The sequence below is a fragment of the Marmota flaviventris genome, chromosome 1 (genome assembly GCF_047511675.1).
Source record: "Marmota flaviventris isolate mMarFla1 chromosome 1, mMarFla1.hap1, whole genome shotgun sequence".
Classification (NCBI taxonomy): domain Eukaryota; kingdom Metazoa; phylum Chordata; class Mammalia; order Rodentia; family Sciuridae; genus Marmota; species Marmota flaviventris.
Genome location: NC_092498.1, coordinates 214,337,823 through 214,457,800, shown reverse-complemented (window position 1 = coordinate 214,457,800; position 119,978 = coordinate 214,337,823). Strand labels below are relative to the sequence as shown.

Genomic DNA, 119,978 nt, shown 5'->3' with positions numbered 1-119,978 from the left:
ATCTCTGTCTCGTGTAACATTTAAAGAAGTTTCAATTCATTAAAATATTTTCCTCTGTGGGAAACCTATGTATACATCATGAGTTTCATGGTGTTCCTTATACTTAGGTATTGGGAAGAAAGAGATCAATAAGACATGTTCTTGTCCTTAACCAAGTAAGGGTCTGGGAGCAGAAGTGAACAATAACAGCTATTAGGGCTAGTCCATTCAGGAGACCCCAAGAAGGGGATGTTGAGTGGCGACAATCAGCATGTAGAAAAGGTGATACAAGCTAAGTGAGAGGCTTATTAAGAGATTCAGGAACAGAATTTAGTGGTTATGTCAATCCTGAATGCAGAGGCCCAGAAAAAAATGACTTCATCAGGTTCTTGAGATAAAAGGATCATTGGAGTAGGAGATAAAGCTGGAGGGTTAAGACAGGATAGTTCATATACAGCATGCACCAAGGATACATGTGTCACTTAACATTGGGGATTTGTTCAGGAAAATGTGTTCTTGGGTGCAGGTGATTTCATCATTGTAAGCATCAGGTGTACTCGAACACCAGGCAATATGATCCTGCGGGACCTCTGTGATGTGCCAGGTAGGCAGTCCTTCCTGTCAGCACTCATTTGTGGCACATGAGTGCGTATTAGTCACAAATGTTAATTGGAAATTGATGAGAATCCATTGGCATTTCATGAGCTTTTCAGTTTAGCAAGGTGACCACTGTTCTTTCTTGGGAGATGGATTGAAGGGGACCTATTTCTGTTAACTTCTGTCACATATCAAGCCATCTAGAACAGCAGTTTAAAACAACTATTTGGCCAAGAGTAGAAGGTACACACCTGTAATCCCAGGGAGTAGGGAGGCAGAGGCAGGAGGTAGGAGGATCACAGGTTCAAGACCAGCCTCTCAGCAACTTAGGGAGACCATGTCTCAACATGGAAAAAAAAATAGACTATGTATAGCTCGTGGCTCAGAGGCAAAGCGCCCCGAGTTCATTCCCCAGTAACAACCATTTGTGTAATTTTTCACTGTTTGATTGACAATTTAGGTCACACTCAGCTGAAGAGTTTTTTGCACTGGCATCTGCAGGGTGTTACCAGGTTGAGTGGACGGTTACTTGGTCTCCGCTCCTGGCTTATCCTCTAGCAGTCCAGGCAGGGCCTGTGCACACACTGCCCAAGGCTCCCCTGGTTTGCAAGCCCCTGCTTGCGTCAAGTTCGCCTACTCTGTATGGGCCAGTGTAATCAGGTGGTGATCCCAGAGTGGAAGGCACATGGATATGGAGAAGAAATGGAGTGGAGGTTCATTTTGCATCTGCCACAATGTCCGTGTACTTTTATTGTAAAAGTCCAAGTGAGAGGGAACAGTTTTATTGAGATGCAGTTGACATATAGGAAACAATGCATATTTAAAGTGTTCAACTTGGCAAGTTTGGACCTAAATGAAACCATCCCCACAATCAAGTTAGGGAGCCCCCAGAAGTGTCCTCAGGTGTCTAATTATTGAACAGTTCAAACCATGTTTTCCTATGAAGAATCAAAGTCTGGTTTCTAACCACTAGCTTCCTTTCCCACTATCCCCCATCCTTTATCTTCCCATCCATGTGGTAACCTGGAAGAGCTCACAGTGAAGTCCCCATGTTCTCTCATGGGAGATGTAGAAATGGAACACTATTTGGAGCCCAGAGTTTCTTTGGTAACTATGTGTGGAAATTCTGCATAGAGAATTCTAGGGATAGGGACAAAACTGCACAGGTGGAAGGAAATTTGGTTTGCAGTTCTGAAAAGCGGATCAGTGAGTTGTCCAGAGAAAGCCCCTTATTTTATATGAGATTGAAATTCTTTATAAAGCCACTCAGACACTGGGATTAAATTTAATTCCTAAAAAGCTTCCAATGTATAAATCTGACTAATTTTCTAGATTCTTGTCTGCTCCTGGGACAGAGTGAACCCTACAAGCTCTAATTGGTGACCCCCCTGCTTCTGCACTGTAAGGTCCCAGAATGCACTTTCCATGCAGGTTCTACATGAGGACTGTCATTCATTTATTTAGAGACATTAGAGCCCCCCCTTTTTTTTTAAAAAAATTTCTGGTCATTGGACATAGGAAGGGAATTGTCTGTGGATGGTATCTCATATGATTGATTGACAGAAGTCCTCTTTTTCAGTGGAAAAGTCTGACTCAGAGTTGGAAGACCGTGACTTTCCCTCCTATGTGTTTCTATCTCTAGGTCTTTTTTCTGGTTTGAAATAGGTTTTATGGTAAAGTTAGGTGATGGTCCTGGGTGGAGTTAAATTTGGCCATAAATGGGACAAAAGGATAGTGGGTCCGCATTCCTAAATGAAGGCTTTGGAAATTGAGCCAAGTCTGTGCTAAAATATCCCTTGGTCCTTTAACTCCTAAAGGAATTGCGTCTTGTAGGCTCCTGAGACTTAACTTCCAGCAGAACCCCTCCAAGAAGAAGAAAGGTCAGCAGAAAGACACATATCTTTCCCAAAAATATACTTGGAGGCAAAATCCATAGGAAAGTTTTGCCTTTTACTCAGACAGTGGAGATTTTCTGATATCGGCAGGCCAATGATTGCTACTTTGTCCTTTTTTCCAAAATGGAGGTGGGGTACTGCCTCCCAGGGTGAAGTGTGAAACAGGTTAATACAGTGAGGTAATGGGCACACAGAAACCTCCAGTTTAGCAAAAATTTATTTAGAACTTTATTTAGATTCTCAGGACTTATTTATAACAGACAAGGGTCCTGTTTCAAGGTTCTTGGAGTGTGAAATAACTAAAAATGTTCATCAACTTATTCAACAAATGTGGTTCGGTGTTTCTTCTACTCCAGACCTGAGGCCTCCTGTACCCAAGGATACTTGACTAGAAGCCAGTATCTTGGTTCTACTCTGTTCTGGGTCTTAGGACAACCAGGATCTTCGCCTCATTGAATTTTCCCTTTCCTTGACTCTTCTAATTCACGATAGATCAGTGGTTCTCATCCAGGGTAGATTTTGCCCCCAAGAGGACTTCTGGCAATGTCCAGGGGGCATTTGGGGTGGTTATGGCTTAACAGGGAAAGAGGGGGGAGATTGCTACTAGAATCTAATGACTTGAGGACACAGAGTTGCTAAATGTCTTACAATGCACAGGACAGCCTGCAGCACATGCATGTTCACAATATCTGACCCCAACTTCAACAGTGCCCAGGTTCAGAAGCCCTGGGAGAGAGTAACAATAGAATGCAGTTGAGGGAGAAATGGGGGACTATCAATAACACTTCAGGCTCATAAGGACAGTCATCCTTTGGAGCCCACCTAATTCAGCTCAGGTCACTAGGGCAAAGGCTTCCCTAGAGTAGCTGGAAGGTTGGAAATGCACTGAATCAAGTCTTTTTTCTTCTGGAGCAATCAGTTTGTATCTCACCTTCATACATGTGCTGGAGGTGTGACATACAGGGTCCAAGGCAGAGCACTACTTAGTAAAAAAGTACTGTGTTCATAAATATGTCCCTACCACTTGTTGAGAATCTTTAGACACTTCACATTTTCTGTACTCACTCCAACATCATCTACAAATGAAGAGTCAGGCTGCTGACAGGGTAGACATCCTGGTAAATGGCAGAGTTAGGACTCACATTGACCCTGCCCCAGTCCAACCCAGTGCTCCCCAAGAGCATTCAGCAGTCCTCAAGCCAACCCAAGAGGGTTTTAGTTTTGTGCCCTCAGTTCAAGAGCATCTCCCCATGGAGCTGAACCATGTGTAATGGAAGTTTTGTCCTCTCTGCTCCCTGTTGGAGGAGAGTTCTCATTGGGGGCCATTTCCTGGTTCAATCCACAATTTCCAAGAGAGTTCTGCGCTGTACTCCACATATCTCACCTCCAGCAAGCAGTGCTCTCTTCAGAGGGCTGAGGCTAGGATAGGGCACTCCTCTCCTATGTGACTTCCTTGGTGCCATGAGTCAAGATGGGATGCATGCACTCAGCCCTGTGCCACCTACAGCCTAATCTGCCCTTACTAGTTAGTTTTCTCAACTTTGTTCTGCTGGTAAGGGATTTTTCCTTGTCCCCTCCCCTAGTAGCAGTGTAAGCTATTGCAGTTGAAAGAGGAGAATTAAAGGGAGAATTGGGCCTCTGTCTGGCTCCTCTCCATCCTGAACCGTCATGTAGTCCACATAGACACTATGGCCCTTGTGAATCTTGTGTCACTAATATTTATTGAGTCCCATGCCAGGCACTGTTCTGGGCTCTCTCATGCAGTTAAAAAATTCAGAAAACATTCTCATTCACATTACAGATGAGGGAATAGAGGCACAGGGAAACTTAGTAACTTTCCCAAGATTTTGCCATTAGCACTGATTGAGATTTGAACCTGGAACCCCCTTAACCATTATGTTCTGTTAATGGCTGGGAAGGTGGTAGTTAGGCCCAAGAAGTTGACAGTTTTATTTGAAAGCTAAGTTGTGAGAAGGGACTAAAAGTGACCACTTGGGATGCATAGCTATTAGATATGGAAAGGGAAGTGAGAAGGAAATATATACAGTGAGAACATTGATCCTTTCCCAATTCATTCTTCCCCGGTGATAAAACAAACCCTGAGGAAGAGGTGTCCATCAAACTTGGAAAGGCAATCTCTGGGAAGAGGACGAAGCATAATCCTTCTATAAACAAATCCTTTCCAGATACCAACCACTGACCCCAGGCCCTCCATCAGGTCCAGTAAGATAAATCCCAGAAACTGACCACTGACCTAGACTCCCTCCCATTTTGCCCCGTAAAACAGACCCTAAATTCCTAAGCACTAAAACTGACCCCTTCACTGGTTGATAGAACAATCTCCAAATTCCTGGGTGCCCAAAGAAAATCGACATGCTCCCTAGACCACCCTCAGGGTAACCTAGACAAGCCCAGGCCCTTTCTTTTGTTTGGGGGCTCATTTTCCACCAGGAAAGTGGGTCCCACCACGGCATCATTTCGTCCCTACATCCCCTGCTCCTGTGTGAACCTTCTTTCCTGAACAAAGTGCTGAGCTGATTTGTGAAGTTTGCGTTCCTCCAGGTCTTTTTGCATTTACGGTAGCCTTGCAAGGAATGGTGGCTTTGTTCCTTTGTTTCAGATCTACTGGCTTATACACACTGACAAAGGCCAGAGTTTTCTTCCTCTTAAAGAAGACACTACAATGGGTTTCCTAAGAAAGCGTCTTATGAAAGTCCTCGGTATAGGTCAATGGCAACCACCTTTATCTTATCTTATTTTTTGTGGTGCTGGAGTTCAAACCCAGGCATTCCCACATGCTGAGGAGGTACTCTACCGTTGAGTTACACCTCTGGTACTAAGAGCAACTATGAAAGCAAGACTCAATAAGTAAACTTTATGATGAAGGAGAGCAACCAGTCTGGAACAGTCCAGGTAACACACTTTCTAGATGGGGTCAAGGGAAGAGTGTGGTCCAGCAGGCGTGGTGCTGGAACCTAGAACATAGCTGAGAAGGGTGAAGATGAGCCAATAATGTGTAAATATATCTTGTTTTAGTCAGCTTTTCACTTCAGGGACCAAAGGACCTGATGAGCAATTTTAGAAGAGGAAATATTTATTTGGCTCATGGCTTCAGAGGTCTTAGTCCTGAGATGACTGACTCCATTTCCCTGGACCCAAGGTAAGGCAGAGCATTATGACAGAAGACTGTGATGGGGAACAGTGGCTCAGGACATTGCACCAGGAAGCAAAGAGAGTGTCCGCCCCTCACCACAAACAAAATTTAAACCCCAAGGGCACACTGATTAGGTTACATTCATATCCTAATCATTCCACCTCTAAACTTTCTTGTATTGTCTCACACATGAGCTTTTGGGGACACCTAATATCTCAACCATAACATAGGCAGTTGCGGTGGCACATGCCTGTAATCCCAGTGGCTCAGGAGGCTGAGACAGGAGTGTTGCAAGTTCAAAGCCAGTCTCAGCAACTTAGTGAGACCTAAGTAACTTAAACCCTGTCTCAAAATATAAAAAGGGCTGGGGATGTAGCTTAGTGGTAAAGCACCCCTAGGTTCAACCCATCCCTTGTACCAAAACATAAAACCAAAAACCTCATAACTTGTATTGTTAGTCTTGTCCTCGCTTCTCTCTTGCTGAGTTTGCTTTCTTTCTCTTGCCTTGGTGCTTATAAGAATCTATGTGCTTGAGTTAGTCTATTTTCAGATGAAACATAGTTATTGGTTGCCCATCATTCATTGTCCTTGATGGATGCTGAGCCTTTTGATGTGCTGCTTCAAGTTATCTTCAGTGCCAGAATATTTTCTTCTAGTATTTCAAGAGTAGTGTTTTTTTTTCTGTCTTCAGAATATAGAGGGATGGAACTGGTGCAAAGACACAACAGTCCTCAGCTCTCTGAATTTCTGTTGTTTATCTTTGACTTGCATTATCTCTCTGAGAGCAAGCCCCTTGGCTGAAGAAGTCTCCTCAGAGCTCCCTTCAGTTCCCTGTTCCTGAGGCTGTAGATAAAGGGATTCAGCATGGGCGCAACCACGGTGTACATCACCGAGGCGATTGAACCCTTTCTGGACGGATGGGCTGTTCCAGAAGTGAGGTAGACCCCAAGGCCTGCGCCATAGAACAAGGAAACCACTGAGAGGTGAGACCCACAGGTGGAAAAGGCTTTGTACTTACCTCCAGCAGATGAAATGCCCACTATGGAGGAGATAATTCTAGCATAAGAAAAAAGAATCCCAGACAGGGGAATAATGCCCAGAAGGCCAGTTACACAATACAGCAGGACATCATTGGCAAGGGTGTCTGAGCAGGCCAGCTTGAGGATCTGAGCAAGTTCACAGAAGAAGTGAGGGACTTCTGTTTCTTTGCAGAAAGACACCCTCAAAACCATTAAACTCTGCAGCAAAGAATATGTCAGGCAGATTAGCCAAGAAAGCAGAAGCAGAAGACCACAAAGGCGAGGGTTCATGATGACTGTGTAGCGTAGCGGGTGACAGATGGCCACGAAGCGGTCATAAGCCATCACAGTCAGTAGCAAACTATCCAACCCAGAAAAAATCATGAAAAAGTACACCTGAGTAATGCAGGCTTCATAGGTGATGGCTTTGCTCTGTGCCTGGGCATTTGCTAACATCCTGGGAACCGTGGTGGAGGTGAAACAGATGTCCACGAAGGACAGGTGAGAGAGGAAGAGGTACATGGGGGTATGGAGGTGGGAGTCAGAGCTCACGGCCAGGACGATGAGCAGGTTCCCCAGGATGGTGACCAGGTACATGGACAGGAACAGCCCAAACAGGAGAGGCTGCAGGGCCTTATCTTCCCACAGTCCCAGAAGGATGAATTTTGAAGTAGCTGTTTGGTTCTCTGGTTCCATATAGCTCATGGAAATTGGCTAGAAAGAGGAAAGCATAGTTAAAACAGAAATGTGCCATACATTTAAAAATCATTCACTCATGAGCCTGATGTTTATCTAAGCATTTCTGTGTTCTTCAGCTGACCAACATCTCTCTAATACTGCCCTCTTTTCTGTGCTCTGACCACCAGCACCTGCAATGACTCTTCTTTAAATAACTGTTCCATGCTGTGCAGAATTCTCCTTTGCATTGTCTCTGACCCATGGAGATTCCTCCTCTCTTGTTTAATTCCTGAGAAAGAGCCATCATCCTCACCAATACCTTATTTATGCCTTGCAGCTTTGGTCATTTTTTGTTCCAGGAAAATGGAGAGAGAGAGAGATATCAGTGGGAGTTGCAGAATGTAATGGCAACTTATAGTCTTTATGCCATTGACCAGTGTCATGAAACAGACTCTTCTGTCTCAAGTTGGACTCACAGAATACTATGCAAATTTTTCATCCCTCTGTTTTCCCTCTACCTACACCATGAAGACCAAGGCATCTGCATGCCTCCATATGCCAAAGGTCAAATCAGACCCTCCACCGTGCATTCTAAATGTGTCTGCATGTTTGTGGAAGTTCTTAAATTTCTTTTAAGTCAAGGCATTTTTTTAAGTTTATTTATTTATTTATCTTTATAGTACTGATGATTGAAAGCCTTCTACCTTTTATTTTGCTCCATTAAAAAAATAAACCTTAATTTCTGTGTGAATATTAGCTATCTGTCACAGAAGGAAGTTTCTAAACTCAGAGAAGGTCTTTTAGAACTTCATTCACAGGAGGAAGAGGAAGTTCTCTTGAGCTGAAATGCACTTCTGTTTAATTTACACAGTCCTGGTTCCTCTCTCTGAAGATGGTTTCTCTCGGCTGTGAGAGTCTTTAGATACCTGAATACATCTAAATTACTCTCTTTGTGTCTCTTCATATTTTAACTTATTCCTCCCTTATGCAAGTGCCCACTCTGTCAGGCAGAGGGTTAGACCAAGAATACAAAGGGGAGAGGCCCAGGCTCTACCTTCCTGGAGCTTTGAGCACCTTGGAAATGTCGGTGGGTGCAGTGATGATTGTGATCAAAACCCTGATGATCCACTTGAGGAGTGAGAGTCTTCGATGCTCTCAAAATATTAGCTGGTCAAATTTAAGGACCACTGTATGAACTTCACTGAAAATTAGCATTAGATACTCGGCATCTTACAATCCCAGGAACCTCCTGTGCAGTGTCATGGATCTGATTCTTTGTACTTACCTGTCCTCTTCCCTGAGAGCCCTCTTTCTCCCTTATTCATTTGAAAAACTTCTGCCTTTCCTTTCACAGATTGTCCCCAGATCTTTCTTGACCGCCCCAGGCAGCGAAGACCACTCTCTGTTTGGCCTCTGCTGTACTTTAGAAAACTGGACTGCATGAGACGGGCGCTCTCACATTGCCCATGTGGTCAGGTCTGGACTTCTCTTCCTCCCACCTCTTGATGTGCGTATCTAGCTCAGTGCTCCCCTGGGGGAGATGCTCTGCAGATGTGCTACATCCTCTGGGGAAGCGTCCAAGTGGGCGGAGAGGGAGCGATGAGGGGGAGGCCCAGGAGATGAGAGGTGGGGAGACAGGAGAGCCAACCTAAAGATGCAGAGCAGAGCATAAACGACAGAAGGGCTGGGAAAGCCCTGTTCAGAGCCAAAGTGTGTATTTGATTTCCCTTTTTTCTGCCTCTGGGGTCCCTGCCTAGGCACCAGGAAAGTGCATAAGTGAAAGAATTGGCCCCCCTTGCCTCTTTGCCACACCACTTCCTGAGCAAACTAGGTCATTACAATGGAATTTCTATTATCTTTGCTTCTCCAAATGGGGGACCAAAAAGTATTGCACTGGGAGCCCAGAGGGGCAAGGACAAAAAGCTAAGCACACCTGGTCAGAGCAACACCTGGGTGGCCCAGGGGGGCATTTCCCTGTGGCCTGGGATAAGTGAACATTGAACTGCAAATGGGGGAAGGGGGGTTAATCCTCTAACTTCTTATTAAATAAATTGCTGTTTTGATTGTCTTTCTGGAGAGGTTCCCTCCTGGGGGTGAGAGGAGTGATCTGTTCTGCCATGTTTACCATCCATGCCTTTTACCTACCCCAGCCCCACATCTTAAACCTGACTGGAATTTTTTTCCTTTTTTGCTTTTTCCCTGATGCTGGCTATTGAACACTGAACCAACCTAAAGAAGCAGAGTGGAGCATAAACGACATAAACGTCCTTGCCCCTCTGGGCTCCCAGTGCAATGCTGTTTGGTCCCCCATTTGGAGAAGCAAAGATAATAGAGCCCAATCTTCAGAAATTCCATTGTAATGACCTAGTTTGCTCAGGAAGTGGTGTGGCAAAGAGGCAAGGGGGCCAATGCTTTCACTTATGCACTTTCCTGGTGCCTAGGCAGGGACCCCAGAGGCAGACCCCAGCCCTTTTTATTTTTTATTAATTTCACTTTGAGATAAGATATCGATAACTTGCCCAGACTGTCCTTGAATTTGGAATCTTCCTGCCTCAGCCTCCTGATAACTGGGATTACAGGCATGTAGTCACCCAGCCCTGCAGGGTTTTTTTTTTTTTTTCTCCTAAAACTATTATTCTCTCAGGTGTGGACTCCAAAGTACCCAGCTTCCCTTCAGGAACATTTTACTCCATCTCCAGTTTCTTAACAAATCTAAGGATTAAGAATCATCCTTAGTCAAATCTTGTTCGGTGTCCAGAGCACAAAAAGATCTCCAAGAAATCTGGAGAGACAAAATATATTTTATTTATTTATTATATCATGAATATTCAGTAGGATTTTTCTCTAATAGCACCTATGAGATGGACTCATAGAATTAAGGGTAGAACTTGAATGCTCTGTAAGTAATGAAGGTGTAGCCAGGCACAGTAGCACACTGTAATCCCAGCTGCTCTGGAAACTGAGGCAGAGGGATCACAAGTTCAGGGACAGTCTTGATGAGGTGGAGGCAACAGTTGGTAATATAGTGAGACTCTGTCTCAAAATAAAAAGTAGAAACACCTGGGCATGTAGCTCAGTGGTAGAACAACCCTGAATTCAATCCCGTGGCTGAAAAAAAAAAAAAAAAAAATTGAAAAATGCCAGAATGTTGGCACAAGTGCCAAATTCCCTAACAAGAACCAAATATGAAAATTAAATAAATAATCAGTGGGATGGCATCAAACTAAAAATCTTCTGCACAGCAAAGGAAACTGTGAAATCTTCTGCACAGTAAAGAAAGAGACTACAGAATGCAAAAAGTTCTTTGCCAGCTGCTTCTCCAAAGGAGGATTAATATTCAGAATATATAAAGAACTCAAAAAACATCAAAGCCCTCAAATAACCCAATTAATAAAATGGCCATTTATTAAGGAGGTTGGTGCTTATGCCATTTTTGGGGGTGTCATGCCTGTGTATACTCTAACAGTTGCAAAGTTTCTGCTTTAATTGCTAGGAATCTCTATTTTCACTCTTCCAAATAAATTTTAGAAATGTTTGTTCTAGTTTCTAAAAAAAAAAAAAAAAGCTGAGGATCAGATGGATTCTCAGTCAAGTTCTACCAGACCTCTAAGGAAGAACACACACCAATCCTCTTCAAATCATTCTGTAAAATACAAAGGGTGGGAACACTGCCAAATTCATTCTATGAAGAAGTCAGCATCACCCTGATACCAATACCAAGGGCATATCAAGGAAAGAAAGCATCAGACCAATATCTATGATGAACCTAGACGAAAAAAATCCTTAATAAAGTTTTGGAAAATCATATTCAAAAACCCTCCCTCCCTCCTTTTCTTTCTTCTTTCTACAGTGGATAATGAACCCTGGGAGGCTTAACTACTAAGCCACATCCCCAACCCTTTTAATTCTTTTTACTCTTATTTTTATTTTGAGACAGGCTCTCACAAATTTGCTTAGGTCCTTGAAAACTTGCTGGAGCTGGTTTTGTGTTTGTGATACTCCTGCCTCAGCCTCCCAAGCCACTGTGATTACAGACATGTACCATCAGACCAGTCTAACGAAGCATTCTTGAACATTATTTTTTTCTGGGCTTGGTGGCTCACAACTATAATCTCAGCTCCTGGGGAGGCTGAGGCAGGAGGATCGTGAGTTCAAAGCCAGCCTCAGAAACTTAGCAAGCCCTAAACTACTCAACAAAAACCTGTCTCTAAATAAAATATAAATGTGGCTCAATGGTTAAGCATCATGGATACAAAAAAAAAAAAAAAAACCCACAAAAACAAAAACTTTCCCTTTAAACAATGCTCTATGGTTTGAATAGAGTTTCTGTCCTTGGTGATGAAGGCTGGGTCTGCAGGGTGGTAATATTAGCCATTTTCCAAAAGAAGATAAAAATGTTCAGCAGATTTATGAAGAACGACTCAGCATCACAGATCATCTGGGTAATCATAAGGAAAACCACAATGAGACATCAGGTCACACCAGTTAGAAAGTTTAATCTCAAAAAACAAAACAAAACATGTTTGTGAGAATATGGAGAAAAGGGACCTCTGACTGCAATATTGGGCAACATAAATCAGTGTAATAATTATGGGAAACATTTGCAGGTTCCTTCAAAGTTAAAATACAGCTACCATAAGATTCAGTAATCCCATTACTGCACATCTGTATAATGTGCATGAAATTGGAATGTCAAAGTAGATGTACAAACCTATCATCGTGGCAGCAGTACTCACAATAATTAATGTAGGGAATCACCATTAGTGTTTATTATCATGTAAATAAATAAATATGCTGTACATACGCAATGAAATACCACTGTGCATGAAAAGTAAAACAATCTGGGTATTTGATGCATTATGGAGGAACCAGTGTGACATGATGTAGGTGACAGGGCCAGCCATAGGAAGACAAGCACTGCCAGAGCTCACTTAGAGGTGGATCTAACAGCAGAACTTAGACAGAAGATGGTGACCAGGTCAGCTGTGGGGTAGAAGTTAGGGAGTTAGCAGTCAGAGTCACCAAATTTGAGATAGATTTGATGAACAGCTGATTAGCTAATCATTGACAATAAGCTTCCAAGTGGAGACATGGGAAAAATCATACAGAAGGGGGAAATATTGCTAAAACCATATATGATAAGGGTGGGGTATCTAGACCATGTCATGAACTCTTACAGGTGAGAAACAAAGGTACAACCTGCATAATTACGAAATGAGCATTGACTCCGTAAGACATTTCCCCACAAAAGATCCATCAACTGCCAACAAGCCCCTAAAAAAGATGCTCAATTAGTTACAGGGAAATGCAAATCCAAAGCAACATGAGATTGCTTCACAGCCAATAGAAAGCTTTAATTTACATCAAATTGAAGATGATGAGTTTTGGCAGCAAGGTAAAGAGGCCTGAACCTCCCACACTAGACATGAAACGTGCCAGCTACAACGAAAAGCAGTTTGGTGATTCTTCATTAAGTTGTACCTACCATTGCCTTATTACCCAGTATCTCCTGCCTATGTACATTTTATCCAAGCAACTGAACATAGAGTCTCGCATGTTTGAGCACCGAGAGTGTGTCCTGAGAAGTGCACAGTTGGGCAGTTTTGTCATTGTGCAAACATCACAAAGTCACTTACATAAATCAGCATGGGTGTGACATCACTAGACAGCCTGAAGTTACGGGACCACCTCCGTGTGTGCAGTCTGTCATCTACCCAAGCATCATCAATGTAGCACGCACCTGTCCTCGAGCTCTGAACACTATTGTGTGTGCCCACAGGAGCAGGACTATTCACACAGGACCATTCAAATCACCCAGGTGTCCATCAGTGCATGGGTGGATGAGCAGTTTATGATGTACCCTGGAGGAAAAAAATTATTCCACCACAGAAAGAAGATAAATAGTTAAGATTCATTCATAAGATAGCCAAAACCAAGGAGGAAAACAGGAAAGGAAGGAAGAAAGGAAGAGGGCAAGAACACAAGGAGGGAAGCAAGATGAGGCACTGTATCACCACATTCATGAAACTGGAATGTCAAGTTCACATTACACTCATTGAGCCAAAGTAGGATAACAGAGGGAGAAGGGTGTGCTCAGTGCAGGCTTGCTCTTACGCACCCACGGAGAGTCTGCTCCCTTCAGAAATTATGTGCATGAGAGAGAATACGTCAAAGAACTCTTTGCAGGATAAGTAAAATCAAAGATGAAGATCAACAAGCACAGGACAGACGTGGTAAGCACCTTGATGATTTTCATTTCACTGCTAGGGAAAACAAGAATACATTGATGTTCAGGTGAAGAACATTCATAAGTTTTGAAGAACCCATGTTAGCACTTGATGTGGGTTCTTATTTTTCAGATGTCGATGGATCTGTATTTTATTTTTTATATGTGGTGTTGAGAATCGAACCCAGTACCTCACACATGCTATACAAGCATACTATCACTGAGCCACAACCGCAGCCCCATTGATGTAGATTCTATGTCAAGTTGGAAAACTCAGAAATTCCTGTAAGAAAACTTATGGACTATGTTTAGGGAAGAAAATTGAAATGGATCACTAAAGCAGTAAATAGGGTGAAATACATACAAAAATATAAAGAAGCAAAGTCATAGGGAATGAAAGCAATTAATCATTTACTCAAGGAAAAAAAATAAGCCTAGATAGTCAAGTTCACATTTGAATTATGAAATATATTTTCCACTAATTCTGAGGTCAGTTATCCATCCACCAAGGGTCAAAACCTGCTCTGCTGAGGAGTCTCCACAGGGCCCCCTTCACATCCTTATTCCTCAGGCTGTAGATGAAGGGGTTCAGCATGGGGGTGACCACAGTGTACATCACTGAGGCGATCATAGTTCTCTGGGAAGAATGGGTCCCAGCAGAACTGAGGTAAACCCCAAGGCCTGTCCCATAAAATAGGGCAACCACACAGAGGTGGGACCCACAGGTGGAAAATGCTTTATACTTGGCCACAGAAGAGGACATCCTCAATAAGGAGGAGACAATCTGAGAGTAGGAGAAGAGGATCCCAGTCATAGGAAAAACCCCCAGCACAGTGGTGCTCACATACAGAAAAATATTATTGATGAGTGTATCAGATGTGGCCACCTTGAAAAGCTGAGCCAGTCCACAGAAGAAATGTGGGATAACAGTGCCAGTGGAGAAGGTCAGTCGCTTCACCAGTAGAATATGAACCAGGGAGACCCAGAACATGATGAGCCAAGACAGCAGAACCAGAAGAACACAGAACCGTGGATTCATGGTGACTATGTAGTTCAATGGATGACAGATGGCCACAAACCGGTCATAAGCCATCATGGTCAGTAGGAAATTATCCATTGCAGCAAATGTATTTAAAACATATGCCTGTGCCAGGCACTCTGTGTAGGAGATGTCTTTGTTCTGTGCCTGGATGTTCACCAGCATCTTTGGGACCGTGGTGGAGATGAAGCAGATATCAACAAAGGACAGGTTGGAGAGGAAGAAGTACATGGGGGTGTGGAGGTGGGAGTCAGAGCTGACAGCCAGGATGATGAGCAGGTTCCCAAGCACTGTGACCAGGTACATGGACAGGAACAGTCCAAAGAGGATGGGCTGCAGTTTAGCACCATCTGAGAGGCCCAGGAGGAGGAATTCTGATTCACTTGTGCAGTTTCCACTTCCATGGAGCTGGTGCATCTGCTGGGGAAAGAGGGAAATGCAACCTTCACAGAATATCCCACTAGCCCCTCCCATGTTCTCTCTTTGCCATCTCACCCTTGGGTGGATGCCACTCCTCTTGCATTAAACCCTCCAGAGGACAATGACCCACTCAGCAGAATGACAACCCAGTTCTATTTCCAAGTGTGTAAAGTCAGTCTGCCTTCCTCAACTTAGCTGAGAGTCCTCTCCCTTTATCATCCACTCTCTAGTTTTGGTTGTTCTATCTGAACCTATGGACATCAACTAATTCCTTCTTTCATGACTCGTTGACAGTATTTGAAGATATTTCATGATGTGTTCTTGATACCTACCTCATTAGGCATTCTAATAGTGCTGTAATAGGAATTAAATATGGAATTTGAACTCAACCTATAATTTTGACTGGACACTTTATCAATTTGTGACAGCTAAATCACACTACCTATTTTTTTTCCTAACAGTACAGTTATCAATATTACTGTATTTTTGAGGTTTAAAATTGCTTTAGACCCTATAGGGCCTTAAAATGGATTTCTGCCATTGTTTTGTTTTGTTTTTTAATTTTTAATATTTATTTTTCAGTTTTTGGCAGACACAACATCTTTGTTTGTATGTGGTGCTGAGGATTGAACCCGGGCCGCACGCATGCCAGGCAAGCGTGCTACCGCTTGAGCCACATCCCCAGCCCCTGCCATTGTTAATATTAACACAATCATTATTAATCTCCTCATCTGTGATACTTATTGTGGATACATAACACACACAAAGTGCAGCATGTAGCTGTGATTTACTAATTGGATTCTTGCGTAGATTTCATTTAATACAATATTGGTTCAGCAATGTGCCACCTGGGGAAACATGAGAAAATTACTTCTGTTACATTACATCATTTATCTCACAGTAGGAGTCATAAGTATTCACTATATCATAGGTGTACAGAGTGAAATTAAATGTAATACTGCATGGAATTCCTCCACTGTGGTTCCTGTGACACACTACAGGCACTTCGTAAGTGTGAACTTCTGAAGCATTCTTAACATTGCAATAAATCTGTTGGCATGGCTACCACTTCTCAATATCCCTCTTAATGGGGGGCGTCCTTAAGGGTGAAATTCTAATCAATAGAAGCAATATCTGTGTTTCCAGTTTTAAATGCACATAGTTCTTATAATTAGTGATGATCCCTATGGCTCCTTCTTTCAGAGAAGTCCGCCATGTGAATCAGTCCAGGAAGAGGAAGAAGTCTACAAACTAACATAGATAAGAGGAAGAACCCTAAACACACCACCATTACAGAGAAAAGCAAAAGCCAGGCACTGTGACGCACACCGGTAATCCCAGCAACTCAGAATTCAGAGGCAGGGGCACTGCAAGCTCCAGGCCAGCCTTGGCCCAGCCTCAAATTAAAAATTAAAATGTGCTGGGGATGTAGGTGAGTGGTAGAATGCCCCTGGGCTTAATCCCCACAACTAAAACAACGAATATGTGAAGAAACATAAGTTATAATGAAATGAAGTTGCTCACTGGTACAGTACTCCTAAGTTCAGTCACCAGTACTTAAAAAAAAAAAAAAGTCAAGTACAAGGGACGCATGGAAATGTGTGCCCATATGATCTTGAGTGGAGAGATATTATTTTAAAACCTTCATAATCAATGGCCAAAATAAACAATTGATGGATCTGATTGCCAATATTCAAACAGTATATAAACCCAATAATGGTAAAACAGGCCAATTTATGATTTAAGAATAAAAGATCATCAAGAATCAGAACTGTGATGCCTTTGCAGCACACTGACTAATTCAGGACACAAAAAAATCACTGAGCACGATCTAGTCAGTGAAGGTGGGAAGGAGAGGCTTCTCTGAAACAGGAATGTTTGAACTGGGAGAGGCAGGACAGGTCATTGCTCATCAGGGGAAAGAAAGAAGAGACTTTCTAGCTGGTGAGAAGAGCCCGGGATTGACCTACCAGATGGTGAGCTGCTACACTGCTCAGTCAGCATGTCCTCCTGAGATGCCATCAGAAGACACCTGAGCACCCAACATCAGGTGTAGCTGTGTTATCATATTTCACGGCACCATTGAAGTGAACAGATAAAAACAGCGAATCAGGCACAATCTGCAGCTATTCAGTGACGTCATTAAGTCAGTCTGACAGCAGCATCGGTAGATTACAAAAGAACAACCGGTCACATCAGAGCAATACCTTATGCAGAAGGGATCTTCAGAGAGCAGTTAGCAAATAAATGATTGAAAGAGGAAATCTAATAGGGACCTGTCATTCAGGGAGGGAGTGGAGGAGATAGCACTGCCTTCAAGGAATGGCCATTTCAGACTCCTCCAGAGAGTAAAAGTACCTTGCACGTGCAGGACCTTCACCTTCAGAGACTGGCTACCCTGGGCTGCCCAGGGTCACTGTCCTGGAGTAGAGCCCGGTGCCCACCTTCCCTTTTCCTTCCTGCTGCACCAGCCACACTGGACACGCCGACTCTCTCCAAGGGCTACCACTGGAGATGTCCCTTCTGCACAGCCGGTTCCAGGGAGCCCACTTGGGTTTTCACAGAGGCCTGGAACAAAGAAGTCAGGAGAGGGGAGCAGGAGCTTGCTTCAAATTTCTAGCAGCTCAAGGGTTGAATTCTCTGTGCTCCTCACTGAGTCAGTCATTGTGTTGTATTCTCACTCTCCAAACAATTCAGCTCCCCTGGGCACAGAGCAGAGGGCACAGTGGAAAATTTTCAGTCTATATTTCAGCAAGAGGGTGAGATGGACTTATTTCCTCCAAGGAAAACATCTGTTTTCTTTGCTTTCACTAAATGTACCAAGTGTCCCCTAAGGAATGTTTAATTTCTACAAGGAACTAATCAGAAGAATCATTCCTCTGTGAGGGGCCTCCCCCAAACAATCTTTGAAGGTTTAATGAATTACTTAATTTCCACAATGTTAAATTCATGATAATTAATAGTGTCAAGGTAGATAGTGAGGGGATTGTAAATGGAGTCCTAGTCAAAGGGGACTCCATTCCTGTGGGTGTAAGAGTTTTAAAAATTGGGAATGTATAGTTTATGCTCACTATGCACACATGCGCCACCAATGTAATTTTCAAAAATTTTCTTCATACTTTCCTATGGTTTTTATTCATTTTCAAATTTTACTCAATTTATTTTATGCATTTTTGTTCATCTTTTTAGGGGATAAGGAGGAAATAGCTAAAAAGGGTCAGATTCTGTTTTTGAGGTGATAAAGATGTTCTAGAATTCATAAGGTCTCACATGTGTATGAAAAGGCTAGAAGACATTAAGTTATACACTTTCAAAGGGTGCATGACATTGCAAGTGAATTATATGTCAATAAAGCTTTAAGCAAAGCTAATCAAACTAATATCAGATATTAAAAGATATATTATTGTGGTTCAAGATGCAAAAGTGATATTGTACACAATGGATTGTAGGTTCTAGAAAGACATAGAGAAGGATTTTACTTTGTTCCTTTAAGGGGAATGACATCACTTGGGAGGTATTGAGGGTTGGCTGAATGGTTTGCAGTGCTGGGATGGAACCCAGGGCCTCCTGCACACCAGGCAGGGTGCTCTGCCTCTTAGCTACACCTATGGCCCTGGGAGGTACCTTGTGACTCTGCTGAAGGAAGGAGGTTTACACTCCAGTGCCAGCTACCTGCAGAGTGCCAGCATCGGGAATTCACCCACCCTCCATGTTTGCAGGCAGAGGTGTAAGGAACATGCCTGCAAGAGGAAATCAGTTCTAAAGTTCATTTCCAAATTTCTTTCTTCCTCATACTGAATCTTATAATATCCTAGAAAACATTCTATATTTTATAGAATATAGATAATATCATAAAACAGGATAATGTAATATTAGCTATTGTAAAAGATGTAATTAATATAATTAAAATGTATTATTAAATAATTAATTATTGTGCCAGAAACTATGTTTTAATGTTATATAACATATTTCATAGTACTATAATATATATTGTAATATTCTACAAGATCTTATGTCAAAATAAATACATAATTTGTTAAATTAAAATCAATATTATCAAATGCAGGTGCTCAATTTTAATAATTTCCAATTTTACTTAAATTTGAGTGCTATTTAGTTCAATTTCTTTTAATTCTCTTTGTCTGTTTGTAGACTCAACTTTAGGTTCATCCTATTCTGCAACAAGATGAACTTTTTTTCACGTGACCCAAAGTCATAAGCCCTGGAGACATTTGTTAATTATTGGTAGCTTGATGTGATGTCAGTGAACAGACACTGTTGATGGAAAAGAAACCCTTTTCTTTTGTTGGCTTTCTGACTGCATGACCTGGAACAGCATGAGGCCATCTTCAGAAATATCAAGATCAGAGTCCATTTCTATTCCCATGCCAGTTCTGCTACAGGGATCTTCTGGTAAAGCATGGTGGTGTGGTGGACTGGGGCTGTGTCAGACAGTGGAGGAATGTCTCCAGAATCTTAGTGTGGGAGGAGCCAAGTGTCCTGACAGAGGGCAAGCATGTGTAGTGGACCGCTTCTGACATGTTTCTAACAGATCCAACCTCCTGTGTGCGAGTCATTGTGCACACCCATTTCTTTGAGCATGTCCTGGACCTGACGATTTACTTCCAACCAATGCTATGTGACAGAAGGGACCAGATGTCACTTTTGAGATTAGGGTATAAAAAGACACTGGCTTCTTTCTGGTTTTCTGTTTCTACCCCACCTATCTGTTCTTTCTGATGGAAACCAACTGCCCTGTGTGATATGCTTCATGCAGAAGTCTATGCAGCAAAGAACTAAGGGTGGCCTTTGACCAACAGCCCTGAAAGAACTGAGTCCTCCACCAGCCACAGGAGTGAGCTTGGAAGCAGGTCTTCTCCAGCAGACTCTTGAGTGACTGCAGCCTTGTGTGATACCATAGGTTATTAAGGGAAATAGCAAGTTATAAGTAACACATCATAGATAAGAAAAAAAATCAATTTTCCAGCTTTATTGAAGCAAAGTTAACAAAACTTATACAAATTCAAGGTAGACAATGTGATAATTTGATATACTTATACATCAAATTAATTAACATATCTATCACCTCATGTATGTATGTGTGGTGAAGACACTTAAGATCTCAGTAAGTTTTTTTTTTAAGACTTCCTTTTAATGAGAAATTCAGAACAAGTTTTGGTAACAGGTTTACAATTAACAGTTAAATATTTAGGGACATTTACAGTACTAAGTTGTGCAAACAGCGGCATGTGTTCATTGGCTGTGAGGAAATGTCATCTGCCTAGTGAATGTAAAAGGTGAATGAGCAGGACTTTAACCCCAGCACCCTTCCCTGTGGCTCTCCTCCCCACACACAGCAACTCCCTGACTGACAGGCGGGCTCCATTTCCTGATGCCCTGTTCTTCGATCCTGCCAGCAAACTTCCAGCTGCCAGCTGATGATTGGCTCACAGAAGCCCCAGCAAACTTCTAGCTGCCAACTGATTGGCTCCTCTGTGGTGATGCTCATTGGGCTGTTTCCCCGCCCTTTCAGACCACGGAGCTGCTCATTGGGGGACTTTTTTGGCTCTGCCCACAAGACCCAGCCAATCAGCCTCAAGAGCAGGAGGAGTGGGGGAGGTGGAGAGGCTTGTGGGAAGCCGGTGGTGGCAGTTGGGCTCTGAGGGTTTTTCCTGAGGAGCTGTGTGGTTTAGCGTGTGTGTTCTAAAAATAAAGTTGGTTTCTTTTGACAAGTGGCTCCTGAATTGTGCCCAGCCAGACTTTGGCACCATCCCAAGGGGCGAACTTCCCACTACACCAGCCAAGACCCTCAAAGCACACAATCCATATCCAGCTGGGCGTCCACTGCAAAGCGCTGGCCCTCTTCCACCATCAACCCGTTGCACAATTCAGGCAGAAGAGCAGCATTGCACCGACTCCACAGCTCTCAGTAAATTTCAAGCAATCAAAACATAATTACCTACAATGACACCACTATGCGTCAAGCTCCAGAATTTTTTCATTTCATAAATAAATATTTATACCTTTTTACAAACATCTCCCACTCTGACCTGGTAGCAACCACCTTTCTACTCTATTTTTGTGAGTTTGACTTTTTTGGATTCCACATGCAAGTGAGATCCTCAGGAGTTTCCTTCTGTGTCTGGTTTACTTCATTTAGCAAGATTTCTTTCTTGTTTATGGCTGAAAATATATTGAATATTATGTATATACACACCGTATTTTCTTTATCCTTTCACCCACCAACAGACACCTAGGTGTTTTCCATATCTTGGTTCTTGTGAACAGTGCTGCAAGGACATGAGAGTACAGAGACCTCTTTGAGATGCACATTTTATTTATTTTGGACATATACCCCAAAGCGAGATTGCTGGTTCCTACCATTGTTCTAGTTTCACATTTGTGAGGCACTTCCACATGGTTTTCCACTATGGCTGTAGCAATTTACATTGTGACCACCAATGTGCAAGGGTTTTCTTTTCTGCACATCCTCATTGGCATGTTATCTTCTGTCTTATTCATAAAGACATTCTAACAGATGGGAGGGGCTAGTTCTTTGTGATTTTGATTTGCATGCCCTGATGTTGAATGATGTCAAGCAACTTTTCCTATTCCTGTTGGCTATTTGTATGTCTTTGGAAAAATACCTATTCAGGACCTTTGCTTTTTCTTACATCCAGTTATTTACTTACTCATTTATTGCTTTTGGGTTGTATAAGTTTCTTTTATATATTTTGGATATTAACCTCTTGTCAGATATGTGGTTTGCAAATACATCCTCCTATCATCTGGACTCACTTTTGTTTTGTTGATTGTTTCCTTTGCTGAAAAAAAAATGAACAAAAAACTCAAACCACAAAGATTTTTAGTTTGATGTAGTCACACTTGAAACATTTTTGCTTTAGTTGATTTTGGTGGCCAGTCCAAATTGCCAAGACTAAAGTTAAGGAAGTTCAACCGTATGTCTTCTACCAGAAGTTTTATGGTTTCAGGTCTTACCTTTAAGTCTTTAATCTAGTCCAGTAGATTTTTGTGTAAGTCCCATCTCATTCCTTTGCCTGTGGATGCCCAGGTTTTCACACACCATTCCTTCAAGAGACCCTCCTTCCCCGTGGGGTGTTCTTGGTATCCTTGTCAAAGATTAGCTACCTTCATGGATATGAGCTTATTTCTGCATTCTTGTTCAGTCCCATGAGTCGATGTGTCTGTTTTCATGCCAGTATCATTCTCTTTTGATTACAGTAACTTTATAATATAGTTAGAAACTAGGAAGTGTGATACTGCCACTTTTGTTCATTTTTCTCAAGATTGCTTTGGCTGTCAAGAGACTTTCACGTTCCATATAAATTTTAGAATTGTGCTGGGCATGGTGGCGGCACATGCCTGTAATCCTAACAGCTTGGGAGGCTGAGGCAGGAGGATTGCAAGTTCAAAGCTAGCCTCAAGAAACAACAAGGCGCTAAGCAACTCAGTGAGACCCTGTCTCTAAATAAAATACAAAATAGGACTGGGGATGTGGCTCAGTGGTGGAGTGCTCCTGAATTCTATCCCCAGTACCAAAAAAAAAAAAATTAGAATTGTTCTAAAAAAATGCTATGGGAATTTTGATTGGGATTGCACTCAATCTGTAGATTGCTTTAGTTAGTAGACATTGTAACTGTATTCATCCACTTTATGAGCAGGAAATATTGTTTCATTTATTTGTGGCTTTAATTTCTTTCATCAATAGCCATTTTGTAGTATACTAATATCACACTTTTAAAAGAAAAATTAGGACTTGGGCTGTTATGTAAATAAGCAGAAGCCCCCATAAATATTCCATGCATATAAACCAAAACTTCCAAGCAAAGACTACCAAACAGAATGGAGAAGTTTGTTCTTAGAGACATAAATCTTAACTGGGAACATGGAATTTGCCTCAGATTCTTTATAGAAAACCCAGTTCTTCCTCAAGTGGTTGATGAAAATGATGGACTTACAGATATCAAGGTCAAAAGTCATAAACTAAACTGAAGAAAGAATCACATTTTGTTTTAAGAGAAGCCAAAGGTTGCAGGCCAGCTTTCTCCCTAGAGGAGGAAGGACCCAAGCCCTCATCTTTTACTTTCCATTAAAATTAGCAAGTCCTCAGAGACTGGGAGAATGTGGACCAATTATGCTAATCCTGAGCTCTGCGCACTTTGTCTAAGTACAAATAATGAATCTGTGTCCTGGAGACGGTCAGGATGCTGGTGCCAGTCTGGTGGGCTCTCATATCTGTGTCTCTTCTTCTCAAAGCCACTGTTTGCATCAGTCAGTCCAAGACTGACTCTGCCTTCCTGCTGCCCCTGAGGTGACGGCCCCATTCACCAAGCTGGGAACAGCAGTGGATCTCAATTCCTCCTCATGCCCCGATGGGGACAGAGCACAGCCCAGTGAGTGAGATGGGCGCTCCGGGAGTGGGGGGGGGGTCAGACACAGGGACAGAGGGAGTATGGGGACCCCTGATTCCTCCTCACAGGCAGGACAGTTGGCATAGGCAGACAGAAGAGCCCCAGTGTGCAAAGTGTCATGTTAGAGGCCAGTAAAGTTTATGTTGTTGTTTGCTTTTTCTGTTGGAGTTTGAGAATTGTCATTCAGGGTTCTGTTCTAATCACCCTAACTTCTATAGGCATAATAGAGAAAGAAACGGGTCCCTGCAGTAACCAGTACATATTCCTCACTAATTTTCTTCATCATTTTATTACTTTCTTTTTCCTTCCCAGACTGATAATCATTGATTTATTTTGCTTTAAGATTGATTAGTTTGTATCTTATAGAATTGTATATAATTGAAATCCTAAAGTATGTCCTGTTTTCTTTCTGATTTTCTTCATGCTCCATAATTATTTTGACTTTTTTTTTTAATCAGTGAAGTTGATAAAAGTATCTCATTCAGTTCATTGCTAAAAATATCCTGTTCTAGGAATATACCTCTATTTTTCTTATATATTCATCAAGTTTTGAAAATTTGTGTTGTTTCGGGTTTTTGATGGTTACAAATGAAGCTAATACAGAACATATAAAAAAAAACTTGCAGATTTCCCCCAATATCCAAAATGAACACGAAGCTGGTTTTGGTGATGATGACACTCACCACAAGATCATGAAACCTATACTGAGTTTCCTAGTGCTGGGCTCTGTAGCTTTTTGCTTTTCACCTGCATAATCATCCTCCAGATATAAGTGCACACATATTGCTGTTTTACAGTTGAGGAAAGGACAACAGCATTTCACTTAATCCTTACCAAGTTCTGGGGCAAAAGGTGTGAAGTCAGGTTTGGATCTAGGAACATAAATCCATTCACAGGACACCTCTGCAGTTCTCTGCCTGAGCTTCTCCACCTCTCCTTTCTCATTCTGGGTCACTCTCAGTCCAGGGCCTGGAGGGAGATGACCAGTCTCCTTTATTTCTGATTCCCCACACAACACAGGCAATCAAAACAATCAAAATCCCTCAGCTGGTCCACAGAGACAGCACAGGCAACTGACCTCTGAACACGGGGTGCTTTCTTTCTTTTTTTTTTTTCTAATTTTTAGAACTGTTAGACCTATAGGGATGAAGTCACCTTGGCCTCAGACTCTACTTATGTACCTCACTATCTACCTTAATTATCTACACCATTAATTATCATGAATTTAATATTGTGGACACCAAGAGATTTGTTAAATCCTCAAAGACTGCTTGGGGCAGGCCCCTCACAGAGGAATGATTCTTCTGATTAGTCCCTCATAGAAATTAAACATTCCTTAGAGGACACTTTGTATACTTAAATCAAAGCAAAGAAAACAGATGTTTTCCTTGGAGGAAATGAGTCCATCTCACCCTCTTGCTGCCTACATACACACAATATAGACTGAAAAATTTCCACTGTGCCCTCTGCTCTGTGCCCAGGGGAGCTGAATTGTCTGGAGTGAGAATACAACACAAAGACTGACTCAGTGAGGAGCACAGAGAATTCAACCCTTGAGCTGCTAGAAATTTGAAGCAAGCCCCTGCTCCCCTCTCCTGACTTCTTTGTTCCAGGCCTCTGTGAAAACCCAAGTGGGCTCCCTGGAACCGGCTGTGCAGAAGGGACATCTCCAGTGGTAGCCCTTGGAGAGAGTCGGCGTGTCCAGTGTGGCTGGTGCAGCAAGAAGGAAAAGGGAGGTGGGCACCGGGCTCTGCTCCAGGACAGTGACCCTGGGCAGCCCAGGGTAGCCAGTCTATGAAGGTGAAGGTCCTGCACGTGCAAGGTACCTTACTTTCTACCAAACCATCTTTTCAGGCTCCCATTCTGCCTCTTTCCTTGCTCTCTGGAATTCTGAACCTTAATGCAAGAGTCTGAAATGGCCATTCCTTGAAGGCAGTGCTTTCTGGAGAGTCTCCCTATCTCCTCCACTCCCTCCCTGAATGACAGGTCCCTATTAGATTTCCTCTTTCAATTTGTTTATTTGCTAACTGCTCACTGAAGATCCCTTCTGCATCAGGTATTGCTCTGATGTGACTGGATGTTTCTTTTGTAATCTACCGATGCTGCTGTCAGACTGACTTAATGATGTCACTGAATCTCCACTGAAGCTCAGATTGTGGTGATTGTCATTGTCACTATCTGTGCACTTCAGTGGCCACCACATATACAATCCTGATTATTTGTGATGTGTGGTACTCAGGCCAATTCTGATTTTAGGAGAATACTGAATGATTGAAGTTGGAGTGTACTCTCTTGCCATGTTCATGAACCAAACACAAATATTATAGTATTTCATTGTAGCATCTTCTATTTGCTGTGGTTTTCCAACAATCGTTTTTTATTGAGTTAAGAAGTTACTATTGGTTTCCTCATGTCCAAGGATACTGTGGCCTGGCTGTTAAGAACAGTAATGGTTGCTAAATCTCCTCAAAGTCACTTTTTTATTGTGATTATACTTTTGAGTTCTCTTCATTGATGTATTTCTTTTTGTGTTTTTGTTGACATGAGCTTAAGCAACTTTCTCAAGATCACACATCTCAGTCTTTGTTACACAGCCAACATCTAGACTTGTTGAGCACCTGCAAGGTGACAGGCACCATATGCATAGTTATACATGACAGTAGAATGCATTTCTGCACTTCGATATATCATACATAGATGGGATATCATTTCTCATTTTTCTGAGTGTACATGTTGCAGAATCACATTGGTCATGCAGTCACATATATACATACAGTAATAATGTGTGTTTCATTCCACTGTCTTTCCTATCCTCACATCCCCTCCCCTTCCCTTCCTTCACTTCCCTCTACCTAATCTAAGGTCATGCTATTTCCTCTTCTTCCCTAGTGCCCCCACGCATTATTGTGAATTAGCATCCACATATTAGAGAAAACATTTGGCCTTTGGTTTTGTGGGATTGGCTTATTTCGCGTAGCATGATATTCTCCAACTCCAACCATTTACTAGCAAATGCCATAATTTCTCTCTTCTTTAAAGCTGAATCATATTCCCTTGAGTATATATACCACATTTTCTTTATCCATCCACCATATGCATCTTTGGGTTAAAAAAATGAACAAAGATGTCCAAACCTCATATCCTCAAATCAATACAGCTTTACCAATGTGTAGGAACCTCAGGGAGGACCCCAGGCAGTTCTGAATGTCCCTCTCAATTTCATTCTGTGTCTCCAGAAACTCACCCTGCTCCATCCTTGCTCTCTGTCACACTGGTCACTGCCACCCCCTCCTATACCAGCTGGCCATCTGATTAGGCAGCCACTCATCCTCTTCTCTCAGACCAGAAGGTTTCTTCCTCACTTGCGTTCCTCGATGAGCAGTCACCGTCCTTCCTCCCCCCACTCAAGCATTCCTGTTGCAGAGGACACTCTCTCCCCACCTTCCCAGACTAAGTTGGTGTTCAAGGATTTTTTTTTCATGTTTTGAAAAAACTAACATCCCTAGCCATCTTAATGCTCACTCTTTGTTTAAAATTTTAAATCATAAATTGGTGTTTTGATTTTAAGATGATTTGGTTTATAAATGCTTGAATGCTTGAAATGGAATCCAAAGCTATATATTTGGCCCATTGACTGCTGATTTCATTACAAAACGTCCCTACTCAAGAGAATGGGCAACTGGACACACGTTCTCACACGTCTCCTGCATCTGACTTTAATGGTGGTGTGCTTTTGCTTCCTCCTCTTATCAATAGAGTCCCCCTGAACTTTTCCTCTTCTTGGAACAATTCACCTGGCAGGAAATTCTCCCAGAGGAGCCATAGGTCTCTTCATTAATACAAGTGCTGTATGCAGTTGAAAGAGGTAACATCACTGTTGTATCTGTATTGTTCAGAATTTCATCCTTTATGGCTGCCCTGGTTAAGTTAGGAGGAGTATTGAAATACGGTAGCCTGGCAAGGCAGATGTATTGTTCTTAACATTGTTTTTAACATTTCACACTTACTGAGTGCCCGTTTTACAGCACAGGAACCACAGGATAACAATTACATGCACTGTCTCAATTTCACTCTCCAATCCTTACTGTGTCATGAATAATTATGACACCTACTGTGGAGGGAAGAATCTGCATCTAGAAGAGTTTAAGTCATTTTCCCAACATCATGTGCTGCATTGCTGAACCAGAATGAGGTTAAGTGAAATCTGACTCGAGAACTCAATTTCTGAATGTCCCTCTCATAATGATACCTGGGGATACGTAATAATGATAGATCATTTTTTAGATCCTTTTTTAAACATCACAAAAATAGTAACAATGATTACCATTCACTTCCAAACAAATGTGGGAGTTAATAGAAATCTGTGTGCCATGTCACACAGTGAAGATTGTTTGGGATGAAAGTTCATGTGCAGTGACCGTTACAGAGCCATGAGAATTAATAGAGTATTTGGATTACTGAAAAGAGATGATGAAGTTTCTGCAAATATCTTGGAAGTTTAACATAGAAGAGAAATCAGGTGATGCCCTGCGAGGGCAGTGAAAATGGAGTTCCCCTCGGTGGAATTAGTTTCAAAAGCTGGGGCAGGATGGGCAAGCTGGTCATGATCGAGTGTCTACACTATGGCAAAATGGAGCCCCCACCTGCTTTCTTTATATCAGGAAATATTAGAGACAGTCCATAGAATGTTCTTTACCAAAAAAGGTTAAATGTGGGCTGTCCACTTCCCAACGGGTTAAACATCCATCTTCGTAGCTACTCTGAGGGATCTTCCTAGGAGAGCGGAGTTCAAAGGTCACATGCATTGGGCAATCTATTGCCATGGGAGAACCATGGATAGTTCCTAAGGCCAAACCTAAATCCTCATGTAATTCATGGGTGGCTTCCCCCAGATGCCCATTAATTTAGTTAGGAAAATTGAAACTAATGAGTCAATGATAGAAAGAGATGTTTCTGCTAAGTTAAAGGAAGTCAGGATAATTACACACTTTTTTTTAAAATTTTTTTTTGGCAACAGGAACTTACTGAAGGACTTTCTTTTTTTTTTTCTTTTAGAGAGAGAGAGAGAGAGAGAGAGAGAGAGAGAGAGAGAGAGAATTTTTAATGTTTATTTTTTAGTTTTCGGCGGACACAACATCTTTGTTTGTATGTGGTGCTGAGGATCGAACCCGGGCCGCACGCGTGCCAGGCGAGCACGCTACCGCTTGAGCCACATCCCCAGCCTAATTACACACTTTTGAAAGTGGGAAACAGGCTGTCATTTGGCTGAGTAAATCACAGTCAGTGGTGTGATTCAATACAGGGTGAAGGACATCCATCCAAGGGTGACACTGTAAAGAGAAAATTACCTGAGATGACAGCTGGCTATTAATTGAACATTGCACTTGCCTCTTTCCCCAGCAGGTACACCAAGTATATGGAAGCAGAAAACCACACATGTGTACCAAGATTCCTCCTCCTGCCTCTCTCAGAGGACCCAGACCTGCAGCCCATCCTCTTTGGGCTGTTCCTGTCCATGTACCTGGTCACAGTGCTTGGGAACCTGCTCATCATCCTGGCCATCTGCTCTGACTCCCACCTCCACACCCCCATGTACTTCTTCCTCTCCAACCTGTCCTTCATTGATATCTGCTTCATCTCCACCACAGTCCCAAAGATCCTGGTGAAGGTCCAGGCACAGAATAAAGACATCTCCTACATCGAGTGCCTGACTCAGGTATATTTTTTTAATACCTTTGCTGGAATGGAAAATTTTCTATTAACCATCATGGCTTTTGACCGCTTTGTGGCCATCTGTCATCCCCTGAACTACACAGTCATTATGAACCCCCAGCTCTGTGTCCTCCTGGTTCTGATGTCTTGGATCATCATATGCTGGGTCTCCCTGGTTCATATTGTACTGTTGAATCAACTGACCTTCTCCACAGGCACTGAAATCCCACATTTCTTCTGCGAACTGGCTCAGCTACTCAAGGTGGCCAGCTCTGACACCATCACCAATTACATCTTTATGTATACAGTGACTTCCCTGCTGGGTGTGGTTCCTATGACAGGGATCCTCTTCTCCTACTCTCAGATCGTCTCCTCCTTACTGAGGATGTCCTCCTCTGTGGTCAAGTCTAAAGCCTTTTCCACCTGTGGGTCCCACCTCTGTGTGGTCTCCTTGTTCTATGGAACAGGATTTGGGGTTTATCTCAATTCTGCTGGGACCCAGTCTTCCCCAAGAACCATGATTGCCTCAATGATGTACACTGTGGTCACCCCCATGCTGAACCCCTTCATCTACAGCCTGAGGAACAAGGATGTGAAGGGGGCCCTGGGGAGGCTTCTTAGTAGAGCAGCCTTTGGTCCTTCTCGGATCACTGACCTCAGAACTAAGTGGAAATTGCAGATACTTAAGCTATTGCTGTGAATTTACATATCCTGGCTCCTTCAGTGACCTAAAGACATGCTTTATTTCTTCTTTTCCCAAAAGATCCATGATTCCACATTTGTTTACGTTTGTGTTAACGTCTCCTCTAGAATCCATTCAGTACTTTTAACTTTTCTTAATTATACGTGGTGCATGAATTTCCACATATGGAAGTTTCTAGTAGTCATTCCTGCGTTGTTCAACTTATGCCAAGTGCTGAAATAATTTCTTTTTTCAAAGAATTTTTTTAATATTTATTTTTTAGTTCTCGTCGGACACAACATCTTTGTATGTGGTACTGAGGATTGAACCCAGGCCGCACGCATGCCAGGCGAGCGCGCTACCGCTTGAGCCACATCCTCAGCCCTGCTGAAATAATTTCCTCAAAAATCATTCCTTGAATATTAATATTCTTTACCTTAATTTGAATCTTCGTATTTTCCCTGAGGAAATGGAATGAAAATTTTAAGGCAAAAGAGCTTTTTATATCAGGACTATGCTTGTTGCTTTACATCTATGACTTTATTTACCCTGGAAAAGATTTCTTTGAAATATTTTCTCTCATTCACTTACTCACTGAAGACACTGAGATTGGAATTGACTAAACGTGGAACACACAACTGAGGTCAGCTCCGACCTTTGCTAACACACGCTTTGTAACCGCAATGTTTGGATTTTGAACATGAAATCTGGAATCAAGTTTTGAACGCAGGCTTTTTCATACGACTTGTGAGGTAATGGCTAGAATCGCACTGAGACCTTGCTTCATTCTCTGTGGTTCTTGCTGGTTTTCCTTCCTTCTTTTCCTCATTTCCTCTGTCCTTATTTTCCTTCTTCCTTTTGGCAGTTTTATTGGTTAGTGTTACCTCTCTCTCTTTCTGTCACTGCATATTTCACTTTAGGTGTACAACACAGTGGTTTTGCCATTCCTTCCTTTATGGACCTTGGGGTAATTTACGTCTTTTAGCTACTGTGAAGAGTGCTGCTAAGGATATGCGTGAATGCTTATGTCTGAGTAAAGTCACAAGCTGCATTAATGAGGCTTCAGCAAATGACAGACTGTGTATGTGATGGGCAGTTCCATAACACTGGATTGTCTAGGGATGTCACAGCCATGATACTTCATCTAAGTGTACTGTAGGATGTTTGCATGATGACAAAACTGCATAAGAGTGCATTTCTCAGAACCTGTCTTTTTTGTTAAGAACTATACTATTATTATTATTGTTTTGGTAATATAAATAGGAGTGGAGCTTGGGCCTATGGTAAGTGTAAAATGTCCCATTTTACATTCTACCTGTGAAGGTTCTGGTGTCATCCTTGCCAATACTTATAAAAAGTAGAGCATTCCACAGTCTGTGAAGTACTATCTCATTTTGCATTTGCTTTGCATTTCCCTGTGACACATCGAGCATCTTTTCAGGAATTTGTTGGCAGTTGATCTATCTTCTGTGGGGAAATGTCTTATGAAGTCAGTGCTCATTAAGTAATTGTGTAGATTGTATTTTTGTTTCTGACAGTTAAAATCACTACATTATAAAGATACTTGACCGTTATCCAATATGTGTTTTGCCAATATTTCCCCCTCATTATGATATCTTTCCCTTTGCCTCAACTCTGAAGTTTACTGTTATTGATTATGCTCATCATGTTGTACAATAGATCTCTTGAAGCTTCTCAGCATATCTAACTGAAATGGGTAGCTCTGACAGATAACCACCTAATCCTCCACCCCATAGCTCTTGTGGTCACCATCTTCTCTATTTCTCTGGGCTCTACTTTTAGACCCACGTGTAAGTGAGCCATGTGGGACTTGACTTCCTACGCCCGGCAGCTTCAGTATGACATATCAGGTCAAACTGATATGTCACGCTGATAATGTCATACAGGCTCATCCATGTTGTACTAAATGCCATGATTCTCTCATTGTTGTGCCTGGCTAATGTCCCATTGTGTAGATGCATATTTATTTATCCAGTTATATGTCAATAAACATTTACATTGATTTTGTACTTTGAGTACTGTGAATAATATTGCGACAGTAATGAGAATGTACATGTAATGTGAATACCTATTTCACACCCATCTGATTTTCACGCAAAAATGGAATTTCTGGATGTTATGGTGGTCTATGTAAAATTCTTCAAGCAACTTGTTTTCCATAATTGTTATTTATTTACATTACAATCTTTTTTCCATATTTATTATATTCCAATAAATTATTACATTTATTTACATTTCAGAGATGCCTTTTCTCCACATCCTCACCAACATTCCTTTTTTTTCTGCCTTTCTTTTTTTTTTCTTTTTTTAAAGATTAAATCCAGGGCCTCACCCAAGCCAGACAGTTGTACCACCACTGAGCTTTATCTGCAGCCTCTTTAATTTTTTATTTAGGGAAAGGGTCTTTCTAAGTTTCCCAGGTTGGCTTTGAATTTGAGGTTCTCCTGCTTCAGCCTCCTGAGTAGCTAGGATTACAGTGTACAGCTCATGTTTCCCTTTTTATCCTGTTTTTGATCATAACCCTGCTGAGCAGTGTGCAGTGTTGTCTCCTTGTGGTTTTAGCTTGCATTACCCTAATGATGAGTGATGTTGAGGAGTTTTGTTAGACATTTGTGTCTTCTTCTTCTTCTTCTTTTTTTTTTAAAGAGAGAGTGAGAGAGAGTGGGAGAATTTTTTAATATTTATTTTTTAGTTTTCAGTGGACACAACATCTTTGTTGGTATGTGGTGCTGAGGATCGAACCTGGGCCACACGCATGCGAGGCGAGCGTGCTACCGCTTGAGCCACATCCCCAGCCCCCATTTGTGTCTTCTTCTGAGAACAACTTCTTCCTTCTTCCTTCTTCCTTCATTACAGCTTTAGGGGTAAAGCTGTAATGAAGTGGACGTGAGGTTCCCCTTTGTGGAGTGGGCTTGCTTCAGAATAAAAGCTAAAAAAGAGAAAGCAGCAAGAAAACCACGGGACACAGGATGTAATTTTAAAAAGTAGGGGTGGGTGGGGGCTCGCTGATCTTAAGGATGGAGTTTCTAGCTTTTTTAGCGCCATCTGCTCTAGGCGCCACCTCCTGCGCAGCTCTGACCGCCTGGCTCCCAGTACTAGCTGCTGGTATTTGAAGTTCCTACAACATGGCAGACATTGACAACAAAGAACAATCTGAACTTGATCAAGATTTGGCATATTAAGTTAAATTTCATAAACTGTTTCTCAGCCTCATTAAAAGCTTAAAAATTTGGGCCTGTTTTGTACCACAAGTGTGATATTCAGCATTTTTTTTTCATACCAGGCTTCCATAATTAACTGGAAAATGAAGTGAAAACACTTCTCTTCTGGATCTGGCCAGACAATACTTACTCTTTCAGATCTGTGCATGGCTCCTATTTTAATGAAAATTGGATGGGATGAGTGAACTATTCAGTAGGTCCAAGGATTTTTTTTTCCAGGTGTATCAGATGACCATACTGTAACAAAATACTATAGAGATCATGGGACTAAAGTGGTAATAAGACCATTTGGGGAAGGGGAATGAAATTAAATTTGAGACTATAGAGTCACATTTAAAATACTTCAGGCTTATTACTGTTAATTTTGGGGGGTGAACTTTTGGTCTGACAGTGAGGGTGAACTAAATGAATTGTAATTACAGGAGAGTTTGAATTTCTGCTGTTAATAAAATTACATTAAGTTCACTTTTAGAAGTGATAGTTTTCTTTTGAAAATTTAGTATTGAGGTTTTAGAATGTGAAGACATTTTATTATTTGCATAGAATTATCCATGCCTTTTCCTGAGATTTTTAACTAACTACTGGAAATCCTTAACCAATTATAATAGTTTTTTTCTTCATTTTCAAAATGATTTTGATTGCTTTGACTTGACTGTGATTTTTTTCTAACCACAATCTAAATACAAGCTTTTTCTGAGTTTAAAAATTTTGATCTAAAGATAGAATCCCATTTTTAATGAATTGAAAGAAGCAACAAAATCACTATTTTTGTTTTATTCCTTTAGGAAACAGCTATGCCAAAGTGAAAAGATAGTAATACTTCATCTTGTTAAATAATCAGTGTGGTCTGCACAGGAATTGTTTTCTTTATAAAATTGGAGTTTCAGGGAATGTCAGTGTTCATTTATGCCATTTCTTCAGTTCCAAAGTGGTTCTATTCCATTCTAGATATGTGAAATATGTAATTTGAAATCCTTAATAAAACTTGGAATTAATTTTATAAAAAAAAAGGATGGAGTTTCTACAGTAGAAAAAGAGAGATGGAGCCCACAATTTTTTTCTTTACATGGGGGAACATCAAAGGTTTTCCATGGAATGATCTTTGCCAAATAAGGTAGGGGGTGGGGTTACGCCCAACAGGTTATACCCAATTCTGGAGCTGCAGGAGCTGTCCCCCTAGGAGGACCCAGGTCTACTGCCTTGGGCAATCTGATGCGCACAGGAGAGCTGGGATAGTCCTAAGGAAAAACACCTAAGTCTCCATGGCTCAGTACAGAGCCAAGACCCCTCAAATAGCTCACAGAGGACTCCCCACAGTGATGAACCCTACTTCAAAGTACCTCCCTCTCTACCTTGACACTTTTAATTATCATGAATTTAACATCGCAAACACCAAATGGTTAACAAAACTGACAAAGATTCTTTTCTTTTCTTTTGTGGTGCTGAGGATTGAACTCAGGGCCTTGTGCATGCAAGGCAAGCACTCTATCAACTGAGCTATATCCCTAACCCTGAAAGATTCTTTAGAGGAAGCACTTCACAGAGGACTGATTCTTGACTTTGGGTCCATGTAGAAAACAAACATTCCACAGGGGATACCTTGTGACATTTAAATTAAAGCAAAGAAAACTGTTGTTTTCCTTGGAGGAAATGAATCCACATCACCCTCTTACTGCATACATACATACAATACTGACTGAAAATTTTTCTTTCTGTTTTCTGCTCCATGGCCCAGGGGAGTTGAATTACATGCAACTGCAAAGATAAAAGAATAATTTATTTAATGAGGAGCACTGAGAATCCACCTCTTTAAGCATGCCTTCTATCCCCTCTCTTACACTTCTCCGCTCCAACTCTCTGTACAAAGGCTGTGCAGAAGGGATGTCTCCAGTGAGAGTCTTGGAGAGAGTCAGCATTTCCAGGGCGGCTGGTGGAGCAATAAAGGAAAAGGGGAAGGTGGGCCCTGGGCTGTACTCCAGGACAATGACCCTGGGAAGCCCCGTGTAGTCAGTCTATGAAGGCGAAGGTCCTGCACTTTGCAAGGTACTTTATTTTCCTCTGAATCATCTTTTCAAACTCTCATTCTGCTTCCTTTCCTTGCTTTCTAGAATTCAGAACCTTTTTCAATAGGTCAGAAGTGGCCATTCCATATCTTTTCTACTTTCTCCCGGGAATTATAGGCTCCTATTAGATTTCCATACCAAATCTTATATTTCCTAATTACTTACTGAAGATCCATCCATTCTGCATGAGATATTGACTCATAGGTTCTTAATGTGATTTTTCTTTTGTACTCTACCTACATTTGCTGTCAATCCTGACTTAATGACATTGCTGAATAGTCCCACATGATGGTTGCTGCCACTCTCCTATCTGCTCACTTTAGAGGCCACCATATAATACAATAATATGACCTTTTCTGATGTTCGCTATTTGTGCCTATTCTGACCTCATCTCAGGAGAATACTGGCTGATTGATGTTGGAGTATATTTTTTTGGCATATTCATTAACTGAACCCAAATATTACAGTACTCCACCCCAGCATCTCATGTTTGCTATGATCATTTTTATTGTCTTAATAACTTGTCCCTGGTTTCCTCATGCCAGAGGATTCTCTGGTCTGGCTGATAAAAACCGTAATGGCTGCTAAATCTCCTCAGAGTCATTTTTTTTTATTGTGATTATCATTTTGAGTTCTCTTCATTCACCTATTTCTTTTTTGTGTTGTTGTTGACATGAGCTTAAGTGACTTTCTCAAGATCACAGATCTCAGTCTGTTACATAGCCCGCATCTGTACTTGTCAAGCCACCTGACAGGTGACAGGCACCATATGCCCCTTTGGGTAGAAAAATGAGCAAAACGGTCCCAACCTCTTGTCCACAAATCAATACAGCTTTACCCATGTGTGAGGGACCTCCGGGAGGTCCCCAGGCAGCTGGACTGTGGGCCTCACACTCTGTCCCTCCAGAAGCCCACCCTGCTCCATCCACTGGCCACTCCACTGGCCACTGCACCCCCTCCTATACCAGCTGGCCATCTAGTTGGGCAGCCACTCATCCTCTTCTCTTATACTAGAAAGTTCCTCCCTCACTTACACTCCCCAGTGAGCAGTCCCCGGTCCTTCCTCTCCTTGCCCAAACATTCCCATTTCAGAGAGCACTCTCCTCCCACCTTCATAGACTACATTGGTCTTCAAGGATTTTTTTCCTATCTTGAAATAGTTAACATCCTCAGGTTTCATAATTCTTACTCATCGTAAGCAGTTTTTTTGTTTGTTTGTTTTGTACCAGGAATTGAACCCAGGGCACTCAGTCACTGAGCCACATCCCCAGCCCTTTTTTATTTTGAAACAGGGTCTCTTTAAGTTGCTTATGGCCTCCCCAAGTTACTGAGGCTGACTTTGAACTTGCAGTCCTCCCCCCTCAGTCTCCTGAGCTGTTGGGATTATAGGCATGCGCCACCAGGCCTAGATATCAACAGCTTCAGCAATTTAGCAAGGCCTTAAGCAACTTAGCAAGACCTTGTCTCAAAAGAAAATAAAAAAAAGGGCTGGGGATGTGGCTCAATGATTAAGCACCCCTGGGTCCAATTTCTGGTTCAAAACAACAAAAAAAAAAAGCAATAAAATTTCTTCAGACACTTTGAAAGGCTTAGCAAAGAAGAAATAAGTTTCCGTCTATAGATTCTGTTAGGAAAATTGTAACAAGTGAAAGTCAGTGATAAAAAGAGAGAGAGAGATTTCTGCAAAATTAGGGGAAGTCAAGGCTGGGCATGATGACCCATGCCTGTAATCCAGGCCACTTGGGAGGCTCAGGCAGAAGGATCACATGCTGAAGGCCAGCCTCAGCAAGTTAGAGAGACCATCTCAAAATAAAAAAAAAAATATATAAAAGACTGTGAGTGTAGCCCAGTGGTAAGGAGATCCTGGGTTCAATCCCTAATAGTACTAAATAAGAACATAAATAAAATTAAAGAAAGCCAGAACAATGGTATACATTAAAATGAAAATGTTCTCTCACTTGGCTGAGTTGATCGGTCCTTGGCAGGATTCAATATAGGATGAAGAGCCTCTATCTCAGGGTGATATTGAAAAGAGATAAGTACCCAAGGTGACAGCTGGCTATTATTTGAACACGAAACATGGCTCCTTCCCCAGCAGATACACCAGCAATATGGAAGCAGAAAACCACACAGGTGTGTTAGAATTCCTCCTCCTGGGTCTCTCAGATGATCCTGAACAGCAGCTGCTATATTTTGGGCTTTTCCTGTATGTATACCTGGTCACAGTGCTTGGGAACCTGCTCATCATCCTGGCTGTCAGCTCTGACCCCCACCTCCACACCCCCATGTACTTCTTCCTCTCCAACCTGTCCCTCACTGACATCTGCTTCATCTCCACCTCAGTCCCCAAGTTGCTGGTGAACATCCAGGCACAGAACAAGGACATCTCCTACACAGAGTGCCTGACTCAGGTCTATTTTTTAAATACATTTGCTGGAATGGAAAATTTCTTACTGACTGTGATGGCCTATGACCGCTTTGTGGCCATCTGCCACCCCCTGAACTACACAGTCATCATGAACCCCAGGCTCTGTGTCCTCCTGGTGCTGCTCTCTTGGCTCATCATGTTCTGGGTCTCCCTGATTCATATTCTGCTGTTGAATCGACTGACCTTCTCCACTGGCACTGAAATCCCACATTTCTTCTGTGAACTGGCTCAGCTTCTTAAAGTGACCACCTCGGATACCCTTATGAATAACATCTTTATGTATGTGGTGGCTGCCCTGCTGTGTGTACTTCCCATGGTGGGGATTCTCTACTCTTACTGTCGTATCGTCTCCTCCTTAGTGAGGATGCCCTCCCTTGCTGGCAAGTATAAAGCATTCTCCACCTGTGGGTCTCACCTCTGCGTGGTCTCCTTGTTCTATGGGACAGGATTTGGGGCTTACCTCAGTTCTGCGGTGATCCATTCTTCCCAGAGAAGCATGATCGCCTCCGTGATGTACACTGTGGTCACCCCCATGCTGAACCCCTTCATCTACAGCCTGAGGAACAAGGATGTGAAGGGGGCTCTGGGGAGGATGCTCAGCAGAGGAGCTTCTTGTCTGTGAGACATTCATTGGCCTCAGGAATAAGAGGTTTTGTGCATACTGGGGAAAAAATCACAATAGTTTCAAAATTCTTACCTCCAAATCTCTCAAAACGTCTAGTTCTTTCATTTACTCTAGAATTCTATGACTTTACTCTTTTTTTCTAGTTTACACACCTTTAAACAACACATCTCCTCGTAATTTCTTCAATGGCATCCCTGACTGATCTACTGTCCGAAAACTTTCTTCAATTTTACCTCCACACTGTTGAGTTTTAACCGGAACTGGCAGCACTTAAAGTAGCTTTGTTACTGCAAATGTTTCCTTAAGATCCTTAAGCTGTAGATGGTTTACTTAATTCACCTGTGTTATGGGTTTGCATGTGATTTGTGCTATTTATGTATGTGTTATCAGCAGTAAATATTTTACTGCATATAGTATGAATATAGTATGAATCAATAAATATTAAATTTTGGCTGACATTGTAACCGGTAATTGTGTATTAATCATGTGTTAATTACTTCTGAGTATCTTATGAACATGTTCTATTAGTAATGATTACCATCACCTTTTTAGAGGGGAGAAAATTGAGTGTCTAAAAACAAATGAGCACACACATTCATATTCACACAAACACACACACAAAGAAAAATGAAAAGACTTTCACAAGGTTAAAGAGGAAACAAGTAGGCAAAGCACGCTTGAAACCCAGAGCTCTGACCTGGCCCATTTTCTCACCCAATATATTATTGGTTATCTTCTCCTATCAGATATAGCATTTCCTTTCTCTCTCTCTTCTCTCTCTCTCTCTCTCTCTCGTGCTGGGGATTTGAATGCAGAGTCCTGTGCATGCGACTACCAACTGTGCTATATTCTCAGTTCCTTCCTTTCTCCTTTGAAGTTACAGGTGGCCAAGTGTTTTGTTCTGTTCAATGAAATATGAGTGGAAAGGAGCTGGCACTTCTAGGCTAAACTATTTAAGAGCTCATTCATTGTTCTTAATATTCTTCCATTTAGCTGGTGTTTGAGGAAGTATGTGCTGATATGGACATTATCATAAGATCAAACTTATCTGGAAAGTTGGGCTAATACACAAGGACTCCCCAGTCCATTTTCCATGATTGGTGGATAATTTTCCTGAGAAAAAAATGATTTGATTTCATTAAGTCTGTGACATTTTACACTGTTTTCTGCAACAACGTAACTTACCTTACCTTGGCTGTTACACATCCCATGTCTTGAAATCCTAAGCTGAAACTCCTCTACTCCAGTGATTTTTTTACTTACACTAATGTTGATTCTGAGATCTCCTCTTTCCTTCATGTATGATCCTTCTTGAGAACTGTAATTGAGTTTCCTGTTAATACATACACCCAGGCATGCATAGACAAGAACCTATTCTTTATTCTGCTTGTGTTGCTATAAAAAAATACCTGAGATGAGTTTGTAAAGGATGCAAATTCATTTGTCTCGCTTTATTGTGAATGTAATTCAACAAAATGTACAGTCTTCATAATACTCTAAAGCTACTGTTTTTTTTCTTTTTAATGACTACTTGAACAGTTTCCTTTTTTTTCTTTCTCTTTTTTTTTTTTTCTGTGCTAAGAAGGCACTAGATAACATGAATTTCCTCACTCTTGTACTCAGCAATTATGCATTGTGTTTAACAAAGGTTACACACATTTGGATAACAGGATTTAACAAAGGTGACACACATTTGGATAACACATCCGGTTATTCAGATTCATCTATATTCATTGTAAAAGCAAACTCCAAGTCAGAGGGATAGCAGGCCTCAGTGATGGAGACCCGCAGGTCGGCGGCTGCTGGCTCGGCCTCGGCCACATGGTGGCGCTCTTGCCTAGGAGAAGGAGCGGAGCCGCCCTCCACCCAGGGAGGGCTCACTGGCTGCAGCTGTGGGCGCCCTTTCCTGGAGTCCTGAGTCAATGAGCTGAAGGTGAAGTTGGCACAGTTTTCCTGCTTGACCTTGGCTAACTTTGGACAATACCCCGCAACCTGAAAGGACAGCGGTCCCATCCTCTGCTCCCCAGACCACACTCTGCCCTGTCTGTGGCCTGCTTCTAAGGTATGTTGAAATTAAGGGGTGGGGGAGTTCTGGAAACCCCGAGAGAAGGTATAAACACCTGGAGTCTATTTAGCTCTGCAAGAGTTTTTCTCCCACGTGCAGAAGACGCACAGCAATCAGGCCTGCAAAGCAAGGGTCTGCTCAGCCTTTATCCCTGACTCAGGCCACCTGGCTGCTTCCTGTGGGTCAGGACTGACCACACAATCTTTGGCGCGGTTACTACTGAGGAAACATTAACTTTAGAAAGGCATCTGGGTTGCAAGAAAATGGCAGCCCAGGAAGGTGAAATTATGGCACTTGCTAGTAAGTGAATGGAGTTGGAGAATATCATGCTAAGTGAACTTAGCCAGTCCCACCAAACCAAAGGTGGAATGTTTTCTCTAATATCTGCATGCTAATTCACAATAAGTGGGGGGGGGATGCTAGAGAAGAATAGCCAGATTAGGTAGAGGAACTGAGGGGAGAGGAAGGGAGAAGATGTGGGATAGGAAAGACAGTGGAATGAAACAGACATTATTACTGTAGGTATATATATGTGGCTGCCTGAGCAATGTGATTCTGCAACATGTACACTCAGAAAAATGAGAAATGATATCCCATCTATGTGTGATGTATCAAAGTGCATAGATGCATTTTACTGTCATGTATAACTAATCAAAACAAAAAATGAAGCCTCTATAGTTTGACAGAAAAGAGTTGTTTTGCCCTCAGCTAGAAGGGGGACTTGGTCTCCATTTAGGTGGCCGACGGTGGATGTACACATAGAGGGGAGCACTGTGTCCCTGGAGTGCTCCTGGTAGATTTCCCCAGGATGCACTCTCGTGGAACTGCCCTGAATCTCCTGCTGGACCCTGGCTGTCCAGGCATAGCAGGGCTGCTTCTGTGGGTCTTTGAGCAGCTCCATGTGGCTGGACATCAGATCTGCATGCTCCTGCAGCGCCTGCCTGTTCAGGTTCTGGCTGTCCTACGTGGCCACTGTGGACAGGAGGCTAATGGGTCTGTCCTCCCCCAGACACCTGCCTGCCACTGCCCTCATCAGAAAGGGAGAAGTAGACGGTATGGCCAGAGGGGACTCAGGGCACCCAGCCTTACTCAGCACCCACAGCTTCTCCTTGAGCTTCTCCGTAGAAGAGCTGAAGGTGCTGCTGATGGTGGAAAAGCCTTCCCCTTCAGGAAATTGGTCCTGGCCCCAGCAAGTGACATGGAGCAAGGTGGCCAGGAAGTCTCTTGAAGGTGACAAAAGTTCTCAGCACTTGTTCAGCCTCCCCATAGGGACCTGGTGTGCACTGTGCTGTGGCCTCCGTGGTTGTGTTTGGAGCAACTGGGGGCTGCTGCTGCCTGGAGCTTGCTTCTGGCTCTGGGTTAACTGGGGGGAGGGATGGGGGGTGGCCACCTCATGGGATGAGACCTGGCTGGGCAGATGGGGCAGGGATGCTTCAGAAGCATCCTGCAGGGCAAAGGGATACTGATCTGTTTGTTAGAATTGAGTTGTGCTCACAGGCGTCTGCATGGCCACCTGCTGGTCGGTGCCCTGGGTACCGGGGGGGGGGGGCTTCTTTTGGATGAAGCCAGAGGTACCCTAATAGTCTTTGGGGCGAGTGGTCTAGATATCTTAGAGGGGGATATGGACATGCCATGTGCATATAGCTCCTTGCTTATGGCAGACCCTGCATAGGAGGCATCAGGGTGAGGAGGAGGCTTGGATTTGGCCATCTTTGTCAAGGACCGGGCTTATCCATCTACCCTTCCAGTGATCTCTGAATTTGCCACAATGTAATATCAGTCTGGAATTTCTGTTTTGATGTTCTTGATGGTGGATAATTGCCTCATTCATCGACCATCTGAGCCTAGGAACTTGAATGGGAGAAGAGGGGACTATCTCAGGCCCTTGCAGATGGGCAGAGGGTTTGGGTTCTGTTATTTTTTAGATATTCGGTGTCACCTAACAGCTCATATGTGAGACAAAGCAAGAAATTTTAGAGAGGAAATGATTGTTAGGAGAACCCTAACCTAAGCCGTGAATTAATCCCAACAGGGATTAGCTGAGCGGAAACTGAGGCAGGTAGGGGGTGACTGGAGGAGTGGGTCAGTGGGGGCGGGCCTTGGGGGTGTATATTTTGTCCCTGGAGAGTGAAGGCTCCCTCTCTGCTTCCCGAGGTGATGTCCTGGGCCTCACGCGCTTCTGCCACAATGTCGTGCCTCACTCAGGCCCTGAGGAGTCAGGCACCCTTCCATGGTCTGAGACCTCTGAAATCACGAGCCCTGAAAATAAACTTTTCCGCCTCTAAGTGTCCTTGTCCAATCTTTTGGCCACAGAAGGCAAAAAAAAAAAAAAAAAAAAAAAAAAAAAAAAAAAAAAAAAAAAAAGAAAGAAAAGAAAAACGCTGATTAAAACAGGGTTCAAAGTCACTGTCCTCGTCTGTAACAGGAGGCCCACAGACCCCGAGGAGCAGGGTGTTTCCATCTTCCTACTCTTCCACAGCCTTGACAGTTCAAGGCCCACTCACTGCAGTAACAAGAGTCACAAGAGTCTCTGGTCCCGTTACTGTCCAGCTTTGCTTTCACTGGTCTCCCAGGGTACCTTTCAACTGGGCCAGTCTGTGTCTCAGAAGGCAGCCAGGTAGTACTGGGACCATCAGAGTTAAAACGTCTGATATCCTAGAAACAGCCCCACTCTTGGGACCCAGCTCTGCAGTCAGCTGTGAGTGGCCAGTGGTAAGTGAGGCCAGCGCTGCAGCCCCACACTGCAGTCAAGTTCCTGGGGGGACCCTTCAGAAAGCAAGTATTTCGGGTTTGCAATGAGGCTGCAAATGGTCCCATGGCTGTGGGCCCAGCTGACAAATTTGTGCAGATTCTCAGGTGAGAATGAAGACAATCTCCTTGTTACAGGATCAGTGATGTCTTTCCTGCAGGTGTCTGTGTGTCTGTCCATAGGAACACAGGCAGTGTTGAAGGATGGGGCCTGCAGGAGCCCAGGATGGACTAGGCAGGACAGAGGGAGGGCAGAAGAGCAGCAGAGAGCCTGCACCAATGGGTGCAGATAATGGTGCAGGCCTGGGCAGGGGCACCAGCATCTCCTGTCCACCTGCTCATACCTGATTATATGAATCTCATCCTTAATTCTATTTCTGTGATGAATTACATTAATTCATTAGCGTATGTCAAATCAATAATGCATCCCTGGGATGAAACCCACTTGATCACCATGTATTATCTTCTTAATGTGTTTTTAAATGTGATTTGTTAATATTTTATCAATCTGCATCAAAATACCAATGGCATTCTTCATTGAACTAGGAAAACAAACATTCTTCAATTCATTTGGAAGAATAAGAGACTCAGAACAGCCAAAGTAATCCTGAGCAAGAAGAGCAAAGCAGGAGACAGCACAAGACCTGACCTCAGGTTAGGCTACATAGCTATAGTAACAAAACAGCATGTTATCATCAAAACAGACACGAAGACCAATGGAATAGAAGGCACTGAGATGAGCCCACATACTTAGAGCTATCTGATACTTATAAAGGTGCCAAAAATATAAATTGGAAAAGAAGCCTTTTAAATAAATGGTGCCGGGAAAACTGAACATTCATATGTAGAGGAATGAAACTAGCTCCCTTTTTTGCACAAAATCAATTAAAAGTGGATCAAAGACCTAGGAATCACACCACAAGCTTTGCGACTGATAGAATAAAATATAGGGTCAACACTCCGTTGGTGCAGGTACCAGCTTCCTTTATGAGACCTTAAACTCAAGAAATAAAACCAAGAATCAACAAGTGAGATGCCATTAAATTAAAAAGCTTCTGCCCAGCAAACAATCAAGAATGTGGAGAGCCTACAGAATGGGAGAAAATATTTGCCATTTACTCCTCTGACAGGAGATTGAAAAAAATGAGTCAAAGAACTAAACATATTTGTGTGTATGTGTGTGTGTGGTGCTGGCAGTTGAACTCATGGTCTTGACATGCAATGCAAGCATTCTACCAACTGAGCTAAATCCCCAGCCCCTAAACAGATATTTCTCAAAAGAAGAAACACATGGCCAACAAATATATGAAGAAATGTTCAATGTCTCTAGCCATCAGGAAAATGAAAATCAAAAATGAAAATCAAAACTACCCTAAGATTTCATCTCACAGCACTCACAAATAATAATAAATGTTGGTGAGGATGTGGAGGAAAAGGTACACTCATACATTTTTGGAGGGACTGCAAATTAGTGCAGATCTTCCTTTCCATGATTTATTTATTTTTGGTTGGTGTTTTTTACGTATACATAAAGGTGGAATTCCATGTGGTATATTTATATATGCATACAACCTGACTTAAAAGCAGTATGGAGATTCCTCAGAAACTAGGAATGGAACCACCATATGACCCAGATATCCCACCCCTTGGTATTTATTCTAAAGAATTAAAGTCATCTTTCTACAGTGATACCTGCATACCCATGTTTATAGCAGCACAATCACAGCCAGCCCAGATATGCATCAATAGACGAATGGATTAAGAAAAGGTGGTATATGTATACAATGGAGTTTTACTCAGCTAGAAAAATGAAATTATGTCCGCTGGTGAATGGATGGAGTGAAGGACGTCATGCTAAGTGAAATGAGCCAGATTCAGAAAACCAAGGGTGATTTCCTTTCATATGCAGAAAGTAGTAAAAAATAAAAGGAAAAGGGGGGTGGAGGATTGGATATCAAAAAGATAAAGGGAAGATCAGTGGCATAGAAGGAGATACAGAAAGAGGGAAGGACAGGAAAGGAGAGGAAATGTGGAATAAATGTAGCAAAATCAGGCTGTATTCATATATAAATAGGAATTCCACCTTTATGAATATGTAAAAACCACCAATCAAAAATAAATAAATCATGGAAAGGAAGATCTATAAGAGTAGAGAAAGGGGAAAGGAAGGGAGTGAAAGTGGGGTAGGGACAGGGACAGAAATGGAGTAAGTCAAATTTCTTGCATCTATGATTTTGTCAAAATGAACCCATATTATGTATAACTATAAGGCTCTAAATAAAAGTACCTCCAAGGACTGGGTATGTAGCTTGGTGGCAGAGTGCTCTGTGTATCATACCCACCACTGGAAAAAAAAAACTCCAACACACTGCAGGTGATTTCCTTCACTTTACTTTTTAATTATTATTTTTTTAGTTGCTGATGGACCCATACCTTTATTTTATTTATTTATTTTTATTAAACCAAATGCCGCAGTCTGGCTGGGCACAATCAGGAGCCACTTGTCAAAAGAAACTAACTTTATTTTTAGAACCACACACGCCAAACAAAACAGCCTCTCAGGAAAAACCCTCAGAGCCTCAACTGCCACCACCGGCTTTCCACAAGCCTCTCTCTCCCACCCAAGCTTCTCCCCACCTCCCACAATCCTCCTGCTCTTGAGGCCGATTGGCTGGCTCACGTGGGCGGAGCCAAAAAAGTCCCCCAATGAGCAGCTCCGTGGTCTGAAAGGGCAGGGAAACAGTCCAATGAGCATCACCGCAGAGGAGCCAATCAGCTAGATGTTGCTGGGGCCGAGGAGCCAATCAGCTGAGGATCAAAACCACCCAGTGCCTCACACATGCTGGGCAAATGCTCTGCCACTGAGCCACAACCCCAGCCCAATTTCATTCACTTTAAAGAAGCAAAGTCACTTTCTTCTCTATGGTCTTTAAAAAAAATAATAATGCATTGTATCACTCCTGATTCCTGAACCACATGATAATCTATTTTTTGTTAATTAATTAATTAATTTTAATTAGGTATATGTGACGGCAGAATGCATTTTGATTCATTGTACACAATTGAAGCACAACTTTTCATTTCTCTGGTTATACATGATGCAGGGTCTCCTCGTAAGTGCAGTCATACATGTATCTAGGGTAATGATGTCCATCTCATTCCACCATCTTTCCTGCCCTCATATCCCCTCCCACCTCCGTCTCCTTTGCTCCATCAAAGTTCCTCCATTTTTCCCATGCCCACCTCACCCCCATTATGGATCAACATCCACTTATCAGAGAGAACATTCAGCTTTTGGTCTTTTGGGATTGGCCTACTTTGCTATTGATATTCTCCAACTTCATTAATTTACCTGAAAATGCTATAATTTTATTCTCTTTTTAATGCTGAGTAATATTCCATTGTGTATACCACAGTTTGTTTATACATTCATCTATTGAACGGCATCTAGGTTGGTCCCACAGTTTAGCTATTGTGAATTGAGCTGCTATAAACATTGATGTGGCTTTGTTACCAGAGTATGCTGATTTTAAGTCCTTTGGATATAGACCAAAGAGTGGGATAGCTGGGTCAAATTGTGGTTCCATTCCAAGTTTTCTAAGGAATCTCCATACTGCTTTCTAGATTGGTTGCACCAATTTGCAGTCCTATCAGCAGTGTATGAGTGTGCCTTTCCCCCCACATCCTCACCAACACTTATTGTTGTTTGTATGCATAATAGCTGCCATTCTGACTGGAGTGAGATGAAATCTTAGAGTAGTTTTGATTTGCATTTCTCTAATTACTAGAGACGTTGAACATTTTTTTCATATATTTGTGGACCCAATATATATTATCTTTTGAGAAGTATCTATGCAGTTCCTTAGTCCATTTATTGATAGTGTTATTATTTTTTTTTGGTGTTAAGTTTTTTGAGTTCTTAATGTATGATTGCTTTTTCTATAGGGAATGTTGATGGGATTTTAATTAGAATTGCATTGAATCTGTATAGTGCTTTGGGAAATATGGCCATTTTGACAATATTAATTTTGCCTATCTAAGAGCATGGGAAATCTTTCCATCTCCAAAGGTCTTCTTCAATTTATTTCTTTAGTTTACTGTAGTTTTCATTGTAGAGATATTTTACCTCTTTTGTTAAATTGATTCCCAAGTATCTTATTTTATTTTTTTGAGGCTATTATGAATAGGGTAGTTTTCCTAATTTTCGTTTCAGAGGATTCATCACTGATGTATGGAAATGCATTTGATTTATGGGTATTGATTTTATATCCTGCTACTTTGCTGAATTTATTAATTAATTCTAGAAGTTTTCTGGTGGAGGTTTTTGTATCCTCTAAGTATAGAATCATGTCATCAGCAAATAATGATAGTTTGAGTTCTTCTTTTCCTATTAGTATCCCTTTAATTTCTTTTTTTCTGTCTAATTGCTTCAGCTAGAGTTTCAAGGACTATGTTGAATAGAGGTGGTGAAAGAGGACATTTCTGCTTGTTGCAGTTTTTAGAGGGAATGCTTCAAATTTTTCTCCACTTAGAATGATGCTGGCCTTGGGTTTAGTGTAGATAGCTTTTACAATGTTAAGTTTTTCTAGTGTTTTGAACATGAAAGGATGCTATATTTTGTCAAATGCTTTCTCTGCATTAATTTGTATAATCACTAGATTCTTTAAGTCTATTGATGTGAAGAATTATATTTATACTTATATTTAAATTATATTTATTTTTAAATTATATTTATTGATTTCCATGTTGAATCGAACTTGCATCCCTGGGATGAACCCCACTTGATCATGGTGCACTTTTTTTTTAAAGTATGTTTTTGTACACGATTTGCTAGAATTTAATTGAGAATTTTTGCATCAATGTTTATCAGAGATATTGGTCTGAAATTATTGTTCTTTGATGTGTCTCTGCCTGGTTTTGGTATCAGGATGATACTAGCTTTGTAGAATAAGTTTGGAAGGGTTCCTTTCTTTTCTACTTCATGGAATAATCTGAGGAGTGTTGGTGTTAATTCTTCTTTGTAGGTCTTGTAGAACTCAGCTGTGAATTCGGCTGGTCCAGGGATTTTCTTGGTTGGTAGGCTTTTGATGGTATTTTCTTTTTCCTTGCTTGAAATTGATCTGTATGTCCTCTTGACTCAGTTTGGGTTGATCATAGGCCTCTAGAAATTTGTTGGTGTCTTTAAGGTTTTCTATTTTACTGGAGTATAAATTTTCTTTTTCTTTTTTTCTTTTTTAAAAGATGGGCATAATATCTTTATTTTTAAAATTTATTTATTTTTTAAAATTTTCATGTTGTGCTAGGGATCGAACTCAGTGCCTCATACTTGCAAGGCAAGCACTCGACCACTGAGCCACAATCCCAGCCCCCTGGAGTATACATTTTTAAAATAGTTTCTAATTGTCTTCCATATTTAAATAGTATCAGTTGTAATATTAACTTTTCATCACAAATTTTGGTAATATGATTTTTTTCTCTCTCCTTGTTTTCATTAGGGTGGCTAAGTTTGTCAATTTTATTTATTTTTTCAAAGAACCAACTTTTTGTTTTGTCAATTTTTTTTGAATTGTTTTTTTTTATTTTAATTTCATTGATTTCTGCTCTGATTTTAATTATTTCATGTCTTCTACTACTTTTGGTGTTGGTTAGTTCTTTTTCTAGAGCTTTAATATATAATGCCAGGTCATTTGTTTCTTGACTTTTTATTCTTTTAATAAATGAGCTTAATGCAATGAACCTTCCTCTTAGCAGTGCCTTCATAGTGTCTCAGAGATATTGATAAGTTGCATCGGAGTTCTCATTTACCTCAAAGAATTTTTTTTATCTCCTCCATGATGTCATCTGTTATCCATGCATCATTCAATAGAGAAAAGTTTAGTCTCCAGGTGTTGGGGAAGCTTCTCTTTTTACTTTTATCATTGATTTCTAATGTCATTCAATTATGGTCTGATAGAATACAGGGTCATATTTCTATTTTTTTGTATTTGCTAAGACTTGCTGTGTGGCATAATATATGGTCTATTTTGGAGAAGGATCCATGTGCTTCTGAGAAGAAAGTAAATTTGCTCTTTGATGGATGGAATATTACTATATATGTCTGTTAAATCTGAATTATTGATTGCATTTTTGAGTTTTATAGTTTCTTTGGAAAATCTATCCAGTGGTGTGAGAGGTGTATTAAAATCACCCAGTTATGGCCTATTTGGTTCTTGTATTTGAGAAGGGTTTGTTTTGACCCCGTTATTTGGGACATAGACATTTATGATTGTTATGCCTTGTTGAGGTATGAATCCCTTAAGCAGTATGAAATGTCCTTCTTTATCCCTTTTCACTAGCTTCGGTTTGAAGTCCACTTTATCTGATGTGAGGATGGAAACCCCTGCTTGTTTATGTGGTCCATGTGAGTGGTACGTTTTTTCCCACACTTTCACCTTCAGTCTGTGGATGTCTTTTCCTGTGAGACGAGTCTTTTGAAAGCAACATATTGTTGGTCTCTCTCTCTCTCTCTCTCTCTCTGTCTTTTAATTGATGAATTTAGGCTCTTCATCTTCAGAGTTCTTATTGAAATATGATTTGTAATTCCAGATATTTTAGTTTATTTTGGCTTTTAACTTGACTTGGTTTCTTCTTTAATTAGCCTTTCCATTAGTGTAGTTCCTCCCTTTGCTGATTTTCATTGTTGTTTTTCATTTCCTCCTTCTGGAATACTTTGCTGAGGATGTTTTGTAGTGCAGGCTTTCTCACTGTAAATTCTTTTAACTTTTGTTTGTCATGAAAGGTTTTTATTTCATCATCAAATCTGAAGCTTAATTTTGCTGGATAAAAGATTCTTGGTTTGTATCCATTTTCTTTCAGAGCTTGGTATATGTTGTTCCAGGATCTCCTGGCTTTGAGGGTGTGGGTTGAAAAATCTGCTGAAATGTGAATTGGTCTCCCTTGTATGTGATCTGATTCCTCTTTCTTGAAGCCTTTAAGACTCTATCCTTATTCTGTATGTTAGGCATTTTCATCATAATGTGCGTTGGTGTAGATCTGCTGTAATTTTGTACATTTGGTGTCTGGTAGGCCTCTTGTATTTGATTTTCCAACTCATTATTCATGTTTGGGAAATTTTCTGATATTATTTCATTGAAGAGATTGTGCATTCCTTTGGTTTGAATCTTTGTGCTTTCCTCTAAATAATCCTTAGATTTGGTCTTTTGATGCTATCCCATAATTCTTGGATATTCTTACCATCTTTATTGTGTAATCAACTTTATTTTCAAGATTGTATACTTTGTCTTCATTATCTGACATTCTGTCTTCCAAGTGACCTAGCCTGTTGGTGAGTTTTTTATTTGGTTTATTGTTTCTTTCAAGGTTTCCTGATTTTTTTCTCAGAATCTCTCTTTCTTGAAGTAATCTTTTGCTAAGTGTATTTGTTCCCTTATCTCTTTGTAGGTGTGATCGATGATTGCCTGTATTTGCTTTCTTATCTCTTTGTTAGAGTGATCAATTTTTGCCTGTATTTGCTCCTTTATGTCATTCTTTAATTCACAGAGCATTTTACTTATATATGTTCTGAGCTCCTTCTCTGACAGTTCATCTACTGCGCTGTCAGTGGATTCTGTTATTGTAGTACCTTGGTTTGTTTGGGGCACTTTCCTACCTTGTTTTTTCATGTTGTCTATGTGTCTTCCTTTCTTGCAGTAAGGATCTGAGGTATTACAGTTTCTACCTTATAATCTTATAGTGTCCATGCAGATTATCTGTGTCTCACCTTGGTGTTGGGCTTGCAGATCCTGCCAGTGTCCCATGATGGATGCTACTGCAACTAAAGGTGGTGGTGGCAATAGCGGAGGTAACTCAAGGTAGGCAGTGGGAGGGGGTGGCCCAAGATGGCTGCAATCACTTTCAGAGATGGGGCTGAAAGGACTTATAATAGAAACATCTGCCTGTTTCAAGATGCAGCTGCTTCTTGGCCCTGTCTGTTGTTGCAAGGTGGAGGCTGCTGCATGGGGAGGTATATGGCAATGGCTGCAGTGTCCCAAGGTGGAGTAGGCCTGGGCTCCCAGGTGGTCCTGGGGGTGGTGCTGGGCCTGACCTGGACCTGGGTTCCTGCTGGTCGGCGGAGACAGTCCTGGGCCTAACCTGGGCCTGGGCTCCTTCACTGGTGGCAGGGACTGATAATCTATTTTTGATGTCTTCAAAATTCGTTTGATGACTTTCTTAAACACTGTTAATGGTATATAACTCACTTATTGTGAACTTTACCTGCTAAAAGTTTTTTTTTTTTTTTTTTGTATATTCTAGACATGTGGAGACATCCCAATGGTTGAATGCTGGACATTTATCTCACTTCAAAGAAACTCTGTCTTATGTGTCGTCCTTATCCCTTAAAAAGCATAAAATATATAAAACAAAATTAATAAAAAATTTAAAATAAAGAACATGAGAAAGCTTAATGGAAAAATTTCAAAGTTATATTGGTAGTGTGTATATAATTAATGTGCATATACTACGTATGACAATTTTTTTAAAGTATTGCAATTGTAGGAATAAAGTCACCTTTGACTCAGAATTCTACTTAGTTTTCTCATTATCTTGGACATTATTAATTAGCATGAATTTAACACTATGAATGCTCAGGGCTTCATAAAAACTTCAAGGATTCTCTGGAGGAGACCTCTCACAGAGGAATGATTCTTGGGTTTGCTTCCTGATAAAAATTAAACATTCCTAAGGGGACACCTTGTGATTTTTAAATCAAACCAAAGAAAAAAGAATTTCCCTGGCAAGGGATCAATCCCTCTTGCCCTCTTTCTGCCAACACACACCCACACAATATTGACTGAAAATTTTCTAATTGCTATCTACTCTGTACCCAGGGGAGCTGAATTACTTGCAAAGACACAATAATAATAGACTTAATGAGGAGCGCTGAGAATCCAACCCTTGAGATGGTAGAAATTTTAAGCAGGCCCTTCTCTCCTCTCATGTACTCCTCTGCTCCAAGCTTCTGTGAAAACCCAAGTGGGCTCCCTAGGACTGATTGTGCTGAAGGGATGTCTCTGGTGGTAGCCCTTGGAGAGAGTCAGCATGTCCAGTGTGGCTGGTGCAGCAAGAAGGGAAAAGAGAAGATGGGCACTGGGCTGTACTCCGGGACAATGACCCTGGGACAGCCCAGGGTAGTCAGTCTATGAAGGTGAAGGTCCTGCACGTGCAAGGTACTTTATTTTCCACTGACTCATCTTTTCAGGCTCCCATTCTGCCTCTTTCCTTGCTCTGTGGAATTCTGAACCTTAATGCAAGAGTCTGAAATGGCCATTCCTTGAAGGCAGTGCTTTCTGGAGAGTCTCCCTATCTCCTCCACTCCCTCCCTGGATGACAGGTCCCTACTAGATTTCCTCTTTTAATCATTTATTTGCTAACTGCTCACTGAAGATCCCTCCTGCTGAGGTATTGTTCTGATGTGACTGGATGTTTTTTTATAATCTACCTATGCTGCTGTCTGACTGACTTAATGATGTCACTGAATAGCTGCAGATTGTGGTGATTGTCATTGTCACTATCAGTGCACTTCAGTGGCCACCACATATACCATCAGCCGACAGCTGGATTGCTGGCAGCTGGAAGTTTGCTGGGGCCCCTTCGGCTGTGGCTCTCAACATCTCCCCCTCTCTGTTTAAACAACAAGCATGTGGCTTAGGGACCGTGTCTGTTAGGCAGTCCAATTCAACATATGGTCCTTACCCGTCATCGGATGAACTGACCTCTAGGCGTCAGCCTCCTGTCTTAGGTTGGTACCACTGCAATTGGATCATACCCGTCACTGACTACCGGTCCAGCATACAGCTATACTTGTGGATAGGCCTTTGCACCAGTGGGGGGGGTGAAGTTCTTTGCCTCACCTCTGTTGGCCCCCAAATTTTAGACCATCACTAGTAGAGGAGGATGCAAAATGCCATGACATTAAGCCAATTGAGGGCTCCTTTGAAAAATTGTACCACCGGTGACATCATCAGCAAAAATACCCCAACACTACCACAAGTCGCTGCACCAACAGATAGTTCACAATGCATACAGGTGAGCTCACAATGTGTCCAGGCAAGTTCTGCAAGCAGTTCAGTGATGGCTATTGTAGAAGCTGTAGATTGGTTTTATCTTTGACTTCACCAGCACTGGGATGAAGATAGGAATTCTGGCAATAATGGCTAAAGAAAAAATTATGTACCATTACAGAAGGCACTAAAAGAAAACAATTTTCTTAACAATTTACATTGTCTTCACCGGCACTGGGATGAAGATAGGAATTCTGGCAATAATGGCTAAAGAAAAAATTATGTAACATTACAGAAGGCACTAAAAGAAAACAATTTTCTTAACAATTTACATTGTCTTCACCAGCACTGGGATGAAGATAGGAATTCTGGCAATAATGGCTAAAGAAAAAATTATGTAACATTACAGAAGGCACTAAAAGAAAACAATTTTCTTAACAATTTACATTGTCTTTAAGAGAATTATTAAATATAATGAAAAGGAAAGGTGAAAGTAAACAAACAGATCTGTTAACCTTCTTTTTTGTTTACATATTAAAACAATCCTCAACAGTTGTTTACCCAATTTAAATTAAACCATATAAATCACGTGAAAAAAAAATATTTGGATCCATTTTATCATGAGCGCTCATCATATATGATATATGGACATACGTACATTCAAACATATAACACAAAACACAAGTGTGCACACATAATATAATACATACAACACATAACATTATAGTAAAGGCCTTATAACTTTTTACAGGTGAAATCTCCATTGCAATGTTTAAAAACTCTATAATCAAAAAATAGAACTGATCAGCAAAACATTAACCTAGGTATGTATGAGCTCAAAAAACAAAATAGAACTTCATGATATGGCAAAGGGCAATAATAAAATAGATATTGAAAAAAGCATCCTGGTTCTGTTGCAGATGTAAGAATAGCCAAACTGGAGTTTTGGATATCAGTTGTTATGGATTTGAGCCAAATCATCTTCTTTTTGGTCTGTAGAAATCGCTTTAGTTAATCTTTCTGGAATCCAAATCGGCTGCTGTTCTCCCTGTGGAAACACATAAACAGACCCCCGACTCCAGACAATCACTGGGTCAGGACCTTGGTTAATCTCTCTGGAATCCAAATCGGCTGCTGTTCTCCCTGTGGAAACACACAAACAGACCCCCGACTCCAGACAATTACTGGGTCAGGACCTTTCCATTGTCCTGTTAGAATATCCTTCCAAAGTACCTTGGGCTTATGTACATTTTTTGGACACATATGCCTTTCCGCAGCACTAAGTCCTGATGAATCCAAATTTAAAAAGTTTAGAGTAAAAAGGGTTATTTTAAGTTTATCTTTGGGGAATATATACCCCTTCCCAATTCCTTCTTTTTGCTTTAATAAGTACATTTTAATAGTTTGATGAGCTCTTTCAACTATGCCTTGTCCCTGTGGATTGTATGGGATTCCTGTTATATGAGTAATGCCAAATGTTGAGCAAAATTGTTTAAAAGAGGTAGAAGTATAACCAGGGGCATTATCTGTTTTTAACTGTTTTGGAACACCCACAGTGGCAAAATTTTGTAAGCAGTGAGCTATAACATCTTTAGTTTTTCCTCCGGCATGAAGGGAGCCCATCAAAAATCCAGAAGAAGTATCAACTGTAACATGCAAATATTTTAATTTTCCAAATTCTGGCAAGTGTGTGATGTCCATCTGCCAAATATGGTTAGGTATCAATCCTCTAGGATTGACTCCAAGATTAACTTGTGGTAAAAAGGTCACACAATTTTGACATTGTTTTATTATTTGTCTAGCTTGTTCCTTAGTTATTTTAAAACGCTTTTGTAAAGTATTAGCATTGACATGGAACATTTTATGAAAATTTATAGCTTCTTCTAGTGTAGAGAAAATATGTATGTCATGTGTAGTTTTATCTGCTAAATCATTGCCCAAACTAAGGGCTCCAGGCAATCCTGTATGTGCCCTGATATGTCCTATAAAGAATGGATCTTTTCTGTCCCAGATTAGACTTTGTATAGTGGAAAGCAAAGAGAAAACAGTAGAAGAAGGGGAAATCCTACCAGCATCTTCAAGAGATACTATAGCATTAACTACATACTGACTATCAGAAAATAAATTAAATACAGAATCTTTAAACATCACAAAAGCTTGTAAAACTGCATTAAGCTCTACCTTTTGAGCTGATTGTTTGGGTACTAAAAATGTAAAAGTTTGATCAGGGGTAACTACTGCTGCTGTACCATTATTTGACCCATCAGTGAATATATTTGGAGCATTCATGATAGGTGTTTTTCTTGTCATTTTTGGAAAAATTACAGGATGCAATGACCAAAAAGACAATAAAGGATTAGATGGTAAGTGGTTATCAAATGAAACATTAGATTTGCACATGATTATTGCCCAAGTATTTAACTCATTAGCTAACTCATCAATTTGATTCATAGTATATGGAGTAATAATTTTATTGGGAGAAATTCCAAACACTCCCTTTGCTGCTTTTATTCCTTTGAGTATTAATTGTCCTACAGCCTCAGGATACCTAGTAAGAATAGTGTTAGGAGAATAAGATAAATGTATCCATAATAATGGACCTTCTTGCCAAAATACTCCTGTAGGAATATTTTTTGTTGGTAGTACAATAAATAATAAAGGCAAACTTATATCAATTCTATCCAAATGCATATTTTCCATATATGTTTCAATGATTTTTAATGCCTTTCTTGCTTCAGGCGTTAACATTCGGGGTGAATTTGGATCTGATGGACCTTTTAGGATATCAAATAAAGGTCCCAACTCTCCTGTTGGTATACCTAAATAAGGCCTTATCCAATTTATGTCTCCTAATAACTTTTGAAAGTCATTAAGTGATTTGAGTTGATCTACTCGTATTTGAATTTTTGGTGGACGGACCATGGTTGAGGATAATAGAACTCCTAAATAATTAATTGGAAAATTTAATTGTACTTTATCTATTGCTATCTCTAGATTATAATTTTTTAATAAGTTTGTAAGTGTGGCATAACATTCTAGCAATGTGTTTTTATCTTTGTGTGCTAATAATACATCATCCATATAGTGAAATATTTGTAGTTCAGGATTTTGATTTCTAAGTGGCTGGATTGCTTTGTTAACATAAATTTGACACATAGTTGGGCTGTTAGCCATCCCTTGAGGGAGTACTTTCCATTCATATCTCTGATCAGGACCTTCATGATTCAGTGCAGGGATAGTAAATGCAAAACGTGGACTATCCTCAGGATGAATTGGAATTGAAAAAAAACAATCTTTAATATCTATAACTAAAACATACCAGGTTTTTGGCAAAGCAGACAACTGAGGAATCCCTGATTGAGCAGGTCCCATAATAACCATCTCATTATTAATGGCTCTTAAATCTTGCAATAATCTCCATTTACCAGATTTCTTTTTGATGACAAAAATGGGAGTATTATGGGGAGATACAGAAGGTTGTATATGTCCTTCCGCTAATTGTTGTTTGACCAGGTCATGGGCTGCTTGTATCTTTTCTTTAGTCAGGGGCCACTGAGGAACCCATACTGGTCTTTCTGATTTCCAAGTAATTTTTATTGTCTCAGTGGCCCTTTCTGAAAATCCAACCCATGTCTGTCTGTTCCTTGATCTATTTGTATTGGTGCTGCTATACCTTGTTCTTGTTTTTCTAATCTTTTTCCTTTCCTATAACCTTGTCTAGTCATAATAGTGGGTGCATTTTGGTTGATGTTATTTGTTAATGTCAAACCTAATTGATCTAGGACATCTCGTCCCCATAAATTTACGGGAAGATGATCCAATACATATGGCTGTATAGTTCCTTCACATCCTTCAGGATCCTTCCAATCTAATACCATTGCACTTCTATGGGGATTAGTCGCCACTCCTAGGCCTCGAAGCGTTTGAGTGGCTTGTTGTAATGGCCAATGTTTTGGCCATTCTTGACGAGAGATGATGCTAAGGTCTGCACCTGTATCCAGTAGCCCATTAAATTCATGTCCTTGAATATTTAGTTTTAGCATGGGGCGAGAATCTAAATTTAAAGAAAGCATAGCCCAATCTACACCTGTGGAACCTAATCCCTTGGAACCTCTTTCTACAGTACGACTGGAAAATTTATCATGTAGGCTGGGTATTATTAGTAACTGTGCTATTCTATCTCCTGGTGAAATTACTGATATACCCTTTGGAGAACTGGCTATAATTTTTATTTCACCTTCATAATCGGGATCAATTACCCCAGGACTTATCATAAGTCCTTTTAGAGTAGAAGAGCTGCGTCCCAATAATAAGCCTACTGTTCCTTTGGGAAGAGGTCCTTTCACCACTGTGGGAATGATTTGAACTCCCATCTCTGGAGTTAGTACTGCTCTGGCGGAGGCGCAGATGTCCAACCCTGCGCTCCCTCTGGTTATCCTCAGAGAAATCTAGATATGTTGTTAGGAAAGGGACCTTATGAGGATCAGCAGCAACAAATTGCATATGATCCTGGCGTATACGCACAAATTGCTGCAGATGCAATTAAGGCATGGAAGACTTTACAAGGACATGGAGGTTTACAAGGTCAATTATCTAAGGTAATACAAGGAGCTAATGAACCTTATGCTGAATTTGTAGATAGGCTTATTCAAACAGCTACCAGAGTTTTTGGGAATACAGAACAAGCAATGCCATTACTAAAACACCTGGCTTATGAGCAAGCGAATCGTTGGTGCATAGACAACTGTTGAGGATTGTTTTAATATGTAAACAAAAAAGAAGGTTAACAGATCTGTTTGTTTACTTTCACCTTTCCTTTTCATTATATTTAATAATTCTCTTAAAGACAATGTAAATTGTTAAGAAAATTGTTTTCTTTTAGTGCCTTCTGTAATGTTACATAATTTTTTCTTTAGCCATTATTGCCAGAATTCCTATCTTCATCCCAGTGCTGGTGAAGACAATGTAAATTGTTAAGAAAATTGTTTTCTTTTAGTGCCTTCTGTAATGTTACATAATTTTTTCTTTAGCCATTATTGCCAGAATTCCTATCTTCATCCCAGTGCCGGTGAAGACAATGTAAATTGTTAAGAAAATTGTTTTCTTTTAGTGCCTTCTGTAATGGTACATAATTTTTTCTTTAGCCATTATTGCCAGAATTCCTATCTTCATCCCAGTGCTGGTGAAGTCAAAGATAAAACCAATCTACAGCTTCTACAATAGCCATCACTGAACTGCTTGCAGAACTTGCCTGGACACATTGTGAGCTCACCTGTATGCATTGTGAACTATCTGTTGGTGCAGCGACTTGTGGTAGTGTTGGGGTATTTTTGCTGATGATGTCACCGGTGGTACAATTTTTCAAAGGAGCCCTCAATTGGCTTAATGTCATGGCATTTTGCATCCTCCTCTACTAGTGATGGTCTAAAATTTGGGGGCCAACAGAGGTGAGGCAAAGAACTTCACCCCCCCCACTGGTGCAAAGGCCTATCCACAAGTATAGCTGTATGCTGGACCGGTAGTCAGTGACGGGTATGATCCAATTGCAGTGGTACCAACCTAAGACAGGAGGCTGACGCCTAGAGGTCAGTTCATCCGATGACGGGTAAGGACCATATGTTGAATTGGACTGCCTAACAGACACGGTCCCTAAGCCACATGCTTGTTGTTTAAACAGAGAGGGGGAGATGTTGAGAGCCACAGCCGAAGGGGCCCCAGCAAACTTCCAGCTGCCAGCAATCCAGCTGCCGGCTGATGATTGGCTCACAGCGGCCCCAGCAACATCTAGCTGATTGGCTCCTCGGCCCCAGCAACATCTAGCTGATTGGCTCCTCTGCGGTGATGCTCATTGGACTGTTTCCCTGCCCTTTCAGACCACGGAGCTGCTCATTGGGGGACTTTTTTGGCTCCGCCCATGTGACCCAGCCAATCTGCCTCAAGAGCAGGAGGATTGTGGGAGGTGGAGAGAAGCTTGTGTGGGAGAGAGGCTTGTAAAAAGCCTGTGGTGGCAGTTGAGGCTCTGAGGGTTTTTCCTGAGAGGCTGTTTTGTTTGGCGTGTGTGGTTCTAAAAATAAAGTTAGTTTCTTTTGACAAGTGGCTCCTGATTGTGCCCAGCCAGACTGCGGCAATATACAATCCCGATTATTTGTGATGTGTGGTACTCAGGCCAATTCTGATCTCATCTCAAGAAAATATTGAATGTTCAAAGTTGGAGTACATTCTCTAGGGATGTTTATGAGGTGAACACAAATATCCCAGTATTTTATTGTAGCTTTCCTATATTCTGTGGTTTTTAAACAATCACTGTTTACTGAGTTAAAAAATTTTCCTTGGTTTCTACATGTCTGAGGATTCTTTGTCTTGCCGTTAAAAGAGCATCATAAGCTGCTGAATCTTTTCAAAGATGAAAGTGTGGGCCTCACACACTCTGTCCCTGCTGACCCTCATCCCCTGCTCTCCATCACACCAGCCTCTCCTAACCCCTCCCAATGTCAGCTTTCCATTGATAGGGACAGCCACACCTTCTCTTCTCTCAGCCTAGATGTCTCTTCCTTCCTTCCTCTAATTACCATCACCCCTCCTTCAGCCCAGCATCCCTTTTTCAAAGAAGATTCTTCTTCCCACCTTCACAGATTAAATTAATACAAAATAACTTTTTTTCTGTACTGAATTAATTTACATTACCAGGCATTCATAATACTTATTCTTTTTTAACATTTATTTTTAAATCATCAATTTATCTTTTAATTTTTCCAGGATGGCTGATTTGTATAATACTTAAATATTTGTAATAAAATCCATAAACTATAGATTTTCTTCATTAAATATGCTGATTTTAATAAAATACATCTCCACTCTAGAGCACGGACACTGGAGCACAATCTCACATATTCTTGTGTGTGTGTTTCTGGTGCTGGGGATTCAATCCAGGGCACTTTTCCACTAAGCTACCTACCCAGCCTCTTTTATTTTTTATGTCCAGATACTGTCTTGCTGAGTTTCCCAGGCTTTGCTGTCATTTGGAATATTCTTGTCTCTAAATCCTGAATAGCTGGCTGCCATGTGGGGGCACTCCGATCCAGGAAGTGAGGTTTATGGCTCTGGCAGTTGAAAGAAGATCCGAGGTGCAGTTGGGATAGTAGACAGGTCTTATTCAGAGGTGGCAGCAGCCATTCCCCCCAGGCCGTGTCCCTAGATCTTTTTCTATATTCAGGTCAGACAAAGAAGGCACAGTGCCAACAGGTTACATTAGTGCACACATGCTCACAAGAAAATGTTTATGACCTTGAGTATGTAAGCTGAGTCAGGGTGTTTATGACCTTGGGTACATACTAAATACACATCCCTCCAAAAGCCTTGGAGAGGGAGCCTAACCATAGCCACAGTGGGCCTGCCCAACCCTGAGTTACAAGAGTGCACTTCTACATAGACTTTGTACTTGAAGTTAATGGTGGCGTCTTCTCTTTCCTTCTCTTGTGTATATAGTCCACACACTGATTCCTCCTTTGGAAACTTTCACCCGCAGCAATTCTCTGAAAGGAGCCATAGGGAACTTCCTTAGTTTGAAGACCTGTATGCCACTAAAAGAAACAACTCAGATGTTATATTCATGATGATTGTAATTTAATCCTTCATGGCTGCCCCAGTGAAGAGGGGTATTGACAAACAGTGGTCAGGCAAGACAGATGTATTGCGACGTTTAAGAACAAAAGCTCATACTTACAAAATGTTCATTGCTATGTCATGGGAACTGCAGGAGAAAAATTACATGCATTATCTCTTTTAATTTCACTCTCCAATCATACCATGTAGTGAATGTTCCTGATTCTTACCGTAGAGGTGAAGGATATCCATCTAAGAGAGTCTAAATATTTTTTCTCAAGACCACACAAATGCTAAAGTCAAGGGTCAATTTTTTTTTCTGATATCTGAAATCTAGAAATAAATAAGGAATAAAAAAAGGGGGAATCTCATGAAAATTGAAGGGAGAATAGTAGAGGAAGGGGATCAAGGGAGAGGAAGGAGGATGAGAAAAGGGAGGAAGAGAGGAATGAAATTGACCCAATTATGCCATCTGCCTGTGTGACTGCATCACGATAAGTCCCACGTTTATGTGTGATTATAATGCAGATGTTTGGGAAGGTAAAGGCATATGAGGATCAGTAAAGTAGACGGGAAAAGTTGGGAGGAGGGAAAAAAGGAGAGAAAGAGGAAGTCCTGGGGAAAGAAACAGAACACATTGTATCCTATGCATTTATGAATACGCCAAAGTGAACCCCACTAGTACGTGTAACTATAATGCACTAATGAAAACATTAAAGTAAATAAATAGAAAACCCCCACAGATGGTGTGTTGATAAACCAAATTCATATCAAGGGAAGTCTGACTCAAGATCCCAATTTCTATATGTCCGTCTACCATTGGTATCTCAGGATACCAATTTCTCAATTGAAATAATTATCATAAAAAGGAGCTTAACAATGAAAATATCATATTAATAATGACAACAATAACTTTTTTAGGTTCTACTGTCCACAAGGCATTTTAGATCTCAAAAACATAGGAATAACAATGATCATACTTTTTTCTAAGAAAAAAGATTATGCCATGGTAATTAACTCTCACAAATCTATAGTGTCAAGTCACAGAATAAAGGTTTCCTGGATTTAAAAAAATCTATGTTTAATCACTGTTTTAGAGGTATGTAAATGAATAAGTATTAGTATTACCAGGAGCAGATCCTGAAATGTCTTTGAACAGTTTGGAAAAAAAGTTGATGTTCGAGAGTGAGTGATTGATACAAAGATGGAAATTTCTTCTAATCTGAAGAAGTCAAGATAATTATACACATTTAAGTGGAAATGGTGTGTGACTTGGATGAGTGAGTCATAGTCACTGGTAGGACCCAACATGGATGCCCAAGGGTGATGTAGTAAGGAGAAAACTTTCCCTGAGGTACCAGTTGGCGGTTCAATGAACACTGCATTTCCCTCTTTCTCCAGAAGATACACCAGCTTCATGGAAGCAGAAAACTGCACACAGGTGTCAAAATTCCTGCTCTTGGGTCTCTCAGATGATCCTGAACTGCAGCCCATGTTCTTTGGACTGTTCCTGTCCATGTGCCTGGTCACGGTGCTTGGGAACCTGCTCATCATCCTGGCTGTCAGCTCTGACTCCCACCTCCACACCCCCATGTACTTCTTCCTCTCCAACCTGTCCTTCAATGACATCTGCTTCATCTCTACCACGGTGCCAAAGATGCTGGTGAACATCCAGGCACAGAACAAGGACATCTCCTACATAGAGTGCCTGATACAGGCATATTTTTTAAGTACTTTTGCTGGAATGGATAATTTCCTACTGACCATGATGGCCTATGACCGCTTTGTGGCCATCTGTCATCCACTGAATTACACAGTCGTCATGAATCCCCGGTTCTGTGTCCTCCTGATCCTGCTGTCTTGGTTCATCATTTTCTGGGTCTCTCTGATTGATATTCTACTGGTGAAGAGACTGAACTTCTCCACTAGCACTGAAATCCCACATTTCTTCTGTGGATTGGCTCAGCTCCTTAATGTGGCCACCTCTGATACCCTTATCAACAATATCTTTCTGTACGTGTCAACTGCCCTGTTAGGTATGTTTCCTATGACTGGGATCCTCTTCTCTTACTCTCAAATAGTCTCCTCCTTGATGAGGATGTCCTCCGTCGCTAGCAAGTATAAAGCATTTTCTACCTGTGGGTCTCACCTCTGTGTGGTCTGCTTGTTCTATGGAACAGGGCTTGTGGAATACCTCAGTTCTGCTGTGACCCATTCTTCCCTGAGAACCATGATTGCCTCAATGATGTACACTGTGGTCACCCCGATGCTGAACCCCTTCATCTACAGCCTGAGGAATAAGGATGTGAAGGGGGCCCTGGAGAAACTCCTCAGCAGAGCAGCCCCTTGTCCCTGATGGACCACTGACCTCTAGTTCTGAGGAACTAGAGTCTGTACCATAATGAAAATGTGAACTTGAATATCTAGGCTCTTTTTTCATCCCTAAAATACATGCTTAATTTCTTCTATTTGCTATGACTTCTTTTATGTATATTTTTTGTATATATTTCTCCCCAACAACTCCCTTACTAACCTCTTTTCAGTTTTCTTCTTTATACATGGCTCATAAAGTTCCAAGATTGGTGAAATTTCTTATAGGCAATTTCTGAAATTTACACTTTTATGGGAATGGTGAAATTAAATTGACCAAACTATCTTATGTACATATATGAATATATCACAGTGAATTTCAACTTTATGTGTGTGTGTGTGTGTGTATGTGTGATTAAAAAAATCTATAAAATATAAATTTATAAAATAAACAAGGAAGACCAGTAAAAGTGGAAGACAGTGAACAGGGAGAGGGAAGATGGAAGGAAAATAGGAAGTATTGGGAACCCCCCAACTATATTCTATGCTTATATAATTATGTCCAAATTAATGACAATATTATGTCTAAGTATAATGTAATAATAAGTGAAAATAAAAAAAAATTGAAGACTTTCATATCAAGTGCTGTCATGTTTTTGTTAGAATTTATAGCTTGAATGTTGGTGTTTGTCGCTTGAACTTGAATGTTATTCTTGTTTTCTCTGGAAGAAATGGAATGAAAACCATCAGAGTGCTTCCTGTATCTGTCCTGTGTTTGCTGATTTTCATATTTGATTTTACTTATTCTGAAAAGATTTATTTGATGTATTTTCTCTCATTCACACAATTTCTGAAGGGAAGATACCCCTCAGGGGTGCATGAGAATGAGCCTACGCTGAGTGCAAGCCCTTGCCCTTGCTATCTTAGGTTTTGTAACAACAATGGCTGGATTTTTAGCTTGAAGGCTGGAGTCTGCCTTTGAAAGCAGTGTGCTCCTAGGACTCATGGTGGTATCAAGGGCTTTGGATGACCCCAACATGTTGCTCTGTTCTTTGTGATCCTTGCAGTGTTCCTTTCAAAAATCCTTCTTTGTTCCTCTCTTGTTTTCTTTCCTTCTCCATTCTCTTCTTCCCAACTTCCCTCCTTCCTCCTCTGGTTGGTTGGGTTAATGTTAACTATTTATCTTCTTTCTGTAACTGAGTAATTTTTCTCTTTATGTGAGCATCACTAGTTGCTTTTATATTAATCTTTTGTTGGTCTTTTAATTTCTACCATTTTGATATTGTGAACAGTAGTGCCTAAAAGGATATTTGTGAACATTGATTATTTGAGCACAGTCATATGTTAAAATAATAAGCTTTGGGAGGTGACAGACGGTATATTTGATAGTGGTCCCATAAGATGAGGTCGTCTAGTGATATCCCAGTCATGTGAGTTTATGTAAGTGACTTGTGATTTTGCACAACAGTGAAACTGCCAAAAGATGCATTTCCTATGATTAAACAGTGCATGGTTATGTGGCTGTCAGTTGCTTGGGTAATATACACATAGAAGTAAGACACTGGGTGATAAGGCAATGGTATATTCAACTTTTTAAGGAATCGTCAAACTGCTGTTTTGTTGTAGTTGGTGTGTTTCACATCTAATGTGTGAAGGTTCTGGTGTCTTTACATCATTGCCAAAACTTGTCATCTTCAATTTGATCTAAACTAAAGCTTCCTATTGGCTGTGAAGTGGTATCACTTCATGCTTTGGATTTGTGTTTCCTTATGACTAATTGAGCATCTTTTCAGGTGCTTGTTGTCAGTTAATAAATCTTTTGTGGGTAAATGTCGTATCGAGCCTGTGCTCACTTACTAATTTTGTAGATTATCTCATCGTCAGGGTGTCCAGATGGGGTCCAGGTCCTTGGTGTCCCAAACAAAGAACTGAGCAAAATACACACAGGTAACAGGCAAAGTACAGATTTATTGAAGACAAAGGTGGAGGTAGCACTCTGTTAGGTAGAGTACAGTGGCCTGAGAAGAGAGAGAGGCCAGAGGCCCTGATATCTGGAAATTAGTGTCTCATGCACTGAGCTGTGAGGTGTTCTCTTCCTATATGGACCTGATTGAAGACCTTACCCCATTTGCTCCCAATGGTTACCTATGGACCTGATTAGAACATTGTCCAATTTCCCCTCATTGGTCATTTTAAAGTACTTGCAAGGCATTTTATTTTCCACCAAATGATCTTCTTCTGCCTCCTTTCCTTGCTTTCCGGAATTCAGAACCTTTTCCAATAAGTCAGATATACCCATTCCTCAGAGGTAGTACTTTCTGGAAAGTTTCCCTCTCTTCTCCACTCCCTCCCAAGAATTCCAGGTCCTTATTAGATTTCCTGTTTCAATTAGTTTATTAGTAACTGCTCACCCAAGATCCATTATGCATGGGGCATTGTCCCTTTTGTGCTTGATGTGATTGGGTGTTTCTTCTGTAATCTACCTGTGCTTGCTGTCAGATGTGAGTTAATTACATCATCGAATAGTTTATATTTTGGTTTTGTCATTGTCATTATCTGTTCACTTTAGTGGCCACTATATATATAATCATATAATCATTTCTATTTTTTGGTACTCAGGCCAATTCAGTGCTCTGGAGAATACTGAATGATTGGAGTTGGAGTATGTACTCTTGCCATGTTTATGAGTTGACCACAAATATCTATAATATTGTATTGTAGCATTTTCTTTTTACTAGGGTTTTCTAACCATCATTTTTTTATTGAGTTAAGAAGTTATTGTGGTTTCCTCATGTCTGAGGATACTCTGGCCTGGCTGCTAAAAATAGCATTAGCTGCTAAATCTTCTGAAGGACATTTTTCTATTGTGATTTTTGTTATGATTTCTCTTCATTGTCCTACTTCTTTTTTTTGTGTTTAATTGACATGCTGGTCTTAGTCTTTGTTACACATCCAAGGTTAGCATTTGTGGAACATCTACTAGGTGATAGGGACTCTGTCAATCCCTGTAAAGAAATAGGAGAGAAAACTGTCACAAACTCAGGTCTACAAATAAGTGTAACGTTGCCAGTGTGAGAACAACATCAAGGAAGACCCCAGGATCTGTTCTGTGGACCTCACACACTCGTCCCTGCTGACCCTCACCCTCACTCTGCCCCTGCTGAGCTCTCCATCATAATGGCCTCTCTTAACCCCTCCGGATGTCAACTCTCCACCTGAAAGGACAGCCCCACCTTCTCTTCTCTCAGCCCAGGATGTCTCTTCCTTCCTTTCTTCCTCTAATTAACCATGACCCCTCCTGCCTCTCAGCCCAGCATCCCTATTTCAGAGAAGACTCTCCTCCCAACCTTTGACAGACTACATTGGTTTAAATTTACTTTTTATGTCTTGAATTAATTCACATAGCCAGACTTTAATAACACTGTAAATCTTTATTTTTAAAACATTTTTTTTAGTTGTAGATGGACATAATATCTTTATTTATTTTTATGTGGTGCTGAGGATGTAACCCAGTACCTCACACATGCAAGGTGGGCACTGTACCACTGAGCTACAGCCTCAGCCCCTGTAAATCTTTATTTTTAAGCCATCAATTTATCTTTTAATTTTTCCAGGATGATTGATTTATATAATGCTTAAATATTTGTAATCAAATCAATCAATTTTATATTTTGGCCATTATCTCTGGTGATATTAATACAAAACATCTCCACTCAAAAACATGGACACATGAGCACACACACACATCCTTATATTCAATTTTTTTTCTTTTTTCTGGTACTGGAGTTTGACTCAAGGGGTGCTCTACCACTGAGCTACATCTCCAGCCCTTTTATGTATTGAAAGAGGGTCACTAATTTGCCCAGGTTGGCTTGAATTTGTGCTGCTCCTGCCCCTCCCTTTGAGTAGCTCCTTATAGGCACGGGCCACCCGCAGCTACAGCTCTGACTGCTGTTGTGGTTGTTAACGGTTGTTTCCTTTCTGAGTGGTGCTGAGAATTGAGTCCAGCATATGGAGCATGTTGGGTGGGTGCTTTGCTGATGCGTTACACCCCTAGCCCACTTGGGAGAAATTTCACCCTACTCCAGCCATGACCTACCCGCCCCCCTCCACTACCTGTGTCTGCTTGGAGCAGGTTATGTGCTAGGGACTTTTCCCTATTTTGTAATTTGAAGTATCCACTAAGGTTCAAACCTTCCTTCATCCATCAACTTCCTTAGCCCTTACCAGGTTAAGCTGCTTCTCTGCTGGGTTATGATCAAGAATGGAAAATCCAACACCCCTCCCTTGCCTGGTGCCCAGTGGAAACTCAGTCTGTCCTGGGGACTGAGAAGAATACAATATCAGATAGAGATAGACAACCAAGTGAGGAGAAGACACAGGTATGGAGCCCACAGAACTTGGAACAACTAAAGGATTGGAGATACAGGCTCATTATTTACTATTATGTGACCTGGGAGGGGTCACTGTAGAAGCTGACAGCTAGTAGTAATATTGATCCATGTTATCATAGTCTCTAAGGACTTCCGATATTAGTAGTAGAAGAAGAGAACATGGATATCTACAAAAGTTTTGGGACTCTACTCCAGAGATAGCTCATGCATACAATTCATACCACTCCTTTCTTTTATGTTTTCCAAGACTCGTCTTTTTATTTTGTTTTTTATTGTGGCAAAATATACAGAGCCAAATATACCACCATTGAAACTACTTAGTTGCATTAGTCCATTGGCATTAATTACATTCACGTACTTACGTAATCATGGCCATTGTACATCTCCCAAAATTTTTCATCCTCTGGATTCACAGGTTTGTACACATTTTAAAAGTGAATTTAGAAAGAAAGGACTTTTTTCCCTACCATAACTTGTGAATCTGAAATGATGCCTAAAATCTCCAGAGATTGTGAGCTGGAGAAACATCACAGGAGCTGGTTCTGGGGACTTTGCATACATTCTCAGTCATTCCTTCCTAACTTTTCTCCCTTATACATGGTCCATAAAAGTCCAAGATTTTTTTTTAAACAGGTATTCCTGAGATTTCCACCTTGACTTAAGATACATTAGGCATGAGAAAAAGATCCCTAAGATGAAAAAAATAAATAAATGCAAATATAACACCAGCAAAATACAGGACTATGTTTTGGTGACAGTGTCACAAAAGCAGACAAATGGGCTAACATTCACACAGAAGTGCATTATTCACAAGGGTGAAAAGATGTAAATCACTCCAATGTCCATGAATGGATATACAGATAAACTCCTAATATACCAAAGTACAATAGACTATTTCAGCCATAGAGAGGAGCAAGTGGATCTTTACCAACAAACCAGCCAAAAGACAGGAGGGAAAAAAGAAGGAAGGAATAAATGAAGGAGAAAAGGAAGGAAAGAATAAATGGAAATAAGGAACGTTCGTAAAATAACACAAAAAATCAGAGTTACTGTAGGCATCTTATCAGTAAGAATCATATGAACAAACCCACATTAAAAATTAGATTTCAAATTGCAGGTTGAAAATGGAAGCATTGCTCTAATGAACAGTACGATACCAGAGTCAGTGAGGGCTCTGTGTCAGGTCCAGTATTTTTTCCAACCCAGTCTTCCTTTGGAAAATGTATGAATGAGAGCAAATATCTCAAAGTGTTTTCAAAATTAAATAAGGTCATACAGATAAAGTGACCAGCACAGTCATGATATGATGAGCACTTTGCTTTGATGATTTGTACCTTTTTTGCTCCAGAGAAAGTAAAACAAAATACAAAACAATAAATTAAGTGAAAGAACACGAACATTCTACCAACATTTTTTTAGGAAACCATGCCAACATGTGATAGACTTAAGTCCAGTTGGAAATCTCAGAAGTACCTGTGAGAAACCTTTAAAAACTTGGACCTTTATGGACCATGCATGAGGGGAAAAAGTTAGGAAAGAATTACTGAGTGTGTATGCAAAGCTGTAGATGGTTTAGGGATAGAAGACATCAAGTACATCTCTGGGGAGAAAAAGAACCAAGACCGAAAATCCACAGTATTTGTTTTGGGGGACCCAACGCTCAGCTCTGAGCTGAGTGATCCATCAGGAACAAGATGCTGCTTTTTCTACAAGTCTCCGAAGGGCCCCCTTCATATCTTTGTTCCTCAGACTATAGATGAAGGGGTTCAGCATGGGGGTGACCACAGAGTACATCACTGAGGTGATCATGGTTCTCTGGGAAGAATGGGTCCCAGCAGAACTGAGGTAAACTCCAAATGCTGTTCCATAGAACAGGGTGACCACACAGAGGTGGGACCCACAGGTGGAAAATGCTTTGTACTTGCCCACAGAAGAGGACATCTTCATTAAGGAGGAGATAATCCGAAAATAAGAGAAGAGGATCCCAGTGACAGGGAACACACCCAGCAGAGCCGTTGCCATGTAAAGAAAGACTTTATTGATGAGGGTGTCAGAGCTGGCCACCCTGAGAAGCTGAGTCACTTCACAGAAGAAATGTGGGATTTCAGTGCCCATGGAGAAGGCCAGTCGATTCAACAGCAGAATATGAATCAAAGAGAACCAGAACATGATGATCCAAGACATCAGAACCAGGAGGACACAGAACCAGGGGTTCATGATGACTGCATAGTTCAGGGGGTGGCAGATGGCCACAAAGCGGTCATAGGCCATTATAGTCAGTAGGAAATTATCCATTCCAATAAAGGTATTAAAAAAATATGCCTGAGTGAGGCACTCTATGTAGGAAATGTCATTTTTGTTCTGTGCCTGGAAGTTCACCTTGGGGACTGTGGTGGAGATGAAGCAGATATCAATGAGGGACAGGTTGGAGAGGAAGAAGTACATGGGGGTGTGGAGGCGGGAGTCAGAGCAGATGGCCAGGATGATGAGCAGGTTCCCAAGCACTGTGACCAGGTACATGGACAGGAACAGTCCAAAGAGAATGGGCTGCAGGTCTTGATCCTCTGAGAGGCCCAGGAGGAGGAATTGGGATAGGACTGTATGGTTTTTTGCTTCCATAAATCCAGTGTATCTTCTGGAGAAAGAGAAAAGGAAGTTCAATGAACAGTCAACTGAAACCTCAGTTAGCTCTCACTTTATAATATCATCTTAGGGTGGCTGGCCTTCATTCTTTATTTATTTCTGCCAGTGATTGTGATTTATTTAGTCAAGTGGCACTCATTTCTCTTTCAAAGCATATAATCATTCAGCTTTTCTTTCTTTCTTTTTTTGGTACTGGGGATAGAACGCAGGGGCACTCCACAACTGATCAACATCCCCAGCCCTTTTTAAAATTTTTTTTATTATTTTGAAATAGGGTATCCCTAAGTTGCTCATGGCCTTGCTAAATTGCTAAGACTGTGGTCATTGCTATTTCTTTATTTGGTGCTGAGTAGGAGTCTGAGTAAATGAGAGTTGTCATTATTATTACTAGTGTTATTTAAGAACTCCTTTAATATGTTTTGAACATATAAATATCTCAATGTGATGTGATTTAAACATGGGATTGATTCCTGAGTCCAGAGTTTGTAGAATAGAGATTTTCCCCTCACTGTACTATCTTTGTGACCTTGAAGGTGCTATTTAAGGTCACAGTACCATTCTCCACAGCAGGAGCAGTGAACATTCACTGCATGGGAGGATTGAAATGTGAAATTAAATGAGATGATGTGATTTTCTACTGTGACCCCAGTGATACACCCAGGGTACTTAATCCATGTGGTCTTCTATTCTGGGTAGGACAGCCTACTCAGAAGCCTGGATGTTGAACTGAGAGAGGAAGACTGGTCACTGTTAATAAGAGGATTTAGGAACAAAAACCAATTTCAGAGGAGAGAGAAGGATCTATGTTGGTTCTGTCAGTTGGTGAGCTTGGTGCAGGAGGGGCTGTGAGGAGCCATGTGAGGAAGACAGGGTGATGGCAAGGAGGGACAGAGTGTGTGGGGCCCACAGTGGGGCTTCCTGTGCTCGTCCTTCTTGACCTCACACCAATGAACTCATGTTGATTGGTGAGTTTGAGACTGTGATAGTTTTGTCTCATCATTTGTCTCTCCAGTGACTTATTCAGTGGTTGTCACATCGCAGGTGTTGAACAAATGCAATCTTGGGAGTACAATAAATATGGAGAGCAGAATGTTTTCTATAACACAAAAGAGAAATTGTCCAACTAATCATCTGCCTGAATATGGGTATAAAATTGGAGAGTAATGGTAAAGTTAAAGAATATGCATCTAAATATATTTTTCCAGGTTTTTAAACTAACTCTTTTTTAAGTTAATATGTGCATTACAGGAAAAATAAAAACACAAGCCAAAGAAAAAAGTCATCCAGTCACAAGCAGCTTACTTGGATCTGTCCCTTTAGGTCGTGCACATACATACTCAATATCAAATTTTGTATGATTGAGATCATAGTGTATCATGTTTTCCCACACATCTTGAATTCAAAATCCCCAAGCTACGTGAGTGTTTTTGATAACCAAGAATACACTACACCATCTCAATCTGTTTATCCTTTCTTGAGGACAAAAATTTCACTGAAGACAGAAAAGGCAGCAGGCCCCTAGATGGACATATTGGCAGAGTTAGAACTAAAACAATGCATTTTCTGAATGCTCAGTTTCAAATGAGACAGAGCAACAGAATATACCAAGCTTATTTCATTACTAGATTTCTGCTACTAAAATATTAGCAAGAATGGATGTCCCCAGTGACTTAAAGTATTCCTATAGGACAGCCAGAAGATGCACACCCACCAGTGGCTAACATCAAAATGTAAATCATTGCATGCTTCCTGGTGCCCCTCTGCTGTCAGCCTGATGAGCAAGACCTGGCACACAATGCGCAGAGCTAAAATAATTCCACGTCCAAGATGCATCTTTTCTATCAATTATAACAAAAATATATTCACAAATTGGCTAATTCACTAGCTCTAATTTTTATGATTCATTGTCACCTCAGATAGCATAAATGTTGTAAAATAAAGCATGAACTTTGTGCACAATAAACACAAGTACTGTACCAAAAATGCACATACAGATCTATGGTTATAATCTAAACCTGTCTTCCAGATGTGGTGATACTAGCAAAGAGCACTTCCCCTCAACCTTCCTCTTCTCCCTCTTCACCATTTCAGTGATTACATTCAGGACTATGCCTAGTTCCAAGAGGTGGATTAAGATACTAGCAAAGAGCACTTCCCCTTACCCTTCCTCTTCTCCCTCTTCACCATTCCAGTGACTACATTCAGGACTATGCCTAGTTCCAAGAAGTGGATTAACAAAGGTCATTCCCAGAAGACAGTTCTTCCTAAAATCTAAGAAAAAGATATTTATATAGGGATTATTTTGCTACTTCTAACAAATTTTGGACATCAGGATTTATTCTTTAATGCCTAGCAATATTAACCAAAATGCACATGGAACAATGGCTAGATGACCTGAACTAATCTAAGGGGCACAGGATGCTTCTCTATACATACTTTCTCCTTCCCCCACCCACCACCTAGAGAACCTTCAGCATACTCTCCAAGACATCAAGTTCAACGATTCCATTTCCCCTAAATGGCAAGCATGCCTATGTAGTAACGAAAAATACTTAAAGGAAATTACTTTAGCCTTCTACTTTTACCATGTGTTGTTCACTTTTAACATCTAGAAACACTGGATGTTTCCAACAAGGACTTAAAATTTCAACTAAAAGTACAGTATCACTGAATAAACTGCAAAACTTACTAAATGAAGGCTATACTTTGAAGCCAACCCCCCCCCCCCGCCCTTTTTAAAGGTAGAATTGGATAGTGTCTTCTAAACAGGAACATTCTGGCCTAGAATCCTTCCTCTTCTAGTGTCTTATTGACCCAGGGGTCAAATCGATTTTAAAACAAAAATACAGAATGAACAAGCAATCCTAATTCTGGCAATGGAATTCAGTTTAAGAACATAATTGTTAATATAATTAATCGCTGAACTAGGTCTTTGAAGTGAAATCATAACAGAACACAATGAGTAAAATTCATTTCAGAAAATTTAACAGTCATTACTATGAGTAGCAGCCAGGGCTGAGACTGTTGGTAAGGGAAGAAACCAAGAATAATTCCTTCACCCAGTAAAGAATGGTTATTGTCAAACCACATCCACCAAGACAGGCTACATTATAACACTAAGGCATCTGAAAATTCATGAACAGGGCAAGACATTCTCTTCCAACTTCTACCACCTGATAATTCCCTGAACACTTAATAATGTTGATGATCAGAGAAAAGGAAATTGGACTGACTGTTGTGAAAATATCACACGGGGATCTTAAGGTGAAACCATGGCTATCGCATCACAGAACTAATAAGAGCTCTCAGTAAGTCAAAGATGCCAGTAATAAAGGTTAGGGAAAACTAAGTCAAATTTAGAGAAAAACAGATAATCCCCCAGGCAATTTAGATCTTCAGTGAATCATTAACACATAAATACCTGGATGCAGGAAATCTGTCAGCAGCCTGCAATTTATAGACAAGAGTGCAGAAGAGCAGGAGAGTCTCCAGAAAAAAAACTTTCAGGAGAAAAGTTCTAGATTCCCAAGATCAGTAGATAGGGAAATGGAGAAACAGATGGAGGAGAGAGGTCTCCATGGAAACTGAAAAGTGCCTTCAAAGCACAAGGACTTCACAGACTACAGAAATTTGATATAGTCTTATTCTCATTTCAGAGATAAAACATGATACCCACATTATCTGCATTTTCATCTCACTGTTCCAGCCTGAGTGGAGCACACCAACTCTCTCCAGTCATGTTGCTGCAGTTTTCTCTTCCCAATGTCAGTCCGCAGGAAGCACCCTGGGCTGTCGCTGAGGCTGAGATCAGAGAAGTGCAGGTGGGAACCCCAGGAGCATTATTAAATTTTCTGCCGTCTTGGAATACAAATTCTCAGTGCTCCTCATTAAATAAATTGTTCTATTTTCTTTCTATTCTCCACACAATTCAGCTCTTTTGGGGTACAAAGAAAATGGTGGAGTGGAAAAGTCTCAGCCAGTTTTTTATTTTTGGAGTCGGTGGCAGGGGAACATATTTCCTTCAAGAGAAATATACCATTTTTTAAAACTTTGGTTTGATTTATAAATCATAAGCTGTCCCCTATGGAAAGGCTAATTTCTTTAAGGAACCAGTCTCAGGAAATAGCTCCTGTCACATGACTCCATTTGACCATCTTTGGGGATGGTAGACATTATTTCACAATGTCATGGAAGAAATCCCTTCTTTTTTAGTTTTCTTTACTATTTTTGTTATTCAAATTTATTTGTCCATTTATTTGTTTATTTAAGTTGGCATATAAAATTGTACACACACATATTCAATGTGATATTTGGAAATATTTTGTGTCATGCATCAGTTGGATCTAAAACAACTTTTGCATCATCTTATTAGTTAACGTTGTGGTGAGAATACTTAACATTTTTCAATAATACACTGTATCATCACTAACTATAGTCACCATGCTGTGCAGTAAATCTCTTGAAATTATTTCTCAAATCTAAATGTGTTTGTGTAATGATGACCAACATTTTCCCAGCACATCCCCAAAGCACCAGCCTGTGGTAACTACTGCTCTGCTCTCTCTAAATCAACTTCTTAAGATCCAACAAATGAACGGGATCGTGTGCTATTTGTTTTTTCATGCCTGTTGAGCTTCAGTTAACATAGTGTCTTTCAAGGTCGTCAATGACAGGATCTCCTCTTTTTTATGTCATGTGGTATTCACTGTGTTTGTACCATGCAGTCAACCATCCGTGCCTCGTCTCATGCCTCGTCTCATCACCACTTTTTCCCTCTAGTAGAGCCTGGCATAAGTCCTGATCTGACGGTGATTCTCGATTGATTGGCAAGATCTAGGGGAAATTACATTACCTTCCATCTCAATTTCCTAATTAGTAACAACAAGCATTGTATCCAAGGTTTTAATTTGTGCGGAAGAAGGTACATAAGGCCCTTCATACAGTGAAACTAGCCTATACCACTTGTTAGCCCACTAGGACTAGTGACTTCCCTTCGGTTCTTGCTTCTCTCCGCTCACTTTGAGCGAAGCCCGCGCACACCTCCTGTCTGGGCATGCGCACCAACAGAGCGGCCGCACCCTTTCCTAAGTCAATCATTGGGTGAGGGAAAGGGGGAACGTAGACTCGCTTCCACCCGCTGTGTATAATTATGTGGTTAAAACAGCCTAAGGAACAGGTTAAAAGTAGTAGAAAGCTCCGCGTTCTCCTTGCCAGAACTGCAGCATCTTCGAACTCGGGCCTGGCAAAATCCGAGCCTCTCAGGCCCGCCCCGGCTCTACGCTAGAAGGTGAGCCTCGCCATCCGCAGCTAACAGGGAAGGGAGCACACTGCCTAGCCGGCTTTTCATTGGCCCAGAGTCACAAAGGCCAGAGGCTTCCCCCCATTCCCCTCGCTGAGTGGTTGAGCCCAAAAATCAACTCCTATGATCATTGGCTGAACCGGCTGTCAGTCGTTTTGCGTCTGGGGTCGGACCTATAAGAGCAGCGTGGTACCCTAATGACGCGAGTTCCCTTAGGCTGGAGGAGACCTGTGACCTCTGAGAGGCCGCCCTCGAGACGAGGTGAATTGGGACGGGGAGGGAGGCTGGCTCTGACAGGGCTGGAACATCCAGGCCTGTGCTAGGACCTAGGTTGGGTGGGAAGGCTCCCCGCTTCCACCATGGGGCGCTGGGCCTAGGTGCTTGCGGAAGAAGAGGGAGGCCTGGTCGTGCCAGGAGGGGGCCCAGACTGCCCATTCCCGCCTTTGGCGCTGCATGCCCAGAGCTGCAGCACAAAGCCTCCTTGCTGGCATGGCCATTAAATTATTATTTTTTAAAATAATTCAAATTAAAATAAAGGGGATGAAAGCCCCCAGCTGATCTCCCAGCCCCAAGTAGATATGGCTGGGAGGCCTGAATCCCACTTCTGCACATTCGCCCACGTGGCAACAGCAGAGAGAAGTAAAGTGACTGTTGAGTTCAGAGTTCCTGTGAGGGACCTGGGCAGAGGTTACTCCCACACACTTTTAGAAATACACATTGCTGACAAGACTGGAGTAGTAACCAGGAGAGTGGAGAGAAATAAAGACTTTCCAAGATACACATAAAGGAAAACTGGATGTCCACATGTAGAAGATTGAAGCCAGATCCCTACTGCTCACCCTGTACAAAAATCTACTTGAAATGGATCAAAGAAATTAATGTGTGAACTGACAATTTGAAAATATTAGAGGAAAATAGGCAAAACAGTTCAAGATATAGACACAAGCAATGATTTCCAGAATAGGACTCCAGGGGCTCAGGAAATAAAAGGCAGAGTTGAAAAAATCAGATTAGATCAAAATAAAAACCTTTTGCACAGCAAGGAAACATCATGATGAGCTAACCTACCGAAAGGACCAAAATCTTTGCTAGCTGATCATCTGACAGAGGGTTAATATTCAAAATGTGTATAGAACTTGAAAAACAATATCAAAAGAATAAATAATCCAATTAAAAAAAGGGGAAATGAAATAAAAAAAAAATAAAATAAAAAAGGGGAAATGATCTGAAAAAATGTTCTCAAGAACAGTGCAAATGGCTAATAAATATATGAAAAAAATGCTCAGCATCTTTCTATGAGAAATGCAAATCAAAATTGGCTTTGAGATTCTATCTCACCCAAGTCAGAATGGGATTTATTAATGCAAAAATGAAAACAAAACCACAAATTTTGGTGAGGATGTGGGGAAACAGGAACCCTGGTAGTGTGTTGATGGGAATGTAAAGTAGTACAACCACTAAATAAAACAGTATGGAGGTTCCTCAGAAGACTACCATGGGATTCCCACTCCTGCCTTTTGACCCAAAGAAAAGGAAGTCAGCACACAAAAGAGATACATGCTGTATTAATCAGCTTTTCATCCCTGTGACAAAATACTGACATTAAACAACTTAAAGGAAGATAAATTTATTTCAGATCATGGTTTCAGTCCATGGTTGTTAGTTTCCATTGCTTTGCGCCTACAGTGAGGCAGAACATCAAGACTGAAGGAAGTGGCTGAGGAAAGCTCCTCAGATCAAGGTAGCCAAAACCAGAGCAGGGGAGGGATAAATTCTTCACAGGCTTGTGTGCAGAAACCTACTTCCTCCAGCTAGGTCCCACTTCTAGTAGTCCATTCAGCTATTAATGGACTTACCCACTGATGAAGATGGTAGAGTCTTCATGATGCAATCCCTTCCTAAAAGCCCCACCTCTGACTATTGGTGTGTTCAGGACCAAGTCTTCACTATCCGAGACTTTGGTGAACAAACCAGAATTCCTACATACCCACGTTTATTGTGGTACTATTCATTGGCGCCAACATATGGCATTAATGTAGGTGCCCATTAACAAATGAATGGATTGGAAAACAAACACCCCCGCCCCCACACCAAACCAAGCCTTATATACATAATGGAGTAGTATTTAGCCATGGAGAAGAATGAAATCATGTCATTTGCAGGAAAATGGATGGAACTGGAGAACATCATGTTAAGTGAAGTAAAACAGACCTAGAAAGACAAGAATTTCATGTTTTCTCTCATTTGTGGAAATAAAAAAACAAACAAAAACCTTGAAAATAGAAGACTGCTATGATCAACTCCTATGATTATTGGCTGGGAAGGGGAAAAAGATGGGAAGACAGTTTAGTTTGGATCTGCCTGGACATGTCAGCTCTGGTCTCAGTACATCTGAACTTTTCCTACTTTCATGAAAATAGACATCTAACTTTCTGAAATAAAACTATTACTGCAGTATGATCCCTCTGTTACATTACTGGACATATATCCAAGTCAATAAGATGAGCATGTTTAAGAGATGTCTACTCTCCTATGTTCTGCAGCTGAGATATGGAATCAGCCTTATTGTCCATCAGCATAGGGTGAAGAAAGAAAATATGTATATACACAAAACCAAATACTACCTGGAAAAAGGAAACGAAACTTTTTATTTTTCATGACAAAGTTTACTTATGATAACTTTACCATAGAAATATGTCATAAGTAAAAATAAATAGAAAGAAATCCTGTCATTGACACAAGATGTATGAATCTGGAGAACATTATATTAATTGAAATACACCAAGCAGAAAAAGATACCACATGATCTCCCTCATTTTGGGAATTTTTAAGAAGTTGATCTTATAGAAAAAGAGCAGATAAGTAGTTACCAGCAGTGAGGGCCATTGGGAAGTGGTGAGCAGAAGTGTTGGTCAAAGAGTGTTCCATGTAAGGGGCATACTGTGTGCCTCAATGACTAAATTAGTGATCATATATTCCATTGTTGAAAAATTTAGAGCTTATATTATGTATCCTCATTAAAAATGATAAGTTCTTCTTATCTATCAATTTAAATAAATAAGTTGACAAATAACTTTGCAAAATAAAAAGCTTAAAGAGAACTAAAAAAAAAGTCTCTTTTTTCCCCCATAACATGTGAATCCAAAATGATGTCGATAATGTCCAAAGATTGTTCAAAGGAGGCACATCACAGGAGATGGATCCTGGGACAGGTTCTTTGTAGAAAATAACCATTCATTATGGGATATCTTAAGACTTTTAAATTAAATTAAAGCAAAAAAAGATACTTTTTTTCCCCTTGGAGGAACTAAAACCATTTCTCCCTGCCACTGCTCCACAGAAAAATCAATGGAACATTTCTACCCTGCTCTCTTCTTTGCACCCCAAGGGAACCAAATTGTTTGGAGAGTAGAAAGAAAATACAACAATTTCTTTAATGAGGAGCTCTGAGAATTCAAACCTGGAAATAGTAGAGAATTTAAATAATGCTCCTGGTGCCCCTCACCTGTGTTTCCCTGGTGCCAGCCTTCCATGAAGGCTCACACGGGCTTCCTCACAACCAGTGTGGGGAAGGGAAAGCTTCTGCGACCACCACTGGAGATTGGCAGAGTGTCCCTTTAATGCAGGAGGAGTAAGAGCACAGAGAAAAAGCAGGTACCGGGCTTCACCTCCAGAACAGGGAGAGCAGGCACATCCTTTTTTTTAGTCTAAGGAGGTTAAGTCCTCCTAAGTGATACCACCGGTTATTGGTGACGAGTTCTGCTCCCTCACATGTTAAGTTTGAACATTAGAGAAGCACACCGAGGCAAGCATATAAAGCAGGGTTTATTTAAAAAGGGTTAACAGACTCCTCCCAGGAGGGAGAAGGGGGCCATAGCTGGTATTCTGGTATCCCAAGAAGCGAGGGTGTTTTGCTTTTTTATATGTCCTAGGCTTCCTTTGTTCTCCTGCTCTTTCTCCCTTCCAGCATATGTGACTAGGCCCAGGAAATGCTTGGTGGGATGGCTAAAAGGTGGGAAACAGGTGGGCTGGAGGGCCACTGGAAAAGTGATCCAGGCAGGATGGGGTGTAATTAACAACAACCTGTAGGGAGGGACAATCCCTTAGACAGGTTACCTTAGCAACAGGTTGGAGCAGGGGGAGATTATCTTGATAATGGTGGAGGAAGAGCTCTGAAGGCATTAGCATTTCAGTCTCTCTCCAACTTCCCAGACCCAAATTGGCCTCCTTGATGGATCTGACTCCATTTACCTATGTATACTGACTGCCTCTTTTAGTTCTGGCTTCACTAGAGTGCTGTGAATGCACTGAGTTTCCATTAAGAACTGTATCTTCCAGTTATTCTTCTGTTTCCTTCTCTCACTATTTGCATTCTAGAGCATCTCTCCTGAAAGTGTTGTTTCCTCAGTTTCCAAGTCTTCTGCACTCTTTTCTATAAATTTAGGCTGCTGTCCAACTTCCTGCATCTGATTATTTGCTAACAATTCACCTAATGTCTACTATGTATAAGATACTGCCTATTTCGTTTCAAGTTTATTGGGTTCTTTTTGGTATACTTAATTATTTTATTGGTATATCTGACTTACCAAGTACATAATAGGTGTATTTGGTATATCTATATTGTGGTTTTCATTTTAACTTAAGATACACAAAATATCTACCATCAATATAGTTTTATTTGATATTCAACACTCAGTCTTACTTCCTTTTCTTTTATACAAATCTCTTCAGTTTTTGGAAAGTATTGAATGATTGAAATTGCAGGAGACTTCCTTGGCATGTTCATGATTTTGACATAATACTGCAGTGTTTAATGTAGCATCTCCTCTTGGATGTGGTTTGAAGCAACCATTCTTTATTGGGCTTGAGAACTGTCCTTTTTATCTTCCTTTACAGACAATCTCAGGCCTTAAGTGTTGGCTGCCACCCCAACAAATGGCTGTTAAGTTTCCTCAAATCCTTTTCATATATTGTGCTTTTGGTTATAATTTCACATCACTAACTTAATTTTTTTGTAATGAGTAATGTTGGCAAACTTACTTTTCTTACATTGTCTTCCTTTCCCAGAATTGGTTCTACTTGTTGATCCTTAAATAATATGCATTCATATCTATTTTAAAAGAATTATAAGGATAATTCATAACTCTACCATTTAATTCTGTGCCTATCTTTGGGGATATGGTGTTGAAAAACTTCTCTTTTGGGTCACAGGAGACGTTTTATTTACAATATTTATTATACTTCCAACATTTGCCATTGCCCAGGACCTGTAAGGTGAGAGGCACCATTTACATCCATGGAAAGAATCAATAAGACAAAACCATCACAAGCCACAAAGGAAATAAACCCTGAGAGAGTCTTAAAGGAAGATTACAGAAGCTTCACTGTGGGCTTCACACACTTTGTTCCTCCTGAGTCTTGTCCCCTGCTCTCCAGCGGCTGGCTTCTCCATCCCTTGTGTACCAGCTCACCCACCAACTGAGCAAGTAGACATTCTGTTCTCTTCCCTCACTTCCCCTGATTAACAATGACTCATCTTTCTTCTCAGTGGAAGCACTCCTATTTCAGAGCAGACATTCTTACCTGTCTTCACAGACTAACCTGGTCCTCGGTGGATTTTATAAATGACTCATTCTCTAGACATTTATAGCACTGATTTTTCTGTCATAGAATGTAAATATTTATTTTTAAACCTTAAGTTTATCCTTTTTATCCTGTAGGATAGATAGATTATACAACTTTTGGATATTTGTGATCAAATCCATGAATTACATTTCTTGGCCTTTAGCTGTGATCCCTGTGATACAATAAATTCCCATTCAAGAGCACAGACACATGAATGCCCATTCCCTCACATGCTTTTCTCTCCTGTTGTGGGGCTGGTCCACATGCTTTTGCCTCCTCTTGGAAGAATAACCCAGCAGGTGCTCTCTGAAAGAAGCACCCATAGGGATTGCTGTCAATTAGTAGTGCTCTATGACAGTAGAAGTGTGAAGATAGCTGTTGAATTTACACCAATAAGAGCTCCATCCCAGATGCCTGACCCAGTTTCAGAGAGAGATTGATAAATGATAGCCATGCACGACAGATCTATTGAGATCTGAAGAACAGGAGTTCACATTTGTGAAATACCCACTGTATCACAGTAGAAATCATAGTAGAAAAATTGTATCATCTTATTTAATTATGCTTTTCAATCCTACCATGTAGGGAATAATTACTACTTCTGCTATAGAAGTACTGGTAGTTGAGAAAGTTTAAATAGCTTTCTCAAGTTCACAAAGATGATATGAAAGGTGATATGTTGGTGGAGCAAACTTCTGTTACTGAAAATCTGACTCAAAAATCCCATATTGGTGCTGGGGATATAGCTCAGTTGGTAGAGTGCTTGCCTTACATGTACAAGGCCCTGGGTTCGATCGCTGCACCACACACACATAAAAAAAAAAAGAATCTCATATTTATACTATATATATATATATATATATATATATATATATATATATACACACACACACACACACACACACACACACACACACGAGATCTATACCTATATATATCACCAAAACATAAAGCATGAGTTTTAAATAATATTAATGATAACAATGACAACTTTATTTACTGAGAGTACTACTGAGATAAAAGGTGTTTTAAAATCTACAGGAATAAGGGAGCAAAGGAGGGTAATAGGTGGGTATGTATGATCAAAGTTTGTTATAAACAGGATGTAAAGTGAAACCCATTATTCTGTGTGATTGATTTAAACTAATAAAAATATGTCTAAATTGGTAATAGCAAAACCATATTTTAAGAAAGAAAAAAGGCATTGAGAGAAAACTGTCATGTCATTATGATGTATCCACTCATAAATAAAGGTAGTTGAGTTAAATATTCTGTGTTTAAAGATGATCATAAAGCTGTAGGATAAAGAAGTATGGAAATTGCAAGGAAAAGATGTTAGTTGTCTTCAATTGTCTAGTCTACAGTATATGAAAAGTTAGCTTACATACATATATTTAAAAAGAAAATTAAACTCATTAGTCAATGAAAAAAGAGATTTCTGTTAATGCAAAGAAAGCATGGCTGTTCAGTGAATGTTGATTTACCTTTTTAAAAAAAATTTTGATTGTAGATGGACAAGTGCCTTTATTTTATTCATTTATTTTTATGTGGTGCTGAGGATTGAATCTAGCGTCTCACATGTGCTGGGCAAGCACTCTACCACTGAGCTACAGCCCCAGCCCTGTGATTTTACCTTCTGAACCAGAAGACACACTATATACATGGAAGCAGAAAACCACACAGGATTATCACAGTTCCTCCTCCAGGGCTTGTCCGATGACCCTGAATTGCAGCCTGTTCTCTTTGGACTGTTCCTTTCCATGTACCTGGTCACCATCCTGGGAAACCTGCTCATTATCTTGGCTATGAGCACTGACCCCCACCTCCACACCCCTATGTACTTCTTCCTCTCCACCCTGTCCTTCACTGATGTCTGTTTAATCTGCACCACGGTCCCAAAGTTGCTGGTGAACATCCAGGCACAGAACAAGGACATCTCCTACATACAGTGCCTCACTCAGGTGTATTTTTTTCTTCTCTTTCTTGGGATGGATAATTTCCTACTGACTGTGATGGCTTTTGACCGCTTTGTGGCCATCTGCCACCCGCTGAACTACACCATCATCATGAACCCCTGGCTCTGTGTCCGCCTGGTTCTCATGTCTTGGCTCATCATGTTCTGGGTCGCCCTCATTCATGTTCTGCTGTTGAATCAACTGACCTTCTCCACAGGCACTGAAATCCCACATTTTTTCTGTGAACTGTCTCATCTTCTCAAGGTGGCCAGCTCTGATACCCTTGTCAACAACATCTTTCTGTATGTGGTGGCTGCCCTGCTGGGTGTGTTCCCTGTCACTGGGATTCTCTAGTCTTACTCTCAGATTGTCTCCTCCTTAATGAGAATGTCCTCCTCTGTGAGCAAATATAAAGCATTTTCCACCTGTGGGTCTCACCTCTGTGTGGTTTCCTTGTTCTATGGAACAGGATTTGGGGTTCACCTCAGTTCTGCTGTGACCCATTCTTCCCAGAGAACCATGATTGCCTCAGTGATGTACACTGTGGTCACCCCCATGCTGAACCCCTTCATCTACAGCCTGAGGAACAAGGATATGAACAGGGCCCTGGGGAGACTCCTCAGCAAAGCAGCTTCTTCTGTTTGATTGATCACTGACCTCAGAGCTAAATGGACATTGTAGTCCCCAAGGAAAATGTTGTGAATTGCAATATTCTAGTTCTGTTTCTTCCCTAAAACACTGTAGTCACCCCCATGCTGAATCCCTTCATCTACATTTCTTCTGTTTTCCATACTTTGATTTTGCATATTTTTGTACATATTTCTAACAACCATCTCAGTAATTTTTTTTGAATTTTCTTTCCTGTACATGGCCCATAAAGTTCTATATTAAGTAACTTTTCTTACTATAATTCCTAAGATTTCCAACTTTATATAAGAATGTACATCAAATACTGGCATGATTTCCTCAAAATTATTGCTTAAGTGTTAAAATTCTTCATCTTAATGTTATTGCATTATTGTTTTACCTGGAAAAAACGGAATAAAAGTTATCAGATAAGTGTTTACCATATTAGTACTGTGCTTCTCACTTTATGTGTCTGACTTCATTTATCTTGGAAAGATTTCATTCACTTATTTCCTCTCAGGCACAAAATATCTGAAGGGAAGAATTTGAAAATGTGATGCATGAAACTGGATCTTCACTGAGCACACACTCCTATCTTTGCTATCCCACTTTTCCTACTTTTTATAACAGCAGTAGTAGATTTTGAACATGGAAGCAGGAGTCTACCTTGGCAGCAGTCTTGTTTATGTGTTCATCATCATATAATGCCTTATATGCTCTTTATATGTTGAACTGCATTGATTCTGATAAAGAAACATTTACAGCAGGAATGAAAGATCTTCAGATGGCTCTGGGGCAATCTTAGGGGGCTTTGGTATTGAACCTGAACCCTCTAGTAGGCTTTTCTGTTTCTCAAGCAGCCCAGGCCATAGGAAGAGAGGAGAATGAATTGATCAGAAATTGGAAGATAAGAGAGGGCAAAGGAATAACAAAGGGAAGAATACAGGTAATGAGGAGCCAGATGTATAATGATCTAAATACAGTGGGGTCTCCTGTGGAAGAAGCTGATGATCAATCTACTACTCTTTTGGTAAGACTATGGGAAAAGCTAAAACCTGAAGAATGCATTTCTTTTCAGTATTGGGGATTGAACCTGTGGCACTTAACCACTGAGCAACATATACTTTATACTTTATTGATATACTTTATTTAGAAGCAGGGTCTTGCTAAGTTGCTAAGGGTCTCACTAAGTTGCTGAGGCTGGCTTTGAACTCATAGTCCTCCTGCATCAGCCTCCTGAGCCACGGGCATCACAAGTATGCTCCACTGTGCCTGGCTGAACAGTGGTTTTCTAAGCACCATGAGAATAGACTAAGACTATGCTTACTGCCCCGATGTGGGAGTATCCTTTCCCCACAACTGCCACCAGGGAAAAAGTCAAGATCTTCCAGAGAGCCCAGCTCCAGCTTTATTTGTGCATGCTGTGTTGGGAAAATAGAGGCCATGTATAGAAATAGCAATTTATTGGACAGAATAAATGAGCAAGCCATTTTAGCATTACTAGACACAGGTAGTGAATATTCTTGTATTCATGGGAATCCATCAGGTTTGAGGAGAAAGATGAATACAGGGTAAGTATGGTCAAGGTTATGCATGCATCTTGATGGACAAGACCTGACAATATCTGTGTCTCATTTTATCAATGAAAAAAATGTTAACATCTAAGACTTTTGTAGACCTAGAGGAGGCAGCTCAAACACCAGTGATGCATTTCCAAAGGAAAGGGTGTGCCATCAATACCTTATCACTCGCTCTATATAAAAATTGATGCATAATGGAATAACGACTTAAAAACAAGATCTGAAAGCATAAAACTATTGAGAAGCATCCTGAGGGAAACACCCCATAACTTTAATCTGGGCAAAGACTCTTTTGGATATACTCTCTAAAGCATTGACCATGAGAGCAATGATTGCGTGCTCATGCACACAAACAATTAAGTTTTGCTGTGTTTAGCAAAACAAAGGGGTTCTGTGAGAAACTATGAACTCCTTGAGCTGTGTCCTTGTTGCAGTCTTGAGAAGATAAGAGAAAAGAATGTTTGCCAAGTTTAAAATCTATGTAGATATAGATATGTGATTGCCAGGAAATTAACTAACTACAACTCAGATAATAAGAAGTACGGAGCACTGTGACCATGAACAAAGTTACTCTGAGAATGTTTATCCATGCTTGATAAGATTAAGCTGCCGGAAAGATGTGTTTCATTTTTGCTGTATAAAAGAAGGAGGGAAAAAATAAAGCTGCTGCTTATTCTCTACTGGATGTGTACATGTGCGTGTGTCTTTCTTTATGCATCTCTGCTGTACCAGGAATTACAGATTGTCAGCGGGTTCTGACAAATGATAGATGAGTATGATTACATCAAACACAAAAGCTTCTATCCAGCAAAGAATTAGTAAAGATTAATAGAAATCAAACAGGAGATATTGTTTGCAAACTATAAATTTTATGTGGGGTTAATTTCTAAAACATAAAGAACTAAAACAATTCATTATATGAAAATGAATAACTTGATTAGAAACTGGTCAAAAGATCCAAGTAGGTGCTTCTCAAAAGAAGAAATATGAAAAGTTGTTCAGTACAGCTCCCTAGTCTCCACCCCAGAGCCTCTTACAGTCACCATTGCCTCTGTTTCTCTGAGTTCTACATTTTTAGATCCACATATGAGTCAGCTCATGCAGTGTTTGTCCTTCTATGCCTGTCTCATTTTCCTTGTCAACATGTCCTACAGGTTTATCCACATCCTAGCAAATGTCAGGATTATCTTATATTTAATGACTGCATGGTGTCCATTGTGTATATACACCACAGTTCTTCATCAATTCATCTATTCTTCAGCTTTTGCCAAAAGTTTTCTTATTTTCACCATTCATATTTGTATTAAAGCTGCAGTGATTTGTTGGCAGATGGCATTGAGCCAATGGAAATTCTAACGACAGTCTCTAAATTCGCCTCCATTGGTCTTTTGGGTACCAGTGCTCAGCATTAAAGAAAAATATTGGTCCAGTAGTTTGCAGTCAACCAGTACTATTTTGAATTAATGGGAATACCTGCTGCAGCAATTCAGTTTATTTTGAGCATTTTATTTTTGTTGTCAATTCAGCAGAAACAGCTTTGGCATACCAGGGCTGGACTAGGAAAGAGAACCTTAGGTTCTTATCAAATCTCTTCCATAGTGAAGCCACTTAGAGAAAAGGTTGGAGTAATCCCTTCTAAGAAGTTCAGAACAAGATTAGAACAGGAAATGAGTTTTTTTTTTTTTTTTTACGATTAGATGCACCAAGATGTGCATTAATTCTTAAATTACCTGCCCCGTGCAATTACTATATTTTACAAAATGAGAAAGAAGGAAAAACAAAATGGTTGCTTACCTAATGGTTATATTGATAGTAAAAATAATAATAGCGCACTAGCCCTGGTATGGGTTCATGAGATTTTTCATGGTACATTAATAAATTAAACCTGATGTCTTACTTATGAAATTACAAGCAGCAAAGATTAAGACTTTTTAGACATTTCCGTTGATGTGAAGCAAAACATATAAAAAAAACCCCTTTAGGCTTTAGCAACACAGAAACTCTGTCCAGGGAACACAAATATTACTAAGAAGATCAGCAAGCAGGAAGCACACAAAGGGTTGAATTGTCCATGATTCTAGGTCTATACCTGAACAGGTTACATATGTGGATCATCTTCATTGAAACATAAGACTTTCTTGTTGCATATTTTTTCTTTAGAACTCCCTCTATTTAACACTTCAAATGACGCAGATAATCCTGATGGAATGAACCACCTTGTTGCTGTTGTGGTTCACTGTGGAATAGCCCCAACTGAGGCCACTACATTGCACTAGTAAGAGTCAGGACTTTTGGGTGGTTGCTTGATGGTGACACTGTAGAAACACACAGATGGAATCTACTAGTTTGTATTGATGACTTAAGGAGGTAATACTGAACACACTCTACGTGTTTCGTAGGTATTGAAGCACATTCACTTTTGTGAAAAATTAACATATATTAAAATTTACTGTCAGGAAGACAAATATGTCTTGCTTCTCTAAAGAAGTTTACAATAACATGTATGTGTGTGTAGGCAACAGTTGGTAAAAAATGGACTTTTGTTTCTCAAGTGGAAAGATATCTTTGTAATTGTAATTTTTCCTTATATATTTTACATAAAACTAATAGAGTTTAAGTATTGTATTGAATTCCTCATGACTCTGTCAGTAGATTTTAGCATATTTTTTACTAGTTTTGTGAGGCTAAGTAGTTCTTTTTATTTGTTTCTATTTTTAAGTGAATTGTAAATTCTAAAATCACAAAATACCTTGAGAAAAATTTCAATGAGAAGAGTTCCTCTATTCAGGAAGAAATGCTAAATATTTGTGCTTTTATCATAGTTAATAAGTCACCTGTTTTATTCAGGTTTAATTTCAGAAGAATAAAAAACTCCAAAATCCCCTATTGTTCTTGAAATGATCAAAGTAATTCTAGTGCAGTGGTAATATACTGTTCTTTCAAATTCTTAAATAATCTAATGTTTCAAGTTGAGTCATGCTTAGAAAAAGTCATGTCATCACAGTTGTATTATTTTCAAATATCATTATTTTACCTTGAAAATAAGACATTCATCACTGCTCCAGCAGCCTGTATGACATCTAGAAAGCTTTTGATGACTACGTTTAGATGAAGTAGATTCTAATCCATCACACTTTTGTACCTTCTGAGCATACAAATCTGATTGGAAGACTATTTAGAAATTAAAATCTAAGTTCACAAATGCATTCTACTAGGGGTTTTAAGAAGTTAAATATCTAGTTTAAAAGGTCTGTAAACTATTGCAGTTGACATTTTTCATGCATCAGTAAGTTTTCTGACAGCCAAATTAACCTCCAGAAAACATTGAACATTATATCAAAAATAATAGCAATCAATCATTGGGGGTTCTTTATCAAAACTTCCAGGCAGTAATTTCAAAAAAATGTTTCCAGTTTTCTAAATTTATTTATTAAATTTATTTAGTAAATCTGTTGCCTATATAACAAGAATGATTCTACTGAAAAAAAAGAAATCAGAGAAGAATTTTCATTACAATGGCTAAAAAAATGACTTGTGGGGTCAGGGCTGTGGCTCAGAGGTAGAGTGCTTACCAAGCATGCATCAGGCCCTGGGCTTAGTCCTCAGCACCACATGAAAATAAAAAGTTGAGCTCATGGAAATGGAGAACAGAGAGTGGCTACCACATGCTGGGGAAGTTGGCAGGTGGTCTGGGGAAATGCTGATGAAAAGTTTCCCCACAGCCCCATTTAGACAGGAGGATTATGCCCAAGAGATCTCTTGTAAGGCATAGCTGCTAGGCTTAGTGACAGTGCAGTGTATAATAGAAAATGTTGAGCTGGCATTAAGTATTCTCACCACAACAAGAACTCACGAGGGACTACAGATGTTAACTTTTCAGATATAGCCATAATAAAAAACAAAATTCTTCTAAACAGCATATTGCACATAATTTATATATACAATTTTATATGTCAATTTAAAGAAATACACAAATGAGTTGAAAAACAGAAATGGTAAAGAAAATTAAAAAGAAAGTTTTCTTGGGGATGGGGTTGTGGCTCAGTGGTAGAGTGCTCGCCTAGCATGCAGGAGGCACTGGGTTCGATTCTCAGCACCACATAAAAATAAAGACAATAAAGTCCATCAACAACTAAAAAAATATTTAAAAAAGGAGAAAGGTTTCTTTTTTTTCCTACAACATTGTGAATTTGAAATGCTGTATAAAAGCTCCAAAGATTATGAAATGGAGGCACCTCATGATATTTCCCTAGGGGACACCTTACTATTTTTAAGTCAAAATGATTCAAAAAAGAGTTTTTTTTTTTTTCTTTAATAAAGTCAACTCATCTTCTCTTGCCACTGCCTCCACAGAAACAAAAACGACTGGGAATTTTCCTCTTTGCCATCTCCCTTGTACCCCAAGGGAACTGAATGGTTTGGAGAGTGGGAAGACTATAGAATAATTTATTTAATGAGGAGCTCTGAGAATCCAAACTCTGAGAGAGGAGAAACTTAATAATGCTCCTGGTGCTCCCCACCTGTACTTCTCTAGTATCTGCCTGTCTAAAAACCAAAGTCCTCTTTCTATGGACAGGTTGTAGAGGAGAGAGGCTTCAGAGAGACTCACTGGAGAGTCAGTGTGTCCTGGTAAGGCTGGCAGATGAAGAAGGAAAATGGGAGACAGCGTGGATACTGGGCTTTGCCTCCAGGACAATGGAAATGGAAATAGGATTTCATATTTCTTTAGGCTGTGAAGGTGAAATCTCTTTGAAGGCACTCTAGTCTCCACTGAGATCTTTCTCTTCAATCTGTTTCTCACTCTTTGGAATCTAGATCCCCTCTCCTAAAAGAGTTAATTTCTGGAGAATCTCCAACTCCTCCTGACTCTTTCCTATAGTTCCTGTCAGGTTTCCAGCCTCCCATCATTTATCTGTTAAATGCTATTATGCATGATGTATTGATTATTTTATTCTAAATTTGATTTTTTTAATGGTTACATCTCATGATTATATGTATTTGCATATTTGACTTACTGATAGGTCTCATTATTTCTTCATTCATTATTTGTGAGTCTGGAGATTTAACCTAGGAACTCACTCATGCTTAGGCAAGTGCTCTTGGTTCAATATTGCTCAAGTTATCATTTTGCCTTGAGGTAACCAGTAATCTAACATTGGCATAAGTGTTTCTGATGTTCAATACTCAGTCCAATATTCTTTTCTTATATTTATCAATCCCCTTCAATATTTAACAGTTGAATCTGGAGGAGACTTCACTTGTATGCTTATGAATTTAACAAAGAGACTGTAGCATAAGTCAGCATCTCTTGGATGTTGTCTGAAAACAACCATTTTTTATTGGGTTAGGGACTGTGCTTGGTCTCTTCATTCACCGCCAGCCTCAGCCCTGGCTGGTACCTATAGTAATGGCAGGAGGATTTTCTCAAATCCATGCATATATCGAGCTTATGTTTATGACTTCACATCATTGAAGAAGTTTGTGACAAATTATTTTGTTTTAAACTGGCTTCTGTACCTGAAATCGGTATTACTTTTAGTCCTGCTTTACTGTTTAAAATAGATACGAATACATTTTATTTAACTTTGTTATTTGATTCTGTGTCTATATTCAGGTATATGAGAAATTGGAAGATTTCCCTTTTGTTTTCTGCTAGGCATTTTGATCTTGATATATATTAAGAATCTATGTTATGTGTTGTGTTTGTTCAGCACCTATCATGTGACAATACCATTGAAGTCTCTGAACAAGTAATAACCCCAAATTGTCAGAGCCCAAAATGAACACCAACTGAGAGGGTTGTAAAGACCACAGAAGCTCCACAGTGGGCCTTGCACATTCTGTCCCTGCTGACCTTCCTGACCCTCATCTCCTGCTCTCCCTCACGCTGGCTTCCCTAATCCCTCTAGTACCGGCTCACATCTGAGAGGGTAACTGAACATTCTGTTCACTCAACCTACAATAGTTCTTCTTTCCTTGTGTCCCCTGTTTAACAATGAATGCTTCTTCCTCTCCTGGATCAAACATTACTATTTCAGAGTGAACTCCCAAACCACTTCCACAGGGTAAATTGGTCCCTAGTGGTTTTTTTTTTAATTTTTTTTCCTGTCTTGAACTAATGTTCCTCCTTTAGGTATTCCTAATAATGACCTTTTGTGTCATGGAACATAAACACATTTTAAAATTTCAAACTTGCCTTTTGATTTTTCTAGAATGAAAGAATTAATACAATTTTGGAATATTTTAGATCAAATTCATCAATTAAATATTTTGGCCATTAAGTCTATTGATTTTAATATATCGTCTCTCAAGAGCAAGGACACATGAGAATGCACCTCAGACCTGCCTTGGGTTAGACTGTTATGGTGGTGTGATCAATGTGGTCCCTATCCTTTTTCCTCTTAGAACAATTCATCCAGCAGATATTCTCTGAAAGGACCTTTAGAGATCTTCATTAATTGTGCTTTATGGCAGTCAAGAGGGAAAGAGCTGTTGAACTTACATGAGTAAGAATTCCACCCTTGATTACTACCATAGTTTGAGGGATTTTGCTAAATGACAGATTTATTGACATGCTAAATACAGAAGCTGACATTTATGAGATGCCCATTTTAAGTCACAGGAAGGAACCATAGCAGAAATTTAATTACACTGTATAATTAAATTTTACTCTTCATTTCATGTAGTAGATGTATGTCTGCTGTAGAGGTGAGGTAGTTGTAATTAAGATCATTTAATAACTTTCTCAAGGTCACAGAGATGGTGTGTTGATAGAGCAAATCCTACTCCTGGAAGGCTGACTTCAGAATCCCACTTTTAAATCACAGCTCTATAGGATCCACTGAGAGATGTATATATCCAAAGAATCACAAAGGAGGGGATTTTACATAACTTTTTGTAGTAAAAACAATAGCTATAGTTTACTGAACTGCTCCGAAGCAGAACAGCATTTTTACCTCACAGTTGTGGTAATAGCAATAACTTCATATTTAGAGAAAAAAAATAAGGCACTACAAGAGAACTATCACAGCACTATTAAGTGCTGAGTCACAGAATAAAGATTGTTGAAATAAAAATCCACAACAAGCACAGATAATATAACAAAAATGTGAAGGTCTTCAATTCCTATGGTTGGGTCACATTGAGGAAAACATTAGCTCATGTCCATAGATTTTAAAAAGGGAATTGAAAAAAGAGATAGTTAAATCTTGTGACTTCATGATAAAAGAGAACAATTTTTCTTAATTTTTAATTTATAAAATAATAATTATTAATGCATATTAATTGTGCAGATTCATAAGTTTGACTGTGACATTTCCTTACATACTTTCATCGTGCATTGACCATATCCACCATCCCTGGTATCCTCTCCCCTCCTGCATGTCCCCCTCTCCTCTCCCTTGTCCTCTTACTCCTCTATTGCTAGGACTTCCTTTATTTTCAGAACTTTTCCTTTTCTTAGGTTTCCACACTTGAAAGAAAATATGCAATGCTTGTCTTTCTGTGTCTGGCTTATTCCATTCTTCTCTGTGGCTGAGTAATTCTCCATTGTGAGTATGGACCACATTTTCCTTCTCCACTCATCTGTGGATGGACACCTAGTCTGACTTGATAAAGTTCCTACTGTGAATAGAGTTATGATCAATATTAGGTATGCACACACCTCTTTTGCATGCTGAGTCCAATTTCACTGGGTACACCAGGAGTGGTACAGCTGGATTATGTGGAAGTCACTTTTTTAGTTTTTTGAGGGACCTCCATTCTCTTTTCCATAGTGGATGTACTGATTTGCATTCCCACTGACAGTGTTTGTAGGTCTTTCCCCGGACACCCTCACCACCATTTGTTATTTTTATTTTGTTGATAGAACCCATTCTGACTCCAGTGAAGTTAGATCTCAGTGAAGTTTTGATTTGTATTTCCCTGAAGACTGCAGATGGTGAGCATTTCTTCATATATTTATTGGTCTTTTGTAATTCTTTTGAGAAATGTCTGTAGAGTAAGATCCTGTACCCATTTATTGATTGGATCCTTTTTCTTTACTGTTAATTTTTTTTGTTCTTTATATATCCTGGATTTTACCTAGCAGATATGTCTCCATTCTCTGGATGTCTCTTTACCTATTGTTTCCTTTGCTGTGCAGGTTTTAGTGTAATGTCATTGCATTTGTCAGTACTTCCTTTTGTTTCCTGAACTACTGGAGACCTATTCCGGATATTATAGCCTGTGACAGTATCTTGAACTATATACCCCTATTTTCCAATGGTTCTTTCAAACTTTTACGACTCAATTTAATGTCTTGGAATCTAGTTACAATTGTCTACATGTGGATATCCACTTTTGATTTCTGGTCATTTAAAGAAAGTCCATGTGATTATATACTTTAAGGGAGAAATGGGCTGCCACATGGTTGAGAAAAATCACACTCACTGGCAGGAGAAACTAAGGATGAAGGATCTCCATCCTAAGGAGAGCTCATAAAGTGCTAATTAACTGGGATTCCAGATGGCTATTCATTGAAACTTACCTTTACCTGCTTCTGTAAGAGATACACCAGCAACATGGAAGCTGAGAACCACACAGTCCTGTCACAGTTCCTCCTCCTGGGCCTCTCAGATGATCCCAAACTGCAGCCCGTCCTCTTTGGGATTTTCCTGTCCATGTACCTGGTCACAGTGCTTGGGAACCTGCTCATCATCCTGGCCACCACCTCTGACTCCCACCTCCACACCCCCATGTACTTCTTCCTCTCCAACCTGTCCTTGGCTGACATCTGCTTCATCTCCACCACGGTCCCAAAGATGCTGGTGAACATCCAGACACATAGCCATGACATCTCCTACACAGAGTGCCTGACTCAAGTGTATTTTTTCCTTATGTTTCTTGGAGTGGATAATTTTCTGCTGACGGCGATGGCCTGTGACCGCTTTGTGGCCATCTGCCACCCCCTGAACTACACAGTCATCATGAACCCTCGGCTCTGTGTTCTCCTGGTTCTGACATCTTGGCTCATCATGTTCTGGGTCTCCCTGATTCATGTTCTACTGATGAAACAACTGACCTTCTCCACAGGCACTGAAATCCCACATTTCTTCTGTGAAGTGGCTCAGCTTCTCAAGGTGGCCAGCTCTGACACCCTCATCAATATCATCTTTTTGTATGTGTCAACTGCTTTGCTGGGCATGATTCCTATGACAGGGATCCTCTTTTCTTACTCTCAGATTGTCTCCTCCTTAATGAGGATGTCCTCCATTGAGAGCAAGTACAAAGCCTTCTCCACCTGTGGGTCCCACCTCTGTGTGGTCTCCTTGTTCTATGGAACAGCACTTGGGGTTTACCTCAGCTCTGCTGTGACCCATTCTCCACAGGGAAGCACAGTTGCCTCAGTGATGTACACTGTGGTCACCCCCATGCTGAACCCCTTCATCTACAGCCTGAGGAATAAGGATGTGAAGGGGGCCCTGGGGAGACTCCTCAGCAGAACAGCCTCTGATCCTTAAGGAATGACTGACCTGAGAAGTAGAGGGACAGTGTGGCCTGTAGGGCAAATGTTGTGTTTCAATGTCCAGCGCCAGGCTCTGTTTCTTTCCTAAAACATGCATTTGATTTCTTCTATACCCTATGCCTTTGCTTCTGTAGATTTTTGTATACCTCCCTAACAACTCCTTCAGTGTTTTCTTTTTAATTTTCTCCTCTGTATGTAGCCCATAATATTTCAAGTTTTGTAAGTCTTCTCACAGGCATTTCTAGATTTCCAACTTGACATGAAGAACTTATATCAAATGAAGACATGGTTTCCTGAAAAATTATGGCATGAATATTCTCCACCTTAATGTGATTTTGTTCTTTTTTCTCTGGAATAAATGAAAATCATCAGAACAAAGTGCTACCAGGCTATGCTTGTGACTCTATGTTTGTGTATATATTCATTTTGGAGGGATTTGAGACATTTTCTGTTTTTATTTCTTCACATGATTTCTGAAGAGAAGCAACATATTGGATGGACTAAAACATCAAGCTAAAAATGAGCACACCCTAATACCCTTGTTTTCCTGCTTTTTGTAGCAGCAGTGATTGAATTTTGAATATGAAGGATACAATCCAGCTTTAAAAGAGCATGTGTTTCTCTGTTACACAGTAATATAATGCCTATGATATTCTGAAAGATTGTTTCATTCTTTTTTGGGGGGAGGGGTACTGGGGATTGAACTCAGGGGCACTCAATCGCTGAGCCACATCCCCAGCCCTATTTTGTATTTTATTTACAGACAGGGTCTCATTGGGTTGCTTAGCACCTTACTTTTGCTGAGATAGGCTTTGAACTCACGATCTTCCTGTCTCAACCTCCCGAGCCACTGGGATTACATACCCAACTGCTTAATTCTTTTTGATCTATAATTTCCCCTTTCTTCCTTCTTACCTTCATATTTTCTCCTTCTTTCATTCCCTCCTTCCTTAGTTTCCTCATTTCTTTGGGCTCTTTTGTAGGTTAAAGTTAACTATCTTCTTTACTATGGCTAAAGATCGACTTTAAGTATACACCACAAGTTGTTTATCCATTGATGGACATGTGGGTTATTTCCACCTTTAACTATTAGTAAATTACTGCTCTGGATATGCACAATTGGGTATTCTTTGTGTTGCATAAATGATGCTTTGGTGAATGACAGGCTGTCTGTGTGATGGTGATCCCATAAAACTGGATTGCCTAGTGGTGTCACAGTCATGGTAGTTTATGTAAGTGCACTGCAGGATGATTGAACACTGATAAAATTGCCTAATGTTGCATTTCTCAGAATATATTCTCATTGTTAAGCAGTGTGTGACTACATGATTCTCATTTTACTGGTAATGTATATAGGGATGGGACAGCTTGATTGTGTGGTATTTCACTTAGCAGAATTACCATGCAGGTTTTTGTTGTGGCCAGCAAATTTTATATTTTAATGTATGGAGGTTCTGTTATCTTGCATCCTTGCCAATATTAATGATATATAATTTTATATAAAGTATGCCACTCTTGACTCTGAAGTAGCACCTCATTTGCTTTTGATTTGTGTTTCCCTGTGAGTCATTGAGCATCTTTTCAGGTGCTTCTTTGAAGTTCATGCATCTTCTATGCAGAAATGCCTTATTAAATCTTAGCTCATTTAGCAATTGTGTAGATTATGCTTTTATTTCCTGTTAAAATTTCATTATTTTGTCAGGATACTTGACCCTTATCAGATGAATGTTTTAATAATATTTTTCCATTCTGTATGCTAGTATTCCCTTTTCCTCAAACGTGCAGTTTAATGTTAATTATGCCCACCTTGATGTGCAAGAAATCCATTGAAGTTATTTCTGTCTAATGGAAACTTTGTATCATTGGACCAACATCATGTTGCCCATAATGACATTTAAGGCTCCTTTTTCTCCATATACTCACCAGCCCTTGTTGTCATCTGTGTTTTTGACAATATCCCCTCTAATGTGTGAGATGATGTCTCCTTGCAGTTTACTTTGCATTAAACTAATGAATAGTGACAGTGAGCATTTTCTTCATATACTTGTTAGATATTTGTGTATATCTATCTATCTATCTATCTATCTATCTATCTATCTATCTATCTATCTATCTATCTATCTGTCTATCTATCCATCCATCCATCCAGACACATTCAAATACATATAGGTGAGTAATCATTGTCTCAACCAATATCATAGTGTTTTCTCTAGTTGTCTTCTAATAGTTTTATAATTTCAGGTCTTACATTAGAATCTCAAATTCTTAGTCATTTTTATGTGCATGTTGTCACAAAGGGTCTATGTTCATTTTTCTATGTATGGATATCCAGTTTTCCTAGAATCATTGACTGAACACATTTCTCCTCCTCCAACCATGTGTTCTTGACATTATTGTCAAAAATAGTTTAATTATGAATTGATTCATAAACTGGTGCATTCATTTCTGGACTTGCTGTCCTGTTCCATTGTCTTTATGTCCATTTTTGCCTCTGTTAGGCTCCATTTCCTTGATAGTGTGTCTTGGTGTGTATAAATTTTTGAATTTATTTAAGAGCAACATAACTTTTGTTGTTGTTGTTGTTTGTTTTTTGCTTTTTTAACTGATGAATTTGGGTCATTTCAAAAATCCAAGGTGAAGATGTAATATTCAGGTCTATTCTAAAAGATTTATGATTTTACCCATAATACTTAAACTATTGGATTTTTGGGGTTATATATGGTGTGAGCTAGGTCTCCAAATTACTTTCTTTTTATTAAATTCATTCCTAGAAATTTCACTAGATATGTTTGTGAATCACATCATTAAATATATCTATTTGGCAGTGAAACATGACACTCAAGTGTTCTCCTTATCTAAAAGGCATTGCAAGGAAGGCAATTATGTTTATAGAGAAATAGGTGAGAAAGTAATGATTATGGTTGATGGAGCCCTAGTCATGGTTTTTCAGTTCTCATACTTAAGGCAAGTCTTCCCCAAATTATAATGCATATTCATGATGAATAAGCTCTCATGGGTCTCTGTTCTTATTGGCATTTATGTTTCCAGGAAGCCAACTTGGAAATTAGGGCACTTGTTCCTGAAATGTCTTGGAGAATGTGATTGGAACAAATATCTGTGTAGAGAATTTGAACAGATTTCACTATTCCAATAACTATAGGAAAAGACCTGTAAAAGGCTTAAGTAAACCAGATAAGACATCACAGTCATATCTATCAAGTGGTGATCAGGAAAGGGTTCTTCTTCCTCAGTGTTAAAGAATTAACACTCAAGAAATGCCGAGGCAAGGGTAGCAAACATGTTTTATTTAGGGAAGGGATAGAGATAGACTTCTCCAAAGAGAAGGGGGACTCGAGCTGCAAACCCATGAGAGAGGGTGTGATTTAATTTCTTATAACCCTGGAATCCCCCTCTTTAATCATTGTCTTCTCTTTCTTCCATGCATATGTGAATGACAGCAAGAGTGTAGGGGTTAACCATTAGCAAACATTGTTCTCTCTTCAATAACCTGTCATCACCCTCTCAATCCCCATCACTGATTACTGCACTGACTGCCTAACTTTTACCTCTGTCTCATTCCTCACTCAAGAACTTTGGGTCCTTAAATCTTCTTAGGGCATTTGGGTTCCAACTCATTTTGGCTCCTTCCTGCTGAAAGTGGGTGGTTTTTGGAGAATGAAACCTGAAGTCTTTATTCTCTATCAGGTGGGGCAGTATTTAGCATTATTAGGACAGTCCAGAGGGCCATGATGACTGTTGCTGGGTGACTGGATGAGGTGAGATCATGCTAAGATAATAATAAATAAACAGCAAAACATTATTTTTTGCAAACAATCAGCGTGAAAGCAATCAGTATTATTGGCTGGTCTCTGGACACCATGAAGATGGTAACTCATTAAAGCTCTAAGTGGGATCCACATGCCACTGATCTTTGACTGGAGGCCAGTTAAGGAATTGGAAACATTAGCAGAGTTGTTAGAGACATATACATAACATTTAGTTTTTTATAATATCACAGATATCCTCGTGAACTCTATTTAAGATATTGAATGCCATCTTATTTTTGTAAAATATCTTTCTATTGGCAATACCTCTATGTTTAGTAGAGATCACTTTATCTCTGTCACTTAGGACTTTCTTGGTAAAGTTAATTGGTAATTTTATGTGCCATATTACATTATTTAGACGAGTATGAGGGATAAATATTGGGGCTAGATGCCATACTAGTAAACATAGACCAAGCCTGCTTACGTGGAATGTTAGGAATCTCAAAGTGATTCACAATAGCTTGTGACTCTGACAGTCTCTTTTGATAGTTATCAGACAACTCCTGTCTAAAAACCCTTCGTTTAAAACCTCCAGCTTTACTTACTTTAGGCAGGCTGACACAAGTACAACTTAAAATGCATTAAAAAACTATTGTCTTTCTTTTTAAATACCCAGGTATGTCTGTGTTTTAGTTATAACTCTCTTGCTAGATGTTTAAGACCAAGTTAGTCAAATTGACCTTGTTTCTATCTACTGTTAAGAGTCAATTAAGATTCTTCAGGGAATCACTCTTGGGAACTTGAAAGAAGCCTCTTAGATTCTCTAGTGCCATCTCCCAGGATGGGTCAGATTCTTGCTGACCACATGGAAGCATCAGGGATATTTTGCCCTTCAATTACCCTCCTTTTTGCAGAATGTGCACTGGTTGGCTTCCTGGTCTCTATGATCCCACTGATCCCCCTGATTGGGAGGTCATGGCACCAGAGTTGCAAGGCCCTTAGTGAAGGCCCCTGGGTCCACACTGACCTCAAAGAGCAAGAGCCAAATATTGGCTATTTTCCTTGGCCCTTTTATTTTCTTAACTTTAGTCTCCAAGTTTTAGTTTTAAACATGTATCAGGCCAGTGTCACCAATCCTGAAGTAGGAGTACTGGGGTTTTAACTTTAATGTTTATAATTTTACAAGAACTTACCTCCTTCCATTTAATTGGGGTCAGTATTAGTACTGGAAGTCAGCCATGTCTGTCTATCTTATAGGTGAAGGCTTAAACTTGTTTAATTTGTTGAATTAGCCCATATTGTTTTATGAGATGTGTACTTCTGCAAAGCGCTAACAGACAATAGATACAATATTTTACAAGGAAAATACAAAATGGAATTAACAAGTGCAGAGACATAATCAGTTTGTATAATAACTATGAACCAAGAAACATATTTTTATAATCCCAAACCTTAGTTTATAGTTATATACTATATCCCCTGTTTATTTTGAGATCACAGTAATTTTTCTAACAAAAATCTATAATTTAGAACTTAAATTTAAATGAACTTAAGTTTAGCCTAATTTAGAATCATTCTACCATGGAATAAGGTGAGGGCAGAGTCTTAACTCAGGTGAGGTAGAATTTTGACAAATCTTAGGTAAAGTGTTTTATTTCTGAACCTGATCTTTGCCTCTTTCTTAAATATTATTTTACAAAGTTCTCATATATTATTTTCTAAGTCTACTAGAAAAGTCTACTAGTTCCCTTAAACAATAAAACCTAATGTATTCAAGAAATTATCTTGATAGATAAGAGCAGATTAGTGTTTTAAGAAACACATAGAGAATTTTAATAAATTTAATAAATAAATTCTTGTTTATATCAGTATATTATTTTTGACCTTAGGAAAAAAGCTTTAAATAACTTTAACTGATAATGCTAATTATACTCAACTTAATTAGAGACAAACCTTTTTGTGATTTTTGAGATTTATCCTTATTTTTGAGATTTTTCCTCCAAAAACCTTGTGTAACTTACTTAGACACACTACAACTTGTTTAATTTGTCATACAAAAGACTTCCTCATCCAGAAACACTTCTTTTTCTTTCTAATTTCCATATTAAAATATATTTCCATACCTAGAACTTTTTTATATCTATTTCCTAGTTGCTGACCCTTTTTTAAAATTTATATTCTGAAAAATCCTTATGGGATTTCTGAATTTAGACAAATTACTCAATTTTAGTAAGATGAAATACTTTATGCTTTTTATAGTACTTTAATTGAAACACAACTAAAAACTTTTATACTTTTTTGCACATAGAATTATACTTGATATTATATTAACTCTTAGTAACCTTGATTTTAGTGAAGACCCAGAAACAAAACAATCTTTTTTTTTTTTGAGGGTGGGCACTGGGGATTGAACTCAGGGGCACTCAACTACTGAGACACATCCCCAGCCCTATTTTGTATTTATTTAGAGACAGGGTCCCAATGTGGTGCCCAGTGATAAAAAACGGGCCTACAGTAGGTCTCACTGAATTGCTTAGTTCCTCACCTTTGCTGAGGCTAGTTTTGAACTCATGATCTTCCTTTCTCATCTTCCTGAGCCACTGGGATTACAGGTGTGCACTATCATGCCCAGCACAAAGCAATCTTAAACTCCTTTTTTTTTTATTTATAAGAATTCCCTCAATACAAACCCTCTTATAGAGAAGCATGGCTATCAGAGGGAAATATAAATTTTAATACCAGTATTGTGGCAGCCTTTGTGGTCATGGAATTCTAGCCCAGCACCTTGCTTGTTGGCTGGCTGAAATTGGCCAATCACCTTCACAAGAAATAGGAGAACAATAGAAAAGGAAAAAAGAATTTCATTTTCAGTTTTGATCAAACCGAAGAGATGCAGCTAGATTACTTCTCTGTGGTTCCCACAGAATTGGTTAAAGTTTACAGAAACAAAATCGGAGTCTATACCTATGTAGATCTAGCTAGGCTGTGTTAGAGAAAGTATCAGTGGTGCCCCTCCACAGCAAGGGGTCATTTTATTCCCAGAATGAGGAAGTTCCGGAGCTGTCTGATTCACCATTGCTGGGTAGAATCCAAGTAAATAAAATGAGTATCTTGAAAAGATAGCTGCTTTCCAAGATTTTCAAAATAGCCAAGATATGTAATCAATCTAACTGTCCGTCAACAGGGGAGTGGATAAAGAAAATGTAGTATGTAAACACAATGAATTCTAATTTCCATACTAAAATATATTTCCATACCTAGAACTTTTTTATATCTATTTCCTAGTTGCTGACCCTTTTTAAAATTTATATTCTGAAATGTCCTTATGGGATTTCTGAATTAGAAAAGGAAATCATCTACAACCACATGGATAAACCTGGAGAACGTTATAGGAATCGAAGTAACCTAGGCTAACTGAGATAAATACTACATGACTACTCATTTGTGGAAAATTTTAGAAGGTGATATAAAAGAAATAGAATGAGGAAGAGTGGTTACCACAGGCTGGACATTGGGAAGGTAATACTGGGGAAATGTTGGCCAAAGGGTAAGAATTCCTTTTAAATATGAGGAACAATTCAAGAGACCTATGGCCTAGCAATTCAACTAGTGATGATGTATTGTATTCTTAAAAAATGTTGAGCTGATGTGAAATATTCTCACCCTAACACAGATATTAATGAGGTAATGCACATGCTGGTTTTTAGTTTTTACCATTGCATAATGCAAAATAATTCTAGATGTCTTATTGTACCCGTATATATCTACAATTTTATCTGTCAATTTGAAAAAATATTCAATAAATAGACATGTAAACATGAAAAATAAAAGAGCTATGGAAAATTATAAAGGAAGGACTCCTTCCCCACCCAACTTTGTGAGTCTGAAATTATTTTTACAGTTTCCAAAGATTGTTAAAAGCAGACATATTGAGGGAGTTGGCTGGTTCATGGGACTAGTTCCTTGTGAAAATTAATCATTTCCTTTGAGCACATAATATGACTTTTAAACCAAAACAAAGAAAAAAGAAATTTTTCTTGGAGTACACAAATCTATCCCTCCCACTATATAAACACAAAACTGACTGAAAAATTTCCATCCTGCCATCTCCTTTGTCCCTCAAGGGAGGTGAACTGTTTGCAGAGTGGAAAGACAGTAGGACAATTTGCTTAATGAGGAGATCTGAGAATTCAAACCTGAGACAGTAGAAACTTTAAACTCAGCTTGTCTCTCTGGCCCCTCGCCTGCACCTCTCTGGTCTCAGCCTCTGTGAAGAGTCAAGTGAGCTTCCCAGGGACAGATGGTGGAGAAGAATGAGCTCCAATGACAATATCTGAGAGAGCTGGTGTGACCCTGTAAGGCTAGCGGAGGAAGAAGGAAAGAGGAGATGACTGGGTACTGGGTTTTACCTCTAGAATAGTAAGAATATGAATGATCCATGTTTATGGAGTCGATGAGGAATGAGCGTGGAGTACCTGCGTACTTTGAAGGCACTTCAGTTTCCATTAGGACCCGTCTCTTCCAGGTGTTCTGTTTCCTTTTCTCACTCTTTGGGATCTAGAGCTTCTCTCTATGACAGGATTTTTTTTTTAAAGAACCTCCAATTGTTCACTAGTATTATAGGTTCTTCTAAGATTTCCTCCATCCAATTATTTATTGTTAACAACTCACTGAAGATCTTTTTATGGATGAGGTATGACTTATTTTGTTTCAAAGTTGAATGTATTTTACCATTATATTTCCTCACTATTTTTTACTGGCCTAATTGATAGCTCTTATTAGTTCTCTATTGTTCTAGTTATCATTTCACTTCAAGGTCCACACTATATACACTGCTAGTTTAATTGTTTCTGATGCTCAACACTTAGTACAATTTCCTTTTCTCATATTACCAACCCAGTATGTTTTGGAAAATATTTAAAGCTGAGGTTGGTGGTGACTGCCTTGGCAGGTTCATGAATTTCGCACAAATACTGTAGTGTTTTAATGTAAGTACATTGTGTTGAATGTAGAGTAGACTCTCCTGTCTGCCTTCGCAGACAAAATTTGTCCTCAATCATTTTTTTTCCAGTCTTTATATTTATTCCTTGGGCATTCATAAAGCTGAACCTTTTTGTCATGGAGAATAGAAATATTCACTTTTTAAATCTTAAATTTGCTCTTTATTTTCTAGAATGAATGATTTTATATCATATTTGATTTTGTAGTCAAATCTATTAGATATATTTTGGTTATTAACTATGATGGATTTTAATATAATATGCCTCATCCAAGAGCCCCACACAGAAGCACATACTATTACAAGTACCTTATATTTGATTTTAAAAGTGATGTGGGCTACATGATTCTTCTTCTTCTTCTTGGAAGAGTTTACTCAGCAGGCATTCTCTGAACGAAGGAACCATGGGGGTCTTCATTAATTAGAAATGCAGATGGTAGTCAAAGAAGCACCCAAAATGCTCTTTTATAAGGAACAGAATTCATCCATGATGGTGAATTCAGTTTCAGAGGGAGAATGCCAAATGATAGCAAGGAATCCTGTTGTACTGATATGTGAAGAAGAAAAGCTCCTGTGTAGTAAATGACCATCGGGTGCCACAGGAATCACAAGTAGAAATATTACATACCACGGAGTGAACACTGACTACCTCAGCTGTAGAGGTGAGGTAAAGGTAGGTAAAGAGTTTGTGTGCCTTGCTCCACATCACAGCGGTGGAATGCTGGTGGAGCAAAACTCTACTCCAGGAATTCTGACTCCAGAATACCGTTTTAAAGCCACAGTTATATCATGTATATCGGTAAACTTACACACATAAAACATCATAAAGGAGGAGTTTTAAAGTAACATTAACATAATAATTACAGCATCTATTTACAGCAAGCATTACTGAGACTCCTACTGAGCACAAAAGCACTTGTAATCCTCATAAATAGGTCATAGAAATAACTACATATGTAGAAAGAAAATAAGGGAGAGAACTACCACATCACTATCAAGTCTCATGTCATAGCATAAAGTTTAGATAGAGTAAAAATCCATGATTAATCATGATTATAGAGATATTGCATGAAGAATTATGTACATTTCCAAGAAAAGGATGAGAAATCTCTATAATTCTTATGGAGGGATTTCATTGAGGAGGCATGAACTCATGTGCATAAATTTTTAAAAATGAGAATTAAAACTTGCAAGTAGATGAGAAAAGACACTTTTGCGAATTTGAAGAAAGTCTGATCATACCTCTAAAAGAGAAATGGACTTTCACTTGGGTGAGTAAGTCACTCTCCTTGGCAGACTCACAGGGAATGAAGGACACTCCCAAGGGTGATATGTGAGGTGAGGACTAGCTGAGCTTCTAGCTGAGTGATCATTGAATATTGCTTTTACCTCCTTCTGCAGAAATTACACCCACTGCATGGAAGAAGTGAACCATACATGTGTATCACAGTTCCTCCTCCTGGGCCTCTCAGATGATCCTGAACTGCAGCCTGTTCTCTTTGGACTGTTCCTGTCCATGTACCTGGTCACAGTGCTTGGAAACCTGCTCATCATCCTGGCTGTCAGCTCTGACTCCCACCTCCACACCCCCATGTACTTCTTCCTCTCCAACCTGTCCTTTGTTGACATCTGTTTCATCTCCACCACGGTCCCAAAGATGCTGGTGAATATCCAGGTGCAGAGAAAAGACATCTCCTACATAGAGTGCTTCACTCAAGTGTATTTTTTGATTATTTTTATTGGAATGGATAATTTCCTCTTATCTGTGATGGCCTTTGACCGCTTTGTGGCCATCTGCCACCCTCTGAATTACACAGTCATCATGAATCCCCGGCTCTGTGTCCTCCTGGTTCTGTTGTGTTGGCTCATCATGTTCTGGGTCTCCCTCATTCATATTCTACTGGTGAAGCGACTGACATTCTCCGTAGGCACTGAAATCCCACATTTCTTCTGTGAGCTGACTCAGCTTCTCGATGTAGCCAGCTCTGATACTCATGTCAATTATGTTGTTATGCATGTGTTGTCTGCCTTGCTGGGTGTGATTCCTATGACTGGGATCCTCTACTCTTACTCTCAGATTATCTCCTCCTTATTGAAGATGTCCTCCATTGTGAACAAATACAAAGCATTTTCCACCTGTGGGTCTCACCTGTGTGTGGTCTCCTTGTTCTATGGAACAGCATTTGGGGTTTATCTCAGTTCTGCCGTGACCCATGCTTCCCAGAGACGTTTGATCACCTCAGTGATGTATAGTGTGATCACCCCCATGCTGAACCCCTTCATCTACAGCCTGAGGAACAAGGATGTGAAAGGGACTCTGGGGAGACTCCTCAGCAGAGCATCCTCTGGTCTTTGAGACCTCAGAAATAAAGGGACTTTCTTATGCTGAAACACAAAAGTTTTTAAATATCATTGTTCATGTGTGAGTGCAGTCACATGTTGTATTCTTGATGATTTATGTAAGGGATAGACTGTCTATGATTGTGGCCATAACATTGGATTGCCTAGTGATGTCACAGCCATGGTAGTTAACATGGAGCACTCTATGGTGTTTGCACAATGACAGAATTGCCTTGTGATTCATTACTAAGAAACTATTCTCATTGTTATGCAGTGCATGACGTAGTAATTAGTTGTCATTAGTTAGGTAATATAGATAGGAGTAGGACAGCTGGATCATATGTTAATTGTATGTTTAACTTTTTGAGGAATCACTAAACTCTTCATTGCAATTGGCAAATTTTGCATTCTAAAGTGTGAAGTTTTTGTTATCTTGACATCCTTGCGATTTTCAGTTTTATAAAAAGTACAGCATTCTCTTGGTTGTGAAGTATTCATTTTGCTTCTGAGTGCATTTTCCTGAGTCATTGAGAACCTTTTGGAGTGCTTGTTGTCGTAGGAAGTTTGCTCATTTAGAAATTGTACACATTGTACTTTTCTTGTGCTAAAAATTGATTGCTTTTTCTGCTATTTGACACTTCTTACATATGTGTTTGCAAATAATTTTCAAGCTGTATGTTATTCTTTCTTTTTTCTCAAGTATGCATTTCATTGTGATTGATTACTTATACTCATTGTGATGTACAAGTGATCTCTTGGCATTCTTCATTCTGACTGGAATTTTGTGCCCTTGACCAACATGTACCTAACCTTCAACCCCTCACCTCTGATAGTCACCGTTCTACTCTGTCTACAAATTCTACTTCTTCAGACTTACATATAAATGAGCAAGTTAGCTCATTGGTCATTGGTATTTTTCATCATAAGCCTGGTTTATTCCACTTGACGTAATGTCACAGAGGTTCATGCATGTAGCAGCAAATGCTAAGATTTCTTTCTTTCTTTCTTTCTTTCTTTCTTTCTTTCTTTCTTTCTTTCTTTCTTTCTTTCTTTCTTTCTTTCTTTCTCTCTCTCTCTCTTTCTTTCTTTCTCTCTCTCTCTCTCTTCCTTTCTTTTCTTTTCTTTCTCTCCTTTCTTTCCTGGGGATTGAATGCAGAGGCACTTAATCATGGAACCACATCCCCAGCCTTTTCTTTTCTTTTTATTTTAAAACAGGGTTTCGCTAAGTTATTGAGGTGGCCTTGAACCTGGGATCCTCCTGCCTCAGACACCCAAGGCACTGCAATTACAGGGGTGTGCCACCATGTCTGGCTAGGATCACGTGTTTCTTAGCATGACTACTGTTCCCTTTTGTGTATATAATGAGCCACATTTTCAATCTATTCATCTGATAGTAAACACTTGACTGTTGTGAATAATGCTGCCATGATAATGGGAATATACATTTATTTTGACATACTGATTTCGTGTCCTCTGGATAAACATGCAGTAATGGTATTGCTGGATATGATAGTAGTACTATTTTAATTTTTCTAAATCCCTGCACACTTTCTTCCATAATTACTATACTGATTTACATTTCAGACAACAGAATTTAATGGTCCCTTTTATCAATATCCTTGCCAAAAACAGTAACTTCTGTGCTTTTGATAATAGTCATTTTAATACATGTGAGGTGGTGTCTCCTAGAAGATTTATATGTGTTATGCTAATGATCAGTGATGCTGAGCATTTTTTATTTTTTTCAGTACCATGGATCGAACCTATGGGTGCTTAAACACTAAGATACATCCCCAGCCCTGTTTTTATATTATTTTATTTTTGAGGCAGGGTCTCACTAAGTGGCATAGGGCCTTGCTAATTTGCTGAGGCTGGCTTTGAAACACCTGCCTCAGCCTCTAGAGTTGTTGGGATTACAAGCATGTACCACCTTGCCCCACTACAATGGAAAATATTTCTAGCTATCATATTGCACATAATAAATATTTACAATATTACCTGTCAGTTTAGATAATTAAATAAATAGGCAAACACATGAAAATGAAAAATAGGTAAGCACCTGAATATAAAAATAAAAGAGGAAAAATACAAAAGAAAGAACTTCATTTGTCTATAACATCATAAATTTGAAATAATTTCTAAAATCTCCAAAGATCATTCAAAGAAGGCACATCAGAGAATATGGCTCCTGAAACCTGTTCTTTACAGGAATGAACTGTTCCTTATGACTGTGAAATCAAACCAAGAAAAAAGTTTTTCTTAGAAGATATACACCCATTTTCCCCTGCCACTTTCTCCAGAAATGCAAAGCTGATGAAAAATTTCCACTGTTCTTTCTCCTTTGTATCCCAGGGGAGTTGACTAGTTTGGAGAGTGAAAAGACACAAGAACAATTTGCTAAATGATGAGCTTTGAGGATTCATGCCTTGAGAGTAGAAACTTTTAAACATGCCTCTCTGGCCCCTCACTGCTGTACTGCGTAATCTTGGCATCCATGAATAAGTAAGAGGGCTTTCTGGGAACAGATTGTGGAGAAGATAAAGCTTCAGTGGCAGCCACTGGAGACAGTAAGTGTGTCCCAGTGAGGTGGATGGAGGAAGAAGGAAAAGGGGAGAGAATGTGGGACTGGGCTTTCCCTTCGACACTGAGAACAGGAACGCTCCACATTTCTTTGGGCTGAGAAGGTGAAGTCCCTGATCTGTGAATGCACTTTTGTTTCCATTGAGACCTCTTCCTATCCTCTGTTTATCCTCTCACTCTTTGGAACATAGAACCTTTCTCCGGAAAGAGTGATATCGTGGACAGTCTAATTCTTTTACAATCTTTCTGACGAATTGTACGCTACTGCCAGATTTTCTGCATCCAATTACTTATTTATTAACTATTCATTCTGTCTCTCTCTCTCTCTCTCTCTCCATATATATATATATATATATATATATATATATATATATATATATTTCAAGGCATGAATCCTCAAAGCTCATCATTTAGCAAATTGTTCTCCACTGTGGGCCTCATACACACACACATACACACACACACATCTATGTGTGTGGGGGAGAGAGAGAGAGAGACAGGGATTGCAACTGAGGTGCTTAATTACTGAGCCATATTTCCAGCTCTTTTTAAATTTAAAAAAATTTTCAGGCATGGTCCCACTAAGTTGCTAAGCACCTTGTTATGTTGTTTACGCTGGCTTTGAACTTGTGATTCTTCTGCCTCATACTCCAGGGTCACTGGGATCATAGGCATGTGCCTTCATGTTCAGTTCTCTGAAGACCTATTATGCACAAAGTATTGTTTATTTTGTTTCACACTTGATTGAATTTTATGTTGTTTTCTCCCATCTTACCTTGCTGTGTTACTAATCAGTAGCTACTATTAATTCAATTTTTTTTGTCATTATTGTTTAACTTTAGGGTCCATAGTCTATCTACTTTTAATGTGATTATTTCTGATGTTTAACATTCAGTCCAATTCCCTCTTCTCATTTTACCAACCCTTTGAAAAGTGCAAATGGTTGAATGTGAAATATATTGCCTTGGAATGTTCATAATTTAGCACAAACATTGTAATGTTTTATATGGCTTGAAAACAGTCACTCTATATCATCGATCACAGCCTTGCTTGTTACACACAGTAAGGCTTATAAATATTTTCAAGTACATTACAGAAGCTGAGGTTTTTGTTATGATATTGCTTCACTGATCTAGTTTTTGATGAAGTTTTTAAACACAATTAATCTGGCTTTCATCCCCAGAATTGAATTTGCTTGCTAGTACTGCATTATTCCTTTAAAATAATCATGAATGCTTGTTATTTAATTTAATTTTTAAATTCTGTGCCAATATTCAAGCATATGACCAGTTGGAAGATTTCCTCTCTGTATACTAGATGTAGCATCATATTTATTATACATCCAACATTGAATTTCTTTCAAGGTGACACACACCATGGAAACCTCACAAAAGGCAAACAAGAAGAAAACTCTTTGTAACCTTAGACTCACAAATATTCTTGTATTTACCAGTATCACTGGGACATAACAGAAGGTGACAGAGGCTCCACTGTGGGCCTCACACGTTCTAATCCATGGACCTCCACCCCTGCTCTCTGTCACACTGCCCTTTCAAATCTCTTCTATACCAAGCTCCACTGTCTGATAGGGCCACTGCATATTCCTGCTCACTGAGCCTAGAATGCTTCTTCCTTCATTATTGGTGAACAATGACCCAACCTTCCTTTCTCAGATCCAACATTTCTGTTTCAGAATAGTCTCCTATCAAACTTTACAGACTAAATTGTTTCTCAGGGATTTTTTTCTTATTTGCTATTTTTGTGTATTCCCTAGGAATGCATACTTACTGACAATGTAACATAAATATTTAAAAATAAACTTATCTATTTTTACTTTTTATTTTTATTTTTTATTATCAGCGATTGAACTCTGGGGTACTTGAACACTGAGGCACTCCCCAGCCCTGTTTTGTATTTTATTTGGAGACAGGGTCTTACTAGTTGCTTAAGGCTTCACATTTGCTGAGGTTGGCTTTAAACTCAAAATCCTCCTGCCTCAGCCTCCCGAGCTACTGGGATTACAGGTGTGCACCACTGCACCCAGCTTACTTTTTAATTTTTAACTCATGAATTCCCGTTTAAGGAATGAATCGATTCATGATTTGAATATTTTATTCACATCTATCAATTGTGTATTTTGGCCATTGACTGCTGATTTTAATATCAGACGGCCCCACTGAAGTGTATGGCTATAGGAGCACATGCAGTCAGAAGGCCTTCTGCTTGTCCCTAATGGTGGTCTGATATTTCCCCTTTTCTGTGTGTGATCCACATACTTTTTGCTTTTAGAAGTACTCCCTCAGCAGGAATTCTCTGAATGAAGGAACTGTAGAGATCTTCATTAATTAGAAGTGTTGTATGGCAGACAAGGGGGTAAACAAACTCTTCTATTAAACATGATCAGGATTCCATTTATGATGGTTAACAGAGTTTAAATGGCATATGTGCTAAGTTATTCCCATGCAAGATAGATTTACCGATATGTTAAGAACACAAGTTCTCATTTTGAAATGCTCACAATATGTCATAGGAAGCTCCATAGAAAAATTGCATCATCTCATATAAAATGTTATTCTTTAATTCTTTAAATGTTCAGGTAGTAAACATTTACTACCTCTGCTGTGGATGCAATGTGCTAGAGCTAGAGAGTTCAAATAATCTTTCAAGGTGTGTTGTTGGAGTGAACTCTACTACAGGAACTGAGTATCACTTTCTCCTGTCCATTTTACTGACTCAGTAACCCCATTTTAACATCACAGATCTTTAATGTCCACTAGGAGAGATATATATCTGAAATATCATAAGTGAATATTTGTAAAATACTAATAAAATTAATAATAATCATCATTTACTAATAATCTTACAACACACACACTTTTAACTTTACAGATAAGACCAATGACTGTATATTTAGCAAAAAGAATGTCATTGAAAAACAGCTATCGTTTCAGTATGACATGTCAAGTGAAAGAATAAAGGTTGTTGGGAACAAAAATCCGTATTAATCACTATTATACAGCTGCAACATAAAGTAATAAGGACACTGTCAAGGAAAATGTGAAATATCTTCAATTCTATGGACAGGTCACATCAAGGAAATATTAGATCATATTTATAGATTTAAAAATAAGAATTGGTTAAAAGAATTGATTTAAAAGTGAGTTGATTATAGAACACAGAGAGAGATTTGTTAATTTAAAGAAAGTTCACATGTTTGAGCACTTTAAGAGAAGTGGATGTCATTTGGCTGAGTAAATGACACTCCTTGGCAGCAATCACTACAGGATGAAGAAACTGCATACAGTGGAGTTATTCTGAAGTGATGACTAAGTGAAGTACCTTTTGCTAGTCATTGAATGCTGCTTTTCTTCCCTTCCCAGAAATCATAACAGGTAGATGGATGCACAGAATGAGTCAGCCACATCCCAATTCCTCCTCCTGGGCCTCTCAGAAGATCCAGACCTGCAGCCCTTTCTCTTTGGACTGTTCCTGTCCATGTACCTGCTCACAGTGCTTGGGAACCTGCTCATCATCCTGGCCGTCAGCTCTGACTCCCACCTCCACACCCCCATGTACTTCTTCCTCTCTAACCTGTCCTTTGTTGACATCTGTTTCACCTCCACCACAGTCCCAAAGATGCTGGTGAATATCCAGGCACATAGCAAAGGTATCTCCTACATAGAATGCCTCACTCAGGTGTATTTTTTAATTATTTTTCTTGGAATGGATAATTTTCTACTGACTGTGATGGCATATGACCGCTTCGTGGCCATCTGCCACCCTCTGAGCTATACAGTCATCATGAACCCCCGGTTCTGTGGACTGCTGGTTCTGATGTCTTGGCTCATCATGTTCTTGGTGTCCCTGATTGATATTCTACTAATGAAGCGACTGACCTTCTCCACTGGCACTAAAATCCCACATTTCTTCTGTGAACTGGCTCAGATTCTCAATGCAGCCAGCTCTGATACCCTTATCAATAATATTGTTATGTATATTCTGACTGCCCTCCTGGGTATGATTCCTATGACAGGGATCCTTTTCTCTTACTCTCAGATTGTCTCTTCCTTATTGAGGATGTCCTCCATTGCTAGCAAGTATAAAGCATTCTCCACCTGTGGGTCCCACCTCTGTGTGGTCTCTTTGTTCTATGGAACGGTGCTTGGGGTTTACCTCAGTTCTGCAGTGTCCCAGGCTTCCCAGGGAAGTTCTATGGCTTCTGTAATGTACACTGTGGTCACCCCCATGCTGAACCCCTTCATCTACAGCCTGAGGAACAAGGATGTGAAGGGGGCCCTGGGGAAACTCCTCAGTAGAGCAACCTCTAATCCTTGAGGGATCACTGACCTTGGCATTAAGGGTACATTGACCTGGACTTGGTATCCTGTCTCCTCCTCCCTAGTCACTGGAAACACAGGCATGCACCACCAAATTCCAGCTGTCGAACATTTCTTTTACATAGACTTGTTGAATATTTGTATATTCTTTTTGAGAAATGACTGTTCAGGTCTTTTTTTTTTATTTGTTGTCATGTTATTTGTATTCTTACTGTTGGATTGAAAGAGGTCCAAATATTTTGGATGTTGACATCTTATCCAATGTATGGTGTCTAAATATATTCCTCAGTTTTCTGGTTGTCTCTTTGCTTTGTAGGTTTTCTTTTTCACTGTGTAGAAGCCATCAAGCTTGAAACAATCTTTTTTGGTTCCTGTGCTTGCCCAAACCTATATCATAGCACTTTCTTCTGTCTACCTCTTATAATTTCAGGATTTACACTGACATGCTCAATCCATTCTCACCAATTTTTGTGTGCATTATGTGACAAACAGGTTTCAGTTCATTCTTCTGCATGTGGGTGTCCAGCTTTCCTGGAATCATTGACTGAGAGAGACTTTCACACATCAGGTGTTCTTGACAACTTAGTCACAAATCCCCTGGCCATTAATTGGTTCATGAATTTGTTAATTTTTTTTTTTCTGGGTTCTCTATAATGTGACGATGTGGAAAAGTGTTTGATTTGTTGAAGAGTCATATAACTGTGTTTTTTGCTCATTTGTTTGGTATCATTCAAAAACAAAGGTTAATTAGAAATTCTTCAGTTCTCTTCCAAAAGAATTATTACTTTACCCATTATATTTAAACTACTGATTCTTTTCTGAACTATATATTGTGTAAGCTAAATATTCAACTTCCTTTCTTTGTGTTGAGTTTATTCTTGGAAAGTTCACTAACTGTACCTGTGACTTGCACCATTAATTTTATCCACTTGGCAGTGGAACGTGCTACTGAGCTGTTCTGTCTGTAAATAGCACTGCAAGGAAAGCAATTAGGTCTATAGTTATACAGGACAGGAAGTGGTGATTGAGGTTGATGGAGCCCTGCTTGTTCTCTTTCATTTTTCAGTTTAGAGCTCCTTCTTAAGGAAAGTCCTTTCTAATTCTTGAGGCCATGCATGAAGAACAGGCTCCCATGGGACTCTGTATGCACTTTGGCTACTCATGTTCTCTAGGAAGCAGACTCTAAGAACGGGGCCTAGGTGCTTGAATATTCATGAGCAAATAGGCTTGGAATAAACATCTGTGTGGAGAGTTTGAACAGATTTCATGTTTTTAATAACCATTTGCAAAGGAAAATACCTGGAAAAAGTTAAATAAACAGGTAAGATCACAGTACCTGGTTGTATCATCATATTAGTAATAGCTGATAACAAGTGAAAGACGTTTCATCTAACCCACATCCAATAAATCTTGGCAGTTCAGGACACAAAGAGTGCAGGAGCCATCATTCACCTTGGGAAAACAGATGGAAATAAACACAGTACACTGTGGACCCTCACACTAGCCCTATAATGTTAAACAGAAATGAGCCACATCCCCCGACTACAAGATGGTGCCCACAGACTGCATCCCCTTATGTACCCTAGCCCCAGTCATGAATCTGTTACCTTGAAAGGCAGACTTGATCTACACTTTACATCTATGCCAGATGACTCCATTGGCTTTGGGCTCCTGACAAACCTCAGTGGCAAACAAGCCGCATGGGCTGTGGGTACAGGGCATTTCCCAGAACCATGCCAGCCTCACTGGCATGCCCCAGTACTGATGCCACCTCAAGGGCCACGGAATTCCTACCTGACTCCTTGCTGCCAGCAGTTGTACCAAGCTAAGAGTACCCCAATATTGACTTAGCCATCATGGTCCCAGACTTAGGGACTATATATATCATCTGCTCAGACTCTCTGAACTGGCTTACTCTTGTTATGGGCCAGGCATTATGGGCAATGACCAAACAGACTCCATTTTACCCTGATACTCCATGTCATATAAGAAATGCTTCTGCCATGGGGAAACCCTGCCTCTGTACCCATCAACAGTTGCTTAGCCTAGTATATTGGCAACACAAAATGACAAAGTTGATCTTTCTATTCTTACACACTGTATTTGTGCAATGTATCCTAATCGCATAGAATGCTAACATTTTTCTAGATGTTAGTAACCATTCTTTAACGTGTACTAAATTAGGGTCATTTTGGCCCATTTCCCCTTCTGCTTATGATTTTAAATCTCATGATTTTTATTTATGGTTTTGAATTACAACAATAGTCACTTATGATTAATGTACTGACATGCTTTACTTATGGTATGAAAGGCATCCTCTAACCCCTGGAGTGGGTCGAGGATTGCAGACTTGCAGGCTGCCGTTGTCCTGCCAGCTGGTGAATAAAGATGGTTCCATCTCCTGCTTTAAGACTGACTTGGTGATTTATTGCAGGTCATAACACTCTGAAAGTCCTTCCCAAACAAAGCTAGTCTATGTAGAGTATAATTACACAGTTCTTCAAATATATTTGCAGACATTGACATGTGACCTTGAAGATCCTTGACAATCAGGGAACCATGACATAACAAGGGAGAAAAAGCAGTGCTGGGAACAACTGTGGAGAGATTACAGTTCATATACTTCCCAGCAAAAATATAAATGACTGTCTTAAGGAGGTTCAGCAAATTTAATAAAATGGAAGAATTATTCAGCAAAAGACGAAAACAACAATAAGGTGCATGTACCTAAGAAGTTGTCCTGGAGTTTAAAATATATGTATCTATACATCTCAAAAAGAAGTAGTGCTAGAGCTAAAAATGCAGTATCATGGAAAATGGAATAAAAGTATGAATTGCAGAATTGATATCACTGATGAAAGATTCATGATCTGGGAGGTAGGAAAAGTCATTGGAGACAGGGTGGATGATGCTAAAATGAAAAAAAGGAAATTTTAAAGGATTTTTGAGAGAGTTTCAAAAGAAGAAATATTCAAGTCATTGCAGTTCAAGATGGAAAACAAAAATATAATCGTAAAAAAGTTTTATTTAAAGCCAGGTGCTGTGGTGCACACCTGTAATCCCAGCAGCTCTGGAGGCTGAGACAGGAAGATCACATGCAAAGAGACTTTCAGCAAAAGTGAGGTGCTAAGCAACTCAGTGAGCCCCTGTCTCTAAATAAAATACAAAATAGGGCTGGAGATGTGACTTAGTGGTTGAATGCACAATGCACATGAGTTCAACCCATGGCGAACCTTCCCCTCACCAAAAAAAGAAATCATATTTAAATATATAATAGCATAAAATAAAATGAAATAACAACATAGTGTTGAAATCAATTCCATACCCCGAGAAACATAAATATATAAGAAAAATAGGTCCATGTTCTCCAATCAGGTTCAATCTACATAAGACAATCCCATGATAATGAATGAAACCATAAATTATCAAATAAAATGAAAGGATAATGAAACAACAAGTAAAAGAAGAAAAAAAATTTTTTTCAGGTATCTGCAGTAGGCCTCACAGCACAAATCTTACAAGCTAGGACAGAGTGGGAGGATGCTCCCAGTATGCTAAAATAAAAAAACTGCCCACCATGACGGTTCCCTGGCAAAGCTGTTTTTTCATAAATTAAGAGAGATAAAGACTTTTCCAAACAAGCTGTTGGGATATCATCTCCACCAGGCTGTCCTTCAGGAAATGCTGATGGAGACCTTCAAGTTGGTGGAACAGGATTTTAAAGAGAAATAGAAAAACATGAGAGTGTTTTCAAATTAAACTAAATGGTCATAGTAAGCAAGCAGTTCCAGGATAATGTCACCCTGGTGCACAATTAAAATCTCAAGTTGGACAGTGAGAAGAAAAAGCTGTTCCAACGATCATCTTTTTTATGATTTTATAGGAATAATCACATCTAAAATGAAAAGATGTCAAGTAAACAACCTAATGTTGCACACTATGGATGTACAGAAATAAGAATAAACTGAGTCCCAAATTAACAGAAAGAAGGCAATAATAAAGTTCAGAGTAGAAATAAATGAAACAGAATAGAAAAACAAGAGAAAAATCAATGAAATAGAGGTCATTTTTGAAAAAAAAGAATTGACAAATTGTCAGATTAACAACAAAGAAGATTAGAAGACTCATATAAAATATTTCTAAGCACTATATTACATGATATATGTACAATTTTGTCTCCTAATTTAAATAAATAAAATGTAATTAAATACACTTGGAAAATAGAGAGGTTAAAGAAAATTAAAAATACTATTTTTTAAAAAAATAGCATTGTGAATCTGAAACGAGGTCTAAAATATCCAGATTGTTAAAAGGAGGCATATCACAGGAGATGATTCCTGGGACAGGTTCCTTATAGAAATTAACCTTCCATTGGCAGATACCTTATGACTTTTAAATTAAACAAAGAAAAAAAAGAATTTTTTTTTAAAGGAAATAAATCCATTTTCCCCTGCCACTTCTGCCACAGATGCAAAATTGGCTGAAATTTTTCTGCTCTGCTTCTTTGTATCCCAAGGGGGTTGAATTGTTTGGACAATGGAAACACAGTGAAATAATTTATTTAATTAGGAGCTTTGAGAATTCAAGCTTGGAGGCTGCAGAAAATTTAACAACACTCCTGTTGCCCCTCCCTCATCCTTCTCTGTTCTCAGCCCTCCTGAAAACCTAAGCTGGCTTCCTATGGACAGGTCAGGGGGAAGAGGAAGTTCAGTGACAGCCTTCAGACACAGTCGGTGTTTTGCAATAAGAAGGACAACAGAAGAGGACATGGGTGCTGTGTTTACCTCTAGGGTAATGGGAAAGGGAATGTTCCGCAGTTCTTGAGCCTTGAAGGTGAAGCGCCTGCACTTTGAAGGCACTGTAGTGTCTGTTGGAACCTGTCTCTTCCACCTCTATTGCTTTGCTTCCTTCTGTCTTTGAAATCTAGAGCCTCTCTCCCAAATTGTTGTTTCCTGAGAGTCTGCAACTCTTCTCCACTCTTTCTAAATTATAGGCTCCTGTCAGATTTCCTGCACCTAAGTATTCGTTATCTACCACTAAAGATCTATTACATGCAAGGAATTGTCTTTTTTGTTCTATATTTGATTGGATTTTTTCCATTATATTCTCTATTTTTACCTTCATATTTGACTTAATATTTGTAGTTATCAATTCACTTTACAGTACACAATATATCTTCTACTAGTATAATTTCTTCTGATGTTTATACTCAGTCCAATATACTTTTATGGCATTATCATTTCTTTTAAAAGTTCAGGAAATTATCAAATGGTTGAAATTGGAGGAGATTGCCCTGGCAAGTTTATGAGTTCAAATCAAATACTATAGTGTGTATCTATTTTTCTAGTCCTGGTGATGAATTTAGGACCTCATGCTTGCTGGGCAAGTGATAGACCACTGAGCTACATTTCAGCACTCCCTATTTTTATTTCTTTTGAGACAGGCCTTGCTAAGTTGCTCAGGGTACCATATCTAGCAAAGGTTTGTTTTCAGTTACTGGGTTGTATTGTTCCAATGTAGCGCCTCTTGTTGGGTGTTATCTAAACAGTGCTTCTTGGTTGGGTGAGCAAATGTCAGCTTCATAGTGGATTGTGTGGATCCGTGAGGATCTCCACAGGAATGCCTGTTAAATATCCTCAAATGCTTTTACTATATTGTGCTTATTATTTTTATTTTATTGGCCTAGTTTTGTGATAAAATATGTAAGCAAGTGTATTTATCTTAAATTGACTCCATTCCTGGAATTGGTATTATTTATTAATCCTGTATTGTTCTTTTAAAGCAGACATAAATGCATATCCTTCAAATTCACTTCTACATTTTGTTCCCATATTCAGGCATGATACACTGGAACACTTATCTTTTGTATCGTAGCAGACATTTTGGTCTTCAGCATCCCTAATGTTACAGACACCTTGTTAAGTTCATGATGAGACAAAACTGTCACAATTTCAGACCCACAAATGAACATGAATTTGCCAATGGGAGAGGGTGCTAAGGAAACATCATATGAGCTCATATACCCTCTCCCTCCTGACCCTCGGCCCCTGATCTCCACCACCCTCTGTACCAAGCTCACGATCTGATGGGCAATGCACATTCTGCTCTCTCAGCCTGGGCTGTTCCTTCCTCCCTTCCTCCTCCTGATTAACAATAACCCAACCTTCCTCTCTCAAGCATTTCTATTTCAGGGTGAAATCTCCTACCCACCTCCACACAATAAATCAGTGTTCAGTGATTTTTTTGCCTCTCTTGAATTTAGGTTCATGGCCGAGGCATTCAAAATACTGACTTTTCCTATAACAGAATCTAAACACTTATTTCTGAAATTTAAATCCTTTCACTTCTTATAGGATGAGTGATTTATGTTGTTTTGAATTTTTTAGATTGAACTTATATTTTGGCTACTAACTATAATGATTTTAATACAGTGCATCCTCACTCAAGCACATGGACAGCTGACTTGTGTTTATGTTAATGGTGGCTCCGTTTTCCACCTTTATTTATTTATTTATTTTTTGCTATGGAATCCCCATGTGTTTCATCTTCCTGGAAGAATTCACTGGACAGAAGTTCTCTGAAAGAAGTATCCATAGGGAACTCCTTGGGGTAGAAGTGGTCTGTGGCACTTAGAAGAGGTAACAGACCTATTGATATTACTGATAATAATTCTACTCTGAATAGTTTAGGAAGGATATTGTGAAATGCTAGTCATGAACAACAAATTTATCAAAATGTTAAGAACACAAGCTCACATTTGTGTAACACCCATATAAGTTACAGAAACCATAGTAGAAAAATTTTATCAGCTCACTTATTTTCACTCCTGGATCCTACCCTATTGTGAATACTACATGGTCTGCTGGAGAGGAGAGGTGCTTATAGTTAAACGAGTTTGAAGAACTTTCTCAAACTTAAAAGATGGTATGTTGGTGGAGCATATGTTGGTGGAGTAAATTTCTACTCCAGGAAATTTGGCTCAAGCATCCCATTTTTGAATCACAGGTCTATTATGTTCATTGGAAATTTTATTTAAAAATGTCATTAAGGATACATTTTGAAGTAAGGTTAATAATAGTAATGAGAGTTATTTTCTGAGACTCCTATTAAGAAAACAAAAGCATTTCAACTTCACAAATCAGGTGATAGCAATATTCACATTTACAGCAACAACAACAAAAATGGGGACTGATAAAACTCTCATGACACTGTGAAATCTCACATCACAGAATGAAGGTTGTTTTAATTAAAAATTTATATTTAATCACTATTAAAGAGCTTTAGACTGAGAGAGTCTGGAAATTAACAAGAAACTGTGAAATGTCTTCACTTCTTGCACATGGGTTATATCATGAAAATATTAGTTCTCAG

At 39.8% G+C, this 119,978-nt stretch overlaps 9 protein-coding genes and 2 pseudogenes across 9 annotated transcripts; 7 read left to right on the top strand and 4 right to left on the bottom strand.

Annotated features, from left to right (window-relative positions):
• Nucleotides 1-5,956: 5,956 nt before the first annotated feature.
• Nucleotides 5,957-7,340, bottom strand: LOC114107475 (olfactory receptor 7D4-like; the record flags this gene model as incomplete). The annotated part of the gene is made up of 2 exons (XM_034637416.2): nucleotides 6,399-7,340; nucleotides 5,957-5,974 (listed from the first exon to the last, which is right to left on the bottom strand). Coding segments are annotated over exons 1-2 (960 nt in total), but the record flags the coding sequence as incomplete, so codon positions are not given.
• A 6,698-nt stretch (nucleotides 7,341-14,038) lies between these two features.
• LOC139702376 (olfactory receptor 7D4-like) lies at nucleotides 14,039-15,061 on the bottom strand. The gene has a single exon (XM_071603399.1). It carries the CDS (start codon nucleotides 15,059-15,061, stop codon nucleotides 14,039-14,041), a length of 1,023 nt encoding a protein of 340 aa, XP_071459500.1.
• A 13,794-nt stretch (nucleotides 15,062-28,855) lies between these two features.
• Nucleotides 28,856-29,851, top strand: LOC114107550 (olfactory receptor 7D11-like). Its single transcript, XM_027954967.2, has one exon. It carries the CDS (start codon nucleotides 28,856-28,858, stop codon nucleotides 29,849-29,851), a length of 996 nt encoding a protein of 331 aa, XP_027810768.2.
• Nucleotides 29,852-37,249: 7,398 nt separating this feature from the next.
• On the top strand, nucleotides 37,250-38,188 carry LOC117794977 (olfactory receptor 7D11-like). Its single transcript, XM_034637417.2, has one exon. The coding sequence runs from the start codon at nucleotides 37,250-37,252 to the stop codon at nucleotides 38,186-38,188; it is 939 nt and encodes a 312-aa protein (XP_034493308.2).
• Nucleotides 38,189-41,422: 3,234 nt separating this feature from the next.
• LOC139702353 (uncharacterized protein KIAA1958-like) lies at nucleotides 41,423-52,654 on the bottom strand (annotated as a pseudogene).
• A 9,409-nt stretch (nucleotides 52,655-62,063) lies between these two features.
• On the top strand, nucleotides 62,064-63,002 carry LOC114107514 (olfactory receptor 7D4-like). The gene has a single exon (XM_034637418.2). The coding sequence runs from the start codon at nucleotides 62,064-62,066 to the stop codon at nucleotides 63,000-63,002; it is 939 nt and encodes a 312-aa protein (XP_034493309.2).
• A 6,031-nt stretch (nucleotides 63,003-69,033) lies between these two features.
• LOC114107476 (olfactory receptor 7D4-like) lies at nucleotides 69,034-69,969 on the bottom strand. Its single transcript, XM_027954895.3, has one exon. It carries the CDS (start codon nucleotides 69,967-69,969, stop codon nucleotides 69,034-69,036), a length of 936 nt encoding a protein of 311 aa, XP_027810696.3.
• A 12,609-nt stretch (nucleotides 69,970-82,578) lies between these two features.
• On the top strand, nucleotides 82,579-83,517 carry LOC114107554 (olfactory receptor 7D11-like; annotated as a pseudogene).
• A 10,123-nt stretch (nucleotides 83,518-93,640) lies between these two features.
• On the top strand, nucleotides 93,641-94,579 carry LOC139705228 (olfactory receptor 7D4-like). Its single transcript, XM_071610218.1, has one exon. The coding sequence runs from the start codon at nucleotides 93,641-93,643 to the stop codon at nucleotides 94,577-94,579; it is 939 nt and encodes a 312-aa protein (XP_071466319.1).
• A 10,188-nt stretch (nucleotides 94,580-104,767) lies between these two features.
• LOC114107516 (olfactory receptor 7D11-like) lies at nucleotides 104,768-105,706 on the top strand. Its single transcript, XM_027954930.3, has one exon. The coding sequence runs from the start codon at nucleotides 104,768-104,770 to the stop codon at nucleotides 105,704-105,706; it is 939 nt and encodes a 312-aa protein (XP_027810731.3).
• A 5,960-nt stretch (nucleotides 105,707-111,666) lies between these two features.
• On the top strand, nucleotides 111,667-112,605 carry LOC114107515 (olfactory receptor 7D4-like). The gene has a single exon (XM_034637415.2). The coding sequence runs from the start codon at nucleotides 111,667-111,669 to the stop codon at nucleotides 112,603-112,605; it is 939 nt and encodes a 312-aa protein (XP_034493306.2).
• Nucleotides 112,606-119,978: the final 7,373 nt, after the last annotated feature.

What these genes read in the sequence shown, in the direction of transcription:
- LOC117794977 (XM_034637417.2), top strand. Translation starts at nt 37,250, where the DNA reads ATGGAAGCAGAAAACCACACAGGTGTGTTAGAATTCCTCCTCCTGGGT.
- LOC139702376 (XM_071603399.1), bottom strand. Translation starts at nt 15,061, where the DNA reads ATGGGAGGGGCTAGTGGGATATTCTGTGAAGGTTGCATTTCCCTCTTT.
- LOC139705228 (XM_071610218.1), top strand. Translation starts at nt 93,641, where the DNA reads ATGGAAGCTGAGAACCACACAGTCCTGTCACAGTTCCTCCTCCTGGGC.
- LOC114107550 (XM_027954967.2), top strand. Translation starts at nt 28,856, where the DNA reads ATGGAAGCAGAAAACCACACATGTGTACCAAGATTCCTCCTCCTGCCT.
- LOC114107515 (XM_034637415.2), top strand. Translation starts at nt 111,667, where the DNA reads ATGGATGCACAGAATGAGTCAGCCACATCCCAATTCCTCCTCCTGGGC.
- LOC114107514 (XM_034637418.2), top strand. Translation starts at nt 62,064, where the DNA reads ATGGAAGCAGAAAACTGCACACAGGTGTCAAAATTCCTGCTCTTGGGT.
- LOC114107516 (XM_027954930.3), top strand. Translation starts at nt 104,768, where the DNA reads ATGGAAGAAGTGAACCATACATGTGTATCACAGTTCCTCCTCCTGGGC.
- LOC114107476 (XM_027954895.3), bottom strand. Translation starts at nt 69,969, where the DNA reads ATGGAAGCAAAAAACCATACAGTCCTATCCCAATTCCTCCTCCTGGGC.